The sequence below is a fragment of the Cydia pomonella genome, chromosome 1 (genome assembly GCF_033807575.1).
Source record: "Cydia pomonella isolate Wapato2018A chromosome 1, ilCydPomo1, whole genome shotgun sequence".
Taxonomy (NCBI): domain Eukaryota; kingdom Metazoa; phylum Arthropoda; class Insecta; order Lepidoptera; family Tortricidae; genus Cydia; species Cydia pomonella.
The window spans coordinates 19,933,794-20,043,672 of NC_084703.1; the positions used below are offsets into that span (position 1 = coordinate 19,933,794).

The 109,879-nt window shown below is 35.5% G+C and overlaps 1 protein-coding gene across 5 annotated transcripts; it reads left to right on the forward strand.

The window, feature by feature from the left end:
* Positions 1-6,285: 6,285 nt before the first annotated feature.
* Positions 6,286-101,448, forward strand: LOC133526791 (GRB10-interacting GYF protein 2). Of its 5 annotated transcripts, none has more exons than XM_061863575.1 (28): positions 6,286-6,643; positions 8,838-9,115; positions 9,792-9,927; positions 19,615-19,754; positions 21,389-21,547; positions 21,783-21,895; positions 22,960-23,065; positions 27,472-27,581; positions 38,378-38,517; positions 38,805-39,220; positions 39,566-40,595; positions 40,683-40,880; positions 41,052-41,201; positions 45,575-45,670; positions 48,824-48,922; positions 49,152-49,268; positions 73,194-73,487; positions 81,166-81,393; positions 83,714-83,794; positions 87,918-88,024; positions 89,973-90,042; positions 95,691-95,912; positions 96,032-96,109; positions 96,368-96,506; positions 96,677-96,880; positions 98,539-98,662; positions 98,845-98,953; positions 100,481-101,448. In XM_061863575.1, the coding sequence occupies exons 2-28, from the start codon at positions 8,883-8,885 to the stop codon at positions 100,595-100,597; spliced, it is 5,016 nt and encodes a 1,671-aa protein (XP_061719559.1). In that variant the 5' UTR covers positions 6,286-6,643; positions 8,838-8,882; the 3' UTR covers positions 100,598-101,448. The 5 variants fall into 5 exon arrangements, with proteins under 5 accessions (XP_061719559.1, XP_061719575.1, XP_061719584.1 ...); XM_061863582.1 differs by lacking the exon at positions 6,286-6,643 and adding an exon at positions 6,662-6,788; XM_061863591.1 differs by lacking the exon at positions 96,032-96,109.
* Positions 101,449-109,879: the final 8,431 nt, after the last annotated feature.

Sequence of the window (109,879 nt, forward strand, 5' to 3'; positions counted from 1 at the left end):
GGACACATTTTTTTTTCTTTCGGAGCGATTATCTCCGAATATATTCACTTTATCAAAAAATGTTTCTTGAAAACCCCTATTAGTTTTGAAAGACCTTTCCAACGATACCCCACACTCTAGGGTTGAAGCGAAAAAAAAAAATTCACCCCCACTTTACGTGTAGGGGAGGTACCCTAAGAAAAATTAAATTTTTAGATTTTATTGTACGACTTTGTCGGCTTTATTGATTTATATATCCATGCCAAATTTCAGCTTTCTAGCACTAACAACCACGGAGCAAAGCCTCGGACAGACAGACAGACAGACAGACAGACAGACGGACATGGCGAAACTATAAGGGTTCCGTTTTATGCCATTTGGCTACGGAACCCTAAAAAACGGCTGGCCTGATCATGTTCGCTATCGGTTTCATTGAACGTACTTATTAAACATTTGTGTCAAGATATTTTTCTTATTTTTTGGACCCGTGGTTCAAAACCTTCTTTTCGCATATTTTCTTTCATTCGTAGCGATTATTTCCTTTATAAAAAATGATCGTTCGAGCCCCGTTTTCGTTTTAAAAGACCTATCCAACGATACCCCACACTATTGGGTTAAAGCACAAAAATTGTTTAAAAAAATATTCTGTATAGGAGGTACCCTAAAAGAAATTTTCTTCTATTTTATTTACGAGTATTTTACCGTCCTGTCGCCATGCATGATTTATGTGTACATGTCAAATTGTAGCTTCCTAGAACTAACGAACACGGAGCAAAACCGCGGACGGACGTACAGACTGATAGAAATAAACATTTACGTCAAAATAGAAACAAAACCAAAACACTTCATTTCATATCTTTAAAAAAAAGAGAACCGCCTTCAAAAACCCATCCCAATGAAAAGCTTAAAATAATGTTTATCTCCCGATTGCAATTGTGTCAGATAATACCTAGTTTAGATGCTGTTCTAAGTAAAAAAAAACCGTCAGCTGGTTGATTCGCGGTGGAAAGACCGTCAGCTATTCACATGAACATTAAAAAATACGCGCCTTACGACTTTATGTCCGTAAAGTATGCGTAATGTGTAAACTGCGTAATCCGTTTATTTTAATGCTACATGCAAAGTTTCATGTTTTTTTTTGTTATTACTATCATAAAAAGGTTATTCTTTACATTTACATGTTCATGCGACCACCTGACGTTCTTACCACCGCGATAAAACCGATTGACGATTTTTCTAAGTAACAAGAGCACCTGAAAATCAAACGAGTATTTTTTTTTTGTACGTGTTGCGGTGGCTGCATTTCCTCAACCCACCAACGGAGCGGCAGCTGACATCCACGAGGGTTCATCATACATAGCCGTTAACCACTATACGATTTTTCCATGGTGGTATTTTGATTAGTCATGGAAATCCGTTCCATGGCTCGTGATCTATAACTAAATCAATATCTAGTCTTTAGGTCGTTTAAGATGTTTCAATAATCAAAAATATACCAATAGCAGCGCCACCAACCGGGTTCAATGGTGTTTCGAAACCATCCAGGAACCCACTGAAATATACACACAAAATTTCATCTAAATCGGTTTCAGCAAATATACCTACCGTTACCGATAGGAGCGCCACCGACCGCAAAAACGAATAAGTCGCATACTTTTTCCCATGCCGTCTTATTCCCATGGTCCCCGAAGCTCAAATTTTAAGACACGCATACCGGGATCCCAGACATTGTAGGTGATAAATTTGATTACTGTCATTATTGTTTGAACCCCATTTAAGACCTAAAATCTGTTTTTGCAAACACATTATTTAGCCCTAAAAAGTTTTCCTCCGTTAATTTTAGTAACTTTGTATTGCGTAGCACTCGTGTACTAATTATGGATCTACTGATGTCTATTTTATTGAAATCCGCTAAATAGTTTAGGCGCTAGAAGAAAGAATATGATTTAATATTCGGAGTCCTCTCAAGGCGGTTGGTTTAATTTTTCTGTAATAACACAAGTGTAAACAAGTTGTGAAGGGTAAGAAGAATTTACCGAGACGTCATTTAAAAAAATCCGTCCCGTACCCTAAGCTACAGGGTGTACTGAATCATCAGTACTTAAACCCATAACCCTACTTTCTGGTTAAGGCGCAGTGGAGTAAAATGTTAATATTGGGGTAGATCACGTACAAATGTATAGTTAAAAGTATTCATATTCCTCCGAGTTTCGTATTAAGAGAATGTCCCCTGGAAGTGTTTAAGCGTTAAACTTTGATTCAGCAAGTATTTTCTATAACAAGATGTATTTTTTCCGCAAAGATTAAGATAAGCTTTAATGTTGCCTTACACTATATTTTCATAAAGAATGTAGATTTAGAGTAAAACGCGAATTTCTCCTGGATTTTCGAAGATGGCTGCGATTTCTCCAGGTTCCCAAATGTCAAATGGTGTGGGCATGAAAAAGGGGCCTTTAATTTATATACATACCAAATTTCATGACTGTTCTAGAGATTTCGAGGTTGGTCTTAATCCGATTGTGCTACATAACAACTTCCCATAGAAAATTTGAATTTTTGCATTTTTCTATTAACAAGTTGGGTGTGCTTCAGTATTTTTTCAATGTTTTTATTTAAAAGGTCTTTTAAAAAGAGAATTTGTTTGGCTGATTAGCTCTGAAGTTGGCACTGTTGGCAAGTCTGCCTATTGACGGGAAATGGGCGGGAATGCGAAAATAAAATAAAAAGCGAAACGTACCATAAACCTGGGTGAAACGGATATTGGGAGGAGAGGAAAATACTTGGATGTATTGTTTCGGAATTGTAATTATTAAGAATAAGTTAACTGAAGTTTTACTGGTGATAGACATATATCCTAATAATGCAAAAACATCCGTAATGTAGGTAGTGTTACTAACTGCAAACTAGTATGTAGCTGGAGCTGGCGATAAAACTTTTGATCGACGTGTTGTATGTAAGTATTGTGAGTACCAGTGATCGGTTTTTTGGATTCGACATGGGGTGAACGACCTCAATCATTATGTTAGTATGGATATGCCTCGGGAATCCGGGCTTTATGTTGTTAGGAAAGGCAAAAAAAAAACAATGTGTTTATTTTATTACACTTTAAAACATCTAAGTAGCTGATAGACGAGTACTTACTCACCGTTCTTTTGTCTAAATCGAACAAATGAGCACAAGTGTTTACATTGACAGCTCATTTGCTGCCTCCAAAGCGGCACATTTTGTACCGTTTGGATAAAATTTCGGCGAGTAAGTACGCGTGTCTATCAGCTAATATATGGTTACTACGGGTTAATTGTTTGAATAAATGAATTCGTTATCAAAAAGTGAATTACACTTCTTTCAACTGAGAGGTAGTTTGAGAAAAACAATGTCCACAATGTCAAATGGTTTTATTGCTCACCAAAAATAATTAGAACTGAAATCTAGAGAAAATAATGAGATGCCAATGTCAAGATTTTGAAGTATTTTTTCCATCATGACAGATATATAAGCTAATACTTTGTGGAGGTTATAATATATTTTGCTTTAAATAAAATGTTGAGATTAGGAAAAGTATAAAAGTTTTTGTCTCAACTGGTTGCCATGTAAGAGTAAAAAATTCCTTAGAGATAATTTAAATTGTTTTATTTTTGTACGGTTTGTTCAGTATCCTGGGAAACTGTCGTATCTATATTAACTTTTCTACTTGATATCCCGCGAGGGAGAATCCAAATAACCGATCACTGGCTGAGTACTTACGTGCAAATTTAAATAATCACAATATTGAAACTCAGCCAAGTGTTTATCTAGAAATAGTCGACATGACAATAACCGATGTTTGAGATATAACCATTTTTAATTGAGAAAATGCGACTAAAATACATTTATATAGCAGATTTTTTTCAAAATCAGTGCGACGTAGAAGAAAACAACATGAAAACAACATATTAGTCTGAACTGTGACGTCACGTGACGTTTCGACCAATGGTATTGCGTTTCGCTCATTCATTAGCATTTCGCGCGCAATTTTTCTACTTTTTATTTATTATGTTAAGCAATTAAATGATAATTTAACGAAAATGCATTTGTAACATCCTATAACGATAACAATCATCCGATTAAAAATTCATAATTTATCATCAGGCCTGATAGCAGGCCCGATGTCGGGCCAGAGCAGGAGTATTTTGTCGTTTCACCAAATATCAACATTATCAACATGTGTTGATAATATCAACACGTAGTTTTTAATTCAATATTCGAAATGTAAAATTAAAAACCGGCCAAGTGCGAGTCTGTATTACTCGCGCATCGAGGGTTCCGTACAAACTTAGAATTATTTCGTATCACTATAAATCAATCAGAAGTGCATAGTATAGACTAATAGGGTTGTTTCCATCTACAAATCTTAGGGCAAAATTGTGTCCCAATAAATTCTTTTGGATTATAAGAACATGTTAAACTACTTTGAGGGGACCTGTAATGACCATATTTTTGTAAATATTGAATTTAAAATATCTTTTGGCACACGTCACGTGACCAAACTCGAAACGTCTTTGAAGATTTTGATGACTTCACAACTCTCGGATTGACACTCTTGACAGTTAGGCGATAAAGAACAAATGATAAATGTCAGTTGACAGTTCGTATCTTCTACGTGCGTATGTACTTATGTGTCAAACCGTAAACTGTGACGTCACACAATTTTCAAAGAGCGTTTTGGGCGCGAAAGCATCTGTCAAAATATATTTTGTTAATTTAACATATTTAAAACCTATTTAGTATAAAAGTTGAATTTTAGGGCAACTTTTAGCTAATATAGAACGTAATACAAGCGTTTCAAAAAATTGGAAACAACCCTATTGTGTACATCGCTGTCTATCGGTTTTTTGTCTAACTAATATGCGCGACGTAATGCGCGAATGTTGATTTTTCGAGGATATAATGATTCTCTATCATGTGAATCGATTTCAAAAATTGGTCTATTGTTCTTTTATTAGAAAAAAAGGAGTCCTTAATGTAATCTCATAGAAAGTAAAGAAGAACGTACGCGAGTACGAGACAGCCACAATGAAAAATGAGGTATTTATTATCAGTGCTACCAACTTCTTCATCATGTTTGATGCATTGGTTTTGTGCTATTTGTTGAGTTTGTTCTTTTTTATGGGACTTCATAAATCTGGCGATAATAACTCATGCCATATTTAGGGTTCCGTAGCAAAAATGGGAAAAATATAACTTTTCCCGATTCGTTTATCGATAATCGTTTTCCATTTCACGGCATATCAGCACATCGTTAACAATATTTTAAATGTAAAAAATACTTTGTCGCTAGTAGCCAAAAATGTTCAATGTTTAATATTTTTGCATATGAACCGTACGAACCATTTTTGTACGTTTCAAATATAGTTAACGGTGTGCTGATATTTGGTGAAACGCGGTAGGCCCCCAGACTCGATTTTGGCCCCAGGGGGCCTACCGCGAAAATCGAAGTTAGTCAATTGTGGGCATTTTTCTTTGTCACTCTAATTTGGTCCTAGTGAGAGTAAAAGAGAAAGATCCCCGCAATTTGCGAATTTCGGTTTTCGCGGGAGGCCCCCAGGCACGAATATTTTTCCGTTTCACCAGATATTAGGACATCGTTAACAATACTTGAAATGTAAAAAAATTATATATGTAATAAATATCAAACATTGAACATTTTTGTCAATTAGAGACAATTTCCAATCTTTTTTATTGTTCCAATTTCCAATTCATAACTACTTATTGATGAGTGTTAATGTCAATTTCCTATAAAAACCTACTGTTAATGTAATAATAATAAAAATATACATATTTCATATCTTATTACTTACATCTTTATCATTATAACACGTTTACTTTTTAATATTGAATATTGAAAAACCGTTCTTAACAAGTTGTCTGAATGGAACGGAATTGCTGCCGAAACACTTGTCAAAGAAGAGGCGTTTTTTTTTACTGAAAGCACGTTTTAAGTTTCCAAAGGCAACATTCGACATTGCTTTTATACAATTTAAATATACGATACACAAATCATTGTAAATAACGATACTGAGGAAATAATACTACCATGTTTTATATTTACATCTGTTTCTGTCTTATAGAAGATGCATAAAAAAATAGTTATTGTTTCTTATTTTTTTGCAACTGTATTAAAAACTTCGCTCGATACACGGGCGGAAATGTCATTCTTCACTCGTCTCGAGTCTTGCCAAGATATCTCGGTACTCGTGAAGTAATGACGTACTTTCCGCACCAGCATCGAAATGTACTATTTTACATTTCTAATATTGTTAACGATGTGCTGATATTCCGTGAAACGGAAAACGATTATCAGGAACTGATTTCGGGCTCGAAATCGGGAAGGGTGGATGTAATTGGCGCTTTTTCCCATTTTGGCCTCGGAGCCCTAAAAATAGCACGCGTTATTATCGGCAGATTTATAAATCCCCATAAAAAAACAGACTCAACAGATAGCACAAAACTGATGAATTAAATATGATGTAAAAAGGAAGTTGGTAGCACTGATAATACTTCATTTTACATTGTCGCTATCTCGTACTCGCATGCGTTCTTCTTTCTTTACTCCACTTCACTTCATTTTGGGCGGCCATATTGCTCTGTTGCTGTGCGTGTGTCTGATTATCACTCGGGCTCTTAGGTAATTATGATCTAATTTCGAATCGTTCTTATTTTGATCTGATCAGATGTAACCTGTTGACTTATGGCGAATTTGCTCCAGTGTGTCATTAATACGTATACAGCTTTAACTTTGTGTCTTCATACTACCTTGACTCTTGGATTAGGTAGGTATGTTTCAATCTGGTGAAATGAACATACACGAGGTGCCTACGTATGATAATTTATACCTCCTGTGATCTACAAATAGTGCATTGTCAAAAAATATTGAACACGCGTATGAAAAATAAGCTGAGTATGAATGTTAGTCGGTTATTTATTTGGCGTAATAGGTATTATTACTTAAATTGTCTGAAAATACACCACAATAGCACGTCTTTGTTTTGGGTTTATGGTTTTGATTTGACTTGTAGTGCTTCCAGTAAAAAACGACACGATTCAAATATACCTCAAATTTAAAATATTTCACACTATGTACCCACAGAAAAGTAATTGGTTTGAGTTCAAAATATTAGCATAATATTCTTCATTATTGAAATAGCTCCTAAACATGTGGAGTAAACTAATAATGATTTTAGTTTTACAATAGCTGCTCCTCAGGTGTAATTAAAAATTCAGCATCAGCGAAAAGGTGATACTTTAGTGGTGTCAGTAATAGCCTCAGGTCTAATTACCATAATTAATATGTATTTGTGATTATGTTAATATTGGGTGGTCAATTAATCTTTGATCTTCTAGCCACATGAGATGAAAACAGATTAGTAATTTCGATCTTGTTGACTGTAGATATGATCAACATATAATTAATCTAGTTGGAAATACAATACATAATAACTTGATATAATTTTAATTCATATTTTTTACTTCCAACAAAAACAAGCTTGAAAAACAATTCGCCTATCTTGTTCCTTTTGCACAATGAACATAATAATTATCAGCAAGTCAAATTTTTCATCTGACATGTTAATCTACTTACCATCAACTACTATGTTTGTAACTCGTTTTTATTTTTTTAAGCAATGGAACTTATTGTTAGTCATGGTCTGGTTTATGTCATATTGGGAATTTGTTGTTAGCTATGTTGGTTACAAAAAAAAAAATTAAATGGATATCTCAAGAGTACCATTGACAGTTAGTACTATTATAAACCATGCATCAATAATTATCTAATTTAAGTATGTAGATTGTACAGTCCATTAAAGACTATTAGTTGAAGAATTAGAACATTATCATTGTTACTGATGTCCTTTGGTTGTTAAATCTTAGTATCAGAAAATTAATCTTTTTCTATATCAATATACAAACATGAATGTGTGATTACTTCTATTTGACCTTCTAATCTGTCTTTATAGTTTTTATTACAAAATTGGTATAAAAGCAGGTTGTTAGTATTAGTAATTGCTATGTATGCTTCCAGTGGACATTTTTACTTTAAAAGCATAGCGAATATATGTAGCAAAGCGAGGGTGAATCAAAATAAATATTAGGCATTGTGAAATAGAAATATTACAGTTAAATTTAATAGATACAGCAAAACTAACCAAACCTAATTAATTCATTAGTTATATACTTGTATAAAACAAACATGGTCCTATCAACAAATCATTCACTTTTACCTGGTATTTACTTTAAAATGTTTTATTAATATATCAGTACAAAGAATATATAAATCGATAAGTGGACTGACTTAGATGAAATTTAACATTACAGCTTTAGTATTTGATATATGTTTATTATATTTCTTGCCCATTCTATTCAACTTAATTTTATATATAAGTATAATATATATTACTAGTATTTTTTATTGTTTATAAATAATACTTACAATGTTTACAAGCTGCCATGCTATAATTTTGAGAAAAACTTATTTAATTAGTAAGTAACAGTAAAAGTACCCACATAGGATACCAAATATATAAAAGCTCCAAACAAGGTCATAAAGATATATGTATTGTATTTATCTAGAATTGCTATCAGGGCTGCTAGCTATACTCTTAGAAGCTATACACAAATTATCCACCAATCTGTTAGTGCAGTGTATAAGTATTGATTCCTTCCAGGTAAAGTTTACCTTGTTTGCAATTTTTCTTCTTTAATGTTTGTTGTAATATGAATACTTTAGGTATTATAAACTATTTATTAAAGTGTTGATAGTTAATATAAGAGCAGTGCTGCTAATTTTAGACAAACTAATTTAAAATCATATTTTATTTCAGCTTTTTCAGTTTTTCGTGTATTGAATTGAGTGATCGTCCAGAGCAATGGGCGACCGCAATAACCCCATCAAGTTTGGACCGGAGTGGCTGCGCAATTTGGCAAGAGAACGTAATGCCAGCATTCAGGGCTCCAACAGTCAAAACGCACTGCTGGCCTCGGGGAACGGCGCCACTCCTGGGGCAGGCAGCGGTGCACCAGCCCAGGCTACCTCACCAGTCCCGGGAAATCCACTTTGCGCAGCAAATACCACGCAAAAAATACATCTTGCAAAACTTCGGTAAGTCCAAATATATAGCTTAATGCAAGGCTGCAAGGATATCATGAGGGCCAAGTCAATTGTTTCCCTGTTCTTGTTACAACTATGAAGTTACATATTGCAGTCTCTGCTGTATGTCTAGAGTTTAATAGAAATTGCAAATTAACTTCATTATTTCGTAATGCACACTTTTTAGGGACCATCTACAATTATAAGTTAAAATATATGTTAATTAGTAATAAAACAATGCTGGTAACAGTGTTAGCTAAAGTACTTCAAGTGCTAACAAAATCTTTCTTATGTTTGTTTATATTATTCACCATTATTATTGCACTCTGGTGTAGGTTCCCTGTTATTAGTCTGTTTACTCTAGTTTTTCTCTCTAAATTTATACCTAGCCATTTACAGCTTTCCCTAACCTAAACAAAAATGTACTACCAGATATTTTAATAATATATAAATATAAGCTCAATAAGGCTTTTGTTGTGGGTACTTAGACAACAATATATATAATAAATAAATATTTATAAATATTTAAAGATAGAAAACACCCATGACTCAGGAACAAATATCCGTGCTCATCAATAAATGCCATTACCAGGATTCGTACCTGGGACCATCGCCTTCACAGGCATGGTCACTGCCCACTAGGCCAGAGCGGTCATAAAAGATATAGATTTTAAAAATATCTTTTCAGGTATGGCAGAGAAGAAATGCTTGCACTTTATGACAGGACTGTTGAAGCACCTTCAGAGTTAAAATCTATAGACCAGCTTTATCAACCACGAGGCAAACCGCCATTTGCGCTACACAATACTTTTGAAGAGGAAATGGTAAAATTATATTGACATTTTCATTATTATTACAGGCAAACCACACCATAATATCACATGAATTAGTGAAAAAATTGTGTAATTAACTACATGCATCTATTCTTTGGAAGAAGTCAATTGATTCTATTTCCCGTGAGATTCAAAAGTTTCTGATAAACCTACTATCTGTTCCAAAAAGTTAAAATTATGTGGCGCGCGCACCGCTAGTAAAAACATCCCATACAAATAGACTTTTTAAATGTATGAAAATCATTGAAATTATGTTTTACATTATTTACGTCTTTAAAATATGCGTTTAAGACGACAGTGGACGACCGCTTCTCCATACAAACGTAGTCCCCATTTTCCTCCGTAGATATTGACATTATGGAATATATTTTTACAGTGCATTTGGTGCTATTTTACCCCACTAGTGCTACGTTTAGCCCATTATGCAACTATGTCGACAATTTACAAGACCATATGTACTTAAAACATTTTACGATAGATGTGCAAATAGGTAATTTCCTATTTTTCGCACTTGTACTATTACACAATTTACAGTACATATGGTGCTACTTTTCCGCACTAGTGCGAAAATTAGCATATTACGTTACTATGTCGAAAATTTAAAGGGTCATATGTACTGTAAAACGTTGTACGATACATGTGCGAATAGGTAATTCGCAACTCGTGTCGATTTTAAACACTCCCTTCGGTCGTTTTAATTTATCGCCACTCGTTTCGAATTTCCTATTTTTCGCACTTGTATCGTAATGTACTATTACGTATATACTATTGGAAGCGTGCAAAGCGGGTGGTGGGGGAAGCCGGAACGATCACAGCGCCTGATGTGGCCAAATATGGCAAAAATGCTACGTGTGTTTCTGTCAATTCCCATATTTTGTTCACGTTATTTGCTTTAAAATCATATTTACGTTAAAAATAGGTCACGATAGCTGATAAATGGTAAACTGCAATAATACTGGACGAAACAGTAATAACTTAATATATTTTCATCATCCAGCTAGAAATTAGGCTTTTATATATCATATAGTATTATTCCAGGCTTACCAACGTAACGGCTAAATATGTTATCTAGTCTATGTCAACGCAAAATTTTGCTTGGATGTTAATAATATAGTATTGCTAATACAGTGTACCAACATTAGGTAATTGTAATATTAGTTATAATGACAGTTACTGAAAGCCCGTCAGAAACATTCTTTTGGCATGAAGAGTTGTCTGTCGTCTGTCACAACAAACGTGATAAGCGAAAGAACACATGTTTTAACATAAAATGAGTTGATTAAAACCTGTGAAGAAGGGCAAAACTTATATACTTGAAAGCATCATACGTATCCCCAGGAAGACAATCATGAAGTGGGCCATCAAAATATAAAAGCCGACAAAGAAAATTAACCGAATAATATAAAATACACCGATAATTCTGACTATTTTCACATTGAAAACGAAAAGATTCCGCACATTGGTAACTGTATTATAGTAAACATTTTTAAGGAAGAATCTTTATTTTGTTGAGCTCATTATTTGACAGCTCCCCAGGAGTTGCGAACGCTAAGCGGCGCTGCCATCGTGCACGCTCCCAATAGGAAATTCGAAACGAGTAGCGATAAATTAAAACACGACCGAAGGGAGTGTTTTAAATCGACACAGTTGCGAATTACCTATTCGCACATGTATCGTACAACGTTTTACAGTACATATGGCCCTTTAAATGTTCGACATAGTAACGTAATATACTAATTTTCGCACTAGTGCGGTAAAGTAGCACCATATGTACTGTAAATAACTAAATATATTCACCATAGCTTTGCTTGACTTATTTCGGGTTTTTGATTACTTATTAAGAGTTTGAGCAAATACGAATACCATACAATATTTAAAAACTCATTAGTGCTGTACTTTTGTTTGGCCCAAATACTTTTCGCCAAATATAACTTCCCAATTAACATATCGCAATAGTTTAATTTCCTAAATGAATATTTGGCAAGTGCACACTTCGTAATTAATTTGTGTGGTCAAATTATCCTTTGCTATAATTTTACTTCGTCAAATTTTACTAAGATAAAAACTTATTTAGTAAACGTTTTTAATGGCAAAACTTATATTCTAAAAAATGTTATTTCAGATTGTCACTTCCAAAATTTGGCAAATGTGCATGTCTATTTAAATTAGTATTAAATTTTTTTGTGTTAAGAGTTTTTATTTTTTATATCATTTCTACTCAGATTACGAGCTTATTCCATTTTTACCGAGAAAACCCGTCCCCATTTCTTTTGTCTTCTATGACGTTAACCTAATGCACAAATAATAAAAATTGAATGAAATTTTGGAAACTTTTTTTGTCCTATTATAAGGGTCGGATGAACTCGTGATGCTGATTGGAAATAATATAAGTATTCACAATTCTTGTGGTATGAGAGCTACGCAGTTGAAATTTGTTATGCTATTCTTATTATGTTCACTATTGACATTATATCTCGAGAATTTTGTTTATCTGGTATAATCCAAACTCAAGTTATGAGGGTTCAAAAAAACGTTGAAGCGCTTCGAGAAAAGGTAGGTAGAGCCCTTGCGCTGTGCTCGTCTTGGCGGGGACACTACCGTGCTCCCAGATATATTGTTTTCATAATCTTCTCTTACTTTATACTAATTAGAAAGATGTCAAGACCACGGGGTCACTGTGTGGGCGACCGATCTAACACTTTTTGGGCTGTACAATAAGGCCGATGTGTCTCCGCGCTGGCAAACGCCGCGCTCTGGCACACTACGTCACCGTAGCCCTTACCACTATAATTTATATCAACTTCTCACGCAAAATTTTGAGGCTTTCAACCTACGCTTAATTTTAACACGTCGTATGGCTTGTACTTTGTTTCTATCTAACACCACTCTGGACCGAATACAAATAGGTACATATACAAACTCTTCACATTGAGTAAGCTTACTGATATCACGCTGGACTTGCGAATGATTTTCAGCCGCTTGAAAAGGCAAATTAAGCAAGTGCAGACTACTACTTTCGTGTTTTCTCTTGCCAATTTGGTCACCTGCGTGCGCATAGATTGAGACTAGGTTAACCAATATAAGATATCTCTCACTAATTAGTGGTTCGGCCCGAACTCGCGGTTCGCCAAAAACTATAAAGTAGATTCATAGACATATAGCAGTCAGGGTGCAGTCCGCCTGTATTTGTGGATCCTAAAAAAATGTTTCTAGCTAGTGGAGTCAGACTCTTACTAAGTGCGGTGACACCTTTACGATTCTGACACATCTCTCTTAATTCATAATTCTAAATAGTAAAGGTGTAACCGCGTTTAGTAACTGCACTAACCAAAAGTGATTATTTTAAGATCCTAGGTAGGATGACAGGACAACAGAATCAAGTAGGGTATGTATTTAACATGTCTAAGTGATTAAAACACTTTACACGCCTTACTTAATTCGGTGTTCCTAACTAGTATCCTATCTAGTTTTCTAACAAGGAAGGGTACCCAACTGTCCGACTCCGATTTGATTCATTTTGATATATATTATAGAGTGGTCTAAAATAATGGACACGTATTTTTTTTTAGCATTAACAAGCAACAAGCCATTAACGAGCAAGTTGCTTGAGCAACACTTTCTATAGGAGTTAGAAGATTTAGTAACTTTTTAGTACTTTGGAGGACAATTTCTCCCATAAAGAAAACAAAACAACATAAAGCGGTAGAAATTTTCTCTTAAATATCCTATAATTGGTGTCGTTAACACATGGTTCATCAAATTCCATTCGTTCGCGTAAGATTAAGATTAATTATAAATATGATGCCAAATTGATGAAAATAACCAAGGTTGTTATAACATACTTCAATTGAAAGCAAAAATAAAAATACACGCAATGAAAGAAAAAATAAAATAAATATTATAGTTTAAACTATCTAGTATCTATTGAGATGTAAATCGTATGCCATGCAATGTTTTGTGAAATTAAGTTATGCCTAACGATACATTTGACTAAAGAATATTTGGTATAATGAATTAATGAAACTTGACCAAGTAATTATTTGCTAAACAATAACTTGCCAAATAAAGGTTTCGCTAACTGTAAAATTGGGATAAGTTATCTTGCCAAACATTTTTATGGGAAACGATAATTTGGGTATAATAGTTTGGGATGTTATATATAACTTGCCCTAGTTCCTAAGAGCAGGGAGAAATATAGCATAGATAAATATTTAATAAATATTTTTGTGGGCTAGGCACAGTACGATCTCGTGACTACCGGGCCAAATCAGCTTTGTTTGACCTAAGGAACAATCATGCCAAGCGGCATCGCCTGAGTCAAACGCGCATAAACACTGCACTTGCTTACCCTACTAATTCTAGTTTAAAAAAATATAAACTTTATCACGGAAACTATTAGGTCTCCAGAGACAATTCTAGTCTCGTATAGTAGCAAATCGAGTCTACTTTAAAAACAACCTGAGAGGGTACTATCAAAAACTAGTCCTTTGTGTCCTAGTCACCCAAATCTTAAAAAAACAATATATATTTGCGTTCGGCGCTCGAAGTCACAAACTTGGATTATTCATTGGGCCAACATCATAAACAAGCCTGCAAAAAATCAGAACTACCGGATTTAACGCAAACGCTATTGTTAAAGTTACTGTATTAAATTGCAGATTTCACATGTTTGCATTAATTTCTCGTTGTTGATCGTGTTTATTGAACAAACATTATAAAACATTTTTGATTGATCTAACTCGTTTTATTTTTAGGGGTCCGTACCCAAAGGGTAAATCGGGACCCTATTACTAAGACTCCACTGTCCGTTTGTCTGTCTGTCGGTCACCAGGCTGTATCTCACGAACCATGATAGCTAGACAATTGGACTTTTCACAGATGATGTGTTTATGTAGCCACAATAACAAAAAATACTAAAAACAATAAAATAAATATTTCGGTGGGGTCCCATACAATAAACGTGATTTGTTTTGCCGATTTTTTGCGCACGTAACCCTTCGTGCGCGAGTCCGACTCCTACTTAGCCGGTTTTTATGCTATAATTTACTTGTAGTCCGTGGTCTACACATACGAGGGTGGATTGAAAAATTCGCGGCCTGAATATTAAAAACAAAACAGAGGTTTTTTATTTTTATTTTTCTACATAGTCCCCGTCGAGTTGAATGCAGTTGTTCCATCTGGATCCCAGAGCCATTACACCACTTTTGAAGAAGCTTTCCTCAAGACCTTCAAAATAGGCATCCACCTCAGCTTGGACCTCGGCGTTGCTTGAAAATTTCATACCACCCATATGTTTTTTTTTTAAATTGGGGAACAGATGAAAGTCCGATGGTGTTAAATCGGGTGAATAGGGTGGGTGGAGCAATAATTCAAACCCACATTTGGCAATCTCCGCCATCGATTTTAGTGACGTGTGAACAAGTGCATTGTCCTGGTGGAAGATAACTTTCTTTGTCAACATTCCAGGTCTTTTTATCTTCAGAGCCTCGCGTAATCTGCGTAATAACTCGCAATAATAGTCGGAATTTATAGTTTTACCTCTCTGGAGATAGTCAACCATTATTATTCCCTTTGCATCCCAGAAAATAGATGCCATGACTTTATTGTAGAGTTGTGCCCGCTCGGTCTTTAAAAAGAGCGCTCCGATCTCGGTCAATCGGTCAAACGAACTAGTTCGCTCTTTTAGGTCCTTTAGTTCCTTTAGTTCAGGAGCAAATCTCGAGATCTGAATGAGGATGACTAGGTTATATCTTGCTCTCGCTCGCAAATAAACAGAGCGAGAGCGTGAGAGAGCGAATTTCTTGACCTTGACTCATTCCGATCATTCGCTCCCGACCGATTTGTTACTTGGTACTGAGGGCCTACCGCGAACCACGTTCGACGTGTTGCCTCTCTGTCGCACTTGTAAATTCGTACGTAAGTGTGACAGGGAGGCAACCCGTCGAACGTAGTTCGCGGTAGGCCCGCTGACATACCGACTACTGAACTAAAGGACCGAGACCGATTAAGAGCGCTTAAGATGAACTAGTTCCTTTCGGTCTGTGGTGGGATTTCATTCCTTTTAGTTCTTCGGTCCTGACCGACTCAAGCCTACTTTATTGACCGACGAAATTGCTTTGGCTTCTTTGGGAGGCGGAGATCCAGGACGAACCCACTGCTTCGATTGCTGTTTGGCTTCCGGTGTATAGTGGTGAACCCACGTCTCGTCCATTGTTACAAATCTGTCCAAAAAGTCTTGAGTATCGGTTTCATACAGGTCTAGACATTCACGTGAATTAGTACGGCGAGTGATTTTTTGTTCCAATGAAAGAAGCCTCGGGACCTATCTCGCCGACACCTTGGAAAAACCTAATTCGTCGACTATAATATTTTCAGTTCTTTCATAAGAAATGCCTACGATGTCGGCTATTTCCCGCACCTTTAATCGCCGGTCTTTCATTATCATTTCGCATATAATTGCCACATTGTCCGTGTTAGTCACCGTTGTTAGCCTCCCGGGACGAGGGTCATCTGCGATACTATCTCGTCCATGCTTGAATTCAGCTGCCCATTTTTTCACCATCGTATATGATGGACATATTTTCTGGCTGTTTCATACATTTTAGCTGGTCCATTTTCTATGGGAGGTTAAAAAAAAAATTCGCGATTTCGGGTTGGTCCCATAGTAAAAGTTGCTCAGTATAATCCCAAAACCTCCCTGGTAACGGGAATGCACATATTTTTTGGCCACCTTGTATACGGCAAATGACGATGGTAGAAATCATTTTTTGCTTTCAGTCTTTTTGACTCGTAGATTGATTTAGGAAGGGGAGTCAATAAAATGTATGACGTATCATGTTGGCATGAGGCGGAGTGCTCCCCAATTTTTGCTCAAGTTTGGTATCATTTTCTTACAAGCTTTTATTTTATTTAACTGTAAGTACTTATGTAGGTTAGTAGCACGGGGTCTAATTATCAATTCGACTATGGAGCTGCCCGCCTAATCAGCAAATGGTCATTTCACCTCAGCAGCTCGAACAAGCCTACTTTCCCCACTCCAGGGAGTGACGAAAGTACGACTTTCCTCACTCCAGAGAGTGAGAGAAAGTAGCTTTATAATTTAGTGAAGGCCATGAATACAGGAATAAAAACTTTTTACTTTATGTTGATTTTTTTTAACCTTCAATATGTTCTCACTACTGAGGTGATAAGTTGTATGTGTCACACGAGAGCAAAGTTATTTTACATCTCGTGTGTTTGAGACTCAAAATCAACACTCGCAAGAAAAACTAACTTTCCTCTCTTGTTGCACATAACTATTATCGCATTTCTTCTAAATAGCAGTTCGTCTAAACAACAACTGGTCTACTTTTTTTTAGTAGCAACTAGTCTAAGTAGCAGGTTGTCTATTAGGCAACTAGTCTAAGTAGCAGGTTGCCTATTAGGCAACTGGTCTAAGTAGTAGTTCGCCTAATTAAATAAAAAATACATTAATAAAACAAATTTTTTGACAACGCCTAGTCGTGCCAACTGCAATGCTGAGTGGAGACCATTTCAGCCTCACATCCTTATCTGTTCTGTACTTATCTTGTTATTCTTGTTGTTGTTAATGTATTATTCACTGACCTATCACACATAGACAGTTAGTCCTCATAAGGCTAATCTGCCAAAAGTGAAGCCGAAACACGATCGATGTGTGCGTGCGACGCTCGTGTCTTACGCTCAGCGACACACACATATATACAAAAACGGGTTGCCAGAGTTCATTTATTCCCCTTAAAGTAGATGGATTTTAACCACATCCTTATACTTGGCTATCAATCATTTGGGAGTGTGTATGTAGATATTAAATTTGTAGCAAAAGCTTTCAAGGTTTCTTTTAAGGACTTTGCATTTCTGTACTTTGTGAAATAATGTTTAAATAAAAAAACGTTTATTTTTTTATTTTACAAATGTGCACAGATAATAGCTGGTAGAATTGACTTTGAAATAATGATTTTAAATGATAAATATTTAATGACGATCATTTGGATTTGATTTTATTTGACTAATATTTTCTTCGGGTTGGTGTGGTGAAAAGTTTTGTGTTTCACTTGGGGCAAAATTTGTTTAACTCTCGTAACTGGAAACCCTCGCAACGCTCAAGATTCCATTTTTCGACATTTTGGATCTTTATTTAGCTCGAGTAGCAATATTAGCACGAGCGGTTAAACAACAACTTTTCCACTTGTAAAACAAATAACTATTTATCGTCAGTACTCGTAATTGTACCTGCAGGCCTAGCCAAGGTGGCAATCGCTATTGCTTCGAACAACGAAACGCTTTGTGTCTCTCTATCAGTCTTCCATATAAGTGCGACAGTGACAGTTGCGTTTCGTTTTCACAGACCTTAACTGTAACACCTGTGTTCCACAAATAAAATTTACTTACTTGCTCATCAAAATGGCGAGAGCATATTCGACTATGTTTAGTCGGTTTCCTATTTAATCTAATTTTTTCCGTCCATCTCGCAGACAGAAGCGGATCAGTCGGAAATCTAAAACGAATATCACACAAAATAAAAATATGAATTTAAACTGTAATTTTATAAAAGACAAAACATAATTTGAAATAAAAGAATGAAAAACTAAAAAAGAATATTTTCTATAGTCATACAAGGAACTTAAAGTAAGCATATTAATTTTATCAATGTAATCGTCATGCCTCATTTGGAGGAAAAAAAATTCATATCACCTGGCAACATTTATAAGTAATGGCGGCTGACGAAAATTTGGATTTTTGTATTTACAATTACGTAAAAATATCACATTAAACTGGATACTTACGCGTGAAATGTTATATCAGGCGGTTTGTTTTTATTCACTGATGTATTGTGACACCAATTCACCGCACAAACAACCATCTTTCTTGTATTTTTTAATTTATAACCGGGAGGTGTACACAAACCAACTCGACCTTGAGTACTGTGAGGGCCGTTCGGATACGATGACACGAGGGCGACATAATGTCGTACTTGAAATGGCTTCACTAGGGATGTACAGACTAGGCATCTAGGCTAGTTATAAATCTATGGTATTATTCTTCTTCTTTGTAAAATGTTTAGGTAATAAAAAAAAAAAAAAATTTTTTAACAAATAAAAACGTTGCACTTCTGCTAATTTATATTGCACCTGTTGCTATCAATAATTTTAATCTACGCATATTTCAATTTTCTTTTAATTTCAGTGATGTTTTTAAGCATTCATACGATGAAATTGTTCCTTTAAGTTTTTGGAGTTCCTTTTGATAATCCCGGTTATAAAACAATATCTTTTTTTTAATATAAAAAAAAAATATCTTGCAGCTTTGATTCCAATTTCAATTTATCTAGGAAAAATATAAATGAGGGCTTTGGAGGCATTACTGGTAAATTCAATCATTGCTTGTGGACATATTTATGGATTTTACTAATTTCTGTGGAATCTGCAAACGTCTGTAAAATTTATATCCATGCATCTCCGAGTTACTCTGTAGGCAGTAATGGTAGATTGGCCGTAAGTCTGACTACGTGACATAAACTAAAAAAATATTGATTGTAGTAGTCTGTCCGTTTTTCTAAGATCAGGTACGCATCTCAGAAATCGGACAGGCTATACCAATTCAGATTGACACCGAGACAATATGGTGTAATTTTATTTTAACATGGAATTATTTTTATAGCGGGAGAATCTACGAAGCGGTCCGCCTTTAGGTGCACTGACGCCTGATAAGTTTGGCCGAGGAATCGGCAGAGGTCTAACTGCCACGGACAACCGCGGTAGACCACGGATGCCGTTTGTCCGACAGCCGTCACTGGGAAGGCAAGTTTTACCAGACTAGTAAATAAAGAGCGCTGCGAGAATCGTCAATGTTGTATGTGACATTCAATCTTATGTTTACATTTCAGTCATTAGGCGGGTCCACACAGAGAGAGCACACGCGCGAGGCAATTTCCTTGCGCACAAAACGGCCAGTGTACACGTGCCTCGGCCGAGGCGGCTCGCTGGCTGGTTTGTGCGCGAGGAAATTGCCTCGCGCGTATGTTCGCTCTGTGTAGACCCGCCTATTTGCGAATGGCAACTGCCATCCTACTGCTATTTATAATTTCACAACGTAAATTTGGCTTGACTGACTTTAGTTATAGTCATAAAAGTGGATTTATAGCGTGTTAAGCCCTAAATGTTTAATGTTTGTTGTTTTTAAAGGATCGGCAACGTGCTTGTAACACCTCTGGAGTTGCAGGCGTCCATAGGCTACGGTGACTGCTTACCATTAGGCGGGCCGTATGCTTGTTTGCCACTGACGTGGTATAAAAAGAACGCTGATTACTAAGAATATTCCTAAAATGCTTTTATTATTCTTGATTTAAAGTGCAAATAATAGCGATCAGAAAAGTCTGATCTTACGTTTAGAAGTCATAAATAGCAGTCTATCTATTCTATGTACTCAATTTTCTTCTAAATATATAAAAGAAGAAACTGACTGACTGACATATCAATGCACAGCCTAAACCGCTGGTTCTAGAGATTCCAAATTTAGCACGTAGGTTCTAGTGGGTGGGAGTTTTATTTTGCTTCATTGCGGTGTCACGTCGCGTTACTTTAATGCTTGGCGTACAAAAGGTTAAAAAAATTCTAAAAAAAAAAAGTGTTCATTTCTTTCAAAATCCGGCTGACCGGAATGGAGATAAAAGATTAAAGAACCGATAGTCAAAAAGTCACGGGGAGCCCCTTAACACCCATATTAACCCAAGTTGGTTAAGGAGAAATACCAGCTGAGCCTCTTCTCAGATTTGAGAATTTTAGATAAATATCTTCATCGCGCTGACGCGGGCGGCTCTGTAAATTAGTGCGATCCTGGACAACTGCAGTTCCCTCCTCCAAAACTTAACCAATCGTAACGAAATTTTGGGAACGGAATGACAAAGAAATTATGAGTGTCTGACCGTTTGGATTTTTGCGTTTATTGTGGCCGATTTTGTACGCTTGGCGTCTGTTTACGGCTCATCTTTTGACCGTTTTTTGCGCTATTTGAACGAACCTAATTATTATACAAAACCAGAATATCAAAAAAAGGACGACGTACTGACACAGGTAATGGTAATATTGAACTCATATAAAAAAGCTTTTCATCTAGGGTCAAAACAAAATCCAGAGAGGAAAATGTCGAAATCCTTTGTATGTAAACATGGCCGCTAATGTTTCCTCTTAACGACCATGTATGTTTCTGCGCTGTATGTTAGGATAGGCAGGATACACATGTCGATGAGTTTGCACTTGACACAAGGGAAGGGAAAAATCTTACACAGATGTCGACTTACAAAGAACGGCAGTTTTATGTGACAGTATAAAACTGCCGTTCTTTGTAAGTCGACATCTGTGTGACTAGTTAAAATGATTATTTATTATTATATTTTTACTACTATACTAATTATTTTTAATAACTGACTTTACAGAGGAACCGCATTCCATCAAAGGATACCAGGATATGTGACTGGTACTGATGAAGATGCTCCACCTCTGCCTCGATCCTGGAGCAACAGTAACGGGGGACCTTCCACTAACAGAACTGTTAGTGAACAATCGGAATGGACACCAAATAAAACTTTCCGAAGGTAAATTTAAAAACGTAACAGTAGTGTTTCTATTGAGTTTAAATACTGTGCACTTAAATGACAATTCCTCATTCGTTAATTCTGTATACAATCATTCACCTCAATACTTCTAACTCATTAGTTATGGTTTGGTGAGCTTTAGTAAATATCTTTAATAACCTATATTTGTAAATACTTAGCAAATAAAGATCTGAATCTCCATCTCTGTCTCAAATTACGTCTATTTGTCAATTAGCAAGAGGCCGACTAATAACACGAATTGGAGGACACCACAAACCCGCGAGGAAGGCGAGGAATGGCGTTTATCAGATCCTGGCAGGCCTCGCACTAGCCAACAAGACAAGTGGGGTGAGCTCTTTTTTTTTCAATCCTCGTCGAATGCTTTCTTTCGAATATTGTCGATATTTTAGCGTATGTTTCTCGCGTTTATTGAAGAACCTACACGAGAGCTTTTAGTAGTATATGGGGCATTTCACGCCAAGCGGTCTGCGAAAAAAAATTCTGGTCATGGAATTTGCTGATATGTGGAACATAACTATTCCAAATATCTGCAAATTCTACAAAATTTAATAACTTTATTGACCTTATTATTAACAGGAATTGATGATTCCGTAATGACGTGAACTGGCATTACGGAACGCTGCGCCGTCTATAGTGCCAACGGTTGAGGGTCTGAAAATATGTCTGGAACATGACTTGTCATAAATTCTATGCTCTACAATCTTCATTTATAATGTAAAACCAATTTTTGTAAGCTTTAATAACTTCAAGTTTTCTGTGACTTTTAACGTAGCTTATAGACCGCCGTAATGAAGGTGTAGTTATACGAGCTTCCAGCTTATTATTTGCTATTCCTAGGTGAAAACTTTTTGACTGGGTTACTAAGGAATCGCCAGTACGCCGCTCAGACCGTGCCGGTTTGCACTTTAGGTCATGTATCTCCAAAACTAATGCAGAAACCATTCTCATTCTTTTCAGAATTTTTTTATGAACTACAAGCTACATTTTGAAGTAAAAAAATAATTTTTCAAAAATACCGAACTTTACATAAATTCGATGTAAAAAAAATATTTCTGACTTTTTGTATGAAAAAAATAAAAAAGTATCAAACATATTAACAGTAAGAAAGAGCAATTGATATTGTATAAAAATCAATATTAAATAATAACAATATCAGCTTTTGAAAAATGCACTTCTCCGATTTTGTCCATTTTAAATGCTTCTAGACCGGAAACGGTGCCGAATAAAAATAAAATAAAAATATACATAAATTCAGGACATCGAATAGTACAACGATTCCAAACATCAGCAAATTCTATGACCTGACATTTTTTCTGCTGCCCGCTTGGCATGAAATGGCCCATATTATAGTTTTTAATTGATATAATTAACCGTTTTTGGATAATTTGTAGAGCGAGATTGGGGTGACAGGCCTAATCAGGACAAATCACCATTATGGAACCATAACCGGAGGACATGGGGCGGGGAGGCACAAAACGAGGAAATTTTACCAGAATGGTAACTGATGCACCTGCTTTTTCTTTTATACTGTTTTAATTTTTAGTATTAGGCTCCATTAATTTTCATTCGTTTCATCTAATCTTGATAACGAAGTCGCATTTATTTAATAACCACAAATCTGGGCATAGCTAAGTACATCTAAGGAAACTGAATGGCATTGTAAGTTTTTAACCGACTTCAAGATTTCAAAAGAGGAGGTTATCAATTCGGTTATAGGGTTTTTTTTTTTGTAATGTTTGTTACTCCATAACTCCGTCATTTCTGAACCGATTTTGAAAATTATTTTTTTGTTTGAATTGATATATATACAGATTGGTCCCGTTTTTGTCAAAACTCAGTTCTGATGATGAGATCCATGAGGAATCGAGGGAACTCTTCAAATGTGAAAGGCATACATATAGTGAATTTAGTTTTTTCTGTAACAAATCAAGAATTTACATTTAAAAAAGTGACATTTGATGAAGTAGAACTGCTGATGATGATCAGAATGGAACTCTTCAACGACGCATAGTACACGTTTGGCGATTTCTCCTCTTCGCTGTGTTTGTTAAGTAAATTAGATTTTCAAGACAAATTTTTGTCAGGTTCGAGTTCTGACGTTGGGGACGTCCATGAAGAATCGAGTGAACTCTTCAAATATGAAAGGCATACATATATTGAATTTTGTATTTTCTTTAACAAATCAAGCATTTACATTTAAAAAAGTGACATTTGATGAAGTGGAACTGCTGATGATGATCAGAATGGTACTCTTCAACGACGCATAGTACACGTTTGGCGATTTGTCCTCTTCGCTGTGTTTGTTAAGTAAATTAGATTTTCAAGACAAATTTTTGTCAAGTTCGAGTTCTGACAATGGGGTCCATGAGGACTCGAGGGTACTCCTCAAATGTTAAAGGCATATATATATTAACAAATCAAGTATTTACATTTGTAGAAGTGACATTTGATGAAGTGGAACTGCTGATGATGAACAGAACGGAACTCTTCGATGATGATATGGCAATTTGTTCTCTTCGCCAAGCAGTTAGGTTTTCAAGGCACATTTTTATATTTCTATCCTATTTCGTTTTTTTTATATAAGTATCTGGTGCTTTATGTCATGCATGGTGTGAAATAATTTATCTTAAATACAGTCGAATACCCTATTGCGGGTATCTTACCAGTCAACCATAGGGCAAATCTGAAATGTGTCAAGGTGGGTGCAGTGGCAAAAAAAAAAAGCGGCCAAGTGCGAGTCGGACTCGCGAATGAAGGGTTCCGTCACATTTAAGACGTATTAAAAAAAATCTACTTACTAGATCTTGTTCAACATTTTACCACTTTGGACACATTTTACCACTTTGGAAGTGTCTCTCGCGCAAACTATTCAGTTTAGAAAAAAATGATATTAGGAACCTAAATATCATTTTTGAAGACCTATCCATAGATACCCCACACGTATGGGTTTGATGAAATATTTTTTTTTTAATTTTATGACGTATTTAAAAAAAACTACTCACTAGATCTCGTTCAAACCAATTTTCGGTGGAAGTTTGCATGAGAATGTATATCATATATTTTTTTTAAATTTTCATTCTGTTATTTTAGAAGTTACGGGGGGGGGGGGGGGGGGGGGGGGGGGGGGGGGGGGGGGGGGGGGGGGGGGGGACACACATTTTTCCACTTTGGAAGTGTTTCTCGAGCAAACTATTTAGTTTAGAAAAAAAATATATTAGAAACCTTAATATCATTTTTGAAGACCATCCATAGATACCCCACACGTATGGGTTTGATGAAAAAAGATTTTTTTGAGTTTCAGTTCTAAGTATGGGGAACCCCCAAAATTTATTGTTTTTTTTTTCTATTTTTGTGTAAACATCATAATGCGGTTCATAGAATACATCTACTTACCAAGTTTGAACAGTATAGCTTTTATAGTTTCGGAAAAAAGTGGCTGTGACAGAATCGGACAGACAGACGGACATGACGAATCTATAAGGGTTCCGTTTTTTGCCATTTGGCTACGGAACCCTAAAAACATGTTACCTCCTTTTCTACATAATTAGGCGTAGGACGCTGTCTTTTTAATTTCATTGTATGAAATCTAAAATCAACAATAATCGTTCTTTCACCGGTCTCCCTCATTGTAATCTGTTTTTTTTCTTAAATATTATTTTCGTAACATGTAATTAATAGCGTTGTTGTATCGGAAACCGGTGTTTTTTGTATGGGAACGAAAATTTTCGTTCTGTGTTGTTTTATTTCTAATTGATTAATACGAAGTTGTTATCTCAAAATACAACTAAGTATACAATAAACTGATATGGTTTATAATATAAAACGATATGGTTAATTTGAAGTTTTGCAAAAAATTGGTACCGATCCCGGGTTGTAACACGGGCATTATACAGGGTGGACCAAAAGTCTTTTTACATTTGTATACAATTTTGTATACAAATGTAAAAAGACTTTTGGTCCACCCTGTATTTAAATCCACCAAACCGTCCGTCCGAGATAGTACTTGCGTTTAGTAGCAAATGTATAAACAGGCCACAGGCAGGCGAGTGTCTACGAGAGTGTGAGCAGTTAGAAATAAATCATTACGATTGCTTGCCTAAACCCGCCGCCTCGGCCGAGGCACTTCTACACTGGCCGGTTTGTGCGCGAGGAAATTGCCTCGCGCGTATGCTCGCTCTGTGTGTATCCGCCTATTGATTATCTCCAAAATGTAGTTGATTAGAATATCGGTTTCTTTTAGAAAATTACTTAATTTAAGCTCAGGAACGCACCCTTGAAATTAACGAGGTATAAAAGAAGACGCCCTCCAGTGGCTTCGATTGCCTGGGGCTTGCGGCTAGGTGGTGGTGTCAACAGCTAAAGATGCCGGTTCGAATCCGGCCTTCACTACTGGAGGATTTCGTCGTTACATTTTTTCTTTAATATACCTATGACATCTATTTCCGTTAATAACCACAAGGTTGGTCAAATGCGTCGCATAGGAAGGGAAAGCAGTTGACTGCTCGGTGCGTTGCAAGTTTTAGATTAGATTTAGACTGAACTTAATTATTCTGAAACAAAACAGTCACTTGGTAAAAAAAAACTATTTTTTAATACCGTTGCTCAAAGTGCTACTTTACGTAGTTGTTTAGAGTTCGCAAAGTTGGTTTTTGCGAATTAGAGCTTTTTACATTTCCAACTTTTTAAAATTTATTTCTGACCGTAATCCATACGTCCACACCAAAGAGTTTCTTTATTTCGCCATTACACGTTTATTACATCCAAAAAATATAATTACACGATATAAATAAAATATTTATTTGTTATTGTATAAATAAAATGTTACATAATACGATATTTCACAATAACATTTTTTTAATTATTTTCTGAATGAAACTAGGCTTGAGTCGATCAGGACCGAAGAACTAAAAGGAATGAAATCCTACCACGGACCGAAACGAACTACTTCATCTTAAGCGCTCTTAATCGGTCTCGGTCCTCGGTAGTCGGTACGTCGGAAACTAGTAACAAATAGTCTATAGCGGTGTCCCTCTCGCACACTAGATAACGGCAGCTACGGACCGGATCGATTTAGCTAGCTCCTTCCTTTCCTTCAGATCTCGAGATTTGCTGCTAAACTAAAAGAGCGAACTAGTTCCTTTGACCGATTGACGGAGATTGGAGCGCTCTTTTTAGAGTTCCGTACCCAAAGGGTCAAACGGGACCCTATGACTGAGACTTCGCTGTCCGTCCGTCCGTCCGTCTGTCACCAGGCTGTATCTGATGAACCGTGATAGCTAGACAGTTGGAAATTTCACAGATGATGTATTTCTGTTGCCGCTATAACAACAAATACTAAAAACAGAATAAAATAAATATTTAAGGGGGGCTCTCATACAACAAACATATTTTTTTTGCCGTTTTTATAAATAATGGTACGGAACCCTTCGTGCGCGAGTCCGACTCGCACTTGCCTGGTTTTTAAAGACCGAGCGGTCACAACTCTAAATGAAACTATCATTGCCACGTTGGCAAAACCGGCGCCAGCTAAAATCAGTATATTTTCACTTAAAATTTAGTTGTATCGAAATAAATCAACTTTAAATTGCAACTGTGAGTATTATTGTGAGAGTCAGAATAGCGGGTGTACCTAAATAAAAATAATTGAAAAACATACCATATTTTTGTACCTAATTTGTAGTATTTAGTACCTCCATTAAAAAAAATTGTACCTCACGGTGCGTAAAGTTATCATCAACAAACAGTACACCCGCCATCCTGACAGTCAGAATGGCGGGTGTACTTTATTACGCTATGTTCCCGTGGTTATTGATAAATTCTATAAAAGCCATATTTTTGTACCTTTTGTTTTCATTAGGCCAAATGTTAGCTTTTATTTTAAATGCATCCATGAAATCTTTAAGGGCAATGGACAACGCAGAGGCATGCGCAGGCACGTTCGATGCGTCGGGAGCTTTCCATGGCTATAGTAACGATGACACCAACTTGCCGAGGAACCAGGAAGCTTCGTATTGTGAGTACTCAACCACACTACACTTGCAGTTTTTATATTCGATTAAAAGACGGCAATAAGGACTATCGATAATTATAAAGACAACTACAAATAAATAAATAAAATAGGGAAAATCTTACACAAATCAACCTAGCCCCAAATTAAGCAAAGCTTGTACAGGTCGATTCGCTAAAGCTGTCACGAATAGAATGAATGAGAATAATATCTGTGTGTATCACATTAACCAATAGGGGGCGTGCATTAGTCCAGTAGAAGGCAGCACAGAAACCGCCAATTTATTGGCGCGAAGCATTATGTCATTAGATTTAACCTTTCGTATACGCCTGTCAAAAATTACAGGTTTAAAGTTGAATTTGGTTGAATATATATGGTGCAGATTGCTCCTAAGCATACCAAAGGTAAAGTCACTAGATGGCAGATCCTATAATGCGAAATAGAGCCAGCGTTTAGTGTAGGCGCCACCTGCTTAGAAGCGTGGATTGTTGTCTCTTTCGATTCAGATCACGAGGTGGCTGATCCTCCATCCAACACGCACACACGGTCTCTATAAAATCGTGGCTCTTACTGTATACCGATACCGATACAGGTGTCACTCATACAATGAATGTTTCGTTCATTCCATTCACGCCAGCGATCGTGAATCGACCTGTATACTATGGGTACTAAGCGACGATGTGCATACTTATATACATTATACAAGGTAACCACGAGGAACCCGAGAGATTTTAACCACGCATTTCTGAGGCCAATAGAAGGGAAAAAAAATGAGATAAGTATATTTTCACAACAAAAAATGATTATTTTTTATGTTTTGTAAGTATTTGTACATAAAAATGTAAACGCTATTTGTAAATCTGTAACGCAAAAAGATTTTTTTGCAAAGTGTTACTTGTCACTTTTTGACATCTATCAATAAGGATATTTAGACTAGGTACCATATTGGCAACATCGCCATAAAAAATACATTTTGCACTAAGTAACAATAAAAAAAAATATATATATATATATATATATATATATATATATATAAATGTAAGTGGCTTTAACTCTGAAATTAGGCGAATTCCAAAAAAAAGTTTATAGGACATTTTAGTCTTTAAATATGATCAGTAATATACTGTTAAAATCTCTCGCAATGCTCACGGGCACCGTGTATATGTCGGTGATCGATGGTAAATTCAGACAGATCACGAAATTCCCAGGCATATCGTGAATCATGAAAATCATTGTCCGTTCCCTGAGTCCACGGTTTCTGGACAGTCTGTCCTTGGGGCATCTTACGCAATCTAACGAACCTATCTGATCTATTGGTTAGACTGCCGTCAAAACATTATACAGAACCTTTACGATCGGCGTGATTTGCCGATCTTCCACTGACATATACATAACATTCTTAACTCAGGAACAAATACTTTTGATAAACACACAAATAAATGCCCTTACCGGGATTAGAACCCCGGACCTACTGCTTCGACTAGGCTAGGAGGGCGTTAAATTGTTTATACCCGCTACGTTTTTCAGTTATTTTTGGAACGACGTTCCTTATCGGACGGTTGGCGGACGGGGGGGGCTAGGCGAAAAATGTGTATAACATTTCCGTCACCGCCTTCTTTTGACAACCGGTCCGGCCTAGTTGGGGGTGACCCTGCTTATGAAGCCAATGCTCCCGGTTTCGAATCCCGGCAAGTGAATTTATTTGTGATGAACACAGTAATTTTCCCTGAGTCATGGGTGCTTTATATGTATATAAGTATGTATTTATCTATATACGTATGTATATCGTCGCCTAGTACCCATAAGTATAAGATTTGCTTAGTTTGGGGCTATAATCTGTATCTTTAGGTATTAAAAAAAAGGTAAACAAACAATTTGAACATTTTCGGGTAGTTTTAATATTTATTGGTTAACCAACCAAATACAAAACCGCCTGGATCTGTCACTGAACGACCTGACTTTAAATCTACTTTATTTGATCATGTAATGTTTTCATCTACCCTCAACTGCCTTAAGGAGCCATTTGAGGGTAGATTTTGTTTACCTTTTTTTAAATACCTAAAGATACAGACTATAGGTCGATTTGATTAACAGTTTTGAATTATTGACGGTTAGTTTCAATAGGCTTAAATAGACCGGGATATGGACCATGATTACCTTTTGTATTGTTTTCGATCTCCCGATACACAACTTTGACACCCACCCGTTATCTTCTGTTACGCGTGAACAAGACGTATGTAACTGCGTTGAAATATCGGGAGCTCGAAAAGGTAATCACGATCCATATCCCGGTCGATTTAAGTCTTGTGTAAGATTGTCCCCAAATATTATATATATTACGAGTATTAATTATTTCTCGAGAATAAGTAGCCTGATTTCACCGACTTACGTATATTCTAAAGTGGCGCAGTTGACAAACAACTGCTTAGTAACAGGTGGTAGCAGCGACGATCCGGGTTCGATCACCGGATGAATTCAATATTTTTGATTGACTAAGCGAGTGTGAAGCTCGAGCTAAGAGTGAGCTTGAAAAAAAAAAATGTTTTCTTATGTTTAGTTGTTCTCCCTGCCTGTAAGTCCCATTTCTGAACTGATTCGATAATTATTACTTTGTCGAACAAGTAAGTAAGTAAATATTCTTTATTGCACCAACAATTATACATTTTACATACATGTAGAACTACAAATAAACAAGAACTTATTTGTTAATCAATGATATAATCCGTTTAACAACAATAATATACTTCGTTCCAACCGAGAGATCCACGACACTCACGCATTTTTTAAATACAAATGACATTTGAACGATTTAGTTAACATTAACTTATTATTGGACGCGTTTGTTCGAAAAGTATTACTTTAATTTTGGAACCTTGCACCTGAGCAACGAGAACGAAGCGTGAACAAATCATACGCGAATACGGTATTTCCATGCGAATGATCGGGAGGATGGAGAATGGGAGTCGTCCTGCTGTACATAATGCAATTAGAAACTTGACCAGGATCTCTCTTTTAACGATAAACCAAAAAGCGGCCGAAAAATTTGTTCATAGTCGCATTATGGATTCTAAAACGTGCCAAACAATAAAAACCAAAATCGCCATTTACTTCAATAAGAGATACAGCCAAAAAGTATCAAACATCGAAAGCATAGAAAACTACGAGTAAAACGAAGCGAAAAGCATACCGAAAAATAAATACATCATAGAATATGATTTGGTATTGACCAAAAATGAAAAGTGCATAATACATGATAGTAAGAGCTATGTCAAACTCAAGTATTCTGTACTAACCGGGCCACAATATTGTATTGCTCTCAAAGGGGAATACCTAAATAAGGGTAAAATGTAAAAAAACTTAAGGCCATGGTTTGGCAAGCGATATGTGTGAATGTGGCATGAAATCGAATTAATTGAAACCCAATATGCCAAGAACACTATAAATTCTCTAAATGACCTTGAAGTACGCCCAATCGAGAATTTCACGCTACATTTCACGGCAGCAGATACCGTAAATAAAAGAAAAAATAATGTAAAAAAAGCTACTAAAATGTGACCGTCCATAAGAAAAGGGCAGGAGGTATGGCAGTTTCAAATTACGGAGTTAGTGAGGTTTTTGTAAAATGCTTCGTTTTTTTGTTGTATGCAAAGTAGTAAAATATACAGATACTTAGACGTATATTTGTAGCTCGGTTTTACTAGTGTACGTTGAGTAATTCTATATTAAAATTGGGTTCAAAGTTTAGTAGAAAAGGGTCCTTATGGCAGACCATATACAAGAATGATGAATGTGTTGGTAAAAACTTATTTGAATTAGTTTAATATTTATTTTTATGTTTATTTTTGATATATTTTTTGTATGCATGTGCCTAGATTTAAGATTTTTCAAACAATGTAATATTATTATTGAATAAAAATGATGATGATGATGATGATTTATACATATATTAAGACTGCGTCGACCGTCTAGTGGCGCGTTCATTAGGAGAATTGTGTATTCTTAATTACTGTAACCATAAATCAGCGTATTAATTTTGTTGTCCTAGTTGTTCCCCAACGTTTTGTCTTTGTCACATAATTTAGTTTCCCACAGTACTGTGCTTACGAAATGGTTATTTAATAAATAAATAAATACGAAATGGTACTTTGTACTAACGTAAGGTTTACCGATATTTGGCTGAAACCGAAACTACGGCCGAAACATTAATTTTGGCCGAAAATGGCCGAAACCGAACCTTCGGTCGGACACTAGTTCGCTTCCGGGATAACTCAGTACTATGTGAATCATTAAACAACGTTTATGAAAATTACTCTTATGATCAGGCCTCGGAGTATTTTTAGCACGGTAAGACTAAGGAGAGCTATGGAGTCTTTGTTAACATTAAAATTAAATTCATACTCATACTCATCCTCATTAATTAAGTTCGTCCGAATCGTTTTATAAATACTTAGACTACTTATATGTAATTAATTCTGTTTACATATATTTAATTAAATGTTATATTATAAAAAAGTAATAATATGTATATGTGTATGTTAATATTATTATATTACCCATATTGCAGTGTCATCGCTCCAATATTTTATTTAAGTACTTAACGTACCTACATACTATAATTACTGTTAAGATAAGGAACTATACGTTGTCACTGGCCGCTTTAGATAATGCACTTAATGACATCATATGTCATGTATCAACATATTAAGACGTATGATTTGTTACTTCAATATATTCATTTAAGGGAAATTTCGGAATAAATTGCTGATTTCATTATGACGGATCCACAAATATCTGAAATTTTGCACTGGATTGAACCGTACAAAGATCTTATATACGATCACGAAAAATGTGTAGTAATGTGTGTGTCTTGTGACGTACATCTCACGCAATTAAGACACACTTTTATATTAAAGCATGTCAACAGCATTCTACACACTACAAAATCTCGCCAACGTTCTTCGTTTATACAGCGCTGGATAGAACCCTATGAAGAGTTAGAGTATAATACCGATCAAGCAGTTATATACTGCACTGTGTGTGAAAGTTCTATAACTAGATTGAAAAAGGACAACGTTCTGAAACATGTTAATTCTGACAAGCACCAAAAGAAATGTGGAGCTATAAGCGACTTCTATATTGATCTCTGCTTGTTCCTGGTTACCTGCAACATTCCTTGGAACAGACTTAATCATCCCGAATTCCGAAAATTCATGGAAAAATATTGCTGCCCAATAACGAATAAAAGACTTCCACACGAATCAACTTTGAGAAAATTTTATCTCCAAAAAATTTACAACCCAGTTATGGACAAAATAAGGAACTCATTTAAAGATTGTTACCTGTGGCTTTCCGTGGACGAAACAGTAGATGTTATTGGTAATTGCGTTGTCAATGTTATAGTAAAGTCATTACAAGGATCCTCGTGTCGACCCTTCTTACTATCATGTAAGGTATTAGAAAAAGTCAATGGAAACTCGATCGCTGAAGTGGTAGAAAATAGTCTTATGTTTTTGTGGCAAGGTAATTTCGAAGGTAACATTGGCAAATTTTTAATATTTTGCACGGACAGCGCTGCATATATGCTTCTCGCAGGCAAAATTTTAAAACGGAAATTTATCAACATGAAACATGTTACTTGTTTAGCGCATGCCCTAAATCGTGTTGCTGAACAAATAAGATCAGAACATGAAGGAGTCAACGCCTTAATATCAAATGTAAAAAAGATATTTCTGAAATCGCCACAGAGAACACGAATATTTAAGACGATGGCCCCTGATGTGCCCCTACCGCCGCGGCCTGTAATAACCAGATGGGGGACATGGTTGAATGCTGCATTTTACTACGCGGATCATTATGAGCAAATAAAAAGTATTATTTTTGAATTTTCAAGAAAAGAAGCCATCTCTATAGCAAACGCCCAAACCGCATTGATGGATATGAACATGCCAAATGAGCTTAGTTTTATTAAAGACAATTATCAGGTTATTGTTGAATCTATTACAAAATTACAGTGTACAAATATTCCATTAAAGCAAGCGTTTCAAGTAATAGACGACATTACACAATTTTTTACATGTTTCGGCCCTGACACGATTAGAGATAAATTTGTAAAAGTTCTCCAAAGGAACCCAGATATTAATGAAATACGAACGATGGCAAGCTCACAACAATTTGAGGAAGTTCTAAAACATGCTACTTTAACTTCAGTCGATGTGGAAAGATCTTTTTCGTGTCATAAGTGGATTTTTGACCAACATAGAACATGTTTCACTCCAGAGAACATGGAAAAAGTCTCAATTATTTACACATTTTACAACTGGACTGATGAAATAAACAACGTACACGACCATGTGAAGATTTTGAAGAACTCATTCCTATAGCTACGTGTTCTATGGATATTGATTGTTAATTCTATGGGGTTGTTTACCTTCATATTATTTGTTACTCGTCAATGAAGATGGTGGTGTATTTTTTATAGCTATTATTTATTTTATGAACTAAATTAATGAGGATGAGTATGAGTATGAACTTAATTTTAATGTTAACAAAGACTCCATAGCTCTCCTTAGTCTTACCGTGCTAAAAAAACTCCGAGGCCTGCTTATGATCATTTGAATTTAATTTGTATTATTCAAGTTTTTGAGTAAACTTATGATAACACTTTTTCTTCGGTATTTTTATATATATATTCAGTATTTCTTTACAATAACAATATACATAATGGATATATACACCGTGTTTTTATTGAATTGCGTTAACTCCGGGGTTTCGGTAAGTACGTTTAAGGAAACTAAATGACATAGTTTAATTTTCAAAAAAAAAAACATTTTTTTTGTTTTTTATTAGTATTTATATTTTTATAAAAAGTAACTAAATGTTGCATATAGCGTTGTTGTAACACGGGCATTACATGTAACTCAACCAAACAATTGAAAACTGTGACATATCAATGTCATTTCTAACATCGATCGTCCGAGATAGTACGTACGTTTAGTAGCAAAAGTATGAACTCGCACTAAACACTAATCAATAAGTAAACAGGTCCTAAGGCACACACGGGTGTACACGCTCGTAAGGGCCTTATAATATAAAAATTTATGATTGATTATCTCCGAAATTGAGTTAGTTAGAATATCGGTATCTTTGAGAAAGTTACTTAATTTAAGCTCAGGAATGCACCCTCGAAATTAACGCAAATCAAAAAAAACACGGTGTACAGATGACTACTATAACTAGGCCCTTGAGGCATTGTACCAAGGATGCTGGCGGCATTTCCTCGTTGTATCGCAATACTGATACGTTGTGCGAGGAAGCCGCCAGCTCTTCGGTCACCAGTTACGTCAACCAGACGTTTCGCGATTTCTCCAAAAAACTTGTGCGCGCTGGGACCCCATGGACCTAGAGTTTCACCGCCAAATGGTACAAAATGGTACTCTCTACCGAGGCTCTTATATTTATTACGTTTCAAAATTTCGGCGCTTTCCGCCGCTGCGCCCGCTTTTACCTTAGTGGTGGGACGGTGCCAGTGTGTCTACGCAGGTAGCATCCCACACTAACATCCGTCCCAAGCTCCAAGGAACCAGAGACACCCCATCAGGCCTCTTGCCATCATCCCTGATAATGCCAGTCGGCTCAAGAAGAGCAGGCACATTGATGGTGGCAAGAGATCGACGGATTATGTCATTAAGCGACGCATGTCTTGAAAAACGACCTGCAATTTTTTGACAAGATAATCTATGGTGTCCCAGTCGGTCCACGTCGGTGCCACAAGAGCATATATGTGGCGTACATACCGAAACCCCGAGTCGCAAACCAGTCGCCAGTCTTAGGGAGGTCGGATCCAAGAAAGTACCAGTATTAGGTGAAGGATGGGCATGTAGCCAGTAGCCGGCTTCCGGGCTCCGACCGCCAAAATCCTCGCGTGATCAGGACCTGTACAGTTGTTTAGAAGAGTATTGTAAGTTAAATCACAATAAATATTATCCCAGCTCCTTTGTGATTTTGGGTTGTCTGGAAATTGTTTGCCCGGGCAAGCAATTTAAAAAGCATTTTTAGCATCCTCAAAGCCCGCAATGTCATAGTTTGTGGGCAAAGCCCTTAAGATATTTCCTATGAGACCAGACGTGCTATTAGTGGATGCCAAAAAGGCTGGGGAAAGCCACACTGGAAATTTTGCGAATTCCTAAACCTCCGAACCGAATAGGGAGGGACGCTTGAGACCAGGAAGGCTCACTCAGCCGAATGTTTAGAATCGTCTCTAAACTAATTTTCATCAAATCATCTATAGGCGATAATAAATTTTAATGTTTCCAAAAAGGACAGCAGCAGAGCACATATGTAAATTTAGGGACAAAAAGACAGAATTTCAGTATCACAAGAGCATAATGAGGACTAATTTCGAGTAAACTATTCGTGTGACTTTTGAATTAAGATATAGAGTTAGAAACATAACCGGGAAAAGATTCTTCAAATATAGGAGAACCCAGGAGGCAAAGAGAATCCTTGTCTACCAATTTTATATTAGGAGCCAGATCGTCAAATTTGGGTTTTAAGTCGCTCAAAGTACAAGAAGATTTGTGAATAAAGAGTTCGCATTTGCTGAAATTAATTTCTAAACCGATATTTTCGAAACTGCTCCTAACAAAAGACAAATCAGAGAGCACAGTATTCACGTCGCCTCCTAGGGTTCCGTCGTCTAAGTACCAGACGTTGAATTTTGATTTTAAATTTATAGCCATACTAAAAATTGCTGGCCCGTTAGGGCCAGGGCCGGGTCAGGGCCTGCTGACAACTAACCTCAGAAGATAATTCATGTGATTTGGACATTAATTTAGACGAGTCTGAAATAGTCTGAATAACAAAAGAAAAGGTAATTATACAGTTCCGGAATTTTGTCCTGAACTTCTGTCAGCAAAGTAACCGAATTAAAAGCTATATATATATATTCTTAACGTCAATTTTGACTACAATTTCACAATCATCGAATGAAAGGTAGGTCCTTAGGGCATGGACGGCTGCCTGGCACCCACCTTTCGTGCCAAAACCGAGCTGTTCGTTATTATGTTTTATTACAAGATTAGTAAATAAATAGTGTTAATAAAAATAACTTGTCAGGATGTCGCCGTCGACGGATACGTCTGGGAGGACATCATCATTAATTTTTGCCAGTGATTGGTCATAAGGACCCTTTTCCTAAATGTATGGGAGTGAATTTGTGATTTTTATGTAACTCAAATCGTTTATAAATAGAAAAATAAAACATGTAGAATAATATTAACGCTTTTGAGATACTTCTATAGACTGTATTAATATAATTTAGAAGTCACTGTACAAAAGAGGAAGAAGAAAAATATAATCATTATGACATTTTAATTTAAAAAAATATATTTTGTAAACCTTGTGGTTTTATTTCTATCCTAAGTTGTGAATTCCAATATATCCAAATATAAACTATGGTTGTAACTGCAACATATTAAAGAACAGCACGATTTTTTTTTAAATTTCGTTCTTATAAGCGACTTGCACTAATCTAAGGCAGATTTTTCACGACCTGGAAGTCAAATTAAATAATACCAACTTAATTTCAAAGAATAACACCTTGAGATACAAAATCAATCATCATCTATGTAACTTCCAATGGGAACATACTTAAAATTAGTGTCAAACTTTTAACGATTTCTCAAAGGTGCAATTTTAACATGTGTAGGTTTGATGTTTTTTTTAAACTACGGGACTTAGGGTCATGATTCTGTTTGTATTAGATAGCTCATTTAACGTAAATTTAGGATCTATACTTAACTCAATACCTGCCATAAGGACCCTTTAGGTATGGACGGCCACAAATGGTCCCGTCTTTTTCTGTTTTCATTAGAGTGGGACGAGTAGTCTATCTCGCGGGCGAGATACTGTTGCGGCCTCTCCCCCCAGCTCTACTGTTTATGTTGTCCACAGTTTGATGTAAAATATTTCAATTCAAATTCGTAGAAGTCGAAGAATTCAGCAAAAAATACACTGACCTTTTATACCATATGACTTACTTACAGAGGGCGTCCCCATCTCGTTCTGTTTTGTCCGTCATATAAAAAATAATTTAAAAATATGACACTTTTTATTTGAACCTATACTTTTCGATAGTCTGTACAATTTCAGTAGGTTAGAACCGGCGTCTTATTGTGTCAAGTCCTAAAAGGACTATGCTTTCAAATTGTTATTTTTATAGCATTGATATGATAGGCCATATAGATTTTCGTACATTAACCCGCCTGTTGCTATCTCTATTACACGCGCATATATGAAGCGTCTCTACTTAACCCTTTACCAGGCTAAGGGATATATATTTCCCACATGCGGCTCTTCAAACATGTGTTCTATTTTCGATGAGTAAGACTGACATTCGATTGTCATTTTTGAACTGTCAGCCTGGTAAAGGGTTCAGAGGGAAGAATGGCTTTTCGAATCTAGCAAAATAACGGTATTTTTTTCTATGAAATTGCATTTAGAGAGAAGACGTTTTCCATTACCTAAATCTTCACATTGATTTTGGTCGCTTCAGCTTAATATATTCTAGGGTTATAGATTTCGCTTTAAAAAAAAAATTGTTTTGCAAATTTTGAAAACAAGGAAAACCTATAAACCTAGTTTTTCACTGTGTCAATAACATACTAAAAAATCATTGAGAATAGAAAATATTTAGAAGTGGAAAAACGTTTTCTCTTTTTGTTTGGACGATCATGTGGTATACTTCTCTCTTAAGAGTAGCGTATGACTGCGTTGTACTTACTAATACATTTTATTGTCTTTAGCTCTGACGAGATCACACACTCACGGCAGCTTTGCTAGATTAAAATCTGTAGAAGACGGTTCCGAGGAATGGTGGGCTTCGGCAAAAGCAAAGAAACTGTCCCCGAAAAAGTTTGATGCCAGTGAAATTAAATTCAAAAAGGTAGGTAGAAGGTATAATATTAAAGTCTTAAGAAATATTCTTTTTCGAATTGGACAGTACGTTAATCCGTACATTATGAGACTTACGAGGTACTGGTCATTAAAATTTAAATATAAAAAAAAAATATTCAGAATAAATAAACTGCCTGCCTGCAGGACAAGTTTGACAAATAAGTTACCACAAAACATGGCGCCATATTACCCTCTAGTTCGGCTGCCAAAATCGGGGGCCCTTTACACATAAATCAGATCAACATACATAAAAAAGTATATTGGTTTAATTTTCAGCAAGTAAGTGTAACAGCGACAGAAGATAGTGGCAACACCAGTTCAAGCTCAAAACAAAGCAGTACTAGTAAAGAGGAAAGTAACATGGCTCAAGATGCACAGGAAAACCAAGTGACCTCACCAGATTCGTCTGATAGTGGCCAGACCGAAAACAATTATTCTAAAAGTAATGCCTACAGACCGAAGTTTTCAGAAAACAAAACTTTTGATGCTCTTATGAGGTCTGATATAAATATGGACGAAGCCAGTGACGAGGGAGGGAACTTCCAGTCGGTGACTATCAAACCTAATAATAGTTTGCGGCAGAAACATCAAAATATTGTGGCATCAGTAGCAGATAACCCAACTCATCAAGGTCGGAAAGCTGGGATGCTCGCAGGAATGCAAGACGTAAAAGCCGGTCAAATACCTGATAAGTATGTCATTAGTAATTTTTTTTGTAGGCACTATTTAGTAGACGCGTTGTACCTTTTGACACTTGTTATTTTGTATAATGTGTTGAATCATATATTTTATAACTTAATGATTTGATCTTTCTGTAGGTATGCATGTATTTTAACATTTAAGCGGTTATCACACTGGCGCCGCAACCTGATTCCGCCTATGCATAGTGGAGCACTACAACAACATGTGAAGGATGCATGTTTCAAATATCAACGGCCTATACACATACACATTTCAGGTTTAGGCTGTGCATTGCCCGTCAGCCAGTATTCCGATTTACCATTAAATTAGTGAATAACGTGTACATCTTGTTTTAGGGAACACTCAAAATTTGCCGCAAATTCGCCCGAGGATGCTCTTGTTGATGACATTTTTGAAATTACATTGGAAGATAAAGATCTTCTTACAAAACTAAATGTATTGAATACGGGAATGTCCGGCAAGGTATCTATGGGCAACTCGGCGACTCCGGTGTCTAACCCCGCTATGCAAAACCGAGCCGTAAGTCCCAGTCCCCAAAAACAAGGCAGTGTGTTGCATAAACCTAACCTATCTATGGCAGGAATACCCGCGATGCATTCAAATACATTGCATACATTAGGAATGCAGAGTCCTGCAACTAAAGCACCAGGCTTGCAGTCTCCGGGAATTCACCCACACGGGCTGCTGACATCCACTGTGCACCCCGGAATCCAGGCCCACGGACTGCCATCTCCTGGTGCACAGTCAACTGTAATACAGACGCCTTCCATACAAAACTCAGGTTTACAAACATTAGGGCTGCAGACATCTGGGCAAAAGAATGCGGGCATGCAGTCACCGGGAATGCAGAATTCCACCTTACAGACACTTGGATTGCAAACGTCAGGCCCAAAGAATCCAGGAATGCCTTCCCCTGGAATGCAGACTCAAGGACTTCAGACACCCGGTATGCCATCACACGCGCTGCAATTGCCTGGCATGCAAGCTCCGGGCATTAGTATGCAGTCATTAGGAATGCAATCAACTGCTTTGCAGCCTGGTGGAATACAAAATACGGGCAACCAAACATCTTCAATGCATAACATAGGAATTTCCAATACTGCTCTCAATTCTGCTATGAGACTACAGGGTCCCCGATTGTTAGAGCAAGGGCCAGCGAATAATTCTATGGGTATCCCTCATCAACGAATGTCACCACCGCCGTTACTTCTTAATCCTACCATGGCCAACTCTGCCTTGAGTACAACCGGTATGCATCAAGGTTCTACAGGGCTGACAGGGTTTCAAAATTCATCTGCTATTCAAGGGATGCCGAATACTAGTAGTTCTCTCTTTGGACTTGGACAAAATCCAAATAATGCTCAGGTAATGAATAAATATAAAAATATATCCGACATCTCATACATCGTCATTCTTTAAAAATTAGCATTATATATTTATAATGGATTTCAGATGCCACCGTCTTCTGATATACAAATGCCAAACCACGCGCAAAACAACATGTTCCCTATTCATGGACTAGCTCATTCAGGGTCTCAGGCGCAATTTAATTCTTTATATGGCAATATGAATATGATGCGGCAATCACCTCCACACAATACTCCAAATTCCCAGAGTTTAGCTGATCATTGGTATTACGAAGATCCTAAGGTAATTATCGTAAAATATACAATTTTGAAAAGGTTATATCGCTTTATGAAATGAATTAATGGTATGTGGAATGCGGTAGTATCGATCGGGTTACATACCATTTATTGTGTTATTTTTTTCTTTTGAAAGGTTACTACGATATAAATCTTTAATTAGTATATTTTCTTACAGAAAACTGTACAAGGACCTTTTTCTTCCAAAGACATGTACAATTGGTACAGGGCAGGATTCTTTACCCCTAGCTTGATGGTGAGGCGCGCATGTGATACGCATATGCGTCCCTTAGGTTCTTATGGCTCTGTGGTACCTTTTACCCCGGTGGTACGTATGGAATTCTTATTCTTTTATATTTTTATGTGGGTGAATTAACTTTTTAAGTCACTCCTTCCCATGATTACGTTCTCCAATAGTTATTTGTTTCACAAGCGATCAAAGATGTTGTTTAACCGCTCGTGCTAATATTGATTCCCGAGCAAGCCAAAGATTCCAAAATTGAACGACGAGCGTAGCGAGTGGTTCGAGAAGTGGAATCTTGAGCGTTGAGACGGTTTCAAGGGTTAAATAAACTTTCGCTCCAAGTGAAACAACATTTTCCACCACCCAACGCGAGGAAAATACTAACTATGAAATATCAAAAAAATCAAACCAAATCAAATCCAAATGAAAGTAATAAAAAAATATTCAAAATCATCATTTTAAAGCCAATTCTACCCAGTGAACGGAAATAAAACATGGAATCCGCATTTGCGAACATTACCGTTCAAACTGCGAGCGACGAAAATTTCAATGAAAAACTTAAATCTAAACTGGTGTCTGATGCATACTATTCTGTCGATGCCTTTTTCGAGACCTAGCACTGTATATATATATATACATACAAAACAACTGGTTCGTTAACTCAGCCTTGCCTCTCAACTATGAGCAATATTAAAGACTTAAATAAAGTATTGAATTGAATTCTCGGGTCAATTAGCACACATACACAATTACGCCGACATTTAAATAAGACGATACGTTTACAGAGCCTATAATCAAAACTGATAAACGAAATAATAGTCATCTCTATTACACTAATGTCCACGGATAAGTATATGACGTGGACAAGGATAGGTTTATACCAAAACCAGTCAAAAAATCCACGTATAATAATTGTCAAGATAACTAGTTAAAATGTTGTTATCAGGGCTCGAACAAATCATGCGCATGACGCAAAAGTGACGTAATTTTGCACACAGGATGATGTTTGTATTTAAACCACTGTGTGACATGTCGCACTAACAAAATAATCGTAAATAATTCCATGGAATTTAGATGACAGGGTGATGTCTTGAATAAAATAAATAAATAAATATTATAGGACATTATTACACAAATTGACTAAGTCCCACAGTAAGCTCAATAAGGCTTGTGTTGAGGGTACTTAGACGACGATATATATAATATATAAATATTTATAAATACTTAAATACATAGAAAACACCCATGACTCAGGAACAAATATCCATGCTCATGACACGAATAAATGCCCTTACCAGGATTTGAACCCGGGACCATCAGCTTCGTAAGCAGGGTTCACTACCCACTAGGCCAAACCGGATAATCTTACTAAACTTGTTGCTGTAAGCATAGAGGTATAACCAAACTTTGAGTGCTCACTCTATGGGCGTTTCTCGGGGGTCAGTTTTGTTTATTTTAAATAAGAAAGGTACTAGTTTACCGTAACCAAAAATGGTATACCAATCTTGGGGAACTTCGACATAAACAGGAGACTATCAGCGGTTGGAACGCTCTGAGAAACCCCTATGAATAATAAAAATACTATTTGAAATCATCCTACTCGTATGAGTCGCTTGACGTCATCGGCATGATTTGGTCGAGCTCTGGTTGTTATGAAAGACTAACCCAACATAAGTAAACATTCATTGTTGCGTTAACATATTCCGCGATAATAATTATTTTTATTGCTAGATAAATTTTATTATTAATCTGTATGGCAGAGCGTGAGAGTCAGAATGGCGGGTGTACCTAAATAAAAATAAATGAAAAGCATACCATATTTTTGTACCTAATTTGTACTTTTTAGTACCTTTAAAAAAAAATTGTACCTCACGGTACATAAAGTTATCATCAAAAAACAGTACACCCGCCATCCTGACAGTCAGAATGGCGGGTGTACTTTATTATGCTATGTTCCCGTGGTTATTGATAAATTCTATGAGAGCCAAATTTTTGTACCTTCATATTCAATTATAATTTAAGCCATTTTATTTGTGGTTTCCAAGTTTTACTCATTTTGTATTTTGCTTGCTATTACAATTTTGCAGGCGATATAATTTTTCTAGTTATCAATCTCATTTTTAAGAAAAAACGCTAAGGTACAATTAGTTTTATTACGCCAGGAATTAGTGCCTTTAATATTTAGTCTGTTAAGTTCAAATAACTCAGAAAATTGAACTGATCTGATGATGGAGCCAGAAGATATGAACTGGAACTTAATGATGGAAGATCGTATCATAGCTTAGTTTGGATTTGTTAGAAAAGTCTTGTAATGAACTTTGACCACGATTAGGTTTCAAGGTCTGATGATGAAGCCGGAAGATAGGCATTGGCATTCCATGATGGAATATCGTATCATAGTCGTGTTTGCACTTATGAGAAAGGTCACGTAATGGACTTTAAACACGATCAGGTTTCAAGGTATAACAAACCTATTATACATTGACTTGGAAGTTTTTCAATCTCATATATATCCTGAGCAAAAAGAACAGCTTGGCCGCGAAATGCATACTGCACAAACGCACCGCGTAATTTTTTGGTTTTTACGTGCATTTATAAAAGCGTGTTTTTCTAGTGTTTTTTAAACTATTAATTTATGGATTGGGGAGTTAATTATCAGAATGGAAATTGTACAACAAATCAACTTAAAACCAATATTTTAATTGCTTACCGCAAAAAAAGAATATAAACGTATTAAAAAGTACAGTGCTCTAAAGCAGAAACATTATATTCTGCACACTTTTTAGAACAACAACGACCCTTTTTCCGAGCATGAGAAATGAAAAATTTGTATATCGACAATCATTACTTAAGCTGTCATTTTAATATATAAGTCTCAAAAAGTCATTGTAGTCGTATAAACGTAGAACCTATGGGTAGAAAACTTAAGAGGAAAAGGGATGACCGCTTTTCCATACAAACGTAGTCCCCAATTTCCTCTCTTTATATTGACATTATGGAAAATATTTTTATAACATTTGATGAATATTAACCATAGCTGTGCCTCTCTACATATTATGAACTATATGACAACAAATATTAAAAATCATACGCTACAATATCAGGCGCCAATTATTATTTTAGACGCCAGACTATCATTATTCCTCTTTTTTTTGGTGGCTTGAATTTTCTGCTGGTTTTTTGTTATATGATGCTTATATTTGGGGCTAATATACATTTGTTGCCGCCAAAATATTAATACACAGCCAAATTATATTATTATAAAGTCAATGAAAGTTCCCGTTTAATATTTTAGTTGCCCGGTTAATAATAATATGCTGTTTAGATTTACCAAATCAGTATTTTTGTGGTAGTTACGAGGGCAACACTAAAAGTTCTTAGAAAAGGCTGCTTAGAAATCATATAACAAAAAGTTTTATTTATGAAAATATCTCTTTATAATTTTTTTGAGGTATATGCCGTTTGGTCATTAGTTGTATTTCCGGATTGCTGGAAATTTGGAAATTGTACGTCCAGCGTAATTCCAGTTTGGACCCAAGAATTTTTTCGTGTAATTATTTTAAAAGATTTTCATTGTGGGCTCAGCCAACAACAGAGTCGCAATAGGCTTCGGTTATACGAGGGATGCCTTTTAAAGTTCTGTCGTTTGCAAACATCCCGAGATACAAAAAAAACTGGTATCATCGTAAACCATTTGAATTTAGAACTCGGAAATAAAAGAACGACTCGAGATCGGCCGAATCGTTACAGTACAGCGACGGTTCAAAGTTGACAAGTCGTGAAAATGGAAATCTCGAAGAAAAATTTACGTGCGATAATTTTTTACAACTTCAAAAGAGGTTTAACGCGTCTTCAGTGCTTTGAAGTGTTGACTACCATGCCTCCGCACTGTGGAACGTTGGTATTTAGAACTCCAACGTGGTTGCTTTAGTTTTAGTGATAGAGGCATCGTTAAGGTCGACCAAAAACAGCCTGTGACTCAGGAGAACATTGATGCTGTACGGCAACTGATCGTTGAAGATCGCCATGCGACATACCGTGAGATAAAAACTTCATTGGGCATTTCAGGGACCAGAGTTCAAAATATTTTGCATGACCACTTAGGCGTAAAAAAAAATCGGACGCTGGATACTATATTTACTCAGTCAAGACCAAAAAACGGCTCGCGTTAGATGGTGTCGCAAAACTCTACGAAAATTCAACCGAGGAAACTCTAAACATATCAGTGGTGACGAGTCTTGGATATATGCCTACGATCCGGATTCTAAACGACATAAATTATATATCAGCAGTTTCTGACATCGCTCAGTATTCATATGACACAAACAAAAATTCTTGCATAAATATTTGTGTAAAAAAAAACCTCCAAATTTCTATCCCAATTTCTTCAAAACTTCTATTTGTACTCTACTGTAGTGTATTTCAGAATATTACAACGTATTTTCGTCATTTTATAGGACATGGCTTCTTACTCAATGAGCAGTGGCTTCGGAATGCGCAACCAGGCGCCACACGATTCTATGATCAGCTCTCAGCCCGCTCTAGGATTAGATGTAAGTATTCAGTACTAATCGGAATTGTATATTATTTTATAATTCCGAACATCGGCGGTATCATTGTCGCATTTTTATCACTTGTCATGCCATGCGTCACTTCCGCAGTTACCCACTTTTAGAACGTGACAGGCATGATGATAGATGATACAAAATCGACCATTTTAGTCTCTTGTATTGTATTTGTAGGTATAAAGTGTTCCACTGCCGATAAGGCTAGTCCCGAGGTTTCCCCATACAACACGGAGAACGTTTTTAAGAACAGCACAACTATACTCCCAAGGTCAGGTAGCCAGCAAGTAGCTACTTCCGAACCTCAACAATAATGGACTTTTCACTTCTCATGCTCGTAAAAGTGATTTTAATAACAAAACTTCCCTGAGACACCGACATCTTAAATACGATAAAACGGATCACTCACGTATTTTAAGTCTAAAACGCCGCAATAATGCCGTAAACGAGGATCTTTTCTCGCCTCCCCTGCCGTCACCGCCGCCCGCGCCGAGTCATCGGGCGCGGAGGGCTGTGGCCTGCAGTCTGCGCCGGTCCGTCAACGCAGGCTCCTGATGTCACTACTCGGTACGGAGTAAAACATCTCGAGAGTTTTCGACCTAAAATACGTGAGTGACCCGTTTTAACATATTTAATATCTCGTAAAAGTTCCTTTTTCTTTGAACTTGGCTGGACACGCTACCGCGTGTCTGGATAAAATTACAAAAACCAAAATAACATACATTACAAACATTTAGCGTAATGTAATAGTACATTATGATACAAGTGTGCTAAGTTAGTCATTACACACGAGGCGATATTGTGCGCGCGAGCTGCAAGCGAGCGCGCAATAAGACAGCCGATGTGTCGATTTCGTTCTTTCGTGCTTAAAAAAAATAACGCGCCAGCCATTTTCCGTATTTGTCATAAAATTGGAATAGTGTTGCATGTTTAAAATTATATATTGACGAAAATGTCATTTTCAAGCATTAAAAATGTAGAACATATAAAATTGACGCTGCTAGTAATACTAATAGAGGCAAGAGCCGAGAACGATAGCCTTTTACCATCAAAATCGGGTGAAAAATAATCGGCGGCATATGAAACTTTTATTCAATGGAAAATCAGCAAAAACGCCCGATAAAATTGCATACCAGCTTGACAAACATACTTTTCCTTCTTCCTCGTTTCCTCATACTGAGGGTCGTGACCACATGAGATTATTTAGTGCACCAAGGCTCTCCATTCTGCACGATTTTCCGCCTTTCTAATAATAGGCGCCTGTGTAGTTGAAATGATGGAAGACGGGGTAGTGGACATCCACCAGCGGGTTGGTGGATGTCCACTACCCCGTCTTCCATCCACTATGCCAAACATAATGCGCTTTTCGAAGTTGTCCGGCTCCCGTCTGGCTACGTGTCCAAAGTAACTAATGATCCGAGACAAATGGATGGCAACCGGCACTGGATTTTTAATTCCGTTAGGATAGACGTATTAGTCCGGCGCGCCGTCCAAGAAATCCCCAACATCTTGCGCCGACACCATACTTTAGGTTACTATAATTTAATAATTTTATAACAAACATACTTTAGGTTACTTGAATTCACGTCAAAAAAGTTGACGGGCTGTTTGGTCATAGACTAAGGTTAACAGCGCTGTTGACATTTAGTTTTACTTCGATTAAAAAAACACGGATAAAACAGCTTACCGACATGACGAACATAATTTGGACTACTTAAACTTTGTAGATGTGTAGCGAAACCACCGAAACCAACCGAAAGTTGTCGAAAATTACCGATCGTCGTAAAATGAAGACTTATGAAAATTCCTTTAGCTGATTGTGAAGTAATACACAGCGAAAACGGAAATTATTATGCTCTTGTTCTATTCTCATATTTAAACAATAGATTTGCATAGTTTATTCTCATTATGCGTGTGCCGTATTCGAGAAAAGTGTCACCTAAATTCCTAAAATTTTGTAAGGCGCCATCTCGCTCCGTCCTTCGTTTTTTCCCTTTCTGGCATTTTAAATTTTATATAGTAGATAATAATACGATTTACCATATCTCCCATACAACTTATTATTATTAAGTAAGAAACTGATGTAATGCAATACTTAAGCAAACAAAATACTAACTGGGAATATGCCACAATTTCATATGATACATGATGGGAGAACTAAAGTTCACACTTTATTTAAAAAAAAAACATCTAAAATATGAACAGTATTAAGACTATTAAGTATTTTCAAAGATACATTGATTGAGTAAGACGCGTAAAATCTAAGACAATTTGTTGCTTCGACTTTGACAGGTAAACAAGATTGCGCTGAACAGCTCCATACATTTGCGGTAACTCTAATTGTCAAATTTGATGTTTAATAATTCAGTGACCGCAAAACATATTGCGTAGTACAGCGCCATTTGTTTTAGATTTCAAACTAAGGGGCACGTTTTTCTTTCTCTATTACAATCAATTTTCTTAGGTATTTCCTTAAAATATATTATTTAGGGTTGGCAATTACATATGGAAAATAATATCTGCCAAGTGGCCACCTCTAGCTGCATCTATTCGCACATTTTCGACCGAATCTCAGTCACTGTGCCCCGGATATTTTATTTTAACTGTTGAAGGATTATCGGCCCGTTAGCATAGATAAGTCCTTTTAGATAGCCACACAGAAAAAAGTAAGGAGCTAATCTGGGGATCTTGGTGGCCAATCAATCACTGTTTTTCGAAGTTGGTCGTAATTTTCTTACCGTTTCCAGGTACAGGATTAATTGAGTTGAGTAGAATAATTAAAACACGTTGTTCAAGCGAAAAATCCTCCATCCTTAACGAAGTTGCCGTCTCTATACAAAATATTTTCACGCATAAACTATCAAATATGCCGCCAACACAAAATCCCGACAAAAAAAAAGTTGTATACGTCCAAGTTTCCCACCCTGTACATACTGGTCATGTACTTATAATATGTTCCTGACATTCTCACGCAGGGTAAATAGGTGCACGCTTTGACAAAAAAAGTTAATTTAGAAAAAAAACGGCTGTTTTATTATTTTAATGTTATTATTTATTTATCGAGGCTACATACTCACTGTTATACGTAATGATAAGAGATTGTGGAAGCACAAATAATAGATGTAAATGCCTTCATTTTAGGTTATATCAAACGTGAATATGGGAGATAACTCGATGGATAATCTTCAATTTGGCACTGTCAGTCTAGTTAGGAACCAACCTTTCGGCCAACAGCAAATGGTAAAATATATTGTTTATAGGTACTGTCAGTAAATATTGGTAAAAGCGATTTTAGAAAGCTTCGTGTCATGAGTGCCTTTAAATGGTTTTAGTTGCGAATTGTATTATTTTATTTTTATTGAAATATAGGTACAAGCTTAATAATAGTAGGTTGATGACATGCTCACGGCCATAATTGTGCATGTCACGTTTTTGTGTAGTCAATAACGACAATGAATGATTCTTACAGGTTGATTCCTTGTGGGGGCAAACATCGTCATCTCCGGATCTCATGTGGATGCAACAGACCATGAATGCCCGAAGTGACATGCGAGTTAATCTGCCATTGTTTTTTTGGGATCAGCAGGTATGGCCAATAACGTAACTAGAATAGTAATCTCAAAAACTAGAACATGACAAACGTAATAAAAAAATTGAATACACAATACACTTCTCTTCCGAACGTTTTTGAATAAGAAGTCCAACAGAGGGGCAATTTTGGACACAAAAGTCAAAATCAACAAAAAACAAAATGTTCAGTCAACAAAACTATTAGCTTAGCACCTCTGTATACAAATGTGTATGCGTGGGTACTAAGCTACTAGCTTTGCTGACTGTACATATTTCAAATGATTTTTTGTTATTGTTTTACTAAATACGTTATAGTGTTCAAACACTTATCGTTGGGTAACTACATAAACTTACTGACCATATTTTAAAGAAAAAAAACTTCATTACTGTTTTGACTAAATCCTGCGTGTACTTAATTGGACCCAATTAAAAAAGGCATATCTTATTAAATTTGTACCAAAAGTCAATAAATAAGGTATCTAAGGAATCGCTCCGTTGGAGACATTCAAATCGCTTGCTGAAATACTACAATATTTTATTTGTCATCCGTCGATACCCTCACTTCAGCACCGCAAAATCCCGAGCCGTCCAATCATCTTACCCTAGGACGCCATATTGCATCTCTAACACACCTGTGTTTGGTTGTTTAAACAACCTAGCAGCATAGGCGTGCTTACATTAAAAGTAGACTAACTTCTGCTGCTCCGATTATTTCTTTTGATATTAAATAATGCCGCCACACACAACACTCACAATGGACCATCTTTATCGCCTTGCCTTGCTGTTGGACCAAAATTGTGCCTACATCAAAATTTTCTAAAATGATGTGCAAAATTAGAAAGAATAGACTGACAGCTTTCAGTACGCGGGGTACTTCCCTCCCTACTAGTTAGCGGTGCGGCGGGTGCGAATCGTCAAAAATTGCTATATATTTTGCTTTTACATATATTTCTTTTCCTTGCATAATACATTGTAAAATGTTGTACGATGTACGCGCAGAATAAGAATTGGTTAGTGCAGAAATACATTTTTATTTCAAATGAATTGCTATAGCATATTTTCGTAAAAATAAGCTTTATACTTAATTGGCCCATAAGTGCTGCCACAAATGTTTTTGCTAAAAAAGTTAGAGGTATTGGGATCGTGCGAAGTGCATGGTGGGGGTAAGTTAGGCGATCCCAGCGCATAAGGTGGTAAAAATTTTAACTAACTGCGGATAGCGTCTTTAACATTTCGTACAATTATATGGCTCGAAATGAAACTTTGATTTACGATTACTCCTGAAATATTCATTTAAATTGAATGATGTAAGGGACCATTGTAATCTGTATGAAATGCTTAATATAACTAACGTATTTATTTTGATAATTGTTAATAATGTATCCATGTAAATAGCTTTGCAAATGCCACATATTACGTGATCTTTTTCTAGAAGTTAAGAATGGATATAGTAAGTTATCCTTAAAAGATAGACATTTAACATCGCGGACTTTTTTGTAGACCTATGAATGAGAAACAACCCCACCATACATTGTGTTGTTATAGCTCAAACGGATTAGGCAGCGTTTTCGATTAAAGCTCCTAGCCAGCGTGATTTTTTCCGACAACATCGTTATATTTCAAACAATTTACACAAAACCTTAACAAGTTATATACTTAAGCCTTCCTCAAGAATCACTCTATTGATAGATGAAAGTCGTATGAAAATCCGTTCAGTAGTTTTTAGTTTTGGAGTAGTTTTATAAGATGTAGTGAATTGACGTTTTCCCCTAGACTTGCGGACACTAGGTTGCGTGACAGTCGTGCACGCTCCCAATAGGTTATTCTTACATACTATCCTTATTTTATTATTCATACAGATGGTTTAAATAGTACATTATGTATTGAGGGCGGTAAACAAGAATTTACGAACAAGTGTTAATTTTAATTTGGCTTCAGGCTTAACTAACACGAGTTCGTAATTTTTGTACCGCCCGTGTCAGACACAATGTTGTCATCAGACTTGTGAAGAAAAAACTAAATTTAAAGCGAAATAATTCTTAAAAATGGTGACATTTCAAACATTTGTCTGCCATATTGTCATTTTTGACGGGTTAGGCATCCAAGGTCTGTCCCTATCCGGCATTCAGCCACGATTGAACGTTGTCTATAAATATCGTAAAAGGCCAATAAATAAATACAAGTAAATATTTATAAACGTAGGCAAAAAAATATAAACGTCAGTATTTTAAAAGTAAAATTCATTTATAGCTTGAAAAATTAATTATGCCCAATATGCCCATGGGCGTAATGTAATAAAAAAAATCTGTTACGCCCGTTGGAATAATATAGGTCATTCCATCTCATTATGCTGGCATACAATAACACCGTTTACGAGCAAGTGTCATGCATGAAATGCTTATTTGATTGTGAATTCCTTACGTGAGTCATAAAAAAAACACGTCCAAAAACACGTTCCTTGAGCACGATATTGATCCCTAATTTATATATTTTTCTCTGTTAACATGCTTGAATCTTATATCACATAACGTAAAAACTGGGTATTTTATCTTTATTTGAATATATAGTTAATTTCCATTGGATAAACAAGATTGCTATAGTACAGTCACGTCTGAAAATATCGGTACAAAAAATGTGCCAAAAATATGTCTACACTACCTTAATATATGGCAATAAAGTCGTGTATACATATTTTTGGCACTTTTTTCGTATCCAGATTTTCAGACGTGACCGTATCATGTTTTACTAAATCTACTTATTGTATGGTAGTCCACTCTATGTGTTATCGAAAAGTGCCCTAAGTTAGAATGTTAATTGCCTGAAGTACATACTTGTCGAAGAGCTAAATAGCACAATCGGAATAGAACAAACCTCGAAATTTCAGGAACAATCTTGAAATTTGGTATGTATGCTAATTACAGGCCCCTTTTTCACGTCCACACCATTTGACATTTGGGGACCTCGAGGAATCGCAGCCATCTTGTAATGTGTACCATCCTGGAGAAATTCGCATTTTACTCTAAATCTACGTTATCTAGGAAAATATGGTGTATGACAACATAAAAGCTTAATAGAAAGAGAGTAATAGAAAGTATTTGCTGAATCTAGGTTTAGCGCTTATACACTTCCTGAGGATATTCTCTTAATAGGAAACTCGGAGGAATACAAATTCCACTTTTCTCTATACATTTGTACATGATCTACTTACCCCAATATCAACATTTTACTTCGCAGTCGAGTAACATGCTACATGCTGATGTACAGACAAAAGTTGAATATATTTTTTTAATTATAAAATTACAAATTTTATATGCCAAGAGGGTAATTAATATTCCAATAATTAGTCGATGTCAATCTCTTATTTTTAGATTAGTAGAGATATCATCCAAAGCGCAGGCTTCGTCAAAAGCATAGATACAAAACAGAATCCGCAGAAGTTGAATTCATATTCCTCCGAGTTAATGAGCTTTAATGTTGTCTTACCCCATATTTTCATAGAGAATGTAGATTTTGAGTAATATACGAATTTCTCCAGGATGGTACAGATTATCCAAGATGGCTGCGATTCCTCGAGGTCCCCAAATGTCAAATGCTGTGAACATGAAAAAGGGGCCTTTTATTTACTTACATACCAAATTTAAGGACTGTTCCGGAAATTTCGAGGTTTGTTTTATTCCGACTGTGCTATAATGCTGGTGACAAAATAGGCTCTAATTAAGTTGGTATTTTATTAAATGTGACACTGAGTTTTACTGCCTTTTGTGCGGTATAATTTTTAAATGCTCGCGTCTAACGCCAAGCACAAAGTGAACAAGTTGTAAATAAAGCCGCGAGCTAAATTTTAAACTAATTATATTACGTTTTGATTAGTATAAAACAAGCCTCCGTATCATACCTACGTTTTCTTTAAAAAAAATGTATTATATTTTATCACACAAAACCTTCGTGAAAGAACTTACGCACCGACACCGACTAACGTATGCACGGTGAAATCTGTACCTCTAGTGTAAATTTATTCGATAGCGAAACGTGACGTACGCGTTTGCGTTAAGTCTCATTTTGTATGGGATTTTGAACGTTTTGGAAACTCAAAAATCTCATACAAAATGACACTTAAAGCAAACGCGTACGTCACGTTTCGCTATTGAAAAAAATTACACTAGGGGTACTGGTCAACGTTTCGAAAGTGAAGTGTGCGAGTGTCGTGGAACACTCGGTTGGAACGAATTATATTATTATTGATATACGTATTATATTATTGATTAACAAATAAAAAAAAGAACCTAATCTACAAAATAATAGTTATAGAAATTGCTTAGAAACTTTTACACATCAGCTCAGAAATGCGACTTATTAGGCAGGGAGAACAACTAAATAAAAGAAAACATTTTTGTACAAGCTGAAACTGATACGCTTTGCTCGAGCTTCAGACTCGCTTAGTCAATCAAAATTATGAAATTCAAGGCCAAAAGAAATACAAAAAGTAACATCTGAAGACACGTCCAGAGATTGAACCCGGATCGTCGCTTTTACCACCTATTTCTAAGAGGCTGTTTGCCAACTGCGTCACTATAGAATATAGGGACCGTGCGCGTTGGAGGGTCTGCCATCTTGTGGTCTGAATCGGAACCATAAACAGGCACATTTACACGTCAAGTGTTTTCTTGTGCATAGTAGGTTCTGCCATCTTGTGGGCTATATCGGAACAAAAAACATCACATTTACGCCTCGCGCCAAAAATCTGACGGCTCCTGTGCTGCCTCCTATAGTTCATTCACGCTCCCTATACAATGGTGTTTAATATAATAGCAGTCAATAAGAAATTAGGGGTAAACTAATTTTATAATTCTTCTGTATTTATTATTTCAAACTTAACTGTAACATTTAGTTAAATGCTATTGGAAGTGAAAAAAAAAAACATGAAAACCGGCTTTTTGACTAATTCGCGGAAATTCTTATAAAAATGTAAAACCCTCTTCTTCTTTTTCCTCGCGTTGTCCCGGCATTTTGCCACGGCTCATGGGAGCCTGGGGTCCGTTTGACAACTAATCCCAAGGTTTGGCGTAGGTACTACGAAAGCGATTGCCATCTGACCTTCCAACCCAGAGGGTAAATTAGTTCTTATTGGGATTAGTCCGGTTTCCTCACGATGTTTTCCTTCACCGAAAAGCGACTGGTAAATATCAAATAATATTTCGTTCGTAAAAACTTATTGGGTACGAACCAGGGTTGAACTCGTGATCTCCGGATTGCAAGTCGCACGCTCTTACTGCTAGGCCACCAGCGCTTCAACGTAAAACCCTACGAAAAAAAATACAACTGTGTACTATAATTGTAATTTTGTATCATACCTATTATTTCTAATCATAGCTTTACGTCTAAACCCATGTTATCTAGAAAAAAATTAACTTTTCTGTAAGACGATTTTCGTCTCAAATCCATCATTCAGACTGTTGTTGATTTTTGACCAAATACTAGGTTTTGATAGTTTGCTTGAGGCTCTACAGGATAGTACCGCCTTATTTAAAAAAACAGCTATTTTTGCATTATGAGATTTATGGGGGACTAATCATATGTCACTTAAAATGGAAATTCATGGCAAGGTAACTATAATAAACCGACTTCAAGATTTCATAATTTTTAAGAAAAAAAAACCGACTTCAATGAGGGAGACCGGTGAAAGAACGATTATTGTTGATTTTACATTTCATACAATGAAATTAAAAAGACAGCGTCCTACGCTTATTATGTAGAAAAGGAAGTAACATGTTTTTTTTGCCACTGATCCCACCTTGACACATTTCAGATTTGCCTTATGGTTGACTGGTAAGATACCCGCAATAGGGTATTCGACTGTATTTAAGATAAATTATTTCACACCATGCATGACATAAAGCACCAGATACTTATATAAAAAAACGAAATAGGATAGAAATATAAAAATGTGCCTTGAAAACCTAACTGCTTGGCGAAGAGAACAAATTGCCATATCATCATCGAAGAGTTCCGTTCTGTTCATCATTAGCAGTTCCACTTCATCAAATGTCACTTCTACAAATGTAAATACTTGATTTGTTATAGAAAATACAAAAATCATTATAAATATATATATGTATATATATATATGCCTTTCACATTTGAAGAGTTCCCTCGATTCCTCATGGATCCCATTATCAGAACTGAGTTTTGACAAAAACGGGACCAATCTGTATGTATATAAATTCAAACAAAAATATTTTCTAAATCGGTTCAGAAATGACGGAGTTATGGAATAACAAACATAAAAAAAAACAACCGAATTGATAACCTCCTCTTTTGAAATTTTGAAGTCGGTTAAAAAGAGGAGGTTATAAATACGGTTGTATGTTTTTTTTTTTATGTTTGTTACTCCATAACTCCGTCATTTCTGAACCGATTTTGAAAATTATTTTTTTGGTTGAATTTATATATATACAGATTGGTCCCGTTTTTGTCAAAACTCAGTTCTGATGGGATCCATGAGGAATCGAGGGAACTCTCCAAATGTGAAAGGCATACGTATAGTGATTTTTGTATTTTCTTTGACAAATCAAGCATTTACATTTTAAAAAGTGACATTTGATGAAGTGGAACTGCTGATGATGATCAGAATGGAACTCTTCAACGACGCATAGTACACGTTTGGCGATTTGTCCTCTTCGCTGTGTTTGTTAAGCAAATTAGATTTTCAAGACAAATTTTTGTCAAGTTCGGGTTCTGACGACGGGGTCCATGAGGACTCGAGGGAACTCCTCAAATGTTTAAGGCATATATATATATATATATATATATATATATATATATATATATATATATATATATATATATATATATATATATATATATATAGTGATCTTAGTATTTTCATTAACAAATCAAGTATTTACATTTGTAGAAGTGACATTTGATGAAGTGGAACTGCTGGTGATGAACAGAACGGAACTCTTCAATGATGCATAGTTTACGTTTGGCAATTTGTTCTCTTTGCCAAGCAGTTAGGTATTCAAGGCACATTTTTATATTTCTATCCTATTTAGTTTTTTTAATAATTATCTCGTGCTTTATTTCATGCATGGTGTGAAATAATTTATCTTAAATACAGTCGAATACCCTATTGCGGGTATTTTAACAGTCAACCATAGGGCAAATCAGAAATGTGTCAAGGTGGGTGCAGTGGCAAAAAAAAAACATGTTACCTCCTTTTCTACATAATTAGGCGTAGGACGCTGTCTTTTTGATTTCATTGTATGAAATCTAAAATCAACTATAATCGTTCTTTCACCGGTCTCCCTCATTGAAGTCGGTTTTTTTTTCTTAAAAATTATTTTGCGAAAACCAATGGTCCAACGGACGAAAATGTCATGTATGCCAAGGTACCGGCATACGAAGCTTCCTAAAAAGTTTTCCTAAGGAAGATAAAGTAGTAACTAAACAAAATGCCAACGTTTGTGTTTTCAACACCGATGGCTTTAAAGTACCATGACGACCGTTAAAAATCTCGCATTCCAAGAGATGTCTACAAATTACTTTCGCGCCAGCTATGTTCCATAAAAATGATCTGTCCTAGGGATCCGTCATTCGACGAGAAAAGTGTAAAATTAATTAATCTAAAGTAATGAACCTATACCATAACGTGGTAATCTTAATAACACGCTCGAAAATATTAAACTATTCTTTCTAATTTTGAATGTCAGTATGTCGGTTCAGTCAGCCTCAAAAATAGCGGATCAGGATACGCGTCAATAGTAGTTTATGTGACTGCTACATAATAAAAGGCATTAAAATGCACGAGTGTGGGTTTAAGAAACGAACGAAGTGAGTTTTTCGTTTCTTAATAGGATTGGCCATTATTTGCGGATTTTGAAGGCATCATAGAGGGTTTTTGATATGTGTGTAGACAATAGTATTTACCATTCTCTAACAGCTTAAGTAAAAGAGCTATGTCTCTATATGTAGAACAATGATTGTCTGTAACAAATACTTTTGAACGCGAACTGTAAATATTTTATCCCTATGTTAAAAAGAATTACAGGTTGGATACTTTAGGCTCGTTGGGTCTTTCGCTACTTTTGTTGCTGACTGTACACAACCTGTGTATATTCTTTATTGTTTTGGATTTCCTGATAGTAATCTAGACGCACTGTGTGTAAATTATGCTACACTAGCTACTGCTACAAGTTGAGAATTGTACAGAAAACATTTTTGTTTTCATTTTCTTAAATTAATTAATTTTATTATCGAATAACCAGGGTTAGGATTCTCGTGGCCATTATATACTTTATAACGAATGACTGAATAATAAAAAAAAGATGTAGATTTTTTAATATAACATTTTATTACATATTTGACCATTTTGGTTGACCAAAAAGACCCTGATGCTAACAATTTTCTGTTTGTTTTCGATGTAACTTCCAAGATCAAATAAAATGAATACTCCATTAATTTCAACAATTTTGCTGTGGATTTAACCATATCAAGAACTTGCATATAGCGAAGACAGCAATTGCATATATTATTCAGAATGTAATGTACGTCTCACGCAGATGAATAAATATAATGTTATATAACATAATGCTACGTTAATATCGGTAGATATCGAAAGATCATTCTCGACACATACATAATTGGATTTTTCATAAATTGAGATACCGCATAACAGAATGTTATAGTATATGATTGTATTGATAACTGTTTAACATCAGATGAAGATTACATGCCAGATTTTGAATCTTTGATTCTAAATGCAAGTTGATCAAGCTCTTGAACACATGATAATTTTAGCAATATAATAACTTTTTATTTCATTTTTATGAATCATTCATTCAATTAAAAAATATTCACTGTCGTTAACGACTACACTGCTTCCTTGTTCACCCCAATGCTACCAAACAACCAAACTCTACTAATAACTAGCATTATTTTCGTAATAAATGGTTAACCGTTGTCTTAAATACTGACTGGTAAATGACTGATTTCGGCTCATTTATCTTTCTAAGAAGAAAACAGTTATTTTTACTAACTAGTTATCTATTATAATTATTTGACTTTGTTAGTCCGAGAGGTCTTTTTGCACCTTTTCCATGTTGCAGATTTACTAGTAGTAGGTACTTTCTTTTATTCACAATAACTACTCTTTGAAGTCAGTATTTCATCAAAACTCTGAAATTATAAATAGTGAGCGTTCGTGTTATAAGCAGAAGCAAGGTTCTAGTGGTTTTCAAGACCTAATGTACAGTCAGCAAAACTATTACCTTACCACCCCTGCAAATTAAAATATATGCCGGGGTGCTAAGCTGCTGTACTGCTGATTGTATATCAGCTTCACAAAGCCAAAAGGTTAGGTATTTAAATACATGATTTGTACAAATACGCTCCTGTCTTAGGTGTTAGGTATAAGACATTTATAACAAGCACTAGGTAGTTAAAATGAACGTCAGTGGGAGTTAAGTCTCACTGACTCAATTTTAATACATATCACTTTTTAAGATTAAAGATGAGACACATTTATTACATAGATGAACATGGACTTTTTTGTGCAATATTTATCAAATTAATTAAGAAGTAACAAAATAATGCTTTCTAAGAAATAATTATAAGTATCTCCTTTATGCGAGATACTTATAATTATTTCTTAGAAAGCATTATTTTGTTACTTCTTAATTATGATCTTTTGAATTATTTTAAACAGAAGAAACGTTAATTTTTCTCTCTCGCCTTATCGTGACTGACAAACAAAATAAGACAGTAAAATGGATTTAAATGATTTGATCGCTCATTAAAATACAGGATGAGCAATAAAAACTGTTAATAAGTTTATTAAAATCAGCCTTATGATTCCTAAGACCTAATTTCCGTATAACTTATAGTTTCAGATTTTCCCTTACTTAGCTCACACTTAAGTTGCTCATTCTGTACATAGTACTCGTACAGAATTATTCCGTATTTTTGTACTTGAACAGACTTGTTAGAATGGTAAATCCTTGTGTTAGTTTTATGATGCACTACGATTCCTTGGTTCACGTCGAACAAATAGCTAAATAACCCATATGGTTTTCAGGCTTGAAAATTATCGAAAACGGAATAAGGATTGAAGATAATAATGTGATGCCACAAGACTGTTTATACCCAGATATTCACGTAGAACTTGAATTGATGCTCCAGCTCTACAAAGAAATAATTGACGCCGAAGGCTCGATTGAAATCAATTATTAACGTGAAACCAAGAGTTAAAGAACAAAGAATAAACATAACTGTATAAATCCACAGAAAACCGTTACCAATTACCAGTAGCATTGGAATTGCACGTAAACGGTAGGCGAAGAACTAAAAGGGTTTTTATCCCTTAATATAACCTACAAAATGTTACTCGAAATCAATATTGAAATGCCTTAGACCGCTGTTAATACAAAATGTTTTATTATGAAGAACAATGGCAGACTTGTATATTTCTAAAATGCTCATAAGGATGTTTCTCATGGTTTTACGACGCCTGTAAGTCATGATTAACTTGAGCAATTTGTTTTTATTTCGTATGAATATGTGGAGTTCCTTGTTTCTGAAGCAAAATATTCTATGCGATTGCTTTGCGATAAGTGTGCGTCTTGGTTTTAAACAAATCGTTGTCTTCTATTTACATTATATACATACGTTATTTATGTACTGAAAAGATAATGAAGGTCCACGGGCTCGTTAAAATTCATTATATCTATAGCAACATGATTGCATGACTGCAATACTGTGTGAAATGCGTTATTGTAATTATTTCATTACAAACTAAGATAACGCTTTATATTAATGATATTTTTTACAATAAGATGTTTCTCGTGGACCCAATTGCAATCTAATTAAAAATGTCGTTTTTCTTAAAATGCTGTGGCAATCATGTTCATTTAGATGTTTAATGCACAAAATAATAAAATGAAAATTGTTGAAATCGAAGGTATATAATCGGATCTTTCGGTATTTTTGTATTTTTATAATAAAAATTTAAGAGTACATGCCATACCGTTACAGAACACAATACCATTGTTACAATAAGTCCATTTCGGTTATACCATATTTTCCAGAAATAGATTTACGTTTATACTGACTTTACGTAGTTATAGTGTTGATTTTTACCTAGCTTGTAGTTTTGTGAAGTTTATGGAAGTGTAATATCATGATCTATTGTTAAAAATCTGATTTGGATTATGGCTATGACGTAAATATTCAAATAAGTCGTGAGATATGTATACGTTGATTTGTTTTTACTGCTCAATGCTGATAGGTGGAAAAATTAAGAAGTAGTAAATATCTTAAATATTTCTGCCACTATAGGCAGCTTGAGTCGGACCAATCTAACTCTCATGACATTTGTAATGACAAAGTGTGGCAATGTCATCATTAATGCCTTTGAACTGTTCAAGTTGGTACAATGTTCGCTTAGACTGACTCTATTACACTAAAGAAAAAATGCTTTTGTCTAAAAACTAGAACAGGCTAACTAACTGGATTCACATATTGTATATAGGGGAGAGTCGGCTATATCGTACCGCCGGTTAAATCGTACCACCTCTAGTTTTCCCACTAGACAACTTATATTATTTACACATAATGCACCAAGGCATATGACTACCATCGAACAAAAGAGAGAAGAAAGATGTTGTTCGTTGGACTTGATCTAACTTTTAATGTGTGTTTATAATACCATAACTTCTGATCAAGATAAGTTAAAAATACCAAATTAAAAGTATATAACTATAAATATAAACGGGTTTATTGTGTAGGTGTTAAAAATTGTCTAATTTTACAAGCTTTTATTTAATTTCACCTGACCGTTGTCTGTTTGTAATCAAATCTTGCAAGTTAAATTTGACCCAGCTTCCCGGTTTCCGATGAAGCTGAAAATTTGCATACATATGTAAGTCGGGTGACAATGCAATATTATGGTACCATCGAGATGATCTGATGATGGAGACAGGAGGTGGCCATAGGAACTCTGATAAAACAACGTATCCTAATTGTGTTTGGCGTTTTTAGAATTGTCTCGATGAGTATTAGTTACTTGTGGAAAGAAAAGTACAGTCAGCGATAAAAGCTACTACCAAAAATATTTTTTTTGCTAAAAACATATTTATACTTTGGTTATTATATTGATTATTTAATTAAAATAGCCAGTCGTTTAAATCGTACTTATAGCATACTGTCATAGGTACAATTTAAACGGCCAAGTATTTTTGAGTCGTGTAAATATGATTTCGGATTCCCGTAATAAATATTTGTTATTCAAACCTAAAATAAACAATAAACTTGTAAAACGTTTCATAAAGACTGCCCACGAAAAAAAGTGGTCGACGTTATAATGACTGCTTAAAGAAAAAAATAACTAAAACAACTTAAATGGATATTTATATGCAAGTATTATAAGCGATCTTTAAAATAAACAAAATTATCTGTGCAACACATGAAGACTGGTAAAATGCCCTGACATTTCTCCTGATACCCTTCATCAGTGTATATGTACATCTACTTCTGTCACCTTTTTACAAGACGTATCCCACATTCATCTAAAATTCTGTACGTTTGTAGCGATTTTACAGCTTTTCTTCAGATTTCTTTTCATAATTGCCCAAAAACGCTCCACGGGCCAGAGTTCTGAGCAATTTGTTGGATTTGCAGATTTCGGTACAAAAGAGACATTATTTTCAGCATACCAGTTTCGGACAGAAGTAGCGTAATGCGAAGTAGCTAAATCAGGCCAGAATATGACGGAGTCCCTGTGGTTTCTAATAAATGGCAATACCTAAGCGCTTTTTCATACATTCTTTTAAATAAATAGCTTGGTTGATGGTGCCAGTGGTCATAAATGATTTACTTTTGTGACCACATGGCTTGCCAGACAAGAAATTTCTTTGGAAACTTATCAAGTTTTTTTGTCGTATATTTTTTGTCAATATTCCCTCGTTGATTTGCCACATAAAACTGCAGACCCGGTAATTGTTTAAAATCCGCTTTTACGTACGTTTCGTCGTCCATCAAAATGGAACCAAACTTCGTTAAGTAATCCGTATACAGTTTTCGGGCACGAGTTTTACAACTTTTTTCCTTTGTAGCATCGCGATTAGGAACTGTAGACGCCGTGTACGACCGTAAGTTTGCACTCTGTTTGATTTTCTGTACATACGATCTCGATACTTTACATTTCCTGGCGACGTCCCGGACGGAAAGGGTTGGATTTTTCTTAAAGTTCACGATGACTTTTTTCGCCTTGGCTTTATAAACAGGACCACGATTTCTACCCGACCCTTTCTTTCTTGCAACAGACAATCTCGACTGATAATTAGCCAATACTTTTTGAACCGTTGATTTTGGAACATTTAATAATTTTGCTAACTTTCCTTGCGATATAATAGTATTTTGGTTGTAAGTGTACACATTTTTTTACGTATATCCAGTTGGCGAGGGCACATTATATTATATGTATTAATTTACAAAATACAGCGAACGAAAAAAACATAGAAGACTAACGTCAAATAAAATATCAGCGTAAAAGTGGCCCCACTATTATAACACGCAATACTAATAACGGACCAATTGCAACTCGTCAAAGTTCAGGTCTTGTTTTCTTAGACGAAACTTCATTTGACCATGATTAGTCAATTTAAAACACCCGAACTACGATTGGTCTATTATAAAATTAGGCACTGTGATTGGCTGTAGCGTTGTCACTTGAAAATACATGTCAATGGAAACCAACTCTAGGTAGACGGTTTGATGCAGTATAGACTAATTAATAGTACATTACTATACAGGACGGGAAGCGAAGGGTTGCAGGCCAAGTAGATTTAGACGACCGAGCGTAGAGAGGTCGGGTAGGGATACGCGACCGGCAACCCCGTTTCTCGCCGAGATTTGTATAGTGCTTTTCTCAAACTTGCAATAAAATAATTAAAAAAAATAATAGGATGATGATTGTTTCATATATTCAGTGCGTGGGGTATTGAAGGGGAACAAAAATGTAATTATTTTGCCGCTACGACGCACGCCATTACGCTTTTTTTTCTTTTTTGTTTTTTTTTTACTACTACTTTGGGGTTATTGAAAGGGGAACGAAAATTTGATTATTTTTACGCTACGACGCACGGTTTAGGAGATACAGCTCTATAAAGATTTTTACATGACAGAAAAAAAAAAACTTTATGCGGCTGTATTTCCTAAACCGTGCGTCGTAGCGCAAAAATAATAAAATTTTTGTTCCCCTTTGAATGCCCGAAATAATATTTAATTAACACAAAAAAGAAAAAAACACAAAAAAGACAAAAAAAAGGAAAAAAAAACATAATGGCAGGATTTTCTTATATGTTTTATGGTTGAATGCCAAGATATAATTTGACGTTTAAAAACAAAAGAAGGTTGGCTTACAGGCGTAGGTATGTAAGGCTGTATGAAATTCCTTTACATATCATCTTCACTCAACGCACCTGATATGTAGTATTTCCGGACCTAATTTGAAGTAAGTCATGTCAACATTTCATTACAAGTTTGAGAAAAGTCTTATTATTTGTTCGTTTATCGCACGTGTTTAAAGGCAATGAAGCCTTCGAACCAATTAATACATTGTGTCGTTCATCTTATAGGACACCTGCGACGTTTAGTTAGGTGGCACAGAAATGTGTCAGATGTAAATTTGATTGGTCAGAATTGGAAAAATACAGCTGGTATTTGGGATTTTGGAGTTTGCTCTGATCAAGATGAAAACCGATATCTGAGGATCCGAGAGGCCATTTATTATGAATTTTAGATAAAAAAAAAATGCCGCTGGTTGAATTTTAGAATTGTTCATCCGATCAAGGTGAAAATCGATACCTGAGAATCCGAGCAGCTCTTGAATATTATTCTGAAGTCATATTTGGTAAAAGCGCCCTCCATCTAATGTCCCATAATATTTATTTATTTATTTTATCTTGAATGAAACGCCCGATATCTTGAATATTTCCATTTTGCTCTTATCATGATCATCAATTCATCATATAAAAGCAAACAAGGATAAGATGTCGGGCGTTTTTGCCAAATTTGACCTCAGAATCATAATGAAGGGTCGCTCGGATCCTTATATATCTATTTTCATATCGATCAGAGCCTACATGCAGAAATCCAAGATGGCGGGCGTTTGTTTCATTTTTGACCTCATATTAATTATCAAGCTTCTCTAGGCTCCTCAGATATCGATTTTCATCTTGATCAGAGCAAACATGCAGAAATTCGTATTGAACACGTCGTAATAGGAACAATTTGTATGGGAAAATATCATTATTGTTTTTACTATTTTCCATATTTTTTCACCGTTTAAACCGTCCCTGGACCTAGAAATATTCCAAAACCAAAATTAGCCAAATCGGTCCAACCGTCCGCGAACTTAACAAAAAGTTATAAATAGCAGCGAGATACCGGGACTTAGTAAGAAAGTACACATAAAAAACTTCCACCTACAACGGCGATTCGAATTTACTATCACAAATTTAAATTATTAAAACAACAACCTGAACAAATTAAAATAATTTCAATGGTTGTTTAAATTGCATAACATCATCCCCATATAAAGCCTGTTGTGATCAAGAGAAAACAAAATAATATGATCCTAGCTAAACTATACGTGAAAAGTAATCCCATATGTTTTCCAGTGTTTGTTGGAACGACTAGCACATCATTTATCCGCACAATAAGGCATATTTCTTTTGTTAAATATATAATTTGAATACTTCTTACTATGACTGTGACAACGGGCCGTCATTTGCGAACTAAATTGCTCCGCGGCACAAAGTTGACGCCCCGCCCGCTTCGGCACAATGTGTGTGGGGTCATTTTGCAGAGCTAGTTCGTTATCTATGTTTAATTATCAATCGCTGACAAAATATCAATAACCCCAAAAGAAAGCTTAAACTATCCGCCATTAACTGTGAAAGTCACAAACGTCAGTTGCTTTTTGTTTTATTTTTTAAAGAAATATATGGCGACCACATCTTTACGGGGACAGACTTTAGATACAATTTTACTATGGGTGGTACGATTTAACCAACTGGTCGGGTAAATCGTACCGATGGCAGTGCTTTCGAAGAAATGCATATTGACTTAGTTAATTTAATCTCAGAATGCTCATCTTCATAATACTGTAACTGAACTTTTATATGCACAGTAAGACACATTTGTAACTACCTCCAAAAACAAAATATCCAAGCTGATGTAAAAAATGGTACGATATATCCGACTCTCTCCTATATAATTAGATTTGGAAACATAACTACTAAAAGTTCTTCTAGTACTAAAAGTTTCGCACATATTGACATACCTGACATGCAGGTAACAAGGCAAGGTGGTATGTAGTGTAGAAAAACTGTGAATGCAATTTAGGGTACATACAATAAATGCTGTTAATATATGTGGACCAAGTTGATTGTTTTTTTTAGATTAAGATACGTTAATTAGAAATAAACTGGGTGTTATCCATACTAGTCTTATTTATTTTGATAACATGATGACTTATGATTGTTTTCATCAATTGACTGAAAAAAGATGAAAAACTCGACCAAAAGTTATATGCTTATCGCCTTTAGACCTTATTAATAAGCAGACATAGAAGTTTTTGTGGCACAAACGAGTGTTTGACAAAATGAAACATCAATAAATCTGTTATCGATAACTCAGTCATAGATTAATAATTAAAATGTGTAATTTCTACTTGCTGTAATTTACCGAGGAATATCGCAAATCGGTACATAATTTCTTTATTAACTACATATATTTAGCACTTAAAAATATAAACAGAAACTGTAGTATACAATGCCAAAAGAATGGCAAAATCCAATATATCAAAGAAGATATCGAACGTGTTGTGAATTTCGCGGTTGCCATCTTCTACTACAATGTTAAAAATATCAATAACGTTAAGGTAACATCGATAACGGACATGTCGATATTTCATTTTGTCAATCACTTTATTCTGCCACCAAAACTTTTATGTCTGTTATTAAGTCAAGTATGTATAGTGTTTGGGTTATAATTAGCCGAATAATTGCGCATTATTCTTTGTCCGAAACGCATATAGCTGGATTATTAAAACCGACAGTCTGTACACGGGCTTGAACATTTAGTAACGGGGGTGTTGGAGGTCAGTGGGGCACCTTTGATTCCTCAGAGTTCGTACGCAGACTGTCTAGTCTGTATATCAAATTTCTCAATTACTTATGAGCAGCAGAAGTTAGCAAAGTTTAATAAAAGGACATTGGTGTTGTAGGTTTTACCCTCTTAGGTTGACCTAGCCGATGCCCTTCTCCCAGATTAACCCGAATCAAGTAGGGTGCTCGGGAAAAACATAAGGGTACCAGGGTGTATTTTCAAAGTGTGATTATTAGGTGGCACATGCGTGTTGTTACTTAACCGGTTATAAAAATACTTCACATTATTTTTTATTTATGTAACACCAATATAGAGTTAGGCATATAAAACTTAAGACCAATATAGAGTTAGGCATAAAAAAAAATCCACAGATAGGTATTGTTATTGCGCGCAGTTGTTGCTGCGTTCGTGCTACGTGTCACACTCGCGGTTTTTCCCAAAATGTGTTAAATGTGTAGCATAAAATTACATTACACAGAGTTACATTAAAGTACCTACTATACATTATTGGCAAGATATTAAATTTCCTTGCCACCTTGCACTTCCTACCTTGGCTGTCTGACATTCCTGGCCCAAGTTATTTCAAATTCATTGCTAATAAATGATTAACTTACATTTTTAATTTCTTTCGTAACTCGTGATTATTTTCTCCAAACAACTAAAGAAAAAGCAATGCCGACGTAATTTTTCTGCTGTGGTCGTCATTATCTTATTTCTTTTAAACTATTTAACTTGAAACTGATGCCTTATGTATCATACAAATTCTATTTTGATGGTCTTTCTTACGACATAGTTATATTTCTCAAAATCGAAAGTAAAACTCTGACCAGTAAAATGATGCAAAAAAAATATTTCCAAGATGCGCCCACCTATTACGATAAGGTTCATTTGGATAAAAAAACACTAAGTATGTTCAATGTCTAATTGTCATAGCCTTTAAACTGAATAGGCCGAGTCCAGTGAACTTTATGTAATATATTGTCACAAGAGACTGTGTTAAAATATTTCCTCCCGAGCACCCTGTATTTCCACGCGAATATTATATTATTGAAAGTGGCCGGTAATAATTCGATTTGAGGCAATTGGCAAAGTCAGTCCAACAATGTCAAAGTGCAATAATAAATGCAACGCAAGACAAGATTATAATTTATGTTGATTAGGGTATTTCTAACTACATAAGAGAAGTCGTTGCCATGGTAACGTTTTACGGGTCACTCTTTAAAAACAAACGTTAAAAGGGACTTAAATAATATTATTGTTTCATGTTACTATGTTGTGTATTAACATGGAACGAGAGTCAAAAAAAAACAATCATCTCTCAACTAACTGTCATCTTCATGTCATCTTGACTAAGAATTAGTTTTATTTATGTTAACTCCGAACTTAACATTGTATTCAATACAGTAGGCGCTAGGTAATCCGGCGCTCGCCGATCCGGCACGTCCAGAAATCCTGGAGTTTTTGTCTGGGATGGTCCGCTCTGTTAATCCAGCAGTAACACAGCCGAACGCCGGAGTTCAGAGCGGTTGCATTGTTTATGTGATTTCGCTCCCGTTCCGCAATTCGATCTTGCGCAGTTGAAAATAATGCTTTAGATGACACTTTACTGACTTTGAGGAAGCTAATAGGCAATATTATTAGGTAACAAAATATATCATAGTAAGCAATCTAAAATAATTTTTTTTTCTTTATATCATTAAACTATATTTTCTAAATAAAACTTTTATTTCCGTACAAATCCCATAACCGGCATGGGGGTAAATTTACTGCGCCGGATTTTCGAGCGCCTACTGTATTAAATATAAATCCATGTGCACGTTTTCCTTTGTTGAAACAATCGGAATAGAACAAACGTCGAAATCTCTGGGAGAGTCCTGAAATTTGGTATGTATGTAAATTAAAGGCTCCTTTTTCATGTCCACACCATTTCACATTTGGGGAGCTCGAGGAATCGCAGCCATCTTGGAAAATGTGTACCATCCTGGAGAAATTAGCTGTTTACTCAAATTCTATGTTCTATCTGAAAATATGGTGTAAGACAACATTAAAGCTTATTAAATTTTACGCAAAAAAAGTCCTAGATATCTTTGCAAAAATACATCTTGGTATAGAAAATTCTTGCTGAATCTAGGTTTAGCCCTTATACACTTCCAGGGGACATTCTCTCAATACGAAACAGAGGCATATCAATTCCATTTTTTTCTATACCTTTGTACATGATCTACTCCAATATCAAAATTTTACTCGACTGTGTCTTCATCAGAAAGTAGGGTTATAGGTTTAAATACTGATGATTCAGAACAGCCTGTAGCTTAGGATAATGGCTGAATTTTTTAGAATTACATATCGGTAGATTCTTCTTGCCCTTCACAACCTGCTTGCACTTGTTTCATTAAAGAAAAATCAATACGGCCGCCTTGAGAAGACGCCGAATATTAAATATTATTTTTTCTTCTAGCGCCTAAATTATTGAGCGGTTTTCAACAAAACAGACATCAGTATATCCATAACTGGTACACGAGTGCTATGCAATACAAATTTACTAAAATCAATGAAGGAAAAATGTATAGAACTAAATATTGTGATTGAAAACACAGATTTTAGGTTTTTAATGAGGTTCAAACAATAGTGACAGTATTCAAATTGGTCACATACAATCTCTGGGATGTATGTTAACGTTCCTTAAAATTCGAGCTTTGGGGACTACTAGGATCAGGCGCCATCATGAAGTATACGCCTTTTCTCAGAATCTACGAGTTTTATGTAAATATTGTGTCTGGCGAAACGGGAGCTTATTAAATTCCACACAAAAATGATACATGACACTATGTTCCTAAAACGGAGCTTTATCATATTATCATTTTTGTGTGTTTAATAAGCTTCCGTTTCGCCATACACAATATTCACATGAAACAGACGTGTACTTCTTAAGAGGGCACCTGATCCTTGTGGTCCACAAAGCTCGAATTTCAAGGAACGTTAACATGGATCCCAGAGATTGTGTGTCAAATTTGATTACTGACACTATTGTTTAAACCCCATTTAATAAGACCTTAAATCTGTTTTCGCAATCACAATATTTAGTCCCAAGCATTGTTCCTCCTTTAATTATAGTAAATTTGTATTGCATAGCACTCGTGTATCGATTATGGATCTACTGATGTCTGTTTTATTGAAATCCGCTCAATAATTAAGGCGCTAAAAGAAAATAAATATGATTTAATATTCGGCGTCCTCTCAAGGCGGCTGTACTGATTATTCTTAAATAAAACATAGAAACGGACTGTGAAGGGCAAGAGGAATCTATCGATATGCCATTTAACAAAATCCGGTCAGTATCCCATGCTACATGCTGTTCTGAATCATCAGTATTTAAACCCATAACCCACCCTAATTTCTGGTGAAGTCGCAGTCGACTAAAATGTTGATATTGGGGTAGATCATGTACAAATGTTGAGACAAAAGTGAAATTTATATTCCTGTGAGTTTCCTATTAAGATAATGTCCTCTGGAAGTGTATAAACGCTAAACCTAGTATTAAGCAAGTATTTTCTATAACAAGATGTATGTTTTCGCAAAGATATCTAGAACTTTTTTTGTAGAATAAAATAGGCTTTAATGTTGCCTTACACCATATTTTCATAGAGAACGAAGATTTAGAGTAATACGCGAAATTCTCTAGGATGGTAAACAATTTGCAAGACGGCTGCGAATCCTCGAGGTCCCCAAATGTCAAATGGTGTGGGCATGAAAAAGGGATCTTTAATCTAAATTCAGGACTGTTCCAGAAATTTCGAGGTTTATTCTATTTCGATTGTGCTATGTTATAAACTTATAAATTTTTGTATCGAAAACTGTTTGGAAGTAGAAGTTGTAAGTACCTTTTAAATTACTTAACAATCCACTATTTACGTATGGTAAACAAAATGTTGGAGCAAAGTAAATGGTTATCCAATGTTTTGCTTTCAGGTTTTTAGACTTGTGTGATTGGATGTCAAAATACTATTTTTGCTTTAAAGACAAATTGATAACAGCTGCTTAAGTTGCTAGCGGTAACTTAAAACTAATGTTTTTAATTACCAATTATAATCATTGAAGGTGTCATACTTTTTAGCGGTGACTTGGTATCGTACGGAGTTCAAACTCACGTCAAAAAATGTACGAAAAATTTGCATAATTGTACGCTAATAAAAAAAAATATCTAGACGTACTTACGAGATAAAGATCAATCTGTCACCGCTAGGAAGCATACTTTCTGGCGGGCGCTATCAATTTTACTCTGTTGTAATTGACTTTTTTAACTTTCTTGACGGGAAATTGTTAGTAAAAATGTACTACTACACGTACTTACGACAAAACAATGATCAATTTGTCACCGCAAGGAAGCATGCTATCTGGCGGGCGCTATCTATGTTGTAATTGACTTCAACTTTTTTGTGAATCAGAAAATGTGTACGAGAAATGTACGTTCAGGATCTAAAGCGTTTTTAGGTAGGGTGACTTGTTCATCAGTTAACCACCTTCTGATTCACAAAATAGTTGAAAAGTCAATTACAACATAGATAGCGCCGGCCAGAAAGCATGCTTTCTAGCGATGACAAATTGATCATTGTTTTCTCGTAAGTACGTGTAGTACATTTTTTTAACAAGCGTACAATTTCGTACATTTCTCGTACATATTTTCTGATTCACAAGAAAGTTGAAAAGTGAATTACAACATAGTGAAATTGATAGCGCCCGCCAGAAAGTATGCTTCCTAGCGGTGACAGATTGATCTTTGTTATCTTGTACGAGCCCCAATGCAGAAGAGTTCGTCAAGTCATAGATTATTAAGTATATGAATCTTATATCAACTCGTTTTATTTCTAGAAAGGCATTAGCAGCAAACGATTTCTACAATATTGTACTCCATAAATACAACGTTGCTTTTACACTATTGCACTATAAATACAATGTAAGAAAAAAAAGTCCTAGGTATATTCATTCATGTATGGTTTCACAAAACAGTTCGGCAGGTTCTTAATTGATCCAAAATAGTTTGTACATGCCCGTTAAGCCTCTTTAATGTTATTACTCAAATAAATAAAAATGATCCAAATAAATTTGAAACCCATTGTCATTTAATATGTCAAAGGGTACATATATAAGTACATACTCCAAGTATTTTTTCATTATTATAAGTAATTTAGAGCAACATGGGCCGCGGAAAACCAGTCACAGAAGAAGTCAGGAAAATTATAATTTCCAGTAGTGAGAGTGGAAAATCTAGCAACCAAATCGCCAGAGATTTATTACTGCCAAGGTCTACTGTCCAGTCAATCATCTAGCATCGCAAGAAACACGGCACAATTTCGTGCTTGAAGAAGTCTGGTCGACCGCGTATGACGAGTGCAGCTGAAAACCGAGTTTTAAAGAAAATTATCAAACAAAACCGCCGTGCTCGTGCGGGGGAACTTACCGTAAAATGGCGTGATATGATCCATAAAGACGTTTCAGTGGATACCTTCAAAAGGGTTCTCAAAAGAATGGGATATGGTTTTTACACGGCCAAGGAAAAACCTTTACTAACGGAGTTACAGAAAAAGAAGAGGCTGAAATTCGCTCGTGAGCATTCAAACTGGACTACTGAGCAATGGCGTCAAATAATATGGAGTGATGAATCAAAATTCGAAGTAACTGTCGGCGACGAACGAAAAAAAATCATTCGAAATAAAGACGAAGCATTCATCAAGGACTGCATTAAGAGAAAAGTCAAGTTTCCTGGGTCTGTGATGATATGGGGTTGCATGTCGGCACAAGGGTTGCATGCCGCCTGCATTTTGTAGAAGGGACTGTTAATGCAGTGAAATACCAGGACATTTTGAAAACCATTTTAATTCCATCTATTCCAAGCTTGAAATATGAAAATGTCTACACTTTTCAACAAGACCACAACATCTTACCATACTGCGAAGACCACGAAGACTTGGCTCGAGTCTAAAGGAATCCCCACTATGGAGTGGCCGTCGAATAGTCCAGATTTGTCACCCATTGAAACATTGTGGTGGAAATTGAAAAAAAAATTACGCAAGTTTCCATCGAGGTCAAAAAGTGATTTAAAAGAGAAAATCGTCGCTGTCTGGGACTCTATAACCCCAGAAGAGTGCGAAGAGTTGGTAGCGACGATGCCATTGAGGATAAAGGCTGTTCTTAAAAGTAAAGGCGAGACAATTAAGTGGTAGGCGAAGTATTTTGCGTTGTAGTTGATAGAAGAATTGTATTTTTTTATTGCAATACATGAATATTTTTTTGTTGTATTATATAGGAAATAAAGTTGATTAATTTTACATTTTTTTTTAATTCTTGCTTCTATGCTACTAAAATTGTTTACTAGATTTGACTTTGAAAAAAAGTTACTTTCAATTTTAAATAGTAGCCGAACTCTTCTGCATTGGGGCTCGTAAGTACGTGTAGTATTTTTTTTTAAATTGCGTACTATTACCTACATTTTTTGATGTGAGTTTGAACTTTGTACGATACCATGTCACCGCTAGAAAGTATGACACTATTTAAGCTAAATTCGATTATGTACAGTATGTAGGATGTTAGAATGTCCTATAGGCTCGGAGGAACGCACCTTTTCTAGTTGACAGTCAGATTTTTTTTATATGAAACCTAAAGGATTTTCTAACACTTCCATGTAGATACCGCACCTTACTTTCTTTTTAAACACCACAATAAAATTTAACCATTGAGTTATAGTGTAGGTATTTAAATATCTCGTAATTTTCAGACTTCAGTCACGTCTAATTCCATGTTACCCGAGGAAATTGTAAAAGAAATGAAAACAGAAGACCAAATTTTAGCCCAGTTAAGAGCATCCCAAAGCTCAGGGGCAATGCCCAACATGCCGTTTTTGAGCGAACAAAGCAACGCTCCCGTAGCAACTTCAGCCAAGCCGGAAGAAGATCCCGCAGTAATGAGCGCAACGCCTAACCTGGAGGAGTTGCACAAATTAATGCAAAAAGATGCATTACTGGCTAAGACAGATATCCCAGAAAAAAAACCGGACATCAAAGAAGTTCAGGTAAACAATTTTATTAATTTAACCATTTGACTGCCACAGTCAGTCGTAGCCGACAAATGACTAGCTAACTACACTTTAGAAACCACGTAACAATAATAAAACGAAGAAGCAGAGGGACTAACATAACAAATTGTGGGTCCACTAAGTTCCCCCGATTCTTCCGCACAGAGCGCGCCAGAGTGCTTTTATTGTCAGTTAAACGCCACACGGCCACACGCAATAACACTGCCTTATAGAGTGTAGAAAGGGGAGGAAAAACTAATGTACGAGGGCTGCCTTTTAAGTTCTGTCGTTTGCAAACCTCCCGCGATTTTATAAAAAAAAAAAGAGTATAATTGTAAAATATTTGAATTTAGAACTCGAAAACAAAACAATGACTCGAGATCAGCCGAATTGTTTCAGTACAGCGTCGGTTCAAAGTTGATAAGTCAGTTATGAAAATGTAAATTTCGAAAGAAAATTTACGTGCGTTATTTTTTTACAACTTCCAAAGAGGTTTAACGCGTCTTCAGTGCTTTGAAGAGTTGACTACTGTTTTTAATAATGAAGCACCATGCTTCCACATTGTGGAACGTTGGTATTTAGAATTTCAACGTGGTTGCTCTAGTTTTAGCCTTTGCCAATAACAGCCGTCAATCAGGAGAACATTGATGTTGTACGGCAACCGATCGTCGAAGATCGCCATGCGACATGCCATGAGATAGAAGCTTCATTGGGCATTTCAGGGACCAGTGTTCAAAATATTTTGCATGACCACTTAGGCGTAAAAAATTTGATCTCACGCTGGATACCACATTTACTTAGTAAAGACCAAAAAAAAAGCGGCCAAGTGCGAGTCGGACTCGCCCATGAAGGGTTCCTTTATGACGTATTAAAAAAAACACTTACTAGATCTCGTTCAACATTTTACCACTTTGGACACACATTTTACCACTTTGGTAGTGTCTCTCGCGTAAACTATTCAGTTTAGAAAAAAATGATATTGGAAACCTAAATATCATTTTTGAAGACCTATCCATAGATACCCCACACGTATGGGTTTGATGAAAAAAATTTTTTTTTTTATTTTATGACTTATTAAAAAAACTACTTACTAGACCTCGTTCAAACCAATTTTCGGTGGAAGTTTGCATCATAATGTAAATTATATTTTTTTTTTAGATTTTACATTCTGTTATTTTAGAAGTTACAGGGTGGGGGGCACACATTTTTCACTTTGGAAGTGTCTCTCGCGCAAACTATTCACTTTAGAAAAAAATTATATTAGGAACCTAAATATCATTTTTGAAGACATACCCCACACGTATGGGATTGATGAAAAAAATTTTTTGATTTTCAGTTCTAAGTATGGGGAACCCCCAAAATTTATTGTTTTTTTTTTTTCTATTTTTGTATGAAAATCTTAATGCGGTTCATAGAATACATCTACTTACCAAGTTTGAACAGTACAGCTCTTATAGTTTCGGAAAAAAGTGGCTGTGACAGAATCGGACAGACAGACGGACATGACGAATCTATAAGGGTTCCGTTTTTTGCCATTTGGCTACGGAACCCGAAATTCAACCGAGGAAACTCTAAACACGTTTATGACATTATCAGTGGTGACGAGTCTTGGATATATGCCTACGATCCGGATTCTAAACAGCAGTACACTGTTTGGATGTTCCAAGATGAGCCAAAACCGACCAAAGTAATACGCTCACGGAGCACTTCGAAACAAATGGTCGCCACGTTTGTAGCGAAAAGTGGCCACGTTGCCACCACCGTGCTAGAGGATCGTAAAACGGTCAATGCTGACTGGTATACCAATGTTTGTTTACCAGAAGTTATCAGCGAGTTCCGAAAAAACAACCCCAGATCTCGTATAGTACTGCACCACGATAATGCGAGCTCGCACACCGCTAGGCAGACAATTGAGTTTTTAAAAGAGCAAAACATCGAAAATCTGGATTAATAGCCGTACAGTCCAGACTTAAGCCCCAGCGGTTGAGGCATACAAAACGGCCATTTTGGAGACCCCGACTTCGGACTTTAATAAGTGTTTCGAAAACTGGTTCGATCGAATGAAAAACAATAAATACCAATTAACACTTATTGTCTTTACTTAAAAGGCAGCCCTCGTATGAAAAGTGTCCCTCAAAAAACATTAAATAGGTGGCACCACAATACACTGAAATGAAATGTCATAGGCCTAGTCATGGGCGCCGCCAGGATTACTTTCAGGGAGGTGCATATTACATGGAATAGAAGAATCGATGCAGTCATTTATTTTTCTTGTGTTATATAGTTCCGAGTTATGCTATCGAAATCATTGCAGACTCTCTATCTCTTACAAACTCTAATGCTGGTGCAGACGCGTAAAAACATGTTATTTTTCCATATATTTTCTTTCCTGCCGGGGGAGTGCAAGTGCACCCCCTTGCACTCCGCTGCCGGCGCCCATGGACCTAGTATTTTATATAGATGTGCTATATGCGTGCACCAATGAGGGATAGAATATACGCAATGCGACAATGGTATTTTATGCAACCGTTGTTTAAGAGAGGTCAAAAAAGGCGAGTGGCGTGAGTAACAATTTGAGACGAAGCCGAAAATTGTTAATATAGACGCCACGAGTATTTTTTGACTCAGTTAAACAACGTAGCATACAATACTTTTTCTACGACCAAGCACTTTGAAATAAAATTGTAAATTTAACAAATATTTTTCATGTCATCGCGATTATGAAGGCAGCAAATTTTTAGTCACTTCTTGGGCCATCTCTGATATTTCTTCAGGCGTAGACACTGTTTTCGTCTTTATCCATTTTAACTTGAAGGACACACTGTTTTTTAACACAAAACTTAAGTTTTTATTCGACAACCACAATAACCACATTCAAGAAGTAGCAAAGAATGGAGGGTACGGGCGGGAAAATGAAAGAATGAAATTAAAAAAATGTCTATGGTTCACTTATTTGACAGAGATGACATTTAAAATAAGGTTGGCAACAATGTATTTCATACAATATTTTTTAAGTGGTCATTACACGAAGTATCGAAAAGTGCCAAAAAGATACTGCGTGTATGCAAAAATGCGTTTTTGGGGAATAGACTAAAGACTTGTCTTGACAGCTATAAGGCAGGGTTTTAAAGATGTGTGCACGACCCTTTAAATGACAAATAAATTACGGGAGTAGGAAAAATCAAAAAACACGTTTTAACAATCCTGAGAACGTACCAAAAACAACCTATGTAATTTGGTTGGGTTATTTGTTGTCCCTCCCCCATTTTATCAGTATATTATTATACCTCTATGGTTCATGTAATACTTATGAACCTACCTGTGCACCATCGGGGAGATTAGGAACTATTATTTAAAGCTGAAAGCTGGTCACTTTTGTAACAGTTCTGCCATAAGAGATTATCGGCCAGTCTCTACTGTCCATAAACTGCCCGAACAAAGTCTTTCAATCTCGTTCGAGATCTCGAATATATTAATCGAGCTCTAGACCGAGATTTCAAAAATCAAGATGTTCAGTCAACGACAGTGAAATTATAAAAATTCATGCGAGAACTCGCGAGATCTCTAAATTGCGATATCGAGATTACATTCCCAAACTCAATAAAAAAGCAGTTTACTTAATTGACAACATTTCATATTTCTGACCCTATAATTTTAATGCACTAATAGTTTTTTTTTTCACTAGGCTTTGTATTTAATTTTTTTTAATGTGTACTTATTCTAAAACGGCGTAACTCCAGTTCTACGCTAGAAGCTTAAAGCTGGCCATACATACTAGGGAATGCCTGAGCAGTTTTGCCCGTACAGTTCAACTGCACAGGTAAAGCTGTATAGGAAACTGCGCCGGAGAATGCCACACACGCTCCGTTTTACCTGTGCCGTTGATAAAACTGCGCAGGCATACCCTAGTGTGTATGGCCAGCTTAAGAAGCTCATCTCGATAGAAAAAAAACATGACTTAATTAATCTGACGTTGTCTGTCATTGTCAATGTTTTAAATTGGTCCGTTGTTGTTTTAAAACAATTTCGATAAAATATCAGATTTTTACGACGATTTGGATATTAGAAGGTGCCCGTGAGCATTGCGAGACATTTTAACTAAGCATTCCTGGCAATATTTAGAAACTAAAATGTCATATAAAATTTTCTTTATATATTTAGTTTCAGAGATAATTAAATGTTTTTCGAAATAATTATTTCGCCATAAGTCGGTAAAAAAACACATTTTTGACTGCGGTATTGCCACTTTGAAGTCTAGTCTGGGCATACCTATTGATTAACATCGAAAAATTAAAAATAATGTATTCGAGAGGCTACCCCCAAATAAAAAAACTCTTTTTAGTTAATTTTAGGTTATGTGTTTATCAATAAAAATAACGTTTTATGTAGGAGTGTTCAAAAAAAGGGGAAAAAAGAGAAAAAAATTTTTTTTGTCGAATTTCACAAAAAGTCATAACATTTTTTGCTTCTGTTGCCATCAGGAATGCACCGTTAAAATCTCTCACAATGCTCACGGGCACCTTGTTTAACGGATACTGATTAATGAATACGACACCAGGCTTTCATACGGATACAACTGACCGACGGATGAACACTAACGAATGTGTAGTAGTGGTAGCGGGATCTGACTCCAAAGAAAACAAACGAATGACTTTCACAGCTCGGTTGAGCGTGTCTTAGACTGTTTTCAAATGCACCCAAGAAACTGACCGCTTCTTGGGTGCATTTTACATTATTCCATTATTCCACCAATGGAAGTAGTCTGTGCTTTTTGACCTATAACATTTACTAAGTAATATAAACCTAAACTGCCTTTACAATACGGTACAAATTATAATAAATAGGAAATCACTGGGAGTGGCGATTTTTTAGACTACTACCAGTTGGCGTATAATAACTTATATCCCCATTTGTAAAAAAAGAACGGATTTCTTAGAAGGTTCGATTGTTCGAAGTTCGTGCCGACAGTTGTGTTTATTACGGGCTAGGCTAATAAAGCGACAAAAGAATTGACACGAGGCCGTTTAAAATGAAACTGATAGACCGACAACGATGGTCAACACGTGTTAGTGAGGTTCAGGTCAGAACCCTACAAAAATACCGACGCTATATATTTATATTATTAGGGGTCACCAGTGTAATTTATATATTTTGTATTTATTTATATTTACTGTATGTGTAACTTTATTGTTTATGTTTAGTGTTATAAATATTTGGTATTAATATTGTATGCTAGTTATGTATATAAGTAAATATTATGGTATTATTTATTATTATATACATGCACTTAATAGAAGTATAGTGGTTACACCACAAACGTAATGTAATTAAATGTTTGTCCGATGTCTTCAACAAATCTTTTTTGCAGTAGGTAAGCGACTAAACAGTATTTGGTACACTTTGGAGGAATATATACCTCATCGATTTATACGGCTTTGTACATTTTAAAAACGATTAGTAGATAGTAACTTAATTATGTAAATTAATTTTTCTTGTTTTGAATTTCAGTCAATACGTCGTATTTAATTGACGATGTCAAATCTAATATTATGACAGCTAAGTTTTTTTCGTGATAAATGGCAATGGCATTTCATCTATTGTGTCGTAGAATTGGTAAAATTATTTTATTTTTATTTTATTCTTTTGTATTTTTTTAACAATTAAATTTATATTAATATATTGCAGTGTGCAGGAAGGAAAATACTTCCAAATCATATGTAAAATTTAAGTAGGGCTAAGATGTTCGGCTCTTTATCATTTGTCACCATGCCTGTCACGTTCTAACAAGTGTGTAAACGCGAAAGTGACGGGCACGGACAAGTGATAAAAATGGAACCATGATGCTACCGCTGGTTTTTGAACTGAAATGTTGTCAATTATACCTGTCGCCGATCGTCATATCGTCAGTTACTTTTACATTCTGTGTATAATATATTATACTAGACTTATTTGACATATTATGAGAGCTTAAGATCACATGTTTGACGCATGACAGTATCGATGTAACTCAAAATGCGCTTGCTCTTTCGAAATAAAATAAAAAAAAGCGGCCAAGTGCGAGTCGGACTCGCCCATGAAGGGTTCCTTTATGACGTATTAAAAAAAAACTACTTAAACTACTAGATCTCGTTCAACATTTTACCACTTTGGACACACATTTTACCACTTTGGTAGTGTCTCTCGCGTAAACTATTCAGTTTAGAAAAAAATTATATTAGAAACCTTAATATCATTTTTGAAGACCTATCCATAGATACCACACATGTATGGGTATGTTGAAAAAAAAATTTTTTTTTAATTTCATGACGTATTAAAAAATAACTACTTACTAGATCTCGTTCAAACCAATTTTCGGTGGAAGTTTACATGGCAATGTATATCATATATTTTTTTTAGATTTTTCATTCTGTTATTTTAGAAGTTACGGGGGGGGGGGGGGGGGACACACTTTTTTTCACTTTGGGAGGTTCTCTCGCGCAAACTATTCAGTTTAGAAAAAAATTATATTAGAAACCTTAATATCATTTTTTAAGACCTATCCATAGATACCCCACATGTATGGGTATGTTGAAAAAAAAATTTTTTTTTTTAATTTCATGACGTATTAAAAAAAAACTACTTACTAGATCTCGTTCAAACCAATTTTCGGTGGAAGTTTACATGGCAATGTATATCATATATTTTTTTTAGATTTTTCATTCTGTTATTTTAGAAGTTACGGGGGGGGGGGACACACATTTTACCACTTTGGAAGTGTCTCTCGCGCAAACTATTCATTTTAGAAAAAAATGATATTAGAAACCTCAATATCATTTTTGAAGACCTATCCATAGATACCCCACACGTATGGGTTTGATGAAAAAAGATTTTTTGAGTTTCAGTTCTAAGTATGGGGAACCCCCAAAATTTATTGTTTTTTTTCTATTTTTGTTTGAAAATCTTAATGCGGTTCATAGAATACATCCACTTACTAAGTTTGAACAGTACAGCTCTTATAGTTTCGGAAAAAAGTGGCTGTGACAGAATCGGACAGACAGACGGACATGACGAATCTATAAGGGTTCCGTTTTTTGCCATTTGGCTACGGAACCCTAACAAGCAAGACGGTAACTCCACGATGGAGAGTGAAAAATGTGATATATTTGACGTCAGAATTTTAAATAGGTATCTGTTTATGCTGAAATATTCTTTGGCTTTGCCTATTCTGATATTTTTTACAAATACATTAAATATAGTATGAAGTATGTGTCCTTAGGATCTTACAGAATTTCCACTAAGTATACTTAATTTACTAATTACCTGTTTGTAAAGTTACACTGCTATAGTTGGATTTCTATAAATCGGCCCATCACTTAATTGATTCGTATAATTATTGAAGAATATTCATGCGAAGTATCAACGTCCTAACTGAGATTGTTCTTGAACTTTACCTTTTTATAGTTGTATTAATGTATTTTGTTTTGGGATGTATACACGCGATTTGCTTCAATTTTTGAATCTATGTTGTTTATATAGAAGAAAACATAAATTAATTTCAGTATTTTTAGTGTTGTTGTAAAGGACTGACATCATCAGATTTTTCTGAGAATAGACTTCATTGGTTTACTATTCGTCTAAATATCAAAAATACTTTCATTTCTTTGACACAATATTTGTAAAAATCATATTTTTGTAGAATAAATCTGACAAAGCAAATAAATTGGAGCACCCACTGGAATCTGTAAAATCTAACGAAACTATGCAGAATAAACAACAGGAGCCCAAGCAGACGAAGATAAACAAAGTTGAAATTGAAAAAGCTACTAAGAACAAAGAGAACAAAACAAAAGCCAAGAAAGTTAAGGAAGAAAAGAAGGACGACGGAGCTGAAACCGCAAAAGAAGAAGATTCAAATAAAGTAGAGGTAAGATATTACCCGTTGAGCAAGCACTACTCAAGTACTTAGTCCAGGGGTTCCCAAAGTGTGCGCCGCGGCGCCCTGGTGCGCCGTAGAAAGTAAAGAGGGGCGCCGTGAGTTCTATCATTATACGAAACCACAAATATTCGCGGGCACTGACCTATCACACATAGACAGTTAGTCCTCTTAAGGCTAATCTGCCAAAAGTGAAGCCGAAACACGATCGATGTGTGCGTGCGACGCTCGTGTCTTACGCTCAGCGACACACACATATATACAAAAACGGGTTGCCAGAGTTCATTTATTCCCCTTAAAGTAGATGGATTTTAACCACATCCTTATACTTGGCTATCAATCATTTGGGAGTGTGTATGTAGATATTAAATTTATAGCAAAAGCTTTCAAGGTTTCTTTTAAGGACTTTGCATTTCTGTACTTTGTGAAATAATGTTTAAATAAAAAACGTTTATTTTTTTATTTTACAAATGTGCACAAATAATAGCTGGTAGAATTGACTTTGGAATAATGATTTTAAATGATAAATATTTAATGACGATCATTTGGATTCGATTTGGTTTGATTTTATTTGATATCTTACATTTAATATTTTCTTCGGGTTGGTATGGTGAAAAGTTTTGTGTTTCACTTGGGGCAAAATTTGTTTAACTCTCGTAACTTGAAACCCTCGCAACGCTCAAGATTCCATTTTTAGAAATTTTGGGATCTTTATCTACTTAGCTCGATAATATTGCTAATTAGCACGAGCGGTTAAACAACAACATTCCCTCTTGTAAAACAAATAACTATTTATCGTCAGTACTAGTAATTGTACCTGCCGGCCTAGCCAAGGTTGCAATCGCTATTGCTTCGACAACGAAACGCTTTGTGTCTCTCTATCAGTCTTCCATATAAGTGCGACAGTGACAGTTGCGTTTCGTTTTTACAGACCTTAACTGTAACACCTGTGTTCCACAAATAAAAATTACTTTACTTGCTCATCAAAATGGCGAGAGCATATTCGACTATGTTTAGTCGGTTTCCATATTGCATCGTTCCTATTTAATCTAATTTTTTCCATCCATCTCGCAGACAGAAGCGGATCAGTCGGAAATCTAAAACGAATATCACACAAAATAAAAATATGAATTTAAACTGTAATTTTATAAAAGACAAAACATAATTTGAAATAAAACAATGAAAAACTAAAAAAGAATATTTTCTATAGTCATACAAGGAACTTAAAGTAAGCATATTAATTTTATCAATGTAATCGTCATGCCTCATTTGGAGGAAAAAAGATTCATATCACCTGGCAACATTTATAAGTAATGGCGGCTGACGAAAATTTGGATTTTTGTATTTACAATTACGTAAAAATATCACATTAAACTGGATACTTACGCGTGAAATGTTATATCAGGCGGTTTGTTTTTATTCACTGATGTGTTGTGACACCAATTCACCGCACAAACAACCATCTTTCTTGTATTTTTTAATTTATAACCGGGAGGTGTACACAAACCAACTCGACCTTGAGTACTGCGAGGGCCGTTCGGATACGATGACACGAGGGCGACATAATGTCGCCCTCGAAATGGCTTCACTAGGGATGTACAGACTAGGCATCTAGGCTAGTTATAAATCTATGTTCGCGGGTACCTATTTGAGCGCTCGCATCGGCAAATAATATAGCGTCGTGTCACTCTTTTTCGACCGTGATTTTAAATTTACAAGGGCGCCGTTGCAAAATACTAAACTTGTAACTGCGCCGCATGTTGAAAAAGATTGGGAACCCCTGACTTAGTCAATCTTTGCGCCACCGACATTCCTGCCCATCTTTGTATTGTTGCTCAGATATATTTACTAGTGGTATATTTACTAGTTATCTAGTAAACTGACTCGTTTTTCTTAAGTTGTTTTTTGATTTTTTTAACCTTTTCAATTAGGATTATTTAGTTCTACCAAAGATAATTGTTTGTAATAGAGAGGTAAAGTCTAATAAAAAAACATGCCCCTCTTAGTCTGACATCCAAAACAGATGGCTGTACTGCGCCATATGTTTTGAGCTCACTGAATTGTCAAAATCAACTTTTCACAATCAGAGTTACCGCAAAATGTATGTTCAGCGCTATCTCGACTACCTGTCAAAGTCGAAGCACGAATTTTGTCTTAGATTTTACGCATCTTATACTTGGTATTACCAAACAATAAAAGTGACTGTATGATTTTTTCCCGTCACATGCATTCCCATCATGTTTCCGAATAGGTTACATGGGGCGGAGATATATGTAAATACATTGATTTTACATTACTACAATGATTGCAGAGGAAGTCTGAAGACTCGTCACCTTCAAAGAGCAAAAAAGAAGAAAAAGTTAACAAAAAAGAGCTTGAAAAAGAGAAAAAGGTAAGTTCTTGAACCACGCAATAGCACGGTTTTGTTGATAATAATAATCTCAATATTAATCGATTACAAACACGTCTTTTGGCTTAAAACTATTTGAATTTTTTGGGTTATTCACACTATTTACCACCAAGTTGTTTCCAGTGGTAACTACTGGCAATTTTTCACCACATCTGTACGGTGGTAACTAGGTACTGGGAACTTTTATAATGTGTGTGTAGATAAAACGTAGTTACCATCAAAATTTTATATAACACAGTTTAATTACTAGAGTTTACCTCTGCAAGTGCAAACTTTATACCTGCCCACTTCGCCAAGGACAAACTATAGGTGTAATGGCGTACCTACACTATCAAAGAAACCTTGACACTTTCTAGTAAGGTTTATATTAGCTCGCTTGTGCCCATTACCTTTGCATGTCAAGTGACGTTTTTTGTTTATGACGTAAAGCGTTCAAAATGTTGATTACGAGTTCTATTAGTTCTAGAGTATCTGCGGAAAGAGAAGAGTCGGAGAATGTATGGGGCCCAATACATTCCACGACTCTTCTCTTTCCGAACAAACTAGCTGCGGTGACCGCTTACCACCAGATGGACCGTTAGCGTGATTGCCACCGACGTGGTATTAAATAGTAGTTTATGTGACTGCTACATAATTAAAGGCATTAAAATCACGACTGTGGGTTTAAGAAACGAACGAAGTGAGATCACACTAGTTTTAATGCCTAATTCTGTACAGGTACATATTCTATTTTATCTACACACATATTTTAAACTTTCTATGAAATATTCACTAACCCAAATTACAGCCTCGTTGGGGCATCGTTGCCAAATCGTTGCTGTCGGAACTCGCGGATATGTGGTGGCGTAACTGAAATATTTTTATCGCTTATTTTACACGAAACTTCTGTTACAGTTACGTTAAAAACATCAAAATATTAAAAGATAAACTGTACCTCAAATGGCGATAAATGAAAACTTTTTTCACGCATGTAGTTTTTTTTTATTCACATAAAAATATAGGCCTATTTCCTTATCATTCGATACAAATTGAAATGCGAGATATGTCAAAATTGTATGCAATTGACATTTCATTTCGAACAAAAAGGCATCTCCACTGATATTAGAATAGAGGTCAAATCGAATTGCTTTTTTTTTTCAGAGATGTTCCAAATTTGAATGCATAACCAAATCGATTTTAATGTAGTTATGAAGCAATAACAACATCACAGATAAGAAATTTGTTGTAAAAAAACAGTATCATATTGTTGGCCATTATTTACGGATTTTGAAGGCATCATAGAAGGTTCATGATAGGTGTGTATAGATAAAAAATCGTATGTTGATTCCATAGATTTTTGTTACATGACAGCCGTTAATCAATTAACTCATCAAATCAACAAAATGCATTTTTTCTCAAACTTGCTATGAAATGATGACATGACTTACGTCAAATTAGGTCCGGAAATACTACAATATGCCATCTTTTTTTATTTTGCTATAATAAGTTTTGTTGTTTTGCTATTATAAGCGCATTTTATCTCAGATTATTGTCATATCGTGTTGTAGTAACCTGTGAAAAGTACAGTTTATAAATTAAACATTTTCGATTTTGATTTTTTGATTGAAATATATTGCAAAATCGTTACTATTTATATGTACCCATTCCCACGGCAATAGAGCGTGAATATTTTTTTATTAACCTACGTTATAATATTATACCTGTTCATAGTTTGAACCCGGGCACTCCTGCTCCATAAGCTGCGTCACCACCGACTAGGCTAGGAGGCCGTTGATTTTCATGTTATAATACATTTTATCTACACACATATCATAAACCCTCTAAGATGCCTTCAAAATCCGCAAATAATAACCAACATTACGATAAACTGTTTTATTACAACACATTTCTTATCTGTGATAATTTAGTTATAGCTTCATAACTACATAAAACTCGATTTGGTTGTGCATTCAAATTTGGAACATCTCTGAAAAAAAGCAATTCCATTTGACCACTATTCTAATATCAGTCGAGATGCCTTTTTATTCGAAAAGAAATGTCAATTGCATACTGATATATCTCGCATCTTTGTTTGTATCAGGGGGGGCGACAGTTGGAAATGTAGTTAACATTACTAAAGATAGCGGCGATTTCTATGAATGGGACCCAATAACATACTTTTGCGCAAAGTTGACTTCCGATTGTGCAAACTCATCACCAGATGTCACTATAAAATTGTTACAATTTAAAAGCATGAATACAACTGCATATACATCATATGTCCAGACTTATCTTTATTCATAATGTTGTTACCTAACAACTGTTGTTTACTGTCCAAACAAATGTAAACAGAGATATGATGGATATGAACTTAAGTCAAATTCAAATAGAGAAATTAGAATCCCTATAGTCCCAATGTTACAAATCCTGGAGGGTAAAAAAAATTACAGTGTTCAAGGCAATGCCGGGCGGTTTAGATATTTTGCAAAGGTAAGGAGAAAATACCATCATCATGAGATGAAAACAAGCGATGATTATTTTAATTTTGTTTACGACAAACATGTCCGACGACATGATGACAAGATTTGTGTAATTTGATTGCGCTAAGTAAGACGAGATAGAGTGCATCTATGGAGGTACGTCCGTAAACAAGACATACGTCCTATGCCCGAAATTCATTAGTACAAGAAGGAACCGAACCACGACATCATTACTCATGTGTTTATTTAAAATAATATCTGGAGCGAATATAAATGCAATAAATGAATTATGAATGAATTATGAATTGTTTACGGACCTAGAGAGTGAGACGAAATTACTAATTCTCCTAATATACACTTTACTTGTCCTTACTTTACCTCCGGAATAACTTGAATTCAAGCCCAGTTGAATGTTAAGGTCCTTTGACCTCAGAAACGCTCAGTTGAGAACTAGGCAAGTCAGTTATGCGCACATGAAAGAGTTCTAGGTCAGACTGAGACACAAGTCATAGAAGACGAAGCTAATGCAGTTTTGTAAACACAGATGAACAAAGGTATAAAGAAGAACAATTCCAAACAGAATCAGAAGCTGCAAGTACTTACAACACCTAGTCTATTACTATCTTGAATACTAAATTGAAAGCAATAAACATATACTTGCATTACTATAAAGTATGACTTTTTTTATTCCATTCTTTTAAAACTTTACTATTTAATATTAGGTAATATTTTTTATTTGATTTCTTGTAACTTTCATTGTGTTTTTGTTTACAAGATATCAAACAAAATACTAACTTGTAAGCCACCCAAGTAGACCTAATAATATGTAGTACGAATGTACCTACACATACGGATGCATATGTAGATGTGTACGCACACATACATAGCTAGTTTCGGATACAAAATAAAGATAGCGCTTCGAAATTAGTTTCCTTAAAATGCTTCAAGATATTTATAGCTTCAAGATATATATAAAATATTCAAGATATATATGTATTTAGGAAAAGAGAGCCCCTTTTCCTAAATACTTATTTTACTCTTTGGTTTGTATCGAATGATACGGAAATAGACCCCCGACTCCAGTTTGTGTCTACGAATTAAAAAAAAAACTACATGCGTGAAAAGTTTTCATTTACTGCCATTTGACGTACAGTTTATCTTTTAATTAGTTTCAAGTATAAAATAAATATGTTTTGTTGTTTTTAAGGTAACTATAGCAAAAATGTCGTGTAAAATAAGCGATAAAAATATTTCGGTGACGTCACCACGTATCCGAGAGTTCCGCCAAGAGAGCAATGATTTGGCAACGATGCCCTAACGGAGGCTGTAATTTGGGGTAGTGAATATTTCATAGAAAGTTTATAATATGTGTGTAGAGAAAATAGTGTATGTAACTGTACATAATTAGGCATTAAAACACTCGTGTGATCTTTTTAAGAAACTCACTTCGTTCGTTTCGTAAACCCACACTCGTGTGTTTTAATGCTTTTATTATGTAACAGTCACATAAACTACTATTATATGTTATATATAATACAAAGTTAAGCAAAATCGGAAATCTTTGACACTTATTGTATTGCGGTTTTCAAACTATGAGTTATTTTTAATGTCGCATTCGGGTTTTCTAATAATGCTCTTTGCAATAGGAGTGGATCAAGGAAGGCTTCACCATTGTGAAAGGTCCCGAAAAGCCCCCGAAAGACAAGAAGAAGGTTGAAGAAATCAAATTAATAGAAGAGGCCGAGAGAAAGAGGTATTAATCTTTCTTACGATTAACAACTAAGTGTGCGTCAGGATGGCGGGCCGAACTCCAGGAATTTCAATAAATATGTATTTACGAACATGTTGTATCCGCAATGTACCTGTAATAGAAATCAGTGAATACGTCTCCCTAAAACGAGTTATTTATAAAAGCCCACCTGTTATCCTGACGCTCACATATAATGATAAGTACCTGGGCGACCGAGCAAAGCTCGGATAGGAATACACTTAAGTGTAAAAAAAAAGAATGCCATTTTTTTTGTAAAAAAATATATTACATAAAATAAGTAAGTATGTTTTAAGTTACAGCCAAAAAACTCAGTGGCCCTTATTTTCTTTTGAGAAGTATATATTGTTATCTCAAACATTAACTACATTTTTTTAAACTTGTCTAAAAACAATAAAAATAAAAACATATATAAACTTGAACATACATATAAAAAAAAACAAAAGTCAGTCACCGGGCGGGATTCGAACCCGTAACACTGGTTGTTTCTTGCCGTCCGCGTTTTAACCCGCTGGACCAGACGGACAGTGGCCGGCAATACGAAATTAGCGACCATATTCTGCGTCGAAAGAAAAACGCATGAAAACTCGAAAACACGCGTTTTCCCAAACATAAGACTAATCTAGATCGATTGTTTACCCCCAAAAACCCCCATATACCAAATTTCTGCGAAATCGTTACAGCCGATTCCGACATCCCTGAAAAATATATATATATATATATACATACAAGAATTGCTCGTTTAAAGGTATGAGATATGGATAATTCCTGATACCAAAATAAACACCGATACTTGGTACCTAAAACTTGCAATAGTTTAAATCTGTTATGTGAAAAAGTGCAAATATTCTGTCGGCAAGTCCAGTTAAAAACTTAAGCTGTATTAAAGTAAACTAAAAAATATAATATAATACTGATTGATCCCGTTTTATAACTATACATATGTGGTTGAATTGCATAAAAATTGTACGTAATCGTAAGTCAAAAAATACATTCTTTACAGTCTTTGACTATTCCATTTGTTTTGTGTTAGTGAAAGCAACATTTTAATCAACTTTGTGCTTAAAATTTTTCATTATACTTGCTCGAAAAAGATCTTATTTCTTGCAGGTGTACTAAACTACAAAGGCCTATGCCTATATTGTTCCTGGGGAGTTATAGATTGTGAAAAAAAAAAACACTGTAAATCCCTAGGGAGATATAGCTGCTTTTTTTTATTCTGTCACTAATTCATACGAACCATGTAGGTTTACTTTTAAAATACGGAGGTTTCTAATTCAATATGTTTGTTTGTTTAAAAAGATTTAATTTAATAGCAGTTTCAAATATACACAATTTTCAATCTTGGATGAATGCCAGATAGGTCTGTACCTACGGTGCCTAAGCTGTCAAACAATGACAATATGGCGGGCAAATGTTTAAAAATGTCACCGTATTGAAGAATTCTTTCGCTTAAAGTTTCGTTTCGCTTAGTTTTTCTTTGCAAGTGTGATGAACAGGGCCCGTACACGCTACATAGAGTATGATTCCAATTAGTATTTTGGTAATCTGATAATCAGTACAGAAACGTCTGACTGACTTTCATCTTATTGTCACTCGACTACATAATAGATTGTTAGTTTATTAAATAACACATATATTTGATTTTTAACAGTGTATTTAACGAAACTAATTTATTCACGCGTCAATAGGTTAGTTATCAAAATTTATAATGTTCTAAAAAACTGCCTGTATGTGAAATTACGTCATTTTTACGTCAACGGCATGAAATGTACGGGCCCTGGTGATGAATAACATTGTGTAAATATTGCAAACTCTTATCAATATCAACTCTTTATCTCGTATCCAATGTTTCGCTTACGAGGGGGCGTTGCATAATATACGTACATACTATAGTTCCTCTCTCATTTAGAATACGATTTTCATGACACAGGAAAGAAGAGGAAAAGCTCGCAGCTGAAGAAGAAAAGAAAAAGCAAGCAGAGGCACTCAAGAAGCAACAGGTAACAGTTTGTCGTTCCACACTTAAGGTCAGGTGGGATAAGAGAAACTCTTGCAGGTAAAATAAACAGTTAATAGTACATTACAATACAAGTGCGAAAAATAGGAAATTCGAAACAAGTGGCGATAAATTAAAACACGACCGAAGTTGGTGTAAGTTTTAAATCGACACGAGTTGGGAATTACCTATTCGCACATGTATCGTACAACGTTTTACAGTACATATGGCCCTTTAAATGTTTGACACAGTAACGTAATATGCTAATTTTCGAACTAGTGCGGTAAAGTACGAAAGTTCCCCGCTGCCTATAAACTGTGGCGTACCACAAGGTTCTATTATAGGTCCCTTGCTCTTTTTAACATATATAAACAACTTACATGAAGCAAGACTTCAGGGCCATTTAACGTTATATGCGGATGACACTTGTTTGTTTTACTTTGGATCCTAGCTCTCCAGTATAATCCAACAGGCTCAGCAAGACCTAGACCTACTATTCAACTGGTTTCAAAGTAATTTATTAACTATTAACACCGCTAAAACGTGCTGGTATCTTTTCCGCCAAAAATAAAAAAATGAACAAAATTTACACTTATATATAAATGGCGAATTGTTAGAAAAGAAAGCCCACGAAAAGTACCTTGGCTTGATCCTTGACAGTAAACTCACGTGGAAAGCACACAGCTAAAAGAAGACCTAAAATAACATCATTAATAGCCGCTAAGCGCAATATTTCAAACTGTCTTCCATAACAAGTTCGTATTAACATCTACAATGCTCTAATTAAACCCCACCTGGAATATCTTACTGAAATCTGGGGCAATGCAGCAATGGTCAACCTCAAAGATCTCCAGATTGCGCAAAACAAAGTTATTAAAGTACTATTCAATTACGACTATTTAACATCCACAAAAACACTGTATCAAAAAACAGGTCTCATGAATTTAAAACAAATTTATGTATATAAAACATGTCTCTTAATACGTAAGATACTGGATGGTAGAGGTACACACCTCTATCGATAGTAAAAAAACCACAATCTAATTCCGCGTTATTCAGAAGTTATTAGCAATTTAAGTCATATCCGGAGTTTTCGGAGCTAGGGTTGTCACACTATCCGGTTTTGTTTCTGCCTCATTCGTTATGATCATACGATTATTGTTTTAAAAATAATGTAACAATTAAAATAAAAAGTGCTTTAGGTATATTGAATTTGTACAATAAAATAAATAAATAATACCAATACCAAAGTAATGTAAACAAAAAATGCTAACTCACCTTGGTTTTAAGTTTACATGGAAGAAAATGTACTGCCACTGCTTCGAGGACTGTCGACTGCTTGAGTAGGTAAGTATCAGTCAAGTGCGAGTCGGGCTCGCATACAAGGGATCCAAAAAAAAATCAACAGTGCTATACTTGTAGTATGATGGCACGGATCCTCAGTGTATTCAGACTAGCACTTCTCGTTAAAAAAAAAGGAAAAGCAAATCTGACAAAAGTCCACTACCTGCATTAGCAGTTAATTTGCTGAAACCAGTTGACGAACGAAATATTAGAGATTTAAACGATCACAATGACGAAAATTTGATAATTTCTAATGAAGATGAGGCATAAATAAATATTTAAATAAATAAATAGTTGGGGACAATCTTATACAGATCGACCTAGCCCCAAACTAAGCATAGCTTGTACTATGGGTACTAGGCGACAATATACGTGTATAGATAAATACATACTGTATATACATAGAAAATATATTTTTCCTACTCCTCTACTGTTATCTGTCATTTATGCATTCATTAACACGAATATAAGAACATACATAAAAGATTTCAAGAAAAGTCTATATTGTCTATTCCTCATAAATTATGCTATGACGTTTGAATTAGATTGTGGTTTTTTTACTATCGATATAGGTGTGTATAAGGAATATTCTGTATAAAGATCTTGTTCTAATACAGCGTTATTCTTAAGAAAAAAATTAAAACAGAAAAGTGATAAAATTGGTATTATCTCGTAAACTAACAATAAACATAATGCTTGATTGGTATTATCTCGTAACTATTCCTATTACAGAGTTCAAAAATGGGCAGAATATTTGTCATTAAGAGTGAAAATATACCATATCCTCGTAAGGCTGAAGGTCCTACCTATAGGTCTTATTCAGTTCGATGAAATCTAAATCATATTCAATTGGAACAGAGTTGCATTGGCTTTGTTTCATTAAATTTTCAAACAAAATAAAATCAACTGTAGTCCCTGCACTATAGGTTCAAATTCTAGTGGCAAATTTAGGATTTTTCATTTCTATGGCTGGGCCTTAGGAGGTTAAAAGTAAAATTTAACTGAGTAGCCCAGTTTAATCGATATGATTTTTTTTTGTCATTCTGGTGACCCTTTATCCGGCCAACTTTGGATTTTTTTTGTCAAAAACTACAAGTCGTATCGATGCGGGAGTTTTAGTCTAGGACTTAGAATGATATAAATAATCGATTTTTACAATAAAAAAGGGATGCAACAAAAATGGGGTTTATAAAACACTGTGGAACGCCTAAACACAGCACGCGCTGTCCGTTTTAGATGAGGTAAAACCGATGAAATTCTTGAAAAGAACAGAACAAAAAACGATTTAACAACTTAAATTTAATCAGTTAAAAAGATATTTATTATGATGATGATTGGGAACAGAAGAGGATTTCGTTTTCTTTCATGTTGGCGGCACAATGATGAATGTTTTGATTACATAAATTCAAATACTGTAATAGAAGGTATAATTAAAGGATAGAGATGCCATGGAAGGTATTTGTGAATTATGCTAAAGAGAAGGTTAATATTGTCATAATGGTGTGATAGGCGTTTAAAACTAAACAAAAAGTCAGGATTAACTGGCTCCACCGACTAGAGCTATAGAATAAATATATGATGATCTTTAGTATCCGATTATATATGTGACAAAATATATATTCTTTTCTATTCAAATATAACAGATAATCTTTTGTCTTTACAATTCATCCAATCTTATACAATTTCCTTCATCTCCTGCATATTTCCTGGTAGATGCAACTCTACGTGTATCCAATTCTTTATTTGATCCATGTTACTTTTCTGAGGTATTCCACGATGGTCTTCAATACTCACTCGTATATGCGTTTGGGGTGAGAGGATGTTTTTGCAAACCAATGTTACCATTTTTCTTAAAAACTACTTGTCCGATTTTGATGCGGTTTTCAGTGATGGGTTCGGGTTTGATTGGTACATGTCCTTAGATAGGTGTTACGGTGACAACTCACCAGAGGGCGCTGCAGTAAACATTTATTCGTGCATCCTTTTTCAACTACGTTTTAAACGTCGTGAGTTTTTTCAAAAAAAATAATTTTGTTTTTAAGTATATATTGATGACCGGTCTGGCCTAGTGGTTAGTGACCCTGCCTATGAGGCCGATGGTTCCGGGTTCAAATCCTGGTAAGGGCATTTATTTGTGTTATAAACCCGGATATTTGTTCTTGAGTCATGGGTGTTTTCTATGTATCTAAGTATTTATATATTATATATATCGTTGTCTAGGTACCTACAACACAAGCCTTATTGAGCTTAATTTGGGACTTAGTCAATTTGTGTTATATTGTCCTATAATATTTATTTATGAATCATTTTTTTCTAAACTGAATAGTTTGCGCGAGAGACACTTCCAAAGTGAAAAAATGTGTGCCCCCCCCCCCCCTGTAACTTCTAAAATAACAATGAAAAATCTAAAAAAAATATATGATATACATTACCATGCAAACTTCCACCGAAAATTGGTTTGAGCGAGATCTAGTTAGTAGTTTTTTATACGTCATAAAATTACGAAAAAAAAAAAATATTTCATCAAACCCATACGTGTGCGGTATCTATGGATAGGTCTACAAAAATGATATTGAGGTTTCTAATATCATTTTTTTTCTAAACATTCAAAGTGGTAAAATGTGTCCTTCCCCCCTGTAACTTCTAAAATAACAAAATGATAAAACTAAAAAAAGTATATGATATACATTACCATGCAAACTTCCACCGAAAATTGGTTAGAACGAGATCTAGTAAGTAGTTTTCTTTTGTGAAAGTCAGAATGGCGGGTGTACCTAAATAAAAATAATTGAAAAGCATACCATATTTTTGTACCTAATTTGTACTATTTAGTACCTCCATTAAAAAAAATTGTACCTCACGGTACGTAAAGTTATCATCAAAAAACAGTACACCCGCCATCCTGACAGTCAGAATGGCGGGTGTACTTTATTACGCTATGTTCCCGTGGTTATTGATAAATTCTATAAAAGACAAATTTTTGCACCTTTTTTGTACCTTCATATTCAATTATAATATGAGTCATTTTTTTGTGCTTTCCAAGTTTTACTCATTTTATATTTTGCTAGCTATTACAATTTTGCAGGCGTTATAATTTTTCAAGTTATTGATTTCATTTTTAAGAAAAAACGCTTATTTACAATTATTTTTATTACGCCAGGATTTAGTACCTTTACTGTTTAATCTGTTAAGTTTAAATAACTCAGAAAATCATGTCTTAAAAAAGGCTAGGCGCCAATTCAAAGAAATCTTCCTAAGAAAAATCATTTTTAAGACATGATTTTCTGAGCTATTAGAACTTAACAGATTAAACATTAAAGGTACTAAATCCTGGCGTAATAAAAATAATTGTACCTTAGCGTTAAAAAAGGCTAGGCGCTAATTCAAAGAAATCTTCCTAAGAAAAATCATTTTTAAGACATGATTTTCTGAGTTATTTGAACTTAACAGATTAAACATTAAAGGTACTAAATCCTGGCGTAATAAAAATAATTGTACCTTAGCGTTTTTTCTTAAAAATTAAATCGATAACTTGAAAAATTATAACGCCTGCAAAATTGTAATAGCAAGCAAAATATAAAATGAGTAAAACTTGGAAAGCACAAATAAAATGACTCATATTATAATTGAATATGTAGGTACAAAAAAGGTACAAAAATTTGGCTTTTATAGAATTTATCAATAACCACGGGAACATAGCGTAATAAAGTACACCCGCCATTCTGACTGTCAGGATGGCGGGTGACCTGTTTTTTGATGATAACTTTACGTACCGTGAGGTACAATTTTTTTTAAACGAGGTACTAAATAGTACAAATTAGGTACAAAAATATGGTATACTTTTCATTTGATTTTATTTAGGTACACCCGCCATTCTGACTCTCACACATTGAACGAGTAGTGCCGATTATACATATAATTTTATATTATAAAAAGGTATTATAACAATTGTTATTATTTTAAGTCAGTTTTATACTTTAAAAATTCCATACCTATTAATATACCGACGAGTTTCGATACAGTCATATGAGTATTTCGTGAAGCACTAGCGTTAAGTAACAATTTAGGTTTTTACACAAAATATTCTAAATTATTGACTAATATGATAAAACTAGACGTGCCCGTGGCTCTGCTCGCGTATGTGAGATAAAGAGTTCGTCTTATGTTAGCATAAATATCCCTCACGTTGGCATAAATACATAATATTGTAATCGCATGCGTAGAGCCGAAGCAGCTAACAACTTTCGTAGCAACTCTCGTATGGCTGGGCTTATAGGAGGCTAAAGGTAAAAATTTACTTATTACCAGGAACTGAAGCAGCAGCAACGAGAGGCGAGCGAGACTATAATAAAGAAGGCCCCGTGGTCAGCGGCTGCGAATATAGCCCAACAGGCGCCGATCAAAGATGGGCTGAGCCTAGCGGAAATCCAGCGGCTCGAACGGGAAAAGAAGCTGGAGCAGATGAAAGAACAACAGCAGATGATGCAAGCCATTGCGCAACAGCAGGCCGCAGCCCTGGCGCGCGAACAGGTTGCTCTATTTAACGTTTTTACTTGTCTATATTAAAATAAGACTTTCATACCTAGACTATCCTATCCTTAGAAATATTTGTTACTTTAGTATTAACAGTGTTTATTTAATTCTTTTAGGAAATGCAAGCTAATTTGGGTTGGGCGAAAAAGAAACCTAATCCGGTCGGAGCGGGATTGTCTCTGGCCGAAATACAGGTGGGTAGTGTTGTGCTCGTCAAGCATTGAATGTGAAGTCTGTTTTGAAAAAGGAAAGATAGTTTCCCAATTACATTTATTTGAAGTCTTTTTTACTACGAATTGCCCTCGCCCAGCCCATCTTTGGCTGGACTCGAGTCAATGGAAACCAAACCAGTTGTATATTTAGAATTTTTAAGATGTCCTAATCTGATGAATAATTCAGATGTAAAATTCGGACACCTTAAAAAATTCTAACTAGAACATTTGGATCTAAAGGCGGAAGCTCGCAAGCAATCAGCAGCGGCGGCCGCGGCGGCGGAGGCGGCGGCGCAGGCGGCTGCGCAAGTGCTGGAGGACGCAGCTGGCCCGGCGCAAACCAACCACGTGCCATGGGGCAGCAACACTCACAACGGAGGTAAATATTATTCTCTTACTAAGTACTTTTAACATGGAGCGTGTGAAGACACGATTTCCAAAATGCTGCTTTTATCTATTTTGTTCACATTTTTTAAAGAGTTACCGATTTACCGACTAGTGTGCTACTTACCTAAAATAACATTAATGTGGGGCTGTATGTATATACAGGTGGTTTCTGGGACTCTCCCACCACAGCTCAACCTCCAAAACCTGTCGAAAGGCCTCAGGAATCGCAACGGGTCGTGGAACAAAACGTCAAAAATAAGAAAAAGAATACTCTTAACATACCTTCGAAAAAAGAAGCCTCTCCCGGCGCCGAGTTCGACACATGGTGTAACACCGTGCTTGCTTCTTGGAGCGCCAAAATCGATGGTATGTACGATTTATTCTGTGAGTCTACTAGTGGTCTATCACTCAGTTTCTAACATGGCAGAACTTTTTTTTAAAGATTGTGCGAAATGTAATTAGACTTCTTTACTTGCCTACCATGAGTCAACTTTTTTAAACTCTTGAGTATAGTCCAATCTTTAAAAATGTAATAAATTATCAGTCCTTCAGAAATTTTTGCTTTTTTATCATATATATTGTTCCCGGGGGAGTTATGGATTGTGAAAAAAGTATAACTCCCTAGGGAGCTATAGTTTTTTTTCTAATTCATAGGAACCATGTAGGTTTACTTTTAAAATACTGACGCACTGATACTGATTTAGTATTTTTGTTTAAAAATATTTCATTTAATTAGCTGTTTAAAATATTTTGACACAATTTTCAATAGTAGCAGAATGCCAGATAGGTCTTTGCCTTCGATGCCTAACCTGTCAAACAATGACAATATGGCAGACGAATGTTTTAAATGTCATCGTATTTCAGAATTGTTTCCTTTCAAATTTAGTTTTTCTCCGCAAGTGTGATGAAAAACATTATGTGTAACTCCGAGGGTAAGAATATTGCAAACTCGGGTCTGATTCCCTCCAATCTGCGGCTGTCGGGCATTATCACCCTCGTCGCACAATGTGCTATACTTAATGTTAATATAATATCCCACCAAAAACATTCTGTAAAAAACTAGCCAAGTCTCGATGGAGCTGCTTGTTTATCTCTAAAAACTAATAAAATCTAGACAAAGTCGTGCCAAGTCTAAGGTTCCTTACTGCGATTTCAAAACCAGGTGCTCCATGACACCATTGCACCAATCTGTCGCCTGGTTTTGTACCCTTGTGTACCCTTCAACGGCCAAGTCACACAACATTAACTATAATAATAAAAATAAAGAAATCGCAGTAAGGAACCTTAGACTTGGCACGACTTTGTCTAGATTTCATTAGTTTTTAGAGATAAACAAGCAGCTCCATCGAGACTTAGCTAGTTTTTTACAGAATGTTTTTGGTGGGATTTCACTCCTTTTTGTAGAAACATGGGCTTATTGATTTATTTTATTAGATTTTCTTATTTGACACATTTTTTTCTTTTTAGGAGTAGTTTTTTTATTATTATTTTGTTACTTTTTTATTATTGTTTTGTTGTGTTGTAGGGTCACCAGGGACTCCAGATCTTCGATTATCCTAGTTTTTATTATGTAGCCATTAAACCCTAACTCTGTACCAAATTTCAGCTCTCTGAGTTTATGGGAAGTACTAGTTCTATTTTGATGATCATGAGTGAGTGAGTGAGTGAGTGAGTGTCATAAATGCGAAACTTTGCTTTCGCTTAACTTCGGAACTAAATGACCTACATACTTGAAATTTTGGATTTTAAGTAGGTATGTGATTATAGCTTACTGGATGACGAAAATTTCTGCGTTCTGGTCTTATCCAGAGGTTCTCAAATAGGGGCCCGAAAATGCGGCGAAATGGTTCCAGTAAAGGATGGTACGGCAGTGTTTGCTTCGCGCTCGACTTGGCGGGGGCACTGCCGTGTCCCCAGATCTATAGACGTTATTTATTATAGAAGTATGGTCATTCATATCTAACCCGGTTTCAATGAAATCAAATAAATGAAGATATCCACATGAATCTATCTGTACTTTACAGTGCCTACGTTCGTTGGTTTCCTCAAGGACATTGAATCGCCGTATGAAGTCAAAGACTATGTAAAATGCTACCTGGGCGAAACCAAAGAATCCAGCGACTTCGCCCGCCAGTTTCTCGAAAAGAGGTATTCTTTTGTCATTGTGTAAGTTTCATGATTTTTATCCTTGTAACTGTAAGCAGTTTTCTGCGCCATATTGTGGCCTATAAATAAGTCAGTAAAGATATTTGGAAATATGACATATTTCAGCATTTCGTAAACGAGTGCGATGTGACCTGCACACATGACAGGTTCGCGTATGTTAATAGGTCCAAGTTGCTCCGCGTCGGCATGGTCACGCCATCCGACGACCTCTGCTCGCCCGCCGTAGCCGTCAACCCGCGCACTACGTCGGGCTCCGACTATCAGGAAGTAAAGGTGATTTAACCCGACCGCCTTTAACACGTATTAGTTATATTAAGACGTGCAACAGAGTTTAACATGCAATGAAATATTGATATTATGTTCTTCTTATTAGGCTGGGAAGTATCTAGTCTCGGGTGCGGGAATAGACGAGAGACATTTAATGAAATTTCATAAAAAGTTGCAGGCCTAGACCGGGCAATAGTTCTTTTTTACGGTTCCGTACCCAAGGGTAAAACGGGACCCTATTACTAAGACTCCGCTTGTTATGTTCTCATATAGAGAGTAGATGTAACTTATGTCAGTCTGTATCTGATCATTAAACGTAGCACATTTTAGTTTTCTACATAACGTAGGAGTTTTCTTTGGAAACCTAGGTCTAGGACACAACACCGCTGTCCGACCGTCCGTCGGTCACCAGGCTGTATCTCATGAACCGTGATACCTTATATGATGTATTTCTGTTGCCGCTATAACAACAAATACTAAAAAAGTACGGAACCCGCGGTGGGCGAGTCCGACTCGCACTTGTCCGGTTTTTAATTCCCTTTTCACATTTATTTATGACACAGCATCATGGCATTTAGCAATTAAAAAAACTATAAGCAATCTTTTTGGTTCGTTATGACATTCTGCCATTACTCATTTCCGTGTTTTTCTTTTTTGTTATTTTTTTTTCTGTTTTTAGGGTTTCGTACCCAAAGGGTAAAACCCTATTACTAAGACTCCGCAGTCCGTCCGTCCGGCCGTACGTCTGTCACCAGGCTTTATCTCATGAATCGTGATAGTTAGAAAGTTGAAATTTTCACAGATGATGTAGTTATGTTGCCGCTATAACAAAAAATACAAAAAAACTGAATTAAAATAGTACATTACGATACAAGTGCGAAAAATAGGAAATTCGAAACGAGTGGCGATAAATTAAAACACGACCGAAGGGAGTGTTTTAAATCGACACGAGTTGCGAATTACCTATTCGCACATGTATCGTACAACGTTTTACAGTACATATGGCCCTTTAAATGTTCGACACAGTAACATAATATGCTACTTCTCGCACTAGTGCTATAAAGTAGCCCCATATGTACCGTAATAAATATTTAAGGGGGCTCCCATACAACACACGTGATCTTTTGTGCCTATTTCATTAATAATGGTACGGAACCCTTTGTGTGCGAGTCCGACTCGCACTTGGCCTGTTTTTTATTATCCTTTATTCATTTATGGTCTTAGATTGTTCATATAGCGGTATTATAGGGGAACTAAAATTTTATTATTTGAAATCAAATTTTCGTTCCCCTTTAATGCTTCACGCACTGAAAAACCTACATTAAGAAAAGAAACAATCCTCATCATTACTTTTTTATTATTATTACATAGCATGCTTGAAGAAAGCACTATATATACCTCTGCGTGAAAAAGGGTTGTCGGCCTCATAACTTTCCTATGTCTATGTGTATTCGGCCGGCAACCCCTTACTTCCCGGCCTTTGTAGTAATGTACTATTTCATTATTTAGTTTGAAATATTTATTTTATTTCAGGGCAAAGGCAAAAAGACAAAGAAGAATAAAATGCTTAAAGTGGATGCCCGCATTTTGGGCTTCTCAGTGACTGCAGCCGAGGACCGGATCAATGTCGGCGACATCGATACGGTGTGAGCGACGCAGGTTACGTACTAGTGTTCAATATAACTCGCCTTGTGATAAACCCGCCGGTTATTGTGTAAAACACGCGTCAGTTCGCGATCTTACGATAACAATCTAATTTAATACAAGTTGGCGAACAACGTTTGACAAATCGTTTGTCGCTGCTTGTTCGTATAGTTCAAGAGTTACAAATATGGTATGTTATGTTATGACTTGTGCTTTATGCCAGAAACCTGATATTTCAATTGAACATTATAGGCTAGTAAGACGAACAGGGAGTGGTATGTCAGGGCTAATCTTATTTGACAGTGACAACGCAAGTCCAGTTTCGATAAAATTCGTTTGTTGGTAACTTATAAGAAGGAAGCCAAGTTTGCCATTAATTACTGAAAGACTTGTTAAGACACTGTTTAAAATGTAACTAATATGTGTTTTGGCTATGTGACTTTATACATGATTGACACCCACCACAAGGAAGCATATGCGATACAAATGTGCTCTGAGTTGCATTTATGTGGGAATATTTTTGATGCGCAAAACTTTAAAATATTGTTTTACAGCTGCTTTCGTGACTGCTTCGTGTTACACTTTAATTTTCCTACTCCTCTACTGTTATCTGTCATTTATGCATTCATTAACACGAATATAAGAACATACATAAAAGATTTCAAGAAAAGTCTATATTGTCTATTCCTCATAAAAGCTCTTGTGCTTTTATAAGCTATAACGTTACTGCGATTAATGGCTACCAACCTAACAAAACCAAAACGAATACAGTTTTAAACTAAGTGCATTGCTGCCAACTTACAAAATATTCATTTGGTTGCATAGTAAAAATAATTACTTTATAAGTCAGAAACACGCATGTGACACCCGTAATATAGCAACACCCATAGACTACGAAGACCGCTTAGCGTTGCTTATTAGTCTCCGTAGGCTACGGTGGCCAAAATTGAGAAAAAACTGCCCAAAAAATTAATTTAGCAAGTAGCAAGGACCAGGGCCTCATGAGTTACTAGGAGGTGTCGCTGACCGGCCGGCCGCGGCCCGGGGCGGGCCGGGCGCGTAACAAGGTATGCTCGCGCGTCTTGGCTATATACTTTTGCTGTAATTTGTTTACCTAAATTAAGATTTATTTTTGTTGACTCGTAGGAAAAATATTGTATGCAACGTTGTATAAGTAGGTCAAAAAATTCTCGTGGCGTATTCCTTTACACTCCACTCGCCTTTTTTGCTCACGCCACTCGCCTTTTTTGACCCTTCTTATACAACTGTTGCATAAAATACTATTTCCTACTCCTCTACTGTTATCTGTCATTTATGCATTCATTAACACGAATATAAGAACATACATAAAAGATTTCAAGAAAAGTCTATATTGTCTATTCCTCATAAAAGCTCTTGTGCTTTTATAAGCTATAATGTTACTGCGATTAATGGCTACCAACCTAACAAAACCAAAACGAATACAGTTTTAAACTAAGTGCATTGCTGCCAACTTACAAAATATTCATTTGGTTGTATAGTAAAAATAATTACTTCATAAGTCAGAAACACGCATGTGACACCCGTAATATAGCAACACCCATAGACTACGAAGACCGCTTAGCGTTGCTTGTTAGTCTCCGTAGGCTACGGTGGCCAAAATTGAGAAAAAACTGTCCAAAAAATTAATTTAGCAAGTAGCAAGTACCAGGGCCTCATGAGTTACGAGGAGGTGTCGCCGACCGGCCGGCCGCGGCCCGCGGCGGGCCGGGCGCGTAACAAGGTATGCTCGCGCGTCTTGGCTATATACTTTTGCTGTAATTTGTTTACCTAAATTAAGATTTATTTTTGTTGACTCGTAGGAAAAATATTGTATGCAACGTTGTATAAGTAGGTCAAAAAATTCTCGTGGCGTATTCCTTTACAATGCCACTCGCCTTTTTTGACCCTTCTTATACAACTGTTGCATAAAATACTATAATAGGTCTGTGATTTTAACGTCAATTTGAAACTGAGGCGATAGGAATAATCAAACAATAACAATACTGGCGTCTGTTAAAGGATTTTGCAACTTTTCCGTTTGTAATTATGACAATGTATGGTAAATTTTTGCACGATGCGTCATACTTATGCAATCTTCATTGACGAGTTACTTAATGATGATTTTTACTATTTTGAGATTTAAACTCTTTATTCTGTAACGCTTACTTCCGCCATCTGCCTCCATTTAGTAGCAGTAGTTACAGAAATTGCGACAATTTTTTTACTACAACTTTAACAGTAAATAATAGATAAATACAGAAACCGCGTAATCTGCAGAAATACCAAAAGGATCTATCATTTTTGAGTAGTAAAGGTTATTACCTAATGAATAATTAAATGACTAAAGACTGGGTCCCGTTTTTCAGGGATAAGGTTTTACCTACTGGTTAGAGAATCTCCAACTTCTTCAAGTTACAACCTTGTTACTCTCTTAAAAACGGCGATGACAAATTGTGCCTTGAAGTATGACTATCCCGACCATTCGTTGGGATTAATGTAATTTAATTTATAGTGTCTATAATAAATATTGATTACCATCCTCAAGTTTAGCCTTAAGTGATCTGCGTTTAAAAATTGTAGCGTTGATTGATTAAATTACCACCGGCCAAGTTGCCCGGTTATTCCCACCTATTAACACTAAGAGGGTGTTTCCTCCCCACACAACTCAGATAAAAACACTAGTATTACCAAAGTGACTTGATGGCAACTACTGGGAATTAATTTCCGATAAAAATACCTAGATAATTATGAATTGGGTATTTTTTCCATCAACAGAGGATCCAGACAACTATGTGTGAGTAAAAAAAGCTAATTTTTTTGCTGTTCGTAAATTGTTAAACAGATTTGTGTTGATTTATATCATACGTGTACCGATAAACTTATTTAGAAATGCTTGTTCAGTTTTAGACCAATTCACTGAATTGGCTGACAATAAAAAATAACCCACGCTAATATACATAAGTACTTAGTCAGGTTATAAGTTGTGTCACAAAGGTTTTGACAGCTAAAAAAGTTGGCCGTGACTTAAAAGCATGTTTTATATTGACCAAAACGTGATAATAAGTTTAAAATTTAGATCGCGTCTTTATTTACTACTTGTTTACTTTGGGATTGTCGTTAGACGCGAATGCGTGGTTGGATTATGAAAAATTATACTTAACAGAAGGGAGTAAAGATTATGTCACATGAATACACTTGTTTATTTGTATGAACCTACTTTATTAGAACGTTATTTTATCACCAGCATTATTTAGTTCTCCGACAAGTCTGTGCTTTAGCTAATACCCTTCAAACTTAGGACACTTATCAGTAACACGCTAATTTTTGACTGCCATCGTACGATACGAGTAGGTTTGGTAAAGCCTGTACAGTTGCAATTTCGACAGTCCAATACACATGAATTATATATGTTAAGAAAGATAAAAGATCCTGGTTTTGTTTTATGTAAGATTCCATTTAAAAAAGAAAAATAATTTGCATGTTTTTTATAACATTTTCCGAATATTACATAGAATTATGCAAAACCGAGACAGCGAATTCCATTAAATTATATTGTAAGTAATTCAGCATTAAATAAGCTTTCAACTCATATATATGAATAATAAGGGATCTGTAGCTTGAATATCAGCAAAAATCTTTATGACATAACTTATGATCTAACTAAATAGGTATTTTTGTAAGTATTGAACATTAAAATATTTTCGTGGTAACAACTGAGAATAAGAATTCTCACTAGTTACCACCACAGTGAATTGGTGGTAACTAATAGGATTTTTTTGGGCCAGGTGAAAAAGAAACTCAGTTTGTATCACTAGTAACAACTTGGTTGTAACTAGTGGGAATAACCCGGCAACTTGCTCTATTGGGAATTTTTATTATACTACTCGGGTATTGCAATGCTGTGCAAATGTATATGTCGTATCCATTATAAACGTGCGCTTGTTTTATTTTAGTGACTTGTCCCAGTGTTTTTTATCCGCATGCTTATAGGATTATTATTAGAATCGTGTTTCATAAAAGACGTGTAATTGCTGTTTGTCTGTCATTCTAACAACCATAACATAGGTATATGTAAGATCTATTTAACTTTTATGAAGCCTATACCGGTGTTCTCTAGAGCCATAGGATTAATTACTGATTCGTTTAATACGTTCACTGTCCCAGTCTGAATTGTTAACCTTACTAACTTGTAATAGAGGCTTGCCGTGATCCATATACGGGGCATGGGCAGAGAACGTGTAATACATGTACATTGTGCAACGAGAGGGGTAAGTGAAATAATGTACGAGAGTCTATATATGAATTAAAGACTTGAGTAACAATATTCGTGCCCCCGGAGTTACACACAATGTTTTTCATCACATTTGCGAAGAAAAAACTATATTTTACGAGAAATAATTCTTAAATACGGTGACAACATTCGTCCGCTATTATGAAATAAACTTTGCAAAAAAGTGCGATCGAAACGAATAATAAACAATAATAATGGGCAATAATATCCACAGCAGTCGAAGACGTGACTGTAAATAGTTGTTTGTTGAACTTAGCATTTTAGCGCCTCGGCCTTAATTGCAACCCATTTATTCATAAGAATGTACAAGCCTCGATTTAGTTAATTTATGTTTTATCCCGTTTTTTTCAAATACGTAAATCAAAATTACAAAATTAGACAAACGACTAAAGTTCAGGCTTGTAGTACGTTTATGAATAACTCCATTTAGTACTTTCTAATATCGAATACATCTAATGCATACAATACTATAGTGTTATCAAAAGATTCAAAGATTCAAAATGTTTATTGCATATCACATTACACATTATTAGGTGGAGCTTATAAGTAGGTGGGTTCATATGTGACACCCTGCAAGGGCACAGCAATATACTTAAAACTAACATGCATATATTAACATTATTAATCAAATTTATCATTCAAAAATTCATGTACACTATAATAACATTTGCTGACTAAAAAGGTTTTTAAATTTTTATTAAACATCGGTAATTTTTCAATATTTTTTAGGGAGTTCGGTAAGTGGTTGTATATTTTAATTAACATATAGTGAGGGCTGGATGTAACTAGTTTTAGCTTTGAGAGGGGTAATTGAAGTTTATTTAAGTTTCGATTGTTCCTTTTGATTTTCGCTGCTGTCGGAGTAAACAACTCTGCATGTTTTTTAACAAATTTGCATGATTCAAGGATATACATTGACGGTAGAGTAAGTATTTGGAGTTTCTTGAAAAGAGGTCTACACGATTCCATTTGATCAGTATTTGTTAATATTCTAATACATCTCTTTTGGAGAATGAAGATCTTATCTATGTCATTGCTATTCCCCCATAATACGAGACCATAAGTCATTCTTGAATACGCGTATGCATAGTATACGGAAAGGGCAGTTTGGAAGTCGGTCGCCCGTTTGAGATGTTGTAGTGCGTATATAAAGGAGGACAGCTTTTTGGACAGTCTCTGGATGTGTGATTTCCAGTTCATGTTAGTGTCTAGATCGATACCCAGTACAGTAGCTGAATCTACAATCGTTTGTCGGCCATTTAATAGGTCTTACAAAATAACAGCTCAAATATTAAGAGTAGGTTTAGATATTATAAGTATCGGATATGTCAGTGTCATAAGTGGCGTTTCTCCAAGCAAATCGTTACTTTCGACACCGACACCTTATATTTGACTATTTTAAAGTTCGAATAGGACCGTATACTTTCATTTGTTATTTCGTAAAGTATGTTTCACGCGAAATGCGCCATTTTTATAGTAGCATTTGTCTATGTATATGTTTTGGTTTTACGAGATATTAATTTAATAAATTCGGTTTTATTTACTTGTTCGTTAAGCAATTAATTAAAAAGCGTTGGTTATACCACCGTGGACATACTTTTAGTTTAGCTATTTTACTAATTGTCGCCGTGGAAAGAGATGACAATATTTTATTTTATTTTTTTATTTATGCTTGTGCGGTTTACGTTAACAACACTTGTCGTAGTTTTCTTATAAATACCGTGCGTGACGCAATCGAAATTTCTCACACTCTAATGTACAAATTTGAACATAACAATGTACAAATACAAGTTCCAATATTTAACTCAAAATTCCCGAAAAAAATCTTAAGACATTTCTTCGTCAGTGTAACGACTCGCTCATGCGTTGAAAAACTGTTTAGGTTGTACATGTAGGACGTGCACAAAAATATAGAACAGACAAAAGTTTCTTACTACTTAATAGATCGGAAATATGGCGCAATGACCACCACACGTACCTACCGCTTCCGCAGCCCCAACCGCACGTTTGCTGTGCCAGTGCATCCACACAAATATTGCATGTACTTCGGAGGATCGTAAATTATTGTACTATCTATGATATTTTATGTTTTTACAATTTAGTTTTTATTTTCTAGTCAGTTTTATTCATTCTATCTAGAGATGGGTAGGGGTTGGTAAATACTGAGTGTTTACTCGGTATTTACTCAAAGCACCCGGTAAATACCCGTGTTTACTCATTTGGGTTCGTAAAAACGATTGCTAATAAAATATAAAAAGTAAGATTAAAGAACTCTTTTTTTTTTTAAGGACGCTCAATTTTTGAATAGGTGATTATCAGTGAGAGGCAATTTGTGATAATGCATAGCAACAGTTTTGTTTGAAATAAGAAGGTATTTATCTTAAATAGTACCTGGGCGACCGAGCTTTGCTCGGTTATAACTATTTATTGTAATATGGTGGTGTATAGGTGATAATCTTAACTACATTTTTTCACTAAATTAAACTTGTCTAAAACAATAAAAATTAAAAAATTATGTATAAACTTGAAAATATAAAAAAAAAAAATTGGTCACCGGGCGAGATTCGAACCCGTAACACTCGATTCTAGCAGGCCGCGTCTTAAGCCGCTGGACCAGACAGACAGTGGCCGGCAACACGAAATTAGCGACCATATTCTGCGTCGAAAGAAAAACGCATGAAAACTCGAAAACACGCGTTTTCCCAAACATACGACTAATCTAGATCGATTGTATACCCCCAAAAACCCCCATATACCAAATTTCAGCGAAATCGTTAGAGCCGTTTCCGAGATCACAGAAATATATATATATATATATATACAAGAATTGCTCGTTTAAAGGTATAAGATATGGAATTTAACCCCCTAAGGCCCAAGGTTCTATCCATAGGACTTATTGAGTTCAATGAAAGGGTCTAGCAGGCTAAGCGAACAAGAAGTGCCCCCAACGACGGATTTTGTCGATATTTCTGGTAGTGTACTGTTAGGTCCTAAGGACCCACCATGCTTAACATCAGACCTCGATTCTCTTTTGTTTGCGAGTTATTCAGGATAACGTAAAATAATTAGGGTATCATTGAAAGTGTCATATTTTATAAACGATTCAAGTTACGTGAACCAAACAAAATTATATTTGATAACAATAAAAAAAACTACAAAATGCATATTTTTTACCAGCATCCTGTCCTTAAACTTCATTGCAAAGAATAAAAATATTTTTTTCCTTCCAATTTTTTTTTTTACTTTTCGCGGACGTACACCTCCAAAAAAAATATGCATGAGTAGCCACTAATTCCCACTACATACACATATAAAAATATTTGCACAAATGTTCGTGCTTCATGTCAAAAAAAAAAACGATTCTCCAATAAGTAGTCACTGGCATTATATGTACAGATAGAAGTACCAGTGCAGTTTGAAGATTAGTGTGTAGGTATACAAACTCTTCTAATAAACCTATTTGGAGTGCATCAACGATGACGTGTCAGCTTTGATAACATCTGACACATAATATTATCTGCATTTGTTTTTTGCATTTTGTAGTGGAAAATGGAAAAACATTAAATGCAAGTCTTGTAAAAAAAACATTCAAAAATATCCGTGGGAAACAAAAATGCATAGAAACAGAGCAAGAGGCTGATTTATATAGCAAATGCAGGAATATGTTAATTTGCATAAATGATTTATTGTGTGGTAAGTGTCGACTTTTAGTGTATAAACATAAAGCAGTAGCATCAACTTCTGCGAGTACATGCACAACAATTGGCGATGCTGGCTCTTCGTCTGCAACAAATATATATATTTTTTTGTTGCATGGCTGGGTCTTAGGAGGTTAACTTGTATGTTCTAGATAACTGCATGTCGTGCAAAAGTGCGTGTTTACGTGGAACTTACAACCTTTTATTAAGTGCTTTCTTAAAGAAAACCTAAAAATTGCTCGACCGAACATATTCAAAGTATGTTTTTAGTACTCTATTTTAAGGCTAATCTCCGAATTTTTTTTCTCTATTTTTTTGAACTTATTTCGAAAGTTATAAACAAAGAGTAAAGTAAGTATTTAGGAAAAGAGAGCCCTCTTGAAGCATTTTAAGGAAACTAATTTCGAAGCGCTATCTTTATTTTGTATCCGAAACTAGCTATGTATGTGTGCGTACACATCTACATATGCATCCGTATGTGTAGGTACATTCGTACTACTCATTATTAGGTCTACTTGGGCGGTTTACAAGTTAATTTTTATTTTATTTCTTGTAACTTTCATAGTGTTTTTGTTTACAAGATATCAAACAAAATACTAACTTGTAAGCCACCCAAGTAGACCTAATATTAAATAGTATAGTTTTAAAAGAATGGAATAAAAAAAGTCATACTTTATAGTAATGCAAGTATATGTTTATTGCTTTCAATTTAGTATTCAAGATAGTAATAGACTAGGTGTTGTAAGTACTTGCAGCTTCTGATTCTGTTTGGAATTGTTCTTCTTTATATCTTTGTTCATCTGTGTTTACAAAACTGCATTAGCTTCGTCTTCTATGACTTGTGTCTCAGTCTGACCTAGAACTCTTTCATGTGCGCATAACTGACTTGCCTAGTTCTCAACTGAGCGTTTCTGAGGTCAAAGGACCTTAACATCCAACTGGACTTGAATTCAAGATATTCCGGAGGTAAAGTAAGGACAAGTAAAGTGTATATTAGGAGAATTCCTGGTAATTTCGTCTCACTCTCTAGGTCCGTAAACAATTCATAATTCATTTATTGCATTTATATTCGCTCCAGATATTATTTTAAATAAACACATGAGTAATGATGTCGTGGTTCGGTTCCTTCTTGTACTAATGAATTTCGGGCATAGGACGTATGTCTTGTTTACGGAGTGTATCTATGGAGTACCTCCATAGATGCACTCTATCTCGTCTTACTTAGCGCAATTAAATTACACAAATCTTGTCATCATGTCGTCGGACATGTTTGTCGTA

What these genes read in the sequence shown, in the direction of transcription:
- LOC133526791 (XM_061863575.1), top strand. Translation starts at nt 8,883, where the DNA reads ATGGGCGACCGCAATAACCCCATCAAGTTTGGACCGGAGTGGCTGCGC. An exon ending in TAGCCAACAAGACAAGTGGG is followed by an intron (nt 21,896 to 22,959) that starts GTGAGCTCTTTT and finishes GATAATTTGTAG; the next exon opens with AGCGAGATTGGGGTGACAGG. An exon ending in TGTCTCTGGCCGAAATACAG is followed by an intron (nt 96,110 to 96,367) that starts GTGGGTAGTGTT and finishes TTGGATCTAAAG; the next exon opens with GCGGAAGCTCGCAAGCAATC.